The sequence below is a fragment of the Rhinoderma darwinii genome, chromosome 10 (assembly GCF_050947455.1).
Source record: "Rhinoderma darwinii isolate aRhiDar2 chromosome 10, aRhiDar2.hap1, whole genome shotgun sequence".
NCBI classification, from domain to species: domain Eukaryota; kingdom Metazoa; phylum Chordata; class Amphibia; order Anura; family Rhinodermatidae; genus Rhinoderma; species Rhinoderma darwinii.
In genome coordinates, this window is record NC_134696.1 from 92,379,381 (window position 1) to 92,523,559 (window position 144,179).

At 42.8% G+C, this 144,179-nt stretch overlaps 4 protein-coding genes across 4 annotated transcripts in view; 3 read left to right on the forward strand and 1 right to left on the reverse strand.

The window, feature by feature from the left end:
• Positions 1-19,247: 19,247 nt before the first annotated feature.
• On the reverse strand, positions 19,248-49,729 carry LOC142661567 (cell adhesion molecule CEACAM5-like). Its single transcript, XM_075838992.1, has 13 exons — positions 49,612-49,729; positions 47,632-47,937; positions 44,178-44,456; positions 41,619-41,900; positions 40,310-40,603; positions 37,831-38,070; positions 34,424-34,750; positions 33,639-33,746; positions 26,336-26,360; positions 24,076-24,101; positions 23,195-23,242; positions 21,904-21,947; positions 19,248-21,160 (listed from the first exon to the last, which is right to left on the reverse strand). Exons 1-13 carry the CDS (start codon positions 49,661-49,663, stop codon positions 21,038-21,040), a joined length of 2,154 nt encoding a protein of 717 aa, XP_075695107.1. The 5' UTR covers positions 49,664-49,729; the 3' UTR covers positions 19,248-21,037.
• Positions 49,730-62,215: 12,486 nt separating this feature from the next.
• Positions 62,216-89,247, forward strand: LOC142661568 (pregnancy-specific beta-1-glycoprotein 9-like). The gene is made up of 10 exons (XM_075838993.1): positions 62,216-62,274; positions 62,366-62,671; positions 68,165-68,443; positions 71,763-72,044; positions 72,877-73,110; positions 76,117-76,257; positions 77,685-77,761; positions 87,842-87,868; positions 88,365-88,466; positions 88,552-89,247. The coding sequence occupies exons 1-9, from the start codon at positions 62,223-62,225 to the stop codon at positions 88,422-88,424; spliced, it is 1,458 nt and encodes a 485-aa protein (XP_075695108.1). The 5' UTR covers positions 62,216-62,222; the 3' UTR covers positions 88,425-88,466; positions 88,552-89,247.
• Positions 89,248-107,116: 17,869 nt separating this feature from the next.
• LOC142661569 (cell adhesion molecule CEACAM1-like) lies at positions 107,117-132,421 on the forward strand. Its single transcript, XM_075838994.1, has 6 exons — positions 107,117-107,176; positions 107,268-107,573; positions 128,879-129,157; positions 129,533-129,817; positions 130,902-131,205; positions 132,346-132,421. Exons 1-5 carry the CDS (start codon positions 107,125-107,127, stop codon positions 131,195-131,197), a joined length of 1,218 nt encoding a protein of 405 aa, XP_075695109.1. The 5' UTR covers positions 107,117-107,124; the 3' UTR covers positions 131,198-131,205; positions 132,346-132,421.
• The window catches only part of LOC142661570 (uncharacterized), a 19,318-nt gene continuing 7,531 nt past the window's right edge, over positions 132,393-144,179 (forward strand). The window contains exons 1-4 of the mRNA XM_075838995.1: positions 132,393-132,585; positions 134,244-134,579; positions 135,406-135,522; positions 137,220-137,299. Coding sequence (XP_075695110.1) covers positions 132,393-132,585; positions 134,244-134,579; positions 135,406-135,522; positions 137,220-137,299 — 726 coding nt within the window. The remainder of the gene's footprint in view (positions 132,586-134,243; positions 134,580-135,405; positions 135,523-137,219; positions 137,300-144,179) is intronic.

Genomic DNA, 144,179 nt, shown 5'->3' on the forward strand with positions numbered 1-144,179 from the left:
ATGTAGTATTGTTATAGTAATGTAGTGTTATTATCGTAGTGTAGTATTGTTAAAGTAATGTAGTATTATTATAGTAATGTAGTATTGCTATAGTAATGTATTATTATAGTAAATTAGTATTGTTATAATAATGTAGTATTGTTATAATAATTGTAATGTCCGTGGCTGCCGACTGTCAGCTCCGTTCTCCCCCTGACAGCCGCAGCCACGAGTCGGCAAGCGCTGGCCCCAGCCTCCTCAGAAGAAGAAGCCAGCGCTCGCGTCTGCTCACCACAGCCGGATCCCGTAGGGTGCCCACGCACGCTCGTGCCCGCTCTTAAAGGGGCAGCACGCGCACCGGACCTCGTTCATGAACCTTGACCCGTGAATACTCTGGACTATAAGAGGGGTCCAGCCCCCTAGTAGGATGCCTGAGCTTTGTTGTGTATTCCTAGTCTGTCTTGCATATGGCCCCCTAGTGTTTTCTGCTCCCAGTGTTTCTGTTCCTGTATCCTATACTAGTATCCTGATCTAGTGCCGTGCTTGCTGTATACCACGCCTGTCCTGCTTCTGCCAAGTTCCTGCCAAGCCTGCCTTGCTACTGTCCGAGCTGCCACATGTACCCCATACGAACTATAGACCTGCTTCCTGTTGGCCAGCTGCCTTACCGCCAAGACGGTATGGCTCAGTGGGTCCACGAACCCAACGTGACAGTAATGTAGTATTATTATAGTAGTGTAGTATTGTTATAATGATGTAGTATTGTTAGAATAATGTAGTATTGTTAGAATAATTTAGTATTATAGTAATGTAATATTGTTATAGTAAGGTAGTATTATAGTAATGTAGGATTATAGTAATGTATTCTAGTTATAGTAATGTAGTATTATAGTAATGTAGTATTATGGTAATGTAGTACTGTAGTATTATTATAGTAATGTAGTATTGTTATAGTAATGTAGTATTATAGTAGTGTAGTATTGTTATAGTAATGTAGTATTATAGTAATGTAGTATTGTTATAGTAATGTAGTATTTTAGTAATGTAGTATTATTATAGTAGTGTAGTATTATTATAGACCAGTATTATTATAGCAATGTAGTATTATAGTAATGTAATATTATTATAATAATGTAGGATTATAGTAATGTAGTATTATTATAGTAATGTAGTATTATTATTATTATTATTATTATTATTCTAGTAATATAGTGTTATAGTAGTTCAAATAACTAATTGAGTAACAATAATTTTGTATTGTATCAAATTTTAAAGTAATGTGGCCCGTCAACTTCACATTTTTTCTATGTGCGGCCCATTTACCCGGCCGAGTTTGAGAGCCCTATAATGTAGTATTGTTATAGTAACGTAGTATTATTATAGTAGTGTAGTATTGTTATAGTAACGTAGTATTATTATAGTAGTGTAGTATTGTTATAGTAATGTAGTATTATAGTAATGTGGTATTATAGTAATGTAGTATTATTATAGTAATGTAGTATTATAGTAATGTAGTATTGTTATAGTAATGTAGTATTGTTATAGTAATGTAGTATTCTAGTAATGTAGTAGTGTTATAGTAATGTAGTATTATTATAGCAATGTAGTATTATAGTAATGTAGTAGTATTATAGTAATGTAGTATTATTATAGCAATGTAGTATTATAGTATTATTATAGTAATGTAGTATTGTTATAGTAATGTAGTAGTATTATAGTAATGTAGTATTATTATAGCAATGTAGTATTATAGTATTATAGTATTATTATAGTAATGCAGTATTGTTATAGTAATGTAGTAGTATTATAGTAATGTAGTATTATTATAGTAATGTAGTATTATAGTAATGTAGTATTGTTAGAATAATGTAGTATTATAGTAATGTAGTATTATTATAGTAATGTAGTATTGTTAGAATAATGTAGTATTATAGTAGTTCAAATAACAAATTGAGTAACAATAATATTGTATTGTATCAAATTTGAAAGTAATGTGGCCCGTCAACTTCACATTTTTTCTATTTGCGGCCTATTTACCCTGCCGAGTTTGAGACCCCTGCTCTAGATGTCGCGGTTGCCTCCTTGTCATAGTTACAGTCCTGGGTATAAATAGATCATTATACAAATCTCTGCACTGACCTTTGATATATTTGTACATAGTAAAAAGGTAACCCTTATCACGTTGTCTATTTTCCAATTTGGTTTTCCGCCTTTTAAGCTCTGCTATGTCTCTAACTTCACACAATATTCTATATGTAGTCTGATATGTGATTTGTAATAGAACTATGTTCTTTTCATGTGCATCTATGCCCCATTTGATACCTACCATGATTAGTAGTCTTGGCAGCAGCTGCCCGACACTGGTTACTGTTAAGTAATACTCCTTTTCCATGTCAGTTTTACTCAGTGTAAGGCCTTATGCACGCGACAGGGTTTCCCGGCCGTCAAAAAAACGCCTTCACACAGCCGCAGTAGGAACAATAGACCCCAAATGGGGCTATTTACACAATCGATTTTTTTGACGGCCCAGGAAACCGGGCTGTCAAAAAATGGGGCATGCCCTATTTTCGGCCATTCTCCTGGCCGCCCGTCTCCCATAGAAGTCTATGGGACCGGGTAATACACGGCCATCACTTGAATGTGCTCCAAATGATGGCCGTGTCTTCCGTCGCTCACTCTCTCCTCCTTCTCCCCACAGTCCGAAGGGTATTTTTTTGCTCCCTGTAGAAGCGGAATCCCCAATCCCCGGCCACAGCTTCGGCAACGCTGTGGCCGGGGATTCCGCTCCAGGAGAAGTCCCTGACTTCACTGTGTCCATATATGGACACACTGATGTCAGAGACTTCTGAAGCGGAATCCCCGGCGATTCTGATCCAGGAGGCGTCCCTGCCTTCACTGTCCATATATGGACAGTGAAGTGAGGGACTTCTCCTGGAGCCATCCCCTACAGGAAAGTAGGGGGGGTGCCTTCTAAGGTGGAGTGAACAAGGGGGCTGTGTAGCACTCCCTACAGGGGGGCTGTGTAGCATTACCTACAGGGGGGTGTGTGGCATTACCTACAGGGGGGCTGTGTTGCATTGCTTACAGGGGGGCTGTGTGGCATTACCTACAGGGTTCTGTGTGGCATTGCTCACAGTGAGTAGTGTGGCCTTACCTACAGGGGGCTGTGTGGCACTACCTACAGGGGGGCTGTGTGGCACTACCTACAGGGGAGCTGTGTGGAATTACCTACAGGAGGGCTGTGTGGCATTGCTTATAGGGGGGCTGTTTGGCATTACCTAAAGAGGGCTGTGTAGCACTACCTACAGGGGGGCTGTGTGGCACTATCTACAATGGGTTCTTTGTGGCACTACCTACAAGGGGGTCTGTGTGGCACTACCTACAAGGGGGGCTGTGTGGCATGCTTACAGGGAGCTGTGTGGCATTACCTACAGGGGGCTGTGTGGCACTACCTACAAGGGGGTCTGTGTGGCATTACCTACAAGAGGGGCTGTGTGGCACAACCTATAGGTCGGCTGTGGCAGTATCTACAGAGGGCAGTGTGTGGCAAAAAATTTGCAAATGAAATTCATCCGGTTTTAAAATGGACAGGGAAACAAACGGATGCTTAACGAGTCAAAATCGATCGTTAAAAATGGAAACACTGCCCGGAACGGAAACGGAACGGATGCCAAACTAATGCAAAACGTCCGGGAAAAATGGCCCAAAAGGGCCGTTTTTATCGACCGACACTCGGACCCTGTCATGTGAATAGACCCTTAATAATACAATCTTACTTGTAATACAATCCATTCTGACATACATTTAGTATAGTGCCCCTACAACCTTAAAGGAATTGTACAGCATTTGAAAACTATGGCTACTTTCTTCTAAAAACAGAACACACATATCCGCATATTGTGTGTTGTATTGCAGCTCAGCTCTCTTCACTTCAATGGACCTGAGCTGCAATACCAGAGGCAGACTATGGACAAGTGTGGCGCTGTTTCTCGAAGAAAGCTGCCATGTTTTTGTAATCTTGTACCATCCTTTAACTAGGCAGCATATACAATCATATGTGATTTTCATGCCCAGGCCTACATTGGAGGGGAAAAATGTCCTTATCTCCCTATATCAGATTCATTGACACAGAACGTTTCTACTATGAATTCCACTTCACAGATCATTTCTCCTGCACAATGGAATCTGTAGATAAATAAATTACTTCGTCATTCCAAAAAGGTAAACATTTTTTTATCATCATTCATTTTCCAATTACTGAGCACAATAAATCACCCAGGAATAAAATGGACTAATAATCACAGTGGTTACATGAGATAATAACAAAATTTATTCGGTTTGTTTTTTTCCCAGGAACAGCGCCACTCTTGTCCATGGGCTGCATCTGGTATTGCAGTTCAGCCCCATTTAAATTAATAAAATTGAGCTTCAATACCAGATCCAGTGCATGGCAGGAGTGTGGATTTTTGGGTGTTACCAGGGTCATATACAGACCACCAGATAAGGCATAAAGTTTTGAAGAGAAGGAGTGCCCAGTAAGTGCATGAAACTCAAAATGCTGCCAACTAAGAGTAGATAAAGAAACTGAGATAAAGAATACAAGCAAATATCAACTAATCCCGCACCTTAGTGATATTGTGTTGAGAATCATTATTCAGCAAAGGGGGTCAGCATCAATCTGGAGATCATATCCAAGTTATACAGAAGTGCATCCTAGATACATTGTAAATAGTATTTCTCAGAACGATATCACCTGTAAAACTTAAAAGCTATGTACACCTTTAGAAGCAAATTATTTTATTAAAAATATGTTTTTTTACTTTTTACAATACAGCTTCTATGTATCCTGTATACATATAAACTGTATCGTATTCTCTTGGCCAATGCCGTCAGTTCAATTGAACTGATGGCTCGAATGAGAGCAGGTCCTGCGTGTCTCTAAGTTATGAACTCAGATGTGATTGATATGAGCTGGATCCTGTGTGACAGAGGCAAGCAAGACCCGCTCTCTGCTGAGCCCTCGGTACAGCTAAACTGACGGAATTGGCTGACAGAGTATGATACAGCTTCTATGTATACAGGACACATTGAAGCTGTATCATAAAAAAATCATGTCAGTGGCTGACTGAATCAGTGACCGCGGGTTCTGCCTGTCTATGACACACAGGATTCAACTGTTATCGATCACATCGAACTTAGATGTGATAGGTAACTGCTCGATCCTGCGTGGACGCGATGACACTGACGGATTCAGGTCTCAGTGCTAGATACAGCTGCTCTGTATAAAGAATACAAAGCAGCTGTATCTCCAAAGGTAAAAATAATTTATAATAAAAAGTATTAAGAGTGTTGCACAAAACACATTCATACACACACATATATATATATATTTATTTCAAAGGTGTACATAGCCTTAACTGTGAGTTGTACAGTTGTGACCTCATTGTCAACATCCAAAATTGTTCTGACATCACTGGTGCCACTAGTGTGCAAAAGTATCCTCAGCATAGAGAGCCAGATGGAGAGGGCTCCCGGGACACTGGTTGGGGGACACTGCTGTATTGTATTTACTATCACAGTTTCTTGTATTTTCCTTTCATTACTTGTTACTGTAAATTCCTTTCCAGTCCCCCTCCATGTCGGTCATTTTGGCATCATACTATGTTACTCAACCAGGAAGAGAGAATTGGATGTGCGCCGACTGTGCACTTTCGTCCTAGAGTTGGAAAAATCCTGGATAAACAGAAATGATTGTTTTATGGCTGATATCATAAATGAGTCATCCTTCCTTCATCTCATGAGTTGTGTTAGTGGAATATCTATATCCGTCTGACACGCTGCTATGTAGTTATATAAAATGATAGGCAGAGAATTAGACACATCTTCCCATTCTTATCTATGTCTTCCCTTCCATATGTGCTGCCTTCTAAAGCTGGCCAGACCCATTAGATAAAAGTTGGGTGGACCTGCTAATTTTGGTGGGATTGGCAAAGGATCCAATGTGTATGCGGTCCTCCAGAAAGTAGAATAAGGCTAGCACACTGCACACTGCACAGGCAACGATTTTGGAATGTCCGTAAAAATTTTGGTCTGTCCGTGAATTTTAGCTCAGTTGTCGAGAAATTTCTGAAGTGGGGGTTGGCAACCCTTTATGTAATGGTCGGTCCGAGTGGGTGTTGTGGAATCGTGGCACAGTAGACCACACAGGCTGCCGATATACGGGTTTCCGAATCTTCCTCGATAAATGCAACGGACGGAATATTTTTCGCCACTGTAGTAGGTTCAGATAGCAATGCTGAAGTAACATTGCGCCATTCAGCCATATCAGATATATTTTCTGGTGGAGTTTCAGTATTCTCTGACAGTTTTTTCCCTCTCTGGCTAAATTCGGCCCCACCACCAGTCTAACCTACTCCTCAAAACACGGGACCTGCATTCTACAACAATCTTCCGACTCGCACTGCTAGCGACACACAGCACGTCGCTGCTGCCTGGTCTCAACTCCTGCGTCACACCGCGGTGCAAAAAACTCTCCCCAAGAGGAGCGCTATGACGCCCCACTACAGCGTCCACATGCTGCATGACCTCTGAACCCTCGCGCTAACACAGTATCCTGGCTACATAACAACTACAACACACATTTAACATATGCGTCTATTAAAGAAACAGTGCAATATTACACATCTACTAAAGAAACATTTGAGGATATCACATATGTGTCCCGGGTACACCCAACAGGTGTCTATTACCCTTTTACTATTGAAATAAACATGCAAGCTTGGACAAGCTTAGCATGCATGTTTACGGGGGAGTCGAAAGAAATGGCTGTTGGTCGAGAAAGTGTTCAGCCGACACTGTTATAAGTGGCCAGTTTTATGTTTAATGGAAACAAGGTTTGAAGATTAAGTGGTACTAGCTGCTGGTATATAAATAAATAAATATATATATATATATATATATATATATATATATATATATATATATATATACTATGCTCAGCACATGAGTAATAAGCTTCTTTAGGTTCCTGTGACCTGCAAGAATGTGGTCTATTGCTTGATCGTCTTAATTTCCTGTGTATCATTACTTCACCATTTCCGACTCCGTCTTCGGAGTCCGTCTGCCCCGGCCATTACTACAAATACCTACACTACTAGACTACAGCTGTAACTTTTGGGTTAGTACTGAACCTTATTTTGGACGTTTGTCTGCTCAACAGTTGAGTAACTGGAAGAGTCCATAACCCATTGTAAAAAGGAGGGTTTAAGAATGGGATTCATTTGGTCTATAATGTAGCCAGTATCTAGTAGAGGACCCAGGTTCAGGGTCTACATCAGTGGTCTCCAGTTTGAACACTTTTCACACGACTTCTCTGCATTTTTTTACTGCAATTTAAAATTTGATAAATCTCATTAAATTTGCTGCTACTGTAAGGGCATGGCCAGACGTAGCGGATTTGCTCTGGAATTCCGCTGCGGACACTCCGCAGCGGAAATCCGCAGCGGACCCGTTTCTCCATTGCCTTCCACAGCTTTGTGGTTGGGTTCGTTTGCACGTTGCGGACAATTCCGCTGCGGAGCATAGGCTGCAGTGCGGAATTTGGTGTCCGCAGCATACAATGGTTGTTGCGGACGTGTGGCGGACTGGTTGCGGACTCATTGCGGAATTTCTCCATTGACTTCAATGGAGATTCAAAATTCCGCAATGAAGTCTGCAGATGTAATGTAGATGTTATGTGTGCTGCAGATGCGTATTGGTTTTTTAACATGAAATTTTTTCATTCTGGCTGGACCTATGTATTTCTAGGTCTACAGCCAGACTGAGGAAATCAATGGGGCTCCCGTAATTACGGGTGTCTCCGTGTGTGCACCCATAATTACGGGTGACTACGTGTGTGCACCCGTAATTACGGGAGCGTTGCTAGGCGACGTCAGTAAATAGTCACAGTCCAGGGTGCTGAAAGAGTTAAGCGATCGGCAGTAACTGTTTCTGCACCCTGGACAGTGACTACCGATCCCAATATACAGCAACCTGTAAAAAAATAGAAGTTCATACTTACCGAGAACTCCCTGCTTCTGTCTCCAGTCCGGCTTCCCAGGATGACGTTTCAGTCTAAGTGACGGCTGCAGCCAATCACATGCTGCAGCGGTCACATGGACTGCCGCGTCATCCAGGGAGGTCGGGCTGGATGGCGAAAGAGGGACGCGTCACCAAGACAACGGCCGGTAAGTATGAAATTCTTTTACTTTCACTAGGGAAAGTGCTGTCCCTTCTCTCTATCCTACACTGATAGAGAGAAGGGAAATACTTTCACCGCAATACGCAGCGGCCAGTCCTCATCAATTTAATGCCCATTTTGGGCAGATCCGCAACAGAATCTGCAACGCAGATTATGTACGGCATTGATGCGGACAGTTGCGGAAGAAATCCGCCACGTCTGGGCATGCCCTATGGCTACATGCACACGTTGCATAATTTGGTAATGAAAATACGCATCAAGACCGCAGCTAAACGCAGGTCATTTTGCAGGTAAAATCCACACTTAATGGTGCATTTTTTTAATGCGTTTATAGGTGCGGTTTTCACATTTTGATGCGGAAATAGGTGCGGTTTTGTGCTGTTGAATTTGATGCATTTTTTTATGCAGATTTTGAAATACGCATCGCAGGTCAATTTACATTCACAAAAATTCTGCAACGTCTAGAGGAGATTATTTGAAATCTCGTTTACTTTACTGGTACTGTATTTCGCTGCAGATTTGCCGCAGGAAAATCAGTGTGGCAAATTCTGCATCATTTACGCTACGTGGGAACCCAGCATAAGGGTTAACCTAAAATCTAATTTAGCCAGTATCAGAGTGCCTCAGGGTCTTCCTCAGTGGCCTCTATCCTCAAAAACATGAGCAGTGGAAAGCTAGTTTGGTCCCAAAGATATTCCCAACTCCATCAACAAAGAGAATAACATGTCATCCTATCAATCAAAAAACGAATAGTAGATGATCAAAAACATCAACCCTAATCTCAAAGGGGCTTATCATAGACAAGGCTTTTCTGCTGTGGCATATATAGAGGACCCCAAATGGGGGAACCCCTCCTATGACATCCATATGCCCTAATAGAGTATATGGAAAGGGGTTTTCTAAAGGAGACAACCCCTTTAAAGTATAACTAAACTTTCAGAAAACTTCTGTTTTGTCATAGTGACATGTCAGAAGTTTTGAGTCCGAGCACTGAGACCCCCACCGGTCGCTAAAACGAAGCGGCAAAAGCACTCAGGTGAGCACTGAGCCGCTTAGTTTCTGATCTGCTTTTCTCGGAAAGCCGATGTAACGGTGTACGGGCTCATAGACATTCTATTGAGTTTCCGAGAAAAGCCGATCATCAGAAACCAAATGGCTCCGCGCTCATCCGAGCGATTCTGCCGCTTCATTTTAGCGATTGCTGCAGGTCTCAGTGCTCGGACCCCCACCGATCAAAACTTCTGTCTATGACGTTTTCTGAAAGTTTAGTTACCCTTTAAGGAACAGTCACGTACAGGATGCAGATAACGTATTCTTTCCTGGATGACCACTTCTGCGTTCCAAGTTATTTTTTGTCCCCTTATTCTCTAAAAGATTTGTTTCTATTTACACAATCCCATCATTTTACGATAACTCAGTTCCACTAGTAAAGGATACAGTAAAGGATACAGTCCACATTTCCGTTTTTAGATCAGAATGAGGATAAAAACGGATCAGTTAAAAATCCCATTGAAATCAAAATAACGGATGCAAACGGATTAGGGCCTGTTCACACCAGCATTCGGCTTCAGTTTATCGGTTCCGTTCAACCTTTCTATCAGAGGAACCGATAAACGGAAAGCCGAACGGAAGCTTACATTTTCATTACCATTGATTTAAAACGTTCCGATCAGCAGATGATCCAGCGTTTGCTCGTTCATCTGCTGATCGCTGCCCTTTTTACACAGGGCAATTATCGGCAACGAGCGTTCTATGAACTCTCATCTGCCCGATAATCGCCCGGTGTAAAACCCCCTAAAACTAAAACTTTAGGGTTATTCCACAAACTATTTGTCCCTATTGCTGATAAGACGTGTGTGTATGCAGTGATAGTAACTAGTCCTACAGTAGACGCTTGTTTCCAGGGTCGAACTGGCGCACCAGAGAATCAGAAGACGATAACAGAGCCCATGCATGGACAATTGTCTTCTGAAGCTGCCCGAAGAGCAGGTTTCTCGCTCCTGGGGTTAATCACTTACTTTAGGGTTATTTCACAAACTGTATATTTGTCCCTATTTCTGATAAGATCTGTGTGTATGCAGTGAAATTTACAAGTCATGGTGCAATAAAAGAGGACATGCAAATATTGCGTCCCATTGTATGGTGAGCTCATAGAATAATTTCCTCCGGTGGACTAAAGGGACTTCCTCACAGCTTGTTCTTATCATTAAACTGCCCAGGTTCCTTTCATGAGCATGGTCATAGCTGTGTGCACGGCCCGTGAGTACGGGCACAGACGGCCGTGGACTGTCATTCGCATTTGCAGCCCGAGCTCCCATTATAAAGTATAGTAGCACGGTACGCAAATTAAAAATATAGGACATGTCCCATTTTTTGCGGGTCATTTCTACGGCCCGAACACTTACTTGTACATATACGGGAAGGTTGCCGTGGGCCATAGAAATGAATGGATTCGTATTTGCGGATAAAAATTATGGTCGTGTGCATGGGGCCTTAAAGGGTAACTAAAGTTTAAAAAAACTTTTGACATGTCAAAGGTTTTGATCTATATGTAGAGGAATGATCGAGGCACTCACCGAAACTTGTTTCGGTGAGTGCCTCGATCATTCCTCTACATATATATCCAGCTTTTTGTGCTATTCTTTCGAAGAGCAACTCCGTGGCAATTTACCTGCAATCATCCAACAGTAAGCAAGCCATATTTCAACTCCTATTCCGACTGTGCGGTTTTGGTAGTGCCAGCCTCCTTCCTTCTTCCCATTGATTGGTCAAAGGTTTTGATCGGTGGGGGTCCGAGCACTGAGATTTCCACCGATCGATAAAACGATGTGGCAGAAGCGCTGCAGTCTCCGTGGCATATAGAGGGGGGTGCCAAGCTGTTGACCGCCCTTTATGACTTCCAAATTCTGTAATAGACTGTATAGACAGGGGGTTGTCTTCATTAGACAACCCCCTTAAAGCTTTCATATTAAGAATTATACTGATCTTTCCTTAGGCAGCTTATATATTAGATGTACTGCAGCCAAAAATCTTGTGTATAATCTGCATATCTTTGTCTTTTGCCCTTCACGTTGCTTTTTGTAAATGTACATTACCTATCTATGCCAGCAAATGGGCTCTGATGTTATGTTAAAGCTGTGCTGAGCTAATACCATATCTTCCCCAGGCTGTACCTACACCCCTTTCACAGAATATAGTTCTAACACAAAGGCTTAAAGTCAAAGAAACTGCAGCTGCATCCCCCTCCTCCCCCCTCCTCACTGTTTACTGTTTTACACTAGAAGGATTTTTTGGTGACTTAGTAGGTTTGTGAACATTTACAGAGTGCCCACAAGCAGAGGAGGGTGAATTACAGGCTGCTTGAACGTGAAGAAGATGTCATTTAGGCCTTGTTCACATCTTTGTAGGGACTCCGTTCATGGGTTCCGTCAGAACTTTCCGTTAGGGGAACACATGAACGGAATCCAAACTGAAACAAACGGAAACCATAGGTTCTGTTTGATTACAATGGTGACGGATCCGGTGCAAACGGTTTCCGTTTGTCACCGTTGTATAAGGATTCTGTCGTTTTGACGGAATCAATACCATAGTCTATTCATTCCGTCAAAACGACGGAACCCTTACACAACTGTGATAAACGGAAACCATTTGCACCGGATCCGTCACCATTGAAATCAACGTGGATTCCGTTCATGGGTTCCCCTGACGGAAAGTTCAGACGGAACCCATGAATGGAGCCCCGACGCAGATGTGAACGAAGCCTTACCCCATAGATGATATATTACAATGTTTTATATATTCATATGTAGTAATGATTTAGGAGAAACGTTATACCGCCGTCAGGACTTTTTATGATATTGTATACAATGGGAATGGTCCTTTTTTTCTCAGCCTCAATTTGCTGGAAATTGCGCCTCCATGTTAAAAGCAAATACATGTAAACCAGAGGGGCTCTATTATTTTAGCTGAACTAGAAAACAAGAAATTCTAGCTCCAGGGGCGACTATTGCCAGACATGTGAGCTCCAATAACAGAACCAGCAGGAAATCCCTAGTAAGATGGTGTACGACCTATTGCAGAATATGAAACCATCAAAAGGATTAAAGAACATTCAGGTGGAATAAAAACAAATACAAGCAACGGCAACAATTCAGATCATGGTAACCGGGGGAGAAAAGCGATACAAGTAATTATATATATAATTCTATTATCTTTTATATACTCATGATTACAATATAGGATAAGCGTCTTTTGTTCTCTACAGTTATTGTCTTTATATGATGTTCCATACATACAGTGTTTGTCTACCTTGAAGGGTGTATCCAGTTGGATGAGGCAAATTTGCATAAAAGGGGCGTTTCTGGCAGTTTGGGGGCATGTCCTTGTAGAATGAGGGAGGGGCTTATACATTTCCCATGGTTTGGTATTTAAATGGATGTATTTGTAGAGCTTTGTTATGCCTGACTGCTCGTTCAATTGAAATAAATGGAAATACTAAAATGACGTACAGATGTAGCCATCTTTATCTTGACTCTTAGACCGGGTTCTCAAGCAGCGTAAGCGCTGCAGAATTTCTACAACGGAATTCTGTGCGGAAATTCCGCAGCGTTTACAGTAGCAGCAAAGCAGATGAGATTTAGTCAATCTCATGCCCACGCTGCGGAAAAACAACGCAGCGTAAACGTTAATAAATTGACCTGCGGTGCGGAAATTAATTCCGCAGCATTTTAATTTATGCTGCGTTTTCTTTAATTTTCTGCTGCAGGTTTTTCCCATTGGGTTCAATGGGGATGCAAAACCCGCAACAGAAAGCCAAGTGTTGCGACTTTTGTGTCGTATTCGCAAAGGTTTACGCCACAAAATTGCAACGCCGGAATAAAAAAACATTCTTACCCAAAACGCCTTCCTTCTTCCTGCAGTCCGGCCTCATAGGATGACGTTGTATCCCATGTGACCGCTGCAGCCAATCACAGGCTGGAGCGTCACAGGGCCTGAAACGTCATCCAGGGAGGTCAGAGCGGACCTCAGCGAAGGGAGGGGGTAAGTACGTGCGCTTAATTACACAGCAGGTCGGACACGCTACGTGATTTTTACGCAGCGTATCCGTCCTGTGGGAACCCCGGCCTTGACGCATTAAATACACAGCGGCAAGAAACTTTAACTTGACTTGTTCAATGTCTTTTGTTGTCTGATATCACGCTGCAGCACGTTATCAGAGTCAAGATAAAGATGGCTACATCTACACGTTAAACACGTTCGTGTGAATAAGACCTTACAGTATGAAGAACAGCTCTGGAGCACAAACTACTTCCCTAACCAGTACATTTGTGTTTTATTATTTGGGTGGAGTGGTGATTTGAGTCTATTCTACTATGTATTACGTCTCAGTTTCCTGCTACATAAACATTCATGTCCATATTTCCTCATAGAATACTTCATTGTTGTACTTTAACCGCCTTTAGTTTTACTCATACCGGATGTAGCTGAAGAAAAATATTTGTAGTCCGTAGATAAGTCTATACATTTCTTGCCGGCTCAGAGTCTGCATAGAATTTATGCTGGTGATTTGCATTCTGGGAAATGTTGTCTTTACACTGTATTCCCCTGCATTATAGTATCTCAGCTGAGCTGTGGGGTGTGTCTGACAACAAGCTTGTCGACTGTTTCCTATAGCAACCATTAGAATTGTGACTGCAGCACTGGAGTATAAAATAATCTCAGTACAAGATCAGTAATACAATGTATTTAAGTAATCAAACTTTTTTTTTTTTAAGGGAAAACAGCTCCTGATTTTCAGACGTTTTTTAAGCCACTCGCGTTTTTCGCTGCATTTTTTACGGCCGTTTTTGGAGCTGTTTTTCTATAGAGTCAATGAAAAACGGCTCCAAAAACGGCTCAAGAATTGACATTCACTTCTTTTTCGCGGCCGTTTTTTTACATGGCCGGTTCCTCACAATCACAATTTTTTAACCTGATGTGCGATGAAGAGCCTGGAGACTGTGGTTTGTATCGGGAACTACCACTCACGCCAGCCAAAGAAAATACTGATGTGTGTGAACTGATGATCACCTTGTAGCGTTAATGCAGCGGTGGAGGTCTTTAGTGTGAAGATCATTAGGGGACACCATATCCCAGCTTTCTGAAGAAAAGTGGGACATTGGGAGGCTTACTTTCATCCTCTGACACACTGTCACAAGGTATCGGTGACTCCATAGATAATATTTAGATGTAGCAGAGCTGAGTTTGTCATAGAACTCTTTGGTGCTCCATTGCTTGTTTGTCAGGATTACTCTCTAAGATACGATAACTCAGTAGAATTACCAGTGCTCTGTAAAACCACAGATATTAATGAGTTGTACCAAACGAACAAACTCAGCTCTGCTGCGTCTATCCATATAATATTCTCTACAGCAAGTTTTTTCTCCTGTAGCAAATTGAAACAAATCCATATTCAATGACATAATCAGGTAATACTTTACTTTTTACAGGTATTCTCGTGAATTCATCATTTTAATGAACTAAAAACATCATAAAATGCAGAGAAAAAAAGAGGAAACGATAAACGATAAAGGGACAAAATAACATTTATTTGAACAATTTAAAATTATTTACATCTTTTTTTTAATATCAAAAATATGAATCTGATGGAGTATAATACAGCACATATATTACCCTTATGTCATTACATCCGCTTCATCTCACTATTCCGAAGTCTCACATGTCATACATGGTTTACTAATAAATACATCACATGGAAAATCTATGACATTGCTGGAAGGTAGAAGAAACGGGAGAAATAAAGCCTATGTTAGGCCCGATCTCCGATCCTGTGAAGCACGTCTAGTGTATGTATACACAGAGCAATATATTTACCCGCAATACAGATATAGCAGAGCTGAATTTGTCTTTCCAGTGATTGTCCATTTTGTACACCGACCTTTGGATCGGTTGGTACATTGACGACTAGTTGATAGGTTTGCAGCAGCTCAACACTCTAAATCAACCCCCCTCTATTAGATCTGTAGCCCCTGATAGGTAATTTAACCAAATGTTTATATAATGCCCATACGTGTATCTGCAATTCTTTGGAATGATTTCACAATGAATTGTGCCAGATAACAAACTCATCTCTGCTACATCTGTATACCCTTGTTGCATACAACTCTGTAATATTATACTACAATATTAAGCATTTATATAGAGTTTGTGAGAAAGTCAACGCTTAATCGCACCCAACGTCCGGCTAAAGAAATAACTAATCGCCATCCCTGTACTCTATTCAAAGAAGACAATCAAGATTGTTCGTAATTAATTATTATTTCTTACCTTCTTTCTTATCTTTGATTAATAAGATAATTTAGTTTACAAAAAGTCATTTAAGGGAAGTGTGGACTAATATTAATTTTGCATCAAATGGGTGGGGGAGGGGGGATTGCAAAAAAAAAAAAAAAAGGGCTTATATATAGGATTTAATTGGTCATTGAGAAGTTTATTTATTAAGGGGGTGTACTGATTTAAGCGTGGGTGATTAGAGTTTTGAAGTACAAAAAATTACATGCATTAGATACAAAATTTAGTTGGCGAACAAAAACCAACATGGCGCCTAAACATTTTGACCGACTTTATTGTGTATCTTCTAGCTGAATGTTCAATGGAAGATATTTTTTTCTATGCTTCTTTCCAAGCTCAACCATTATAATAAAATCCTACATGTGCGACAGTGCGACTATTGTGTAACATCAATTTTTGTAAATTTTTTTCGGAAATTGGGCAAACAGCAAAGATTTGGGACATTTGGGCAGTAGGCTTGTCCTTTGGCATTTTATAAAGAACTATTTGTAGACATTTAGTGCCTTTTGGCTAAAATCTGTACAGTTGATTTTAAATAGTCTATACGGGACCCAAACCTTCAGTCTAAGGCCTTATTCACACGAGCGTTGATTGAGTCCGTGTGACGGCCGTTGAAACAACGGCCGTCACATGGACTCATGTTTTTCAATGGGGCCGTTCACACGGACGTTGTTTCAATGGATCGTGTGAAGGGTCTGTTGAAAATTAGAACTTGTCTTATTTTTTCAGTTTTCACGGATCCCTCCATAGGCTCAAGTCTATGGGAATCCGTTAAAACGGGACCCTCACGGGGCACCTTGTACGTTTTTCATGTCTGAATTTCCCTACGCTTGTGTGAATCTAGCCTAAGGCTAAGTTCACACTAGCGTTAGTATACATTTACCTCTCTTCCGTCAGAGGAAGAGAATTGAAAGAAACGGAAAGCAACGGTTCCGTTAGAATTACCATTGGTTTCAGTTGCTTTCCGTTTGTCTCCGTTCTCTAGGTTTCCGTTTTTTTTTTTCACGGAAACAAAAGTTCTGCTAACGGCACTTTTGCTTGCGTAAAAAAAAAAAAAAACCTAGCGAACGGAGACAAACGGAAAGCAACTGAGACAAAAGAATTACCATTGAAATCAATGGTAATTCTAACGGAACCGTTGCTTTCCGTTTAATCTTTCGATCCTCTCTTCCTCTAATGGAACAGAGGTAAATGTATACTAACGCCAGTGTGAATGGAGCTTAAGCAATAACCAAAGAGCGCTGCTCTGGGTTTTCACATTTCCAACTCATTTTTCGGTTGTTTTACACAGTGGAATGCATTTTCACATACACTAAATATTAAAGTTCTCTTTAAGACATGTTACATGTGAATGTCCGTGAGCTAAAGGTCCTTCTACCTGGGCCAATGATTGGGCAAACGAGAGTTCATATAAATGCTTGTTCCCGATCATTGCCCTGTGCAACAATCAGCCGATGAACGATCAAACGCTCATTCATTGGCTGATCGCAGCATTTATGCAGCAATAAATATTATCGTTGTCGGCAGCACATCTCCCGGTGTAGACAGAGAGATGTGCTGCCAACAGGATGGAAATGTATTGGGACGAGCGATTGGAGTAACGAACGCTCATCCCCATAAATAACCAATCATTGCTTCTTGTGAAAGGAGCAAACGAGCGCCAATCAATGAGCTTACTCGTTGATCGGCGCTTGTTTTCACGGCCCTTATTGGCCCGGGGTTGTCCGGGCTTGGACAACTGATGACCTATACACAGGCACCTGGACTCCGCAGCGATCAGCTGATCCAGGTACCGGATGTCCATGCCGGAAGTAGGTGGCTCCGGTCCAGAATAGCGGCCGAGATGCAGCACTGCAGCTCTGCCCCTATTCAAGTGAAAAAGAGGCATGTGCTTCCGGCTCTGAACACCGCATTACATCCAGCGCCCGGAAGCAGTTGATCGGTGCAGGTTCCAGGTGTCGGACCCCCCACCGATCATATAATGATGACCTATCCTGTGGATGGGTCATCAGTTGTCCGTACCCGGACAATCCCTTGAAGAACAAATTCCCTAACCCCAGGAGTGTTTCTTAGACGAGGACTCCAGGGACAACTGTTTACTTATAGGTTTTTATGGTAATTTAATAGATTTTTTTCCACTAACAGCGGATCTGACTTTGTCGAAATGTAACTTTTATTGAGCACCAATGTCTCTGTTGTTAGTACAAGTGTCACTTTATGACTCATTTAAATGGTATATACTGTACAATAAAAGTAAACGTCATAGACTTCCTGTTTTATTTATTCTCAGTCCTTGTGCGCATGCCTGGCCGGCTCTCCATTCATTTCTATGGAGCTTCCGGACCCACAAACCGGACACAGAACCTGGAAGTCCCATGCTTCTCATCAAGCACTTTGGGGGACTTTCGGTCCCCTGTTCTCCTTATCTCTGGGGGTCCAAGCGGTCGGACCCCCAGCGATCACACATGTATTCCCTGTCCTGTGGATAGGGGATACATTTGTTTTGTGGGACAACTCCTCTAATGGCTACTATAAATCCTTTGGTGACCATAAGTTACTATGTAGCTGTTATTATTTGTTGGCTACTATGTGACTGTCTGCAACTACGATGGTCAATTTGTGTTATGTATCGGGCTGCGAGATATCTGTCAACCACCGTTCTAGCAGCCCCATACATAATATAAATCGACCATCATAGTTGCAGACAGTCACATTCTGTAGTAGCTAACAAATAAAAACAGCTACGTAGTAACTTATGGTCACTAATAGGATATATAGTAGCCATGAAATGGGTTTTCCCATAATTATTATTTATCACCTATACACAGACAAAATGGCATTTAAGGGTTAACATGACTTTAAGAACTGATTCAGATGAGTGATGGATGGCGCTGCCAGTTATTATAAGTGGATTAAAGGTTAGAGACTAGATGGCACTTGATTAAGAGCAGAGCTGCAGTACGGCAGCTTGGCCGCTATTCGGTGGGCGGAGCCAACTGCTTCCGGCATGTACGTCCGGTGCTCGGAGGCAGCCGGAGAGTCTTAACAGTGCGTGATTCGGGCGTCAGACCCCAACAGGTCATGTAATGATGACCTATCCGGTGGATAGGTCATCAGTTGTCCAGTGGTGGACATCCCCTTTAACCCATTGTACGTTACAGAAAGCAGGAAAACCAGTGTCCTGGATAATTGGGGTGCTAATCTGCTCAGGGGCAGTCAAAAAGGGCAAGTAGGTGAAAGCGAGAGCCTTAGAAGATCAATCCAAGATGAAACGGGGGAGCTGCATGTGGATGTTATAAACCAATTGGAACAGGGAGAAGCAGGACAAGAGGGAAAAGAGGGATTAGCTAAATCCCAGCAGCATGCTCAGTAACCTTCATTGAACTTTATACTTAAAGGGGTTGTCCATGATTAGAAAAACATGGCTGCTCTCATTCAAAAACAGCGCCACACCTGTCCATAGTTTGTGTCTGGTATTGCAGCTCAGTCCCAATGGCTTCAATGAAACTGAGCTGCAATACCAGATATAACTTATGGACAGGTGTGGCGCTCTTTTTGGAAGAACCATAAGATTATTCTAATCCTGGACAACCGCTTTAAAGCTGTACAGCTTTGCAATAAAAATGAAAAATAAAAGGATAAAAGGCGTTATACAGGATTAGAAAAACATGGCTGCTTTCTTCAAGGAATATTGAGACAAGTGTCCATGGGTTGTGTCTGGTATTGCAGCTCAGTTCCCTTGAAGTGAATGGGGCTGAGCTGCAATACCAAACACAACATATGGACAGGTGTGTCGCTGTTTTTGAATGAGAGCAGCCATGTTTTTCTAATCACGGACAATCCCTTTAAGTATATAATTCAATGAAAATTCCTGAGCATGACGCTGGGATTTAGCTAATCCCTTGCAGCTTGGTGTTACTGAGGTAAATGAAGCTGAGCTGCAATACCACACACAACCTGTAATCAGGTGTGGTGCTGTTTTTGGAAGAAAGCAGCCATGTTTTTCCAACCCTGGACAACCCCTTTAAGACAGAGGTTGATATTCTCTGCAGATATTTAAAGAACGACTCAGGGAAGTGGAGGATCGAGTAACTACAGTACAAGAGGAGCTTCAAAAGATTTAATAGGTATGAACGAGTTATCTGAAAATGACAAATCCGTAACCCTGAAATTGACCGATCCTAAAAGTAGGTCACCCCAAATCATTATTGAGATTTGCGAATGGTTGTGAAAAAAATGACACTAGATCATTTGTCAAGGACTCGCTCCTGGAGAAACTTGGCTTGGAATTATTTTCCAAGATGTTTCGCCTGAAGAAGGAACAACCGATCCACTTTTTATGAAGCTAAACGTTGCGGCATGGTATGATGATAGATCACCTCTAATAACTTCCAACGTGCGTTGCACAATTTGTGCCCAATGGATAGGGGGATAGGGGGAACGCTCTTTAGCCTGAGTTTTGACGGGAGGGGAAGATTTAGGATTTTGGCAACATATCTGTACATTTTTTTTATTTATTCTTTTACAACCCCCTTTCATGTGCTTATTTGAGCATTTCCAGTAAATGGAGACCCCCTGCTCTACAAGCTAAAGACGAGCACCCGTCCAGCAGAGCTCTCGACACTAAAGGACCAGAACTTAAAGGGGTTGTCCACTACTAAACAACTGATGACCTATCAACCGGATAAGTCATCAGTATATCATCGTTGCGGGTCCGACACCCGGACCCCGAACCGTTAAGCCGCTCCGGCTGCCTCCGGGCACCAGATGTTATTGTCCATTTTGCTATGTACGGAGCCGGAAGCAGTTGGCTCCGTACATAGCATAGTGACCGTCCCGCTATTCAGTGGCCAGAGCCAACTGCTTCCCGGCATGTGCGTCCAGTGCTCGGAGGCAGTCGGAGCGTCTTAACAGTGCATGATCCAGGTGTCGGACCCCCACAGATCATGTACTGATGACCTATCCGTTGGATAGGTCATCAGTTGTCCAGTAGTAGACAACCCCTTAAACCAATTGTACGTTATGGACAAGCAAAATCATTGTGAGTCTTCCTCTAAAACCTCAAATTGAAAGCGCTGCCAGCAGCGGGAACCCTTAATTTCAGAGCAGAGGACGACCCTGCATTCGATAAAACTATGGGTCGGTAAATTGTTACAGGAAAAAACATTTCTTGAGCCATTATATTATATCGACGTACTTTTCAACCTGAATTCGACTCCAAGTATGCTGGGAGTTGTAGTTTCACAATAGGTAAAGAACCACTATGATAGAGTTACTAGTAAGAAATGAACATGCCGAATTCATCTGGGTACTGAAATAGTTGAACAGTGAAATACATACTGGATTAATCCCAGTGGGAATTGGTGGTATTCCTCCGGTGTGCCTCCACATCAGACCAGCTTACAGACTTGCATTACTTTTTTGCCATACAGTGATTGTCTTTATCAATTCTCTGGTCTCCATTGTTAGTTATGTTTTGGTTGAGTTCTTCACATCGCTATATACTGTTTCCTCCGGGGGTGGTGGTGTAAGTGTTGTATTCTTTGTAGATGGTTTGTTGGGGAATTTGATTTGTGCATAATTCACGTCATCCTAAAACAATGTAAAACAAAAAAAATATGTAAGGAACGAAGCAGATAAAACTATTAGGACATTCTGATTTAATAGAGGGGGGGGGGGTTCTGGATTCTTAAATACTACCCAGAGTGGAGAAATACTAAAACGAGTGTCTCTTGCTCCGGAGGACCCGACACATCCCTGCATTATAAAGATAACCCATTCAGTGAGGACAGTGTAATGCTTCATCTTCCCTGTGGTGGCGCTGTAGTAAAATTGAACACTTGCTGCAGTGTTCTCTCACAGATTACACCTGATCTCTTAGGTTCCAAGCAGTGGGACACCATGTGATTAGTTTTCATTTAAGACCCTTCTAAGAAAAAGTTCTAAGAGGACTACCCCTTTAGGGACATGATATTAATGAGCTTCATACTATATAGTCCTGGTTAGGAGCATACGCAGAGGAAATGGGACCCTATAATTTATGCTGTTGTATGCTATCCCCCCTCCCGCCTTACATTGCTATGACAGCCCAGTATATTTTTACTACCCAAGGCCTTAAAGAAAAGGAAGTAGACATGATCCTAACGCCCCTTCATTTAAAGGCAGGTGGAAAGGTGGAAAAAGGGCAGTATGTTTCTTTAAATTGGGAGATTTATCAAGACTGGGGCAATGAGAGATTGGTTGTTAAGTGAAAACCCCTTCACTTTTCCTTTGCATCAATTTTGATAAATCACCATGACTGTCTTTAAGGAATTTGCACCGTTTAGTGAATTTACCTTATGATCTTGAAGGTTGTTTGATATTCCGGTTAATGCCATACCTAGAAAAACCAAATTGTAATTGCTTATTGCTGGGTTAGCAAGAAAGACAATATCAATATAAGTATAAAAGACATCAATAATAAAAATAATATCAATAATTATATCAATAATAATATTAATATCAATAATAATGATAATAATAATGTTACAAAATATAATACTAATAATAATAATATCAATAGTAATAATAATAATAATAATAACAACAACAACATCAATAATAATACTATACATAATAATAATGATAATAATAATAGTATAAATAATAATAATAATAATAAAAATAATAATAATATCATCAATAGTAATACTAATATCAATAATAATAATATAAATAATAATAAAAGAAATAATAATAATAGTAATAATAAAACGAATAATACTAATATCAATAATAATAATAATAGTAAGAATAATAATAATAATAATAAAAATAATATAAAGTAATAATATTATAAAAAATTAAATAATAAAACATATATAATAATAATAATAATAATAATAATAATAATAATATATTTTGTTCCGTTGGCCTGATAGTAGCTTAACCTTTTCCACAGTAAAGTAAATCATGCTCTTATCCAGACAAAGATCAGCAATACTGCATGAAATAAGCTTGTACAGCAGAAGAAGAGCGAAGTCCAGGAGTAGACAGGGAAGCACCTTTATATTATTGCCAATTATTTATGTCTATGCATCAGGAAGAAGTTATTCATACATGTTTATCTATGTCATACTAAGTGTTCCTCATCATACAGACAGAATTATTCTGAACTTAGTTGGCTAAATATCTTTAAAGTGTACTTCAACCGCCCGAGAGACAAGTCTTCATTGATGGGGCTCTAGCTGAAGCCTCTTCATTTTGCTGATAGGGGTGGGTCCCGGGGATTGGACCCCCACCGTTCGTTTCTGGTGGCCCATTAGCTGAGTTTAGCTAAGGGGAGGGGCTTACTTAACCTGGTCTCCTACTGTAGACTGAGCAGTGGGGAGGGCTCCTACTGCAGCCAGTTGCCTTACAGCCAGAGACAGGTTTAAAAAGAATAATAGGACATGGCTGATCTCCTGGGGAACATAAAATAATTCTTTAGGATCAAAGAAGAGGAGGATTCAAATGAAGGAATGGCTGAGGCTTTGATTGATTTATTTGTTTATATTCTAAATTTAGTGTTTCTTTAAGTTTTATTGATAGATGGATGGATGGATGGATGGATGGATAGATAGATGCCAGTCCTATCATTGCCCTTACCTCCATTGGTGTTGTTGTCCTTTTTGATTTCTGCATATTCTATAGTCCCTGTAGAATAAAAGTCTTTGATGAGACCAAACAATCTAGAAACACACAGAACCAGATTACCAAATGAATGCATGCTGGCCAAGCCCCAGATTCTTCAATCAGAAATTGTGGTGCTGCTGTTTACTACGTATTCTAGTGAAGTCTATAGAGATACAGTCATAGTGATATACAACAATGAGACTTTTTTAGTTCAGTGACATGAATAGGTACCGCAGATACCTCAGACAGCACGTGACACCAATAGATCTCCAGAGGACTGTAGAGACCCAGCAGTGGCACTTGATACTGACACGCACCATCAGCAGTATTGCAGTTTAGATATCAGGAGACTAAAAAAGGCTATATGGCAAAAATATCAACTTGTTCAACCTGGAAACCACCAACAAGTAGGCTAGATGGTATTAACATATGTTATTATGGCTGTTTATGTTGGTATTACCTCCTCAGTAAATATGCAAAACACGTCAGCGGCATCAGATAAAAGGAAGAGATTTTTAGACAAATCTGTCAATAACTCAATTGGACCCCTAACCCTAACACCACAGGGCACCATTAGGTAATCTGAGTACTGTCTATACTACAAAGTAATATTTAGATTCCTAATTTGAAAAAAGGATCCATCAACATCAGCTTGTTGATGGTTTCCATTTAGAAGAATACATTTTATTCTCACAGAAAATGGCAACCTTTAAGTGTGATGTTTTTTCTCATAGTTACATAGTGGACTATTTTACATCTCACTATGGCAAAGATACGAAAAGGAACTGAATGGCCGTGTTATACAAAGGACTAGCACCCCAAGAGAACATGTATGAAGCAACGATGTACATTACCTATCTGGTCATCCGCCTCATTTAGTCTAGAGAGAAAATAAATGTCAGTTAGTGGAGGAGCACGGCGAGATATAATATAGATTTACATGTGTATCTGTTAGATTTGACATGCATGGATTATAATGAGAATTCCTGTCGAGTATATATGTATACACAGTCGGCCTTATAATGGTAGCAGTGGTGTGTTTATATTAGTTTTCATGCGTGGATTACATGCAGAACATAGAGCCTACTCTGCCATATCAGATACACCCAAATACACTATACAGAACAGTATACATAGGGGTACAGATGTAGCCATCTTCATCTTGACTTGATAACTTGCTGCAGCGTGATATCACACAACAAACGCCATTGAAAAAGTCAAGTTACAGTTTCTTGCCGCTGTGAATTCAATGTGTTAAAAGTCAAGATAAAGATGGCTACATCTGTATATCCTGAAGATGAGGGCAAACGATAATCATTCCCGTTAACTTGTATATTATACATAGGTGTAAATTAGTGGATGTCTATTTGCAGAGCAAGTGCAGTACTACATGCCTACTGATGCAGCAGAGCTGGATTTGTTATTTAACTCTTTCTGGTTGCATCTTTTAAGTATTGTCATAAGGGCTCCGCCATTACCATTAAGCCTGTATGGCAGCACACGGATCTGACTCCATGGTGTCCCTGTATGGCACTGTACAAGGCCTTATTCATATTGTGTTATTCTTCTTCCGTCGGCGGTATACATTGGGAGGAGTCCTGAGGTATACCTCCGACAGAACGTATTGATGTATCTTACTGTATAGTCATACAGTGGTATTCATCGTCCGAACTCACCAGGCAGAGTCTAACTTGAACTGCTGTGCCCGAGGAAGCCCCTGACACCACAGAGTCTCCAGCTAGAGCATCGACAATATTCTGGCTGGGGACTCCTCCTCTGGAGGAGCCCCTAACGTCACTGTCTATATGGACAGTGATGTCAGGGGCTTCTCTAGTCCCAGAGTTTCCGGCCACAGCGCTACCGATGCTCTGGCCGGGGACTCCCTAGTTGAAAGCCCCTGACATCACTGTCCATATATAGACAGTGATGTCAAAGGCTTCCCCAGGGCTGGATTCCGACTCTGGGAACACTCCCCGAAGTATACGTTTAACGTATACCTCTGACCGATGCAATACAGTGGCATCCGCCACCCATAGGCACGAATGTTTTAAAATGTATACCGCATGGTACCGTTTTGTTTTGGCGGGATCCCTCAGGTTGGAATAGCATAGTATATTATGGTATTCTACCCTCCAAAAAAAAAAAAGTATACTGAGGTACATATATCAGCCAGACGGGGACTAAAAGGACACTCTTTTGGCCTCAGTCGGACTAATAGAGCCCTATGAACACGTTTAGCGTGTACGTCGGTACACGCTAAACGAAGGGCTAAAACGTAATGTATCCTCTTCTGGAAGCATTGTATCTCTGTAACACGGCATATGATGGAGCATGGCACTATTTATTTACCGTCAGATTCAGTAAAAATCTAAAAGAGAAAATCTCTGCCTTCCGTTGGATAAAATCAAAGGTAAGATATGACCCCTGACTACTATGGGTGTTGTATTACAGCTCTGTACAACTCGGAGCTTGTATGGAAATGTAATAAGGCAGTGTGAAGAAGCCCTAATGCTCAAAGTGAGATAATGTAGTGACTCGCTTGCCTGCAGCTCTAAGGATATCATGATGGGTTGTGTCAAATTACAAACCGGCTCTGCTACATCTGTGAGATATTGTTAGAATATTGGGTACAAGTGTACAAAACTGAACAATAAGAGGATCAGGTTGGGTCATATAGTTAACAGCTGCGCTCAGACACATGATTTATTCATGCCCTATACAATAGTATGGGTGCTGAAATCAGAGAAGCCCAACACTAGATATGCAGTCCTGCACTGTGCCTGTTAATAATAAAGGAGCTCTGCTATGTTTCTATTGCTACCATTTTACTTCCGCATACATTTGCCCAAGTACAAATGTCGCACAGCTCTGGTGACAAACTCAGCTCTGCTACATGTGTACTGTTAATTTCCAATAAACGGTCAAATCAAATAAGCGATCTGTCATGAATTTCATTCTTATGTGTTGGAAAAAAGGAAAGCGTTTTTTTTTTTTAAATTAGTAATGATAGAAACAATGCAAGGATTATTGAGATTATTATCATCTATGTCACAAACAGACTCCACAGTTTCTTCTCGGTATAGAAACTTGTCCATTTGTACATATAGCTCTTACCTTCCATTCTTACTGGCCCGTTTTTCTGCAGGATACAGAAAGCAAAAGATATAGAAATAAGGAATTTGCAGAATAATAGACAAGAAACAACCCATATGGAATACAATGATTACCATCGTGCTTGTTTCATATGCCGGCCCCGGCACTGGATAAAGCAGAACCACCAGAGATAAAGCAGGCATGAAAATGCTAATTGTCCTTTCTAAAGGGGGTTTTACACCGGGCGATTATTGGGCAGATGAGAGTTCATAGAACGCTCTTTGCCGATAATTGCTCGGTGAAAAAAGTAAAAAATTATCGTTGTCGGCAGCACATCTACCGGTGTAAACATGGAGACGCGCTGCCGACATGATAATAATATATGGGGACCAGCGATCGGAGTAACGAGCGCTCGTCACCATCCATAGCTCCGTGTGACAGGAGCAAACGACACATCATTGATCATCGCCCGCTGCCTCGTCCAAATCTCGGCCGGTGTAAATGCCCTTAAAGAGGCTCTGTCACCACATTATAAGTGCCCTGTCTCCTATATAAGGAGATCGGCGCTATAATGTAGGTGACAGTAGTGCTTTTTATTTAAAAAAAAACAATCTATTTTCACCACTTTATTAGCGATTTTAGCTTTATGCTAATGAGTTGCTCAATGGACAGCTGGGTGTGTTTTACTATTGACCAAGTGGGCGTTGTACAGAGGAGTGTATGACGCTGACCAATCAGTGACCAATCAGCCTCATACACTTCTCTCCATTCATTTAGTCAGCGCATAGGGATCCTTTTAGATCACTATGTGCTGTCTTAGGCCTCATTTACACGAACGTAATATACGCGCGTGCGACGCGCGTGCTTTGCACGCATGTCGTACGCACCTATATTAGTCAATGGGGCAGTTTAGACGATGCGTGAATTGCGCTCAGCGCGTGTGCGCAGAAAAAAACTCACGACATCTTCTATAATCGTGCGTTTTTCGCGCACTCACGCACCCATTGAAGTCAATGGGTGCGTGAAAACCACGCATGCCGCACGGAAGCACTTCCGTGCGAACTGCGTGATTCGCGCAAGACCTGTCAAACTCCTGAATGTAAACAGAAAAGCACCACGTGCTTTTCTGTTTACAAACATCCAAACGGAGTGTCAAATTCGAGATGAGCGCACCGAACTTCACCGGGTTCGGCCAAACTCGTTTTGACCGAAACCGGTAAAAAATGTTCGGGTACGCGACGTCAGGAGACAGTCACTGTCCACGGTGCTGAAAGCGTTAAACTGGTTCAGCACCATGGACAGTGACTTCCGCTCCGAAAATCCATGAACCTGTAAAAAAAAAAAGACGTTCTGACTTACCGATAACTCCGGTCCGACCTCCCGGGATGACAGTTTAGTCCAAGTGACAGCTGCAGCCAATCACAGGCCAAGCACAGGCTTCAGCCAATCACAGGCTGCAGCGGTCTCATGGACTGCGGCGTCATCCTGGGAGGTGGGGCCGGATGACAAGAGTGGGACGCGTCACCAAGGCAACGGCCGGGAGCCCGGACTGGGGGAAGCAGGAAGTTCTTGGTAAGTATGAAAGTCTTTTTTTATTCACAGGTTGCTGTAGATTGTGTTCGGCATTCACTGTCGAGGGTGCTGAAAGAGTTACTGCCGATCAGTTAGCTCTTTCAGCACCTTGGACAGTGACGGGCGTCGACTAGCCTCATCTCTATGATGGCGGCTGCGCGAAAATCACGCAGCCGCGCATCATACACGGATGACACACGGAGCTGCCAAGTGCCTTTTGCGCGCGCAAAACGCAGCGTTTTTTGCGCGCGCAAAACGCACACGCTCGTGTAAATGAGGCCTTATACTGACACATTAACGATACTGAAGTGTTTAGACAGTGAATAGACCTCCCACGGGATGTCTATTTAAAATCCCGACACTTCGTTAATGTTTCTGCGGTAGATACAGCAAAGCAAGCATAATCTCACGAGATTACGTTGTAAATGACAGGGTACAGCGAGATTACGCTTGCTCTGCTGTATCTGCCACAGAAACATTAACGAAGTGCTGGGATTGTGAATAGACTCCCGTGGAATGTCTATTCGCTGTCTAAACACTTCAGTATCGTTAATGTGTTAGTATAAGACAGCACATAAGGATCTAACAGGATCCCTATGCGCAGACTAAATGAATGGAGAGAAGTGTATGACGCTGATTGGTCACTGATTGGTCAGCGTCATACACTCCTCTGTACAACGCCCTCTTGGTCAATAGTAAAACACGCCCAGCTGTCCATTGAGCAACTAATTAGCATAAAGCTAAAATCGCTAATAAAGTGGTGAAAATAGATCATTTTTTTTAAATAAAAAGCATTACTGTCACCTACATTATAGCGCCGAACACATTATGTAGGAGACAGGGCACTTATAATGTGGTGACAGAGCCTCTTTAAGGCTGGTCGTACACGGCCTGACAAGGGCTGTGTAAACAAGTGGCAATCAATGAGACAGCTCGTTAATCGGCGCTCGTTTGCTCCTTTCACAAGGAGCCAGTGTGGGGACGTGCGCTCGTTATTCCGATCGCTCATCCCCATACATTCCTATCAAGTCGGCAGAACGTCTCCTTGTTTACAACGCTGCCAACAACGATAATAGTTTCAGTATTAAAAACGGTATGATCAGCCGTTGTACGAGCGTTTGCTCATTCATCGGATGATCGTTGCCCTGTCTGCACAGAGCAATTATCGGGAACGAATGTTCTGTTAACGCTCGTATGCCCGATAATTAGCCGGTGTAAAAGGACTATCAGGGAATGTTCACACTTTTGCTGCAGATTTTTTGCCAGGGATTTTCAGATGGATATTCTGCAGCATATTACAGTAGCAGCAAATTCAATGAAATTTCAAGAAATCTCATCCACACACTGTGTACAAAATCCACTGACGAAACTTTAACATTTTAAATCCGCAATGAATTTATGTTGCTGGTGCGCTGCGAATATTAGAAAAAGATCTGCAACAAATAGCAATTGTTGCAGAATTTGCTGCGAATTAGCAGAAAATTCGACAAAATTCGACAAAAAAAAAAGAATGCTCACGGCGCTGCCATGACAATGGGTGGCAGATGTTCTTGTACCTTCTGTGATGACGTTTCATCACATGTGACCGCTGCAGACAGTCATAGACTGCGGTGATCACATGTGAAGAAACGTCATCGTAGGAGGAAGCCTAGGCACACACCGGCCAGAAGAGGAAGGAGCGCCATCAGAGGTGAGTATCGTCTTTTTTTTCTGCCGGCTGTTTTATGCAGTGGTCTATCTGGCCGACATCCGCACACCATTTGGTGCGAATATTTATCCGGATTTCCCTGTGTGTTCTGGGTCGGATATGCTGCAGACTTTTCCACAGCGTATCTGACACTTGTGAACATATCATTGTAAATAGCCGTCTATTATCTATTAACTATAATATACCATATCACTTTGCGAGTCATGAGGACAAAAATAAGGATGAGGGGAACCAATAGGATATTCCAACCTTACTGACCCTATAGCAATAGCTTACATGCAAATTTAGTATTTAGCTAGTTATACAACGGGCAGCATAACTGTAAAGTACAGATGAGGCTAAGAATTACAGGGTGTGTACACTTTTGCAACCATATGTTATTGCTTCAATGCATCTAAAATAGAAAATTAGGCTAATTGGCAAATAGTCTTGATTAAAAAATCTCAAAGGCCCCATGCACAGGAACGAGTTTCTGCGGCCGCAATTCACCTGCAAATCTGCGGGTGAATTGCGTTCCCATTCATTTCCATGGTCCGTGCATTGCAGGAGCCTGGACCGCAAAAAGATAGGACATGTCTTATTACGGCCGTGTTTTGCGGTCCAGGCTCATAGAAATTAATGCACGCGGCCATGTGCACGCCCCGCGAATTCCGGGCAGCCCGCAGGTGACACCCTGCGGCCATCCGAGCCGAAAATCACGGCCGTGCACACCATTACGGTCGTGTGCATGAGGCCTTACCATTTTTTGTCTATAGCTCCTATGCAGACCTCTGTGTGTCTCCATGGTTACAGATACAGATTTAAAAGGACTGGATGAATAAGGGACAGATTGAAGAGACTATGACACAGGAGTTTTTTGTAGTCTCTAGCATACCTCCCAACCGTCCGGGATTCAGCTGGACAGTCCCAGATTTCAGGCGATGTCCTGCTGTCCCGGGCAGCCGGTGGTATGTCCCGAAATCTTGGTGTCAACTGTATCTGCATCCTCAAGATGCAGATACAGTTGAACCCAATGCTGAAGCAGGGAACCGTCAGCTCCCTGCTTCAGCATTAGTAAGGAGGACTTACCGTCCACAGCACTACTTTAAGCACTGACTGAGCACAGGGAAACCCTTGACGTCACTGTCCATACATGTATATACAGTGAAGGAAATAAGTATTTGATCCCTTGCTGATTTTGTAAGTTTGCCCACTGTCAAAGACATGAACAGTCTAGAATTTTTAGGCTAGGTTACTTTTACCAGTGAGAGATAGATTATATAAAAAAAAAAAAAGAAAATCACATAGTCAAAATTATATATATTTATTTGCATTGTGCACAGAGAAATAAGTATTTGATCCCCTACCAACCATTAAGAGTTCAGCCTCCTCCAGACCAGTTACACGCTCCAAATCAACTTGGTGCCTGCATTAAAGACAGCTCTTACATGGTCACCTGTATAAAAGACTCTTGTCCACAGACTCAATTATTCAGTCTGACTCTAACCTCTACAACATGGGCAAGACCAAAGAGCTTTCTAAGGATGTCAGGGACAAGATCATAGACCTGCACAAGGCTGGAATGGGCTACAAAACCATAAGTAAGACGCTGGGTGAGAAGGAGACAACTGTTGGTGCAATAGTAAGAAAATGGAAGACATACAATATGACTGTCAATCGACATCGATCTGGGGCTCCATGCAAAATCTCAGCTCGTGGGGTATCCTTGATCCTGAGGAAGGTGAGAGCTCAGCCGAAAACTACACGGTGGAAACTTGTTAATGATCTCAAGGCAGCTGGGACCACAGTCACCAAGAAAACCATTGGTAATACATTACGCCGTAATGGATTCAAATCCTGCAGTGCCCGCAAGGTCCCCCTGCTCAAGAAGGCACATGTACAGGCCCGTCTGAAGTTTGCAAATGAACATCTGGATGATTCTGAGAGTGATTGGGAGAAGGTGCTGTGGTCAGATGAGACTAAAATTGAGCTCTTTGGCATTAACAAAACTCGCCGTGTTTGGAGGAAGAGAAATGCTGCCTATGACCCAAAGAACACCGTCCCCACTGTCAAGCATGGAGGTGGAAACATTATGTTTTGGGGGTGTTTTTCTGCTAAGGGCACAGGACTACTTCACCGCATCAATGGGAGAATGGATGGAGCCATGTACCATCAAATCCTGAGTGACAACCTCCTTCCCTCCACCAGGACATTAAAAATGGCTCGTGGCTGGGTCTTCCAGCACGACAATGACCCGAAACATACAGCCAAGGCAACAAAGGAGTGGCTCAAAAAGAAGCACATTAAGGTCATGGAGTGGCCTAGCCAGTCTCCAGACCTTAATCCCATCTAAAACTTATGGAGGGAGCTGAAGATCCGAGTTGCCAAGCGACAGCCTCGAAATCTTAATGATTTACAGATGATCTGCAAAGAGGAGTGGGCCAAAATTCCATCTAACATGTGTGCAAACCTCATCATCAACTACAAAAAACATCTGACTGCTGTGCTTGCCAACAAGGGTTTTGCCACCAAGTATTAAGTCTTGTTTGCCAAAGGGATCAAATACTTATTTCTCTGTGCACAATGCAAATAAATATATATAATTTTGACTATGTGATTTTCTGTTTTTTTTTATATAATCTATCTCTCACTAGTAAAATTAACCTAGCCTAAAAATTCTAGACTGTTCATGTCTTTGACAGTGGGCAAACTTACAAAATCAGCAAGGGATCAAATACTTATTTCCTTCACTGTATATATATTTCCAACAAAGCGCTCAAGCGTAATATGGACAGAGTCTAATCAAGACTATTTGCAATGTTTTTTCTTTCATTTTAGATGAAAGTAAATAGAATTGTTTGCAAAGGAGAATACATTGGCTTAGGGTTCAGTTGATTATTGGAGTCAACCCAATGAATCAGAACAAACAAAGCTAGCGTAGAAACAGATAAAAAAACATTCGGAACATTTGCAGTAAACTACAGAACCAGTACATGATTTGTTATATCACTGCCTAAATATAAAAGGTGTATGGATTATTTCCAGTGAAGGAGAATAAGGAGAGGATAAAATGTGAAGATGTAATACCCGAACTGTAAAAAATTGTAAAACAATCCCAAGCACAGTTTATAGCCAATGAAAATACAAAAACACAATAAACTTTAAAGAACAGAGCAACAGTAACTTAAAGGGATTTTTCTACAAGAGACATTCATGAAATATCTATAGGATATTCTATACGTGTTTGCAGCATCAGACCGGGCTTCCTTGGGCCCACCAGAGGAGACGATTCTGAGGTCCCACACTCCATCTATATAGAACATAGAGTGCACTTGACCATACTGTACCTTAGTTTGCCTCCAATTTTATATGGAGGCACGCTGAGAATTATTTTTTTTCGTTGGTTGCTGTATTATGGAGTTAGTCTCCTCTTAAAGCTTTACTTCTAGGGCAGAATTTGGTGCCTTATAGAGCGACTATGCAGGGGCACATGGAGTGGCTACGTAATGGGGAGCCATAGGGACTCTCAGCTTTGCCATGTGCCATGAGCATTTATGGCATATCCATGAATGTCTTTTGTTGGGGAACCCCCGTCTGAATTCAACATTGGCAGAATATAATAACATAACAAATCCTATAAAATACAAAAATAATATACTAAAATGTCCCGTATGTTATGTCAGCAAACTGAGATCTAACTGGGTCTAAGGGGGTGGTGCATGACAAAGGGTTTAAAAATAAAAATAGAGAATCCCTGTGTCATGCCCCACCCCTTCAAGCCTTGTACTAGGCATAACACAGTCTTCTTAAATTTTTTAAAAAAAAGTAGCAACCAAGTCTGGGTTTAATTCAATTAGATTATTGTCATTTCAGATAAAAGAAGGGTCACTTAACAATCCTTTAATATCAGTAGAAAATGACAATGATCCCGAAGCTTCAGGACACCCAGAAAATTCAAGGTTTGAAGGTTTCTATATAATAAATCTCACACCGAGAGAACTGTATGAAGTAATTACATGTAAACACAAAGAATCAAGAGCTATACACAAAGTAACAGGTACATACGTTTCTTCAACACGAAGAACACGATTATTCCTATTATGGTCACACCAGCGAGTACTCCTATCACGATACCAGCTATCTCTCCACCATCCAGTCCATTACTGGGAACAACTAAAAATATCAAAAAAGTAAAACAGTTGTTTAGATAAATAGTAAAAAAAAAAAAATAGGTGGAATAAATCCCATTGTGCATTCGGCATATTGGGTCACCAGAGACTGGGCACAATACTCAGCATAGGTTGCTGTCTCTTCAGGGTCTGTAAATTGTATATATACTACCAGATCACAAGATACATATTACTAGACAATAAATCACCAAAAACTGGGAACAATACAGTTGGTGAGGGTTTATATAATGAGGCACAAGACCCCGGACATTTTAATACCCTGGCCATTATAGGGGTTGTCTGGTTTAGAAAACCTATATTAAATGCCCTATTCAGGACCCTAATTTAAAAGCCATAGTGTAGAGTGGCTATAAAGCGTGTCTCTCACTGTAGAGGATCCGGCGTGACTCTGCATTAAACAGACAGCCCATTGATTTTTAATGGAGACTGTGTAATACTTTATTTCTCCAGTGGTGGTGCTGCAGGAAAATTAAACACTTGATGCTGAAATCTCCCACAGATTAAAACTGATTGCTGGGGATTTCTGTTTGCTGTGATGATTTTATCATCATGGGGCCTTGATAGGCTATTTATGGGGTCTCTGTGTGCTTCCATGGATACCAGTTGTGACAGTATTAGTTAGTTTAGATGTAATATGATGGATTTATTAACATAACTCACCTATATTTGACACATCCATATTAAAGACGAAGGTTGTTTTTCCAATTAAATTAGTGGCTGTACATTCATATGTTCCAGATTCAGACGTGGATACTTTATGGATCGTCAGAGTGGATGCATAGTTACTGGAGTTCACTTTAAATTTATCATTATTCGGAATAGGGCCTGCACCATGGGACCAGGAGAACTCAGCAGGAAGGACCTGAAATGAGGGGGAACTGGCCCGTGACTGGTTTCCAGCTAACAGATCCACAGTGAGGATGACTGTACCGCCTTCTTTAACTTCAGTTGTTTCATTATTTTTAAAGCCAGGATACTTTGGAGGCTCTGATGGAGGAAGGAAATTAAAATACAGAAAATTGAGCCACTAGATATAACTTCTCCTTAGTAATCGTGAACAGAATCTGACAGAGGTCAATATTGGGCCCTGTTTTTAAAAAATATATATTCATCAGTGACCTTGTAAACACAATTTTTGCAAATGATACTAAACAGAAGAGGACAGTATTATGTTACACATCGATTCGGGTAAATTGGAGACCTGGGCAGATATGTTGCAAATTAGGTTTAACACAGATAAATTTGGGCAGTGTAAATATATGCCACCATTCATACTTAATGGGAAAACACTGAGATAGAAAATTACTTTAAACTTAACTGTAGCAACCAGTGTCAGGCAGCTGCTGCCAAGGCAAACAAGATCATGGGATGCATCAATGGAGGCTTGGATGTAGATGACGAAACCATAGTTCTACTGCTTTACTACTGGGGGGCCTGGATGCCTTTTTGAAAAGTAATAATATTACAAGAGATAAGGGGATAGGTGTTTAACTGCTGGCGGCCCCACTGGTTGCAAGAACGTGGTACCCGTGTCCTGTTTATAGGGGATACAATTTGTTCATGGGAAACCCCTTTAAATGAATTCCTCTGAATTCTAGATATAGTCCAAAAGAGAAGGATGCACTAGAGCTCAAATTCCCTTTTTTGGACTGTACCTGGAAATCAGAGCAACTCATAGACGTAAATACATGCATACAAGATCCTGATGCTAAGCAATATCAATCTCTTCTGTGCAGTGGTGCCCAGAAATAAAGAGAAGCATTAAAGAGGCTCTGTCACCAGATTTTGCAACCCCTATCTGCTATTGCAGCAGATAGGCGCTGCAATGTAGATTACAGTAACGTTTTTATTTTTAAAAAACGAGCATTTTTGGCCAAGTTATGACCATTTTTGTAGTTATGCAAATGAGGCTTGCAAAAGTCCAAGTGGGTGTGTTTAAAAGTAAAAGTCCAAGTGGGTGTGTATTATGTGCGTACATCGGGGCGTTTTTAATACTTTCACTAGCTGGGCATTCTGATGAGAAGTATCATCCTCTTCTCTTCAGAACGCCCAGCTTCTGACAGTGCAGATCTGTGACGTCACTCACAGGTCCTGCATCGTGACGGCCACATCGGCACCAGAGGCTTCAGTTGATTCTGCAGCAGCATCAGCGTTTGCAGGTAAGTCGATCTCTTTAAGTAAATAATGGGGTCTGACTGTTTTTTTTTCTATCTATCTATCTATCTATCTATCTATCTATCTATCTATCTATCTCATATCTATCTATCTATCTATCTATCTATCTATCTATCTATCTATCTATCTATCTATCTATCTATCTATCTACCTATCTATCCAGTATATCTTTACTAATGCAACCTATATAGTAAAGCATAGGCTATTATTAATATAAAATAATGTAGAGGCTTCTGTGTATGCCTTGTGTATAACTGTTTTAGTTGATGTGCCATTAATTCGTTGTCTGTCGTCTTGGTTCTATCTTCCCCTCTGATATGATTCCCCTAATGCAATTCTGCATTTCCTATCATGCTGCTAGCTTTGCAGAGGGAGTGGAGTCTCATCACACTGCAATTGTTCTGCTCTGAGTCCTATCTAAGTAAACCAAGTGATAGATCAGTGACATAGAACTTCTGTCCTCACATTGCAGTTTCATTGTATTCCTATGTGATGCAGCTTCAGCCCGTCTCATTTGCATTCTTCTAGTAATTGATTTCTCCAGTCCTTAGATGCAGGAGACAGTGAGAAGCATAGAAATATACTTGACTCTCTGTACACAGCACTCCCAGATAATATAGACGGACTGTATGAGTCAGGAGAGTTTTAAAAGTCTGCAGCTAATCACTGTATGGGCTCACCTAATATATCACTGCCCTCCTTCTCCGTTAGATAGGTGAGAAATTATCTTTTCAGCAGCATTATATGAATGGGGGACATACAGAGAAAGGAGGACAGAGCTGGGTGGGGAGGGGAGGTGTTTCAGAGCTGCCGGGAGGGATTTGATTGGTGATGATGTAATCCTGTAGTTCACAGGAAATCAGCCACACAGAGACGTGACCTCCTGTCTACACATGAGAGCATAGTCTATTCTGGTGGTCAGACTGAGATCACATGACACAGCTGCCCATAATAAAATAGCTCAAAATACAAGGATGAAACAGAGCTTGGAAGAAACAGATGACCCTTCTAGGATATTGCTGGAGAGTTAGCATGAGATGTAAAAAAAAATTGTTGAAGTACCTCTTTAAGGCTCATGTGCATTAGAATATATGTGGCAATTACTTGATAAAACCAAGCTGTAGCCACAAATTATGCCCTAACAGAGCTGAGCTAAAAAGCAAACAAACAGCAAAGCGTGACTAATAAAATAGCAGGTAAGCATCACCTATACATACTGACTTAAGACCCTTTAAGGGTGTACTCACACAGTGAGCTTTGCTGCGAGGTGGAAACCCACACTGCAATAACACATGCCTTTTTACCGCGATTAACTGCAGTTTAGCAGATAGCGTGGAAACCGCCACTAATTGTGTTAAAACCCATGCGGCAAAACCGCCCTGTGTGAATACACCCTTACACAGGCAGATGATCGACTAAGTGAGTGCTCATATAATTGCTCATTCCGGATCATTGTCCTGTGTAAGCATGGCAGCGATCAGTCGATAAACGAGCATAAGATTGTTAGTCGGCTGATCGCGTCTTTTATGTGGGCAAAAAAAAATCATAATTTGTCGGCAGCACACCCCCTCCCTCTATGAACAGGGCACACGCGGCCACACTATGCAAACCTTATAGGGATGAACAATCGCATTAACGATCATTCGTTCCTACACTCACGATGTTTGCAACATTTAAATTTACTAAAAAAGTTCCGCTCGGCTAGGTATTTCCATCGATCGGCGCTCGTTACCGACCAGGAAATTTCACTACTAGTGGACAGTCGTTTTAAGCAGGAGTGTGTGACTATTAGAACTTTTTTTTATACGGTTGTCATTTAAAAGTCTCACTTACTACACAAAAACGCTGCAGAATATCTACGTACAGCTAAAATGACAGCATTGACTTCTTACCAAATCTTACTACACAGTTTGAGGTTTTTCCCAGCTGTCTACCATTACAGGTGAGATTGCTCCCGTGGATATTATTGGAAATCGTCACATTTCTGAACACTTCATTAGTGGCTGTATCTTGTACATTATTAAAGGTCATGGTCACATTTGCTGCAGGTCTTCCGCCTGGCCATAAACAGCCGAGCTCTACCTCCTTGTCAATGGCTTGCACGGTACAGTTAATGTCTCCATCGGGAAACCCTATGAGATAAGAAAGTGACATAAATAATTAACTCATATAAGTAACAATATACAAGCTACATTAAAATGGGGCTATGTGAGGACCAAAAATGATTAGCAGTGTAGTCCTGGCAGTATGTGAGTACACCCGGTAATATACAGTCCCCCATCGCGCTGATTCTGAGACTTTCAACTAGACTTCCGTTCCCCTGGCAGCGCTATAAAAATCAATGAAAATCTTAGAATCAGCACCACCTGGAACCGGAATGTATATAAGCGAGTGTCTATCTATCTCATATCTATCTATCTATCTATCTATCTATCTATCTATCTATCTATCTATCTATCTATCTATCTATCTATCTATCTATCTATCTATCTATCTATCTATCTATCTATCTATCTATCTATCAATCTATCTATCTATCAATCTATCTATCTATCCTGGGACGTAGCTAAGAGGGGGGGGGGGAAGGCGGGACATGTGCCCCGGGCGCAACTACAGTGTAGGGAAGGGGGAGCAACGCAGAGCAACTGTATTAAAACAGCTAATCGCTGCTGCAGCCGCCCAACATACAGAGCTCCTATCAACAGCGATTAGCTGTTTTGATATGGCTTCTCTGCTCCCATCCTCTCAAGGCCCGCGCCGCCCCAGCAGATTACATTTGTGGGTCGGGCGGCATGGACTCCCTTGTGATCAGTGGCATCGCTATCACCGGGGGGGGGGCCGGACCGGGGCTAGCGCCTGCCACATTCAATTGTATCTGCATTTTTAGAACGCAGATACACTTGAATAGTATGGTGGAGCAGCTCCCTCCACCATCACTAGGTTACAAGTCATATTAAGATTGCAGCCTATATGATTGCAGGCCGGCATGATGACGTCTCTGGATCACACTGGCCTGCGCAATTGTCTTGGAGCAGGGAACGGGGCTATGTAATTATTTTTCATTTATTTATTTATTTCTACAAGGTGGGGGCTGTGTGGCATCATCTATGGGGGGGCTGTGTGGCATTATCTACAGGGAGGGCTGTGTGTCACTATCTACAGGGGGGCTGTGTGTGGCACTATCTACAAGGGGGGGACTGTGTAAGGCACTATCTACAAGGGGGGACTGTGTGTGGCACAATCTACAATGGGGGACTGTGTGTGGCACAATCTACAAGGGGGGACTGTGTGTGGCGCTATCTACAGGGGGCTGTGTGTGGCACTATCTACAGGGGGCTGTGTGTGGCACTATCTACAAGGGGGGACTGTGTGTGACACTATCTACAGGGGGCTGTGTGTGGCACTATCTACAAGGGGGGCTGTGTGTGGCACTATCTACAAGGGGTGGACTATGTGCCGCTATCTACAGGGGGCTGTTTGTGGCACTATCTACAGGGGGCTGTGTGTGGCACTATCTACAGGGGGCTGTTTGTGGCACTATCTACAGGGGACTGTGTGTGGCACTATCTACAGCGGGCTGTTTGTGGCACTATCTACAAGGGGGGACTATGTGTGGTACTATCTACAGGGGGACTGTGTGTGGCGCTATATACAGGGTGGCTGTGTGTGGCACTATCTAAAGGGGGCTGTGTGTGGTACTATCTACAGGGGGGGCTGTGTGTGGCACTATCTACAAGGGGGGACTATGTGTGGTACTATCTACAGGGGGACTGTGTGTGGCTCTATCTACAAGCGGGGAGCTCTGTGTGACCTCTTTAAGTTATTTTCTTTTAATGTATTGTTATTTTAACTCACTTATATAACTATATTGCTTTTAAAATGGATACATGGTTGTATGCGCGAGTTACATTAAAAAAAAATAACAAAAAAATGACATCTCATTGATTGGTGGAGAAAGCAAACCTGGCGAGGGGGAAGAAGATGTCAGGAAAGAAGTTGGGGGGGGGGGGGCGCCAATATGAATCTTGCCCCGGGTGCTGGAGAACCTTGCTACGCCTCTGATCGATCAATCTATCCTATCTATCTATCTATCTATCTATCTATCTAGATTGCATGGTTGTGGGCTTGATTGTATGTGCCTGTTTGCAATGAGTGTGGCTTAAACATCTGAACTCAATAATTCGAAGGGGTGTCCATCTAATTAAGGCCATACAGTGTGTTTATAAGTCATTTCTTCAACAAATGATAGATAGATAGATAGATAGATAGATAGATAGATAGATAGATAGATAGATAGATAGATAGATAGATAGATAGATAGATAGATAGATAGATAGATAGATAGATAGATAAATAAATAAATGTACTCACAGTTGATATTGAAGCTAGTTGCATTGCTGGTCTCACTATTTGCCAAGTTGGTCGCTGTACAGGTGAATGGTCCAGTGTCGTTCTTGGAGACGGGGCGGATGGTGAGATTGGAGTTTGGAGGAGAATCACTCTGAGTAATGTAATATGGAGGGTTCGGGGGCACTGGTTTTCCATTGAGACTCCAGGAGAAGGTGACGGCTGAGCCCTGAGCTGAGCAATAGAGAGACACCGAGTCCTCTCCTGCCCAGACCACTCCTGAAGTGTTACTGGTCAGTGCCACTGAAGAGACTGGAGCTGTAAACAAAATCAAAGATAATTGTGGAGAGATGAAAAACGTTGAAAATTCACAGGCAAATTTCTTATTTGAGTTTCGCTCATCTGTAATTATGAGTGCTCAAAATGAGTTAGGATATGTTTCCAAAATAAAATAACGTTTGACGTGTCTGTCCAATGTATAATGAACAATAAAAAATTATTTTTGGGCATCAAACAGCTTGTTTCATGAAGACAGCCCCTTTACAGATTGAAGCCGGCCTGGCTATTGGCTGCATGACTTCGGCATGGCTTCAGAAAAACCCTAAATGTTTAGTCCGGAGGAAACTGTGTCTAGCTATAAACCACAGCTAAGCCTGCCAAAGCGGCTCTCAGCTCTTACTTATAACTGGTGGTCTCGAGTGGTGGACCCCCCTCTATGATGACATCCATATGCCCCCAATAGGGCACATGGAAAGTGGTTATGAAGATAACACAACCCCTTTAGGTAATTTGAATGGTCATTTAAAGCATTTAATGGCCATGGGTTGGATGACCGTACAAATTCAGCAAATATTAATTAAGTTAGTCACAGAGTCACTTAGGTTTAATGAAAATGCAGAGTCCCTGCTTCAGTTCTAGCCCTTCCTCTCGTCTTGCTTTGTGCCATCTTAATTGCTTTTACACTGAAATTAATGTAGCTGTAATCTGTGGGTAGTCTCACAACAAGTGTTCAATTTCCCTACAGCGCCCCCACAGGGGAAATTAAGCATTACACAGTTCTCATTGAAATTAATGTTCTGTTCATGTAATATATGGCTGTGTTAGGTCCTCCAGAGCAAGAGACACTCTTTGCAGTCATTCTCTCTGCTCTAGTTAATAGATGAGGGTCCTGAACAGGGGACTTCTCTAATAATTCCAAATTCCCCCATAATATGGTATTTATTTTTGTAATTAGACATCTCCTTTAAATCTTCTTCATCTTAAATTTCAAATAAGAATTTCCAAGAATGTCTAGTAACTCTAGTTACAGAAATGATGTGTATGTTTTACTTACAGGCCAGGTCGAGCTTTAGTTCTGTGCTGTTTATGCTGTTTATTGAGTTTTTAGCTGTACATATGAAAGATCCGTTGTCATTAGTGGAGACAGGGCTGATAATGAGCGTGGCATTATTATCGGTGAGATGGAAACGACCTCCTCCAGAAATTGTCACCCCTTGTAGACGCCATGAGTAACTGACATCTGTACCCAGAGCTGAACATCGTAGAGACACGGAATCCCTGTTAGGCCAGACAAGTGCCGATGTATTAATTGTCACTTTGATATTAGAAACAGGAACTGCCATAGAAAATACAAAAAAACGTAAGGGTTAGATTGTAAATACGTAGTGCGAATAGTTAAGAAATAATTTATTTGCAAATCCTCAGAAATTTGTCTCCTGACTGTATGTGCAGAGTTATCCCTCTGTACATATTGAAGTGCATTTTTTTCCCCAAACTTTTAAGCAGTTTCTGCCGTGTAGTCAGGGGCAGATTGGGAGCTTAAAGTGGCCCTGGAAAAAAATCTAAAAGTGGCCCCATGTTGTAGGTGGGGCCAGCACAAGTAGGCGGAGTCAGCAAACAGTTAGCTGTATCCACATTGGTGATGGATCCAATAATACAGCCTTATTATTGTCAGCATTGGGCTGTGTTCACACCTGCATTGGACGCTTTCACACCACAGTATTTTTATCAATACAATGTATGTGGCTGATAAAGCTCGCAGGAGATGCATTAAAAAGTTTAAAAAACTCTTCTGTCCGTCCTCCATATGTTAAAAAAAACCCATATCAATGGAATAGCGCAGCTTTCAAAGATATTCCACGCAGCAAAAAAAAACTTTTTTAGCCTCCGTTAGGGGTCTATGGATCCATTTATCGTATGTCAGGAGCTTTTTCCCCACATACAGTAAGAGTGGCAGGGGGGGATCTCATGGGGTACAGGGGACACTGAAGAGGATTTTGAATCTTTATTTGTGGTGGGGGATCTGTGGGAGGAGGGGCATAGAAGGAGGCAGAGATTAAGTGCGGGACCAAGGGGGAGTGTGTAGGTGAAACCTAGGCCGTATTTAGAGTTGATGCTGATGCTTTTAGTGCTGATGCCCCCTATAACTCCTCAAGTTATAGAAACAACGCATGACCCAGGAAAGGTAAGTATAATAATTACTTTGCTTTTTTATGTGTTACTATTTATTTTTTTTTGGTGTTTTTTTACAGGTTCGGTTGTTGGGCTACTTCGGGTTCGAGGACTACTTCGATGACGACATTTTTTTAATTCTCAATAAAATGGTTAACGAGGATTGTTTTTATTTCAATAAAATATATTTATGTCTCTGTGTTTTTTGAAACTATATTACTACCGCCTTAGTAATATAGCGTCCATTACTAAGGCGGGGCCTAATGTTAGCCGGTGAAAAAGCAAGGCACTAACCCCCATTATTACCCCGGTACCCACCGCCGCCTGTGGTACAGGGAAGAGCAGGGTACGATCCAGTACCTGACCTTCTGTAGCCATGGTCGGGGACTGGGGCGGCCTCAGGCTGGTATTATTAGACTGGGAAAGCCCAAAAATAGTGGGCCCTTCCCACTCTGGTAATTCTAGGCTGCTGCTACTATGTTGTATCTGGCTGGTCATGAAAAATGGAAGGGGACCCGTTTACGGAAATAACATTGACATGCGTTTTTTCCGCTCAGTATTTATTGTTTTATCTCATCCAATTTGCTGCTACTGTATTTTCTGTGAATTTTCCGCAACGAGTTCCATTGTGGAAAATTCGCAGTGTGAATTGACCCCTAGGGTCTCTTCTGATGCCACACATTAAAGAGTAACTTAATGTTCAAAAACTTCTGACATGTCATAGTGACATGTCAGAAGTTTTGATTGTGGGGGTCCGAGCACTGAGACCCCCACCAATCGCTAAAGCGAAATGGCAGAAATGCTCGTGTGAGCACTCAGCCGCTTTGTTTCTGCACGGCTCCTAGACTTTTTCAAGTGAATAGGAGGAGAGTCAGAGTTCTGCAGCACGGCCACTATGCAGTAGTCGAAGCCAACTGCTTCCAGCTCCGAAAACGGCATACTCTGCATAACACTGGCGCCTGGAGACAGCCGGAGCAGCTGATCAGTGCGGGGTCCGGGTGTCGGACCCCAACAATCATATGCTGATGACCTATCCTGTGAATAGGTCATCAGTTGTCCTTGCTTAGACAACCCCTTTAAGGTTCCCATCCAATATCTACAAACAGAAGAAACCGATTTACACAGCGTGCAGCAAGGAGAGCAGGAGGATCTCAAAAACATTACCCAAAAACAGAGAACAGAAGGAGAATGAAGTATATGGCAAAAAAAATGAAAAACGTCTTGCTTGTAAATTTTATCAGGTACTCGAGAAGTTCAGTAAATCTCGCTACCTCCAAAATATGTTAATTTAATAATATATTCATTAGATCTTGTTCATTTTGTATTCTAACTTTTCAGTAGTCTCAGCTTGTTTTGTTGTTTTTCATATTTATGTCAATGCTATTTTATGCCTCCAGGAATAATATAAAACACAATTTGCTTTATTTCACAATGTTCTTACCCATGACAGTCACATTCAGGGAGTTGCTGGTGTTGGTGCTGACCGGGTTCTGGATGCTGCAGGTGTAGATCCCACTGTCTTTCTCTGTTATTGGCCTGAAGTCCAGGAATGATCCCCGGCAGATGACATGAGGCTCAGTGCAGATAGTCTTCTGATCACGATAGAAAGTGTAAGTCGTCACAGTCTGATTCCCGGCATCACAATGGAGGGTCACATAGGTGCCACTGATAAGGGGAAACTTGGTATCATTGGAGCTAAGAACAGAGGCGCTGAGTTTACCTTAAAAAGAGCAAAAAAATAGTGGTAAATTTTGTAGTGTATGTATTTTGGAATAAAAACATAATATAATTAAAAGCAAAAATATATATTTGTTTGGTCTGTCTGAGGGCATTTCCCCTTCGTTGAGATCACAGTCTCAAGATCCTCTGCTTCAATGTTCCCTTAGAAGATTGTTAGCAAAAAAAACCTTAATTTCTTGGTAAAAATGTTGTTCCCGTAGGTGCTGATGTTTTTAAAGGAGTTTTCTTCTTTTAGATAGGCCTTATTTACACGAGCGTTGCGCATCTCCGACGTGAAAAACGGCATGCCACTCGCAAAGCACACTGATGCTTAACGCAACATACACGGACCCGATTTACGCGTGTTTTTTTACGCACGTGAATCGGATATGCTCGTGTGAACGAGGCCTTAGACGTCATGCACACGACCATAGTTTTGCAATTTGCGGATAGTATAGAACACACGCTTTCTTATGGGCCAATGCACACAAAATAGAAGAAGTCATTATACGATCCGCATTTGCCGTCTGGGCTCATTGAAATTAATGCACATGTGTGAGCACGGTCCATGATGGCGGACGGCCCGCGGATGTCACTCCGCGGCCCGACTGTGCCGTAATCATGGACTGTGCACACAGCTGCGGCCGTGTGCAGGAGGCCTGAGGGTGCAGCAGGGAGGGGTCACTGATTGGGACACGCTATCTATAAATTAGAGCAGAGTGATTCCTCAAAAAGCAGCACTAAGTGTGACAGAAAAATTACAAACAGACAAAGTCTTAATGACAATATGGCCAATGGGTTGGCAAACCTAGAAATGTTTTACCTGACATTAAAATCGTTTAATATATAACGTTTTTGATTTGTAGTAGATTTACACAATTTTATATCGTTTTGCCTATGTTAACCCCTTAAAGAGGTTGTCCTGTCAAAACAACCCCTGTCCATATGCCTTATATGGGCATATGGACATCATAGAGGGGGGTCCTCCGCTTGTGACCCAGCTCTACGTGCCAGAGTGGAGATCCACTGGCAGACCCTGCATGTCTTAGCATTACATGGGCGGGCATTTATTGTAATGTAATGTAATCTAAAAATAATTTGGCAATTGTAAGGGAAGTGTGTGGTTGGCCCCAGCTTCCCCCAGCAATAATAGCTAATCCCCTGGGGTGAAAGAAGCCCGATGTGCCATAAACTGATGTTCACTGCTTTTTTTTTTTTTTAAGAGGTTGTCCTTATGAGACAACCGCTATAAAGTGAACAGCTTTATATTTAGTAAAATTGAGCTACAGGGTCATGTAAGATACTAGGGACAGGAACTCTATCACTCTAGTCCCTCAAATGTAAGTTTATAATGTGCTCTATACACTCTAGATCTTTAACACCAAGCAAAGTTTTAAAACGGCTGCATGTTATTGGGCTGTACAGGAGAAGTTGCCAAAAAGATGCCCCTTCTCTGACATCACTCAGTGCACTGCAGCTACAGGATGAAGCTGCATCACTTAGACTTCCCCGCCCGTACATGCACCTTGTACATAATACTTGTAATACTTAGAGCTTTCTGCTCCATTTTTGCTTGCTTATGAACTAGAAAGTTGTGATCACTATCTGGAAGGAAGCAGAGCACTCTCAGTATTATGAGCATGCAGCGGGCAGGCTGAGCAGGAAGTCTGTGATGTGAAGCTTCAACCAATAGCTGCAGAGCAGGACAGGATCTCAGTGAGGGGAGCGTCATTTTACAAAATCAATTTGTGCTTAAACATTATCAAACTAACTACAACAATCTAAATGGTCACTTCTGTTTTGTTTCTAAATATACCCAATTAAACCAAAGATCACAACATGTGCAATAGTCGGCATCTACTGTAAATGAAGTTTAATGTGGATAAATGTGGGCGAGAAAACACATTTTTCAATTATGTATTAAATAGTAACACACTGGGTAAAACCGCCAATAAATGGGGATTTTGGTGGACAGTAAACTTTATCAACCAGTGTCAGGCAGCTGCTGTCAGGGCAAATAAAATTATGGAATGGATCAAAAGGGGCACGATGAGAAAACAATCTTGCCATTATACAAATCACTAGATAGACCTCACATAGAATATTGTGTACAATTTTGGGCACCTGTATATAAGAAGGACAGGGCTGAACTAGAGCGGGTGAAGAGGAGGGAGACCAATGTAGTTAAGGGAATCGGTGGAGTACAGTACCAGGAAAGGTTATTCAAGATGGAAAAAAATTGCTTGGGGCGATGTAATCTCTATGTGAATAGACAGTACAAATATCTCTCTAATGATCTATTTATATATAGGCCTTTAACAATGACAAGAGGGCATCCACTATGTCTAGAAAAAAGAAGATGTCACTATTATCATAGACAGGGATTCTTTACTGTAAGAGTAGTCAGACTATGGAATTCTCTGCCACAGGATGTTGTGATGGGGTTTTCCGAGACTTTAATATTGATGGCCTGTCCTTAGGACAAGCCATCAATATCAGATCGATAGGGATCTGACACCCAGCACCCGACCATTGCAAACATTCACCTTCATTGTTTACCATGCACAGCACTTTACTGTACACAGCACTGTACATACTGCCTGGTATTGATGCTCAGTCCTATTCACTTGAATGGGACTGAGCAGCAGTGAACTGCAGTACCAGACACAGCCACTACCATAGGTATGGCACTGTTCCTGCTAAATAATGAAGGGGGCTTGGTACGTTCTGGTGTGCTGTGGTCCCTTCACTTAGCTGATCAGTGGGGGTGCCATGATTCGGACCCTTACTTATATTAAATTGATGGCCCATCCTGAAGATGAATGTTTTTCTTGACTGTAATGATATTACAAGTTATGGTTACCAGAATACTGGAGATAAGACTGATTCAGGATTTTTTTTCAGATTTTTTTGTAGTTAGGATGAATTTTCTCCCTAATATGAGGCAATTGGCAGCTCCCTTATAGGGGGTTGCTTTACCTTCCTCTGGATCAAAATTTTAGGAAAATTGGTTACATTTATTGGACCTGTATATTTTTCCTTTTTCAAACTTACTAGCTGATGTTACTTGGAAAGTGGTTGATAACAGTAAAAATAAGATGCACTGCATGGAACTGGTCATGTTACCAAATATGAAGAATTCTCATCAAAAAAGTTACGAATATATTATGACTTACCATATACGTTGAGCTTGTACTCTGTTCTGTTGGTGGTAGAAGAACCTGAAATTAGTGCACTCAGAATATAATTCCCTCCATCAGTATAGGTGACGTTGTCGATTCTCAGAGATCCATTTTGATATAATTCACATTTTCCTACGAGTTGATTTAAACATTGAGGAGATGAAGAAGGAAATTGTTGTGCCACTATTGCATTGTTGGTAATCCATTGTATGAAAGTATTTGCTGGTAGTACAACATTCACATTTAATAACACAGATCCCCCGAGAATCCCATCCACGTTGATCACAGCCGTCACATCACCTGCATAGAAATATATACAGAATAACATGAATGATCTCCATTAGCTTTACCATGTTCATCCATTTATCCATCCATATACCCATCCATATACCCATCCATATATCCATCCATATACCCATCCATATACCCATCCATATATCCATCCATCCTTCCATATACCCATCCGTCCAGTAAATCGGTTAAGAATTAACTGTTAAGGCTAAGTTCACACCAGGTTTTTGTCATACTGTAAACATATCCCCCAAATGTATGCCACAAACATGGTGTGAGCCTAGCCTAATTATAAAGATCCATGTTCAGGAGGTTGTACAGTGGCACATGGATCCCCCAAAGGGACTCCGGGTGCCGTTGTATGATGCCCCATTGGGTGTGATATGTTAAAGACATTCTCCTGTAAAAGCTATCCTTCTAGGAGTGTAATACGGCAACGGATGAAGCATGCCACAATTGTTTTCTTAATTTCCCCATATGAAATTGTAGTCATACAAGGCACCGTAGTTTCCAATATAATACAACTGTGTTCTGTGCATGAAATACAAAAACGCAACAACTGTGTTTGCCATGTACTTTTTAGGGTTATGCTCGCTTTTGTTTTTTTTTCTAAATTCTGTCCATTGTTTAAACTTCAGCATGTCCTCTACATTGCGTTTGTGTGGAGTTTCCCCCTTATTTACTTCAGGGGGCAAATGTTTATCCTTACACTGATAAAATAATTCCCTGCATAGTTCAGAACCTTTTACATACAACTTAACACCAATATATGCCTCCAAACTCCTTCTAAGCTATCATGTTAATTTTGTAAAAAAAATGTAACCATCACACTGGATGTTTTTGTTTTTTTCTTTTTCACTACAAAAAAGAAACCGGAAAAACGATTCAATCTGAACAGGCCCTAAGGACTCATGAACACAAACGTATTACTTCTCCATAAACCTCCATATTACACTTATAGACTTCCATATATCTCTGGTTTCATACAAAGGCATTCTGTATAACTCAAAAATCACAATTTTACCATTTTAAAAGTGACAGCTGCAGTCCACAGGAGTCCACTGAGTTACATGAAAGTATTCCTCTGGACTGCAGCTAAAGGTCGAGCATTAAGGGAGTTGTCCAGATTCATAAAGATAATTATTTTTTGGATAATAAAAAATTATACAATTTTCCAATATAATTTCCGTATTAAATCCTCATTACATTTTCAAGATCTCTGCTTGTTGTTATTGAGTAGGAACCTTCATTGTTTACTTGCAGTGGATAAAATTCTGTCCATGGTCATGTAATGGACACACAGGTTGTCGGATCGTTATATGGTCAAGTGATGGACACACAGGTGATGGAATCATTACAGGACACAGCTCTCATACACATACGGTAACTGTAACGAGCTGTGCACCTGTGTGTCCATTACATGACCATGGACAGAATTGTATCCACTGAATGAATGTTCCTACTAAATAACAACAAGCAGTGATCTTGAAAACTGTGACAAATTAATACAGAAAGTATATCGGAAAATTGTATAAATTTTAATTTTACAAAAAAGTCATATTCATTTGCTGAAATCTCCATGAAGCCCCGGACTTAATACTTAGCAGTTCTTTTGATTGTGTCAAAAGATAGAAATTCTGGCCATCTCAGCTTCAGAATATATAATTGTACAGTCTGCTTTACCTGAAAGTCCTAGCAGCAGAATCAAGGGTAAAAAATTCTTGTAATATTCCATTTCTGCCGTTTCTGCGAGGGTTGCTCCCTGGTTTCTTGCTTTTGCTGTAATTTAGTCTTATAGGAAAAACCTTTGTCCTTTGTTCTTCAGGTCTCCTGGTTTCTGGATGGTTGGTGACATCTGACTGTCACTGATTCAGAGAAATGGGAACTGTGTAAAACATTAACCACATCCCCGGAAGACTGCAGAGTGTTATTTCTGCACAGGTGTGGTCTGCCAACAACAATCATAGAACAATTTTTTTTTGCCTAAAGATGGTTTTCTTTTTTTGCTACCAGAGCGGTTATAACGATAAAAAATACTGTTGTTCTGTGGTCAACAAATTTAAGTATATTAATACTAATGCATTTTTTGCCCTATTCGGTGCGTACAACTTGACTCCTACATCTTAATCACCCGCAGGTCTTCCCATCAGCAGGAGAAAGGGTTACTGAGTAATGCTGACACCTACTGGCAACACTAGTTACGTCTCCTATAAGACACAACTTTAGTTTTCTTAGTCCAGATCAGCGGCGTAACTACTGTAGTAGAAGTTATAGCAACTGTTTTAGGGCCCGCGGTCTCAGTAAGTTGACTGTGGCAACGCGTGCATGGTCCCGATGCCGGCCAGCTTACGGAGGATCCGTGTTAAGCCAGACGTCCCGACACTGGCTGTCTGGGTCTGAAATAATTTAGGGGTCTGGTCTGGGGTGTAAAAGAATTTGTCTTGTGGCCGAAGGTCTGAATAATTTATAATTTTAGGATTTTTGTTTGGGGTCTGATTAATTTTGGGGTCTGGGATCTGAATACATTTTGGCCTCATGCACATGACCGTAGTATTTTTCTGGTCCGCAAATTCCAGGACCATGGGCCGTATTTTGCAAATTAATTGTCATCCGTAGTGCATCCGTGTGTTATCCGCAAAATGCGGATCATATAAAAAAGCGCAAGGAAGGAAAACTTCCTATCGTCGCTTAGCAATACTTCCGCAAATCCGCACAATTATGGATGTCACACGGAGGTGTATCTGCAGTTTCCACGGGCCCATTGACTTCTATAAGCAAGTTCGTAGCAAATTTGCGGGCCGTAATAAGACATGTCCTGAGGTTCTGCGGCTCATATTTGCGGTCCTGGAAGGATCCGTGAGAACCACGGTCGTGTGCATGGTGCCATAGCAATGAATGGGTCCACAATTCACCCGCAGATTTGCGGGTGAATTTCGGACGAAAAACACGTTCGTGTGCATGAGGCCTTTACGAATGTTTTAGTTACGTCTCTAGTATAGGTCATGGGACCTTTACTGACTACCAGGAAAGTAGGACCAGGCATATAATCTGGGACAGTCCTGTCAAATTTGGGCACCTGTCAACTACATTCAGGATTTTTCCTATCACATACGTGTCCCTGGCGTGTTCACAGAGTACCGGGGCTCCGCTGACAGATTTTTCTGCTCCCTCGGAATGACATACTTGACCTCAGCCTGTCACCTGTCATGCTGACTTATACAGAGTTCCTGTCATTCTAAGAGCGGGGGTGGAAAAGATGCAACTTTTCAATAGGAGAGTACGTTTTTGGGAACACTCTACTGGCAGACTTGGCTTTTAGTTAAGAGGACAGAGTAACTAAATTGCAAGGCTGTGGAAATTAAGTTTACACCAACAATATTGATGTACATGTGGCAGCCTTTTTTCTGAAAATTACCGGAAACATAACATGGCCGTCTGTATTTAGGTGATGTATAACATGGCCGTCTGTTTGTAGGAAATGTACAACTTGGTTGCCTGTCACTAGGTGATGTATAACATGGCTACCTGTCTCTAGGTGAAGTACAGTGTAACATAGCTGCCATTCTCTAGGTGATGTATTGAATTGAAAATGTAAAAAATGGAAGAGCGCTCCTCTAAAGTCATAACATCGGGGTACAGTTAAAATGAACTTTTCGTGCAGGATAGTTAACTATGAGAACTCACCTTTTTGAGTTGTGCAGGTTCATTGGCACAACTCAATTGTGAAGCGTGATGAGTCTTTGACTCTATGGTCCACAGTGTGCTAGCCCTTGGAGTTGATAACAGGTTTGGCTTGGAGAAGCTCCTCTGTCATCAAGACAGATCCAGTGAACATAGAAAAAGGACTCCTTGGCGCTCCTGTGTTTCTTTATTTTCTATTCAGGAATACCTTTCTGTGTTCACTGGATCTAGTTGATGTATAACATGGCTGCCTCTGTCTAGGTGACATACTGTATTACATGTCTCTCTGTCTCTAAGTAATGTATGACATTGCTGCCTGTCTCTAGGTAATGCACTGAATAACATAGTTGCCTGTCCCTAGGTGATGTATAACATACCAAAAACATACTAATAGGGAATTTAGATTGTGAGCCCCAATGGGGACAGTAAAAGAGGACCTCTGTACAGTGCTGCGTAATATTTTGGCGCTATATAAGTAACTGAAATAAATAATAATAACTGCCTTTCTCTAGGTGATGTATAACATAGTTGCCTGTCTCTAGGTGATGTATAACATACTGCCTGTCTCTAGGTGATGTACTCTATGATATGACTGCCTGTCTGTAGGTAATGTACTGTATATGACTGCCTGTCTCCAGGTGATGTACTGTATAACTTGGTAGCCTGTCACTAGTTGATGTATAACATGGCTGCCAGTCTGTAGGTGGTAGACTGTATAATAGGATTGTCTGTCTCCAGGTGATGTACTGTATAACATGGCTGCCTGTCTGTAGGTAATGTACTGTATAACATGACTGCCTGTCTCCAGGTGATGTACTCAGAGGCATAGCTAGGTCCTCCAGCACCCGGGGCAAAGATTCAGTTTGGCCCCCCCCCCCAAACCTCTTTCCCGACATCTCCTTCCCACTCTCCCCCTCGCCATGTTTGTTTTCTCTACCAATCAATGACGTGTCATTTCTTTTCCACATTTCTTTTTATGTAACTCGAGCATAAAATCATTTGTACATTTTACAAGCAATATAGTTCTATACACAACACCAGAACCAAGCTCAGTACATATATACAGCACCAGAACAAAGCTCAGTACATAAATACAACACCAGCACAAATACAGCTCAATTTAGTGCAACCCCTGTCATATAGGTTTGTACGGCGTAAAACTACAGCTCCCATCATGGCCCGAACAATGAGAAGGATATGCTGGGAGTTGCTGTTTCACAAAAAAGAAATCATATCATAATCATACCACCCATCATCTCGCTGCAGATCACACAGTGACCACATTACTGATTAGAGACAGAATAAACATCTACATTAAGTGACTCACCGGTGATGTCTCAGATTCTAGTTTTTTTTTCTCCATCCGGTCCAGACCTCTATGATGACTTCTCTCGGTCACAGACCATTTCTGCAGTTTGCCGCTCAGATGTCTTCAGCTTCTCACTTTTCCAACATTTCTACACCTATAAAAAAGATAAAGTTCTCATTATACCACACACTACGCCCCTAAATATAATATCGCCATACACTGCACCTCTAATTATAATAGCACCGTACATGTCCCACACACACACACACACACACACAGTGCCCCCTGTAGATAATGCCTGCCATAGAGCCCCCTGTAGATAGTGCCCCCATATAGCCCACCCCTGTATATAGTGTCCCACAAATAGCTTCCCCTATAGTGCTCCACAGATAGCCCACCCCTGTATATAGCCCCCTGTAGATATAGCCGACCCCTGTATATAGTGCTCCACATATAGTCCACCCCTGTATATAGTGCTCCATATATAGTCCACCCCTGTATATAGTGCTCCACATATAGCCCACCCCTGTATATAGCCCCCCTGTAGATATAGCCCACCCCTGTATATAGTGCTCCATAGATAGCCCATCCCTGTATATAGTGCTCCATAGATAGCCCACCCCTGTATATAGCCCCCCTGTAGATATAACCCACCCCTATATATAGTGCTCCATAGATAGCCCACCCCTGTATATAGCCCCCTGTAGATATAGCCCACCCCTGTATATGGTGCTCCATAGGTAGCCCACCCCAGTATATCAGGGAAAAGCATCATGCCAAGCCCCCAGTTACCATGGGGACAAGAAGCTTTAGTGTGAAAAAAGCCGGTAATAAGCACAAATGTGAAGTGCCGGCACGGGAAATATCATTAACGGAGCGGGTGACTCCGCTATAGTGTCGAAACATGAATATAAGATAAAATAAGGGGAGGGGTGAATAATAATAATAAAATTGGCTATTGCACAATTAATTGTTTAAGTTGATAAATAAATATGTACAATTAATTAGTAATCAGTGTCGAAACGCGTCACCTGATTCAAAGCTAAAATTACGAACAACGAGCCTGATGACCTTTTGTATGCTGATGAAGTAGCGCTATTTGGCTTCCTAATTTTTTCTGTATCTGATCATAAACGACGCGGTGGAGCCTTGTTGTCCCACCGGCTGGAAAGCAGCTGCAACTACATCATTCCTTGCGTGTAACCAGAGTCGTGCCTGGACATTGCGCAACCATCCCAGGAGAGGGTCATTCCTACACCTGTACCGTTTTCTTTCATTTGTTATTGGGATTTCTGCACCATGAGGCGCTTTCTTCTTTAATTCTTTGTTTCTAGGTAATGTACTGTATAACAACTGCCTATCTCTAGGTGATAGACTGTATAACATGATTGCCTGTCTCTAGGTAATACACTGTATAACTTGGTTGCTTGTCACTTCGTGATGTATAAAATGTCTCCCTTTCTCTAGGTGATGTATTGTATAACATGACTGCCTGTCTCTAGGTGATGAACTGTCTAACATGACTGCCGTCTCTAGGTGATGAACTCTATAACGTGACTGCCGTCTCTAGGTGTTGTACTGTATGACATGACTGCCGTCTCTAGGTGATGAACTGTATAACGTGACTGCCGTCTCTAGGTGTTGTACTGTATGACATGACTGCCGTCTCTAGATGATGAACTCTATAACATTGCTGCCTGTCTCTAGGTGATGTACTGTATAGCTTGGTTGCCTGTCACTAGGAGATGTATAATATGTCTGCCTGTCTCTAAGTGATGTACTATAAAATATGACTGTCTGTCCCAAGGTGATGTACTGTATAACATGGCTGCTTATCTCTATGTAATGTACTGTATAACAAGACTGCCTATTTCTAGGTAATGTATAGCATGGCTGCTTGTCTCTAGGTTATGGTCTGTATAAAATTGCTGCCTGTCTCTAGGTGATGTATAACATGGCTGCCTGTTTCTAGTTTAAGTACTGTTTGAAAAGGCTGCATGTCTCTAGGTGATGTATAACATAGCTGCTGTTACTAGGTAATGTATAACATTGCTGCCTATCTCTAGGTGTTGTACAGTACAGCTTGGTGGCCTATCACTAAGTGATGTATAACATGGCTGCCTGTCTCTAGGTGATGAACTGTATAACATTGCTGCCTGTCTCTTGGTGATGTACTGTATAACTTGGTTGACTGTCAGTAGATGATGCATAACATGGCAGCCTCTCTCTAGATTATGTACGTACTGTATAATATGGCTGCCTGTCTCTAGGTGATGTACTGTTGAACATATCTGCCTGTATAACACGGCTGCCTGTCTCTAGGTAATGTATAACATGGATGACTTTCTTTAGGTGATGTACTGTATAACATGACTGCCTGTTTCTAAGTTAAGTACTGTATATCAAGACTGCATGTCCATAGGTGATGTATAACATCGCTGACTGTCTCTAGGTGATGTATAACATGACAGCTTGTTTGTCAGAGATAGACTGTATTACATAGCTGCCTGTCTGTAGGTGATGTGCTGTATTAAACGGCTGCCTATCTCTAGGTGATGTTCTGTATAAAATGGCTGCCTGTCTGTAGGTGATGTGCTATATTAAACGGCTGCCTGTCTCTAGTTACTGTCTAACATTTCTCCCTGTATCTAGGTGATATACTGTATAACATGGCTGTTTGTCTCTAGGTGATGTAGGACATTGCTGCCTGTCTATAGGTGATATATAACATGGCTGCCTGTCTCTAATCGATATACTGTATAACATGGCTTTCAGTCTCTAGCTGATATATAAAATTGCTGCCTGTCTCTAGGTGATGTACTTAATAACATGGTTCATAGAATAAAGAGGCACAACAATCTGTATATAGAAAACGTAAATTTTTTTCTTTTATCAATCCAGTACAAAAAACTTGACAGTACAAAAAAAAATGCAATATTCACCATGAATATGAAAATCCCGCAGTGGCAAGGGTTGCCTAATTTCAAATAGAGTCCATAATCAATGGTGAGACGTTGCTGGAGGCCTTAATTCACACTGAACGCTTTTCACGATGAAGTTGTTTCTTTGCGGTGTTCACCAAGAACAGGATAAATAATAAGTTAATTTTATCGCACAGGTTGTTACGAATGCGGCAATACGTATATATGTATATTTTTTCTATTTTGCCATTAGCAAAGAAAAGTTGTTTTTTTACTTGGATTTTTGTGTTTTTTTTATATCTTTTTTTTTTTTGTATCAGTAATGGATTTGTACATTCGATCGTTTGTTCGCTTCTATAATACATTGCAATACTTCTTCTGTATTTCGGTGTATTATGCCTCTCAATGTTACTGACAGGAATCCTATCAGCTCCTGCCTTAGGCAGAGCCTAATAGACATATATATGGCAGAACAGGAGGCCATTGTTCCCCCCCAGCTGCCATAGCAACCTGTCTGCTACCTGTGATTGCTTTGCGGGGGCGTTGATGGAGTGACAGAGGGAGCCCCCTCCCTCTAACTAAAGGTACCGCGGTCAGCATTGAACATTGCGTTAAAGCAGGCCTCATCGCTGATGAGGATAGACTTCCATTCCAGCTTCCACTGCCGTATTGCGGTGCATCATGATAGACTTTGAGAGCGGTGGCATGTGGTCAATGAAACACCTGTAATGGTACGTCTGGCTCGTAGCCCTATGTCGTGCAAACGCCTTCTGATGGCTTGTGTTGACACTGGTTGCTGTCCTAGGCTTGGGACGTGACATCCCATTTCAATTGGAGTACAGAATGAATCACTAGGCGCCATTCTTCCAATCACATGATCCGTCCACGCAGAGGTTCGCCTCCACGCACCGCTTGCTGTCATTCCCCTACATTGTTGTTCTCTTAGCTACCCGGACACGCAATGTTGAACAGTGCTGACATCTCAGCCTGAGCGCGTAGCGATCTGCCGGAGTGCTAAACCAAAGTCTTTCAGTTCAAGGATTCTGTCCCTCTTTGAAGGCACTCAGGCTTATTGGCCGTTGTGCCCATGACTGGGTGGCAATAAGAGGGTTAAATTAACCACGGTCACGCTAGGGGGATTTTTCCAAGCAATGTTGTGAATAAGGGGGCCTATAGGGATGGGGTATCCGCCTACAGGGCGTTTTTTGGGGGATAGAGGGCTGTCTTACACACACCCCTATCCTAGTATTTATAAGGGCAAGGAAAGCAGCCATCTTCCTCTTTTGGCCGTTATCACTCAGGGATTTGTATTGCCAAAAATTTGTGTGTACATTTACCTGATCGTCATGGACCGGCAAGAGCTTGAAGCAATCATCCGCACCAGGATGCAGGATGAAGGTTCAGTATGGCTACAGTATCTTATTCAAGAGAATGTGGCACCGACGTCATCCCTACCTGGCACACTCCCTGCGTGTCGCTCCTCTCGGCGCTCCAGGCCGCCAGCGCGTCTCTCCCCCTCCGGCGACAGTAGAGTTCACTCGCTGTTGTCTAGACAGGCCGCGCATGCGCGCACCACACTTTCGCCGCAGATCTCGCGGGACGCGGCCAGGGAGATCGACAAAGACGTTATCCCGCCCTCGCCGGGTCTCACATATTCCAACGGGATGGGCCGTGTTCGGTCTCGCCCGAGGGCCACCAGGAGTGTTGCCCCCCCAACCCACCAACGAGATCTGCAATTAGCCAACAGGGGGCACCCATGCCGACCGCCATCAGGATTACACCAGGTACCGCAGCTGGGGGGATAACCACTCAGCACTCCCTCCCAGGTACTGTAGCAGGGGGGTGGCATGAGACTCCCCCCCCATTAAACGAAGGGGATATTGGCTCTGTAGGGGACAGTGAAGAGGACTTCTTCCCCTGCGAGCAGGAGCTACCCAGGGTGCCGCAACCGCCACCACCAGCACCTCCCTCCATACAGCCGGCGCCGGTCATACCCGCAGGTTTGGGTCCAGCTTACGTTCTGGCAGAACATACTGGGAGGGCCTCTTCGGTTAGCTCAAGGGCTACTACTAGAACCCGCCGTTCCCGCTCTCGCCGATCATCTCGCCGGTCACCCAGACGTCGTACACGGCATAGGAGGTCGTCATCACGGTCAAGTTCTAGTTCATGGACTGAGAGCTCACGCACTGGGTCGTTGCAACATGGCAGTCCGCGAGACAGTCGTGACGGGCATCGCCATAGCAACCGCCCTTCCGCCCGCCATCGGGTAACAAGATCTATGGTTACGGAGGTACCAGCAGCACCCGCAGCACCTGTACCTCCACCAACATCTTCGACGGCATTGGTCCCGGTATCTACGGCAGGACACGGTGAGTATGAGTGCCTTCGGGCTTGGGGTTCACGGGAAAAATCTGATGTTGACATTATTAATGTGTTGCGATCCCTTTTGGCGGGAAATCCAGCGCCTCCTGTAGTCCCAGCCTCGCAGGCGGAGGTGGGAAAAACGTTAGTCGATGGCATCCCCGACGCTGCCCGCCTTCAGGGATACTTATTTTTGCGGTATACCGCCCCTAGGGGCACATTTGTCTGACGACACCAGGGAAAAAATAGCATGGAACGAATACATTGATATTTGGTCCCTGGTATCGGTGGATTCGGCTACAATCAATAGGGAACGTCGTTTTGAAAGCCAAAAGTAGCTAAAACATTTAATAACTGGTTACAAGCTTTTGCGGTGCTGGGTTGCGAAGTTTCACAGAGGTCCCCCGACAAGGCTTTCCAACTTTTCGTTTATTTAGACAGTATTTTCAGCGCATATAAGTCCCACGGAGGTTCAGCTTGGTGGCGCTATGACGAGGAGTTTCATAGGCGCATGGCGCAAAAACATGAAGTAGGTTGGGATACAAAAGCCACGGATGTTTGGCTGAGACTTATGATGTCTCAGCGTCCCTTTCAGCCGACAGCCCCCTCCCCTCTCGCGTTTGGCGGTCCCTCCGCCGGGGTCGGGGCTCACAACAACAGGCGCACCGGGACTTGCTGGCTTTTCAATGAGGGGCACTGCAAGTTCTACGGGTCCTGCGAGTTCAAGCTTGAGTGTTCCGCTTGTGCGGGCCCCCACCCAGCAGTTCGGTGCAACCGGCGTAACACCAAGGTCCCGCGTCCCAACAGTACGGGTAGGGTCGAGGACCCCAATACGCGTCCTAGAGATGCTATCATGGCTAGACCGGTGACCCCAAGATGGGGGAGGCCGCCCTAATTAGAACAGAGTTTTTGTTTGGGTTCTTTATCCCATTTATCGACAATCCCTCACCAACATTTTCAGGTAATTTAAAATCCGCCAGGGACTTTCCTTTGGTTGTTGCAGAGAAAGTAAGAAAAGAGACAGAGCTTGGCCGGATGGCTGGCCCTTTTTCCGAGCTACCATTCTACAACCTCCGGGTATCCCCTCTAGGGGTGGTGCCCAAAAAATAGCCAGGTAAATTCCGCTTGATACACCACCTGTACTACCCAAAAGGCGGTTCGGTTAATGATGGCATAGATAAGGATCTGTCCGCCGTGTCGTACGTCTCGTTTGGCAGAGCGGTGGACTTAGTCTGCCAAGCAGACCCGGGAGCCCTGAGGCTGGGTTCACACGACCTATTTTCAGACGTAAACGAGGCTTATTATGCCTCGATTTACGCCTGAAAATAGGGCTACAATACGTCGGCAAACATCTGCCCATTCATTTGAATGGGTTTGCCGACGTACTGTGCAGACAACCTGTAATTTACGCGTCGTCGTTTGACAGCTGTCAAACGACGACGCGTAAATTGACTGCCTCGGCAAAGAAGTGCAGGGCACTTCTATACATTATATGCAGGACACTTCTTTGCAGCGTAATTTGAGCTGTTCTTCATTGAACTCAATGAAGAACAGCTCAAGATTTACGCGCGTCACAGACGCCTCACATAATACGAGGAGGAGCATTTACGTGTGAAACGAGGCAGCTGTTTTCTCTTGAAAACAGTCTGTCTTTTCACACGCAAATGCCTGCTATCGTGTGCACATACCCTTATGGCTAAGTCAGACATTGAATCAGTATTCCGTTTCTTACCCGTCCATCCGGACTGTTTTCACTTGCTAGGCTGTGAATTGGACGGCCAGTTTTATTATGACATGTGCCTTCCAATGGGTTGTTCCATCTCATGTTTTTATTTTGAAGTTTTCAGTTCATTTTTAGAGTAGGTTGTGAAGGAACTTACGGGGTGCACATCTATTACGCACTACTTGGACGATTTCCTTTTTGTAGGCCCTGCGGATTCGCCACGATGCCAGACCCTGTTAAATTCCTTTCGCAGTTTGTCGGGCCGGTTCGGCGTCCCCTATCGGAAAAGAAAACGGAGGGCCCCACCACAGTGTTGTCTTTCCTGGGTATAGAGATTGACTCTTCTGAGATGGTGTTTCGATTACCGGCTGATAAAGTTATCATGTTGCGCTCACACTTGTCAGCGGCCATATCAGCAAAAAAATTACAGCTCCGGCATGTCCAATCCCTGTTGGGTTTGTTAGTATTTGCTAGCAGAGTCATGCCCATGGGCCGCATTTTCTCGTGCCGCTTGTCCCTGTCCACGGCCGGCGTCCGGCTGCCCACCCATTATGTACGCATAACTGCCGCACTTAGGGAGGATTTCCAAGTATGGCAAAATTGTATCGCCGATTACAACGGGCGCACATGTTGGAGGTCGCCCACAGTGTCCAACCAGGAGATCCAGTTGTTTATGGATGCGGCGGGCAGCTATGGTTTTGGGGCTATACTTGGCTCTTCATGGTGCGCGGCCCCGTGGCCTGAATCGTGGCGCCTGCGGGGTTGGTGCAAAAATGTAACGCTGCTAGAAATGTTCCCCATCATAGTTGCGATAGAATTATGGGGAGGCAAGTTAGCTAATTCATCCATGGTGTTTTGGTCCGATAATGGAAGCGTGGTCCATGCCGTTAACCATTTGACTTCCTCTTCCATGCCGGTGGTGGTTCTAATTAGACGCTTGGTTTTAAGATGTTTGCAGTACAACATTCAATTTAGGGCGCGTCATATTCCAGGTATTCAAAATAATGTCGCTGACGCCCTTTCACATTTTAATTGGCAGGTTTTCCGTTCGCTCTGCCCATGGGCAGACTTGGAAGGGGCCAGCTGTCCGAATGCACTGTGGAGGATGCTGGATCTCAGCTGGTCCCCCTCGTGAGGTCATCCCTCGCACCAGCTACCTGGGCTACATACCGTAAGGCGTGGAATGAGTGGCTAGATGTGGTTTTTTGTTCATCCTCTGGTTCCTGACGAACCCACCCTGCGGGCCTATGTATTGGGACACCTGGCCAGGTTATATAACAGTTGCGCAGCGGTGCCTGTCTGGACTGGCTTTTTTCTTTAAATTGTGCACTTGGCCGGACGCCACCAAGTCCTTTTTCATTTCACAAGCCTTAAAAGGTTGGAAAAAAGCCGCAGTCAGAAAGGAAGGCCAGACGCCCAGTGTCCTTCCCTATCTTCATAAAATTATTACAGGCCCTTGATTGTGTTGTTCTTCCCCTTTTTAAATATCTCTGTTCACAGCAGCGTTTTCGTTGGCCTTTTTTGGAGCTTTGCGAATCTCAGAATTGATAGCCATGTCCGCGAACCGCCCTGGTGGTTTGTTGGCTGACGATGTGGCGTTATCTGACTCTGCGGTTCGCTTCCGTATACGCAAATCCAAGACAGATACTTTTGGCAGGGGATGTTGGGTATCTTTGCGGACGGTTCCCGGGCCCGCCTGCCCTGTCTGGGCCGTTAAACTTTATTTAGGTGTCCGTGCGTCAGGTACGCAATTTTTCTCACACGCCGATGGTAAACCCCTCACAAGGTTTCAATTTATAGCAATATTTCGTTCAGCCTTAACCCATGTTGGCTTCCCTCACAAGGAATTCGGTACACATTCGTTCCGCATTGGAGCCGCCACCACGGGTCTATCTGATGAGAAGTTTCGGCGTATTGGGCGGTGGCGGTCGGATTGTTTCGCCGGATATATCCGCCCGGACTTGATTTTACATTGATTTTCTTTGTTTCATTTCATAAAAAACATTTCTTTCAATCTGTCTTTTATGCCCCTCCACATGCCACAGATTGGAGCTCGGAGCTTGAAAATGTGATCATTTGCAGATCTTAGCGAAACCTGCTACTTCCTCGATTTGCAGAACCTTACGGCTGGTACTTTTTGGTGTTCCAATTTCAATGTTGAGGAGTGTATGACACGTTCCAGCAGGGGGCGTGCCGCACCAACGTCACATGAGAAGGAAGTTCATCATTATAATAAATCAATATTACTTTAAAAAGAACCCAGAGGTCAGATATTTTCCAGAACATTGTAGAGACTGATATGGAACATTTCCTTATATCGCGGATGTGTGTTGCGTTATTACTGAGTATAGGTGAGATGATTGTGCTAGAAATCAGACGTATAATGATGTGTGTTACACCAACTTCTGTTACAATGTAATGGTCCTTGTGTATTATATGCAGGTGATGTGACGGCTGTGATCAACGTGGACGGGATTCTCGGGGGATCTGTTTTATTAAAGGTGAATGCTGCAGTCCCAGCAAATACTTTCATACAATGGGTTACCAAAGCTGTAGCAGTGGCACAACTATTTCCTACTTCACCTCCTCAATGTTTAAATCAACTCTCAGGAAGATGTGAATTATATCAAAATGGATCTCTGAGAATCGACAATGTCGCCTATACTGATGGAGGGAATTATATTCTGAGTGCACAAGTTCTAGGTTCTTCTACCACTAACAGAATAGACTACAAGCTCAACGTATATGGTAAGTGGCCTTCTCACATTACATGTTATTGTTGATTGGTGTTAAATGTCTGGTTATATTTTAATTAGGGAAATGAAAAGAAATAGTTTTTATGGATTTTTTAGATCATAGAAAAATGAAAAATGTTTTCCATTTCGATGCTGTTAAAAAAAAGATTCAGTGAATAGTTAAAGCTACCCTCCGGTCCCGTGACAACATTTTAAATATGAAAGGATAGATGGCGTAATATCACCTGGTGCCCATCAGTAGCGCCCCTCTGCCGTGGATCTGCCGCTCTGGGGTCCCCTCTGCGTTGTCCCAACATGGCTGCAGCGCTTCTTGGACTATGAGTCTGAAACACTCCCACTGTTCTCCGATTGGCCAGAGCTGCTTATGTGAGCTGTTCTGGCCAATCCGAGAACAAAGGTAGTGCGAAGCGCTGTGGCCATTTTGGGACAACAGAAGGGACCCCAAAGAGCTGGATCCACGGCAGAGGAGCGCAACTGGAGGGCACCAGATAATATTACTCCATATACCTCGTCATATTTAAAATGTTGTCCTGGGACCAGGGGGTCGCTTTAAGACATAGACCTACATCGTATGGCGCCACCTGGTTTGCAAAGTATAGAGCAATGTGCACGTCCACAACTTTACTGAGTGTTTTGAACAAGCAGGCTCAATCACTCTCCCCACAGCCAGTTCCTTGCTTAGTCATCCTCTTTTTACTGCAGAGCAGCCAATAAAAATAGCTTTCTGCCCTGCTTGTCAGGGAAGGAGCAGATCCTCTGCAGTAGCATGGCAGTATACTGTACTCTACTTTTGCGCATTTACTAAAACATTTTTTTACCTGAGTGCGGAGATAAAACTAAACTGAGGTGTTTGTTCTCGTGCTATGGCGATGTCATACGTTACACAGGAGAATTAGAGGAATCTTTTTTGGGGTAAATATCTTAATTGAATTAACCTAAGTAACATGCCTGAGCACCTGACGCCCAAGCAAAATGTGTTCCTGTCATATCAGCGTCAGAGAAATGTGCGTTTTCTGGGCGTAAGTGAGCTTTTTTATTTTTTTATTGTTCATTGTTTTTATTTATTTACAAGTTACTCTATTTTTTAACCCCTTCCTGACATCTGAGATATACTTCAAAGCTGGGTAGGGGAAGTATGGAGCGGGCTCACGGGCTGAGCTAGCTCCATACAACACGGGTATGGGCTGTACGATACAGCCGTCACTTCAGTGTTATAAGCGGGATCCCACTCGTTTAACCCCTTAGATGCCATGGTCAATAGCGATCACAACTTCTAAGCTGTTAGAAATAAGGGTGCGACCCCCTCTGACAGTCCATCAACCCCCCCCCCCCACGACGTGATCGTGTATTGCTGATGGTTGGCCTGGCAACCTGGTTGGCATGGCAAAATGAAGGCCCCCAGGTCTGCCATCTTTGTATTCCTATTAAGCCTTGCCAGCGCTTATTAGGAGTATGTCAGAATCACATTATACTGCAATACATTAGTGTTACAGTATATCATGCAAGCGATTCAATGATCCTTGCATGTATTAAGCCTTGCCAGCGCTTATTAGGAGTATGTCAGAATCACATTATACTGCAATACATTAGTGTTACAGTATATCATGCAAGCGATTCAATCAGTGGCGGACACAGACTGCAAAAGGCCCCTGTGCAGATAATGTGCCAGGGCCCCCCCCCCCCCACCCCGCAAACTTCTCATGGCCGACGGTCCGCTTTCAGCTGCATCGCTGGGTCTCCTAAGTGACCCAACAATGCAGCACTAGCAGCCGGGGCGTCACTAAGGCTGGGTTCACACACACACTATTTACGGACGTAATTTGGGCGTTTTAGCATTGAATTACATCCGAAAATGCGGCTCAAAAGCGTCGGAAAACATCTGCCCATTCATTTGAATGGGTCTTACGATGTTCTGTGCCGATGGTCATTTTTTTTTACGCGCCGCTGTCGAAAGGCGGCGCGTAAAAAACTGCCTGTCACTTCTTCAGATGTAAATGGAGCCGTTTTCCATGGACTCCATGGAAAACCAGCTTCAATTACTTCCGTAGTGGACGCAGCAAAAGACGCCTGCACATGCCATTACGGCTGAAATTACGGTGCTGTTTTCTCCTGAAAACAGCACAGTAATTTCAGCCGTAACAGACGCTGCCGTGTGAACATACCCTCAGGGCTTAAAATGTCCGGGAAATAGCCCCAATACATATGTGTCCGCCCCAAAAAAAAGTGTGTGTATAGGAGACAGCATAGCATATCTATAGCACTACGACCCTATAAACTATGGATAGGATTAGATACAGTGGCTGAGCAGACAGTATCACACATGATAGGATTAGATACAGTGGCTCAGAAGGCAGTATCACACATGATAGGATTAGATACACAGCTCAGCAGACAGTATCACACATGATAGGATTAGATACAGTGGCCCAGCAGACAGTATCACACATGATAGGATTAGATACAGTGGCTCAGCAGACAGTACCACACATGATAGGATTAGATACAGTGGCTCAGCAGACAGTACCACACATGATAGGATTAGATACAGTGGCTCAGCAGACAGTATCACACATGATAGGATTAGATACAGTGGCTCAGCAGACAGTACCACACATTATAGGATTAGATACAGTGGCTCAGCAGACAGTATCACACATGATAGGATTAGATATAGGGCCCAGCACAGTATCATACATGATTGGATTAGATACACAGCTCAGCAGACTGTATCACACATGATAGGATTAGATACAGGGCCCAGCTCGCTGACATTGCGGCTCCAGCGCTGGACCCAGGAAAGGTAAGAATAATAATTTTGCTTCTTTATGTGTTACTGATTATTTTTGTGTGTTTGTGTTTTTTTTACAGGTTCGGTTGTTGGACTTCGGATACGAGGACTTCAATGACGGCGTTTTTTTTATTCTCAATAAAATGGTTAATGAGGGTTGTGTTTTTATTTCAATAAAAAAAATTTCTATGTGCTTGTATCTTTTTAAACTTTATTATCACCGCCTTAGTAATGGCCGCTGGCTGATTGACAACCTCCATTACTAAGGCGAGGCTTAATGTTAGCCGGTGCAGAGTCTACACTAACCCCCATTATTACCCCGGTACCCACCGCCACCAGGGGTACTGGGAAGAGCCGGGTACAAACCAGTACCCGACCAGCTGTAGTGACGGGCAGGCACCGGGGTGGCCGCAGGCTGGTAGTATTAGGCTGGGGAAGGCCAAAAACAGTGGCCCTTCCCACCCTTGTAATGCTGCCTGCTGCTGCTGTGTTGTATCTGGCTGGTTATGAAAATTGGGGGGGACCCGACATCGTTCTTTCCAATTATTTTTTAAATGACGTGGCGTCCCCCCCATTTTCATAACCAGCCAGATACAATAAAGCAGCAGCAGCCTAGCATCACCAGGGTAGGAAGGGCCACTGTATCTGGCCTTTCCCCTCCTGATAATACCAGCCTGCGGCCACCCCAGTGGCCGACCATCACTACAGATGGTCAGGTACTGGATCGTACCCGGCTCTTCCCAGCACCCCTGGTGGCGGTGGGTACCGGGGTAATAAAGGGGGTTAGTGTTAGCCTCTGCACCGGCTAACACTAAGCCCTGCCTTAGCAATGGATGCTGTCAATCAGCCGGCGGCCATTACTAAGGCGGTAGTAATATAGTTTAAAAAAAACCACAAAGACATAGAAAAAATATTTTATTGAAATAAAAAAAAAAAACACAACCCTCATTAACCATTTTATTAATAAAAAAAAAAGCTGTCATCGAAGTAGTCCTGGAATCCGCCGTAGTCCAACGACCGAACCTGTAAGAAAACACACAAAAAATGATTAGTAACACATGTGTTAGGGTATGTGCACACACACTAATTACGTCCGGAATTGACGGACGTATTTCGGCCGCAAGTACCGGACCGAACACACTGCAGGGAGCCGGGCTCCTAGCATCATAGTTATGTACGACGCTAGGAGTCCCTGCCTCGCTGCCGGACAACTGTCCGGTACTGAAAACATGATTACAGTACAGGACAGTTGTCCCACAGCGAGGCAGGGACTCCTAGCGTCGTACATAAGTACGACGCTAGGAGCCCGGCTCCCTGCAGTGTGTTCGGTCCGGTACTTGCGGCCGAAATACATCCGTCACTTACGGACGTAATTAGTGTCTGTGCACATACCCTAAGGCTTAGATACAGGGCCCATGTGTGATACTGTCTGTGGGACCCTGTATCTAAGCCTACCACAAGGTAGGCTTAGATACAGGGTCCAGCAGACAGTAATCTTATACAGTATAAGATTACTGTGTGCTGGGGCCCTGTATCTAAACCTACAGTGTGGTAGGCTTAGATACAGGGCCCAGCAGACAGGATCACGCATGGGCCATGTATCTAAGCCTACCATGTGATTGGCTTAGATACAGGGCCCAGCAGACAGCATCACACAATCTGTGATCCTGTCTCATGGGCCCCCTAAGCCTGCTACATCGTAGGCTTAGGGGTTGTGCAGTCCCTAAACATTGATGGCCTATCCTCAGGATAGGCCATCAATAGCTGATGTGTCGCCCGGGACCCGCAAATCAGCTGTTTTGAAGGGGCCGCAGCACTCGTACGAGAGCTGCTTCCCCTTCATTTCACTACTCGCCCACACTGTGAATCGCCGAAACCGATTCACAGTGTGACCGGAATGAAGTGACAGGAATGAAGGGGAGCAGCTCTCGTACGAGTGCTGCGGCCCCTTCAAAACAGCTGATTGGCGGGTCCCAGGAGTCGGACCCCGCCAGTCAGGGCTATCTTACCTTCCTCTTCGGCCGCGGCGGGAGTTCTGTAGTCTCGATGCTGTGCGCGGCGGCATAGCGCTGTGACGTCATGCGCTGCGCACAGCGCCTGACGTCAGGACCTCCGCTGCGATCCGGAACCAGGAAGGTAAGTAAAGTATGTTACTATAGTAACAGGGGCCCGCGGCCCGAGTTACTATAGTAACTTTTTATTGATGTGGTGCGGGGGGCCGTGGGCCCCCCTGGCTTCGGGGCCCGGTCGCAATTGCGACCGCTGCGACCCCTATAGCTACGCCAGTGGTCCACGGGCCTCTGTCTCAGTCCTCAGCATCGCGCAGCTGAGAACTGAGTCGGCCAGCAGAGGAACGGGCCCCCTTCCCACGCGGGGCCCTTGTGCAGCTGCACCGGCTGCACATGCGGTATGTCCGCCCCTGGATTCAATGATCCTTGCATGTACCAATTCTGAACCAAAATTTGATTGGCAGACATATGTGAAGGGCCTAAGATGACGGATGTAATATTCTACTCTGATGTAGATAGAGGATTGAGTGACCTCAATTGTTGATACTCATATCAGTTACATATCGTTCTGTATCTATGTTTTAGTTTTAATTACTTTGTTCTTTTTAAGCTACACTCAATGCCCCTCTTTGACGCTCCAACAATACCAACTAAAAATTCACCACAATATTTTTTGGTTCTTTTTAAGGTAAACTCAGTGCCCCTCTTCTCAGTTCCAATGATACCAAGTTCCCCCTTACTAGTGGCACCAATGTGACCCTCCAGTGTGATGCCGGGAATCAGAATGTGACGACTTACACTTTCTATCGTGATCAGAAGACTATCTGCACTGAGCCTCATGTCATCTGCCGGGGATCATTCCTGGACTTCAGGCCAATAACAGTAAATGACAGTGGGATCTACACCTGCAGCATCCAGAACCCGGTCAGCACCAACACCAGCAATTCCCTGAATGTGACTGTAATTGGTAATAAAACGATTAAATATTATAAGTAGTATTTTATAATTGTTGTTTTTATTATTATTACAATATGATTAATTACACATTTTGGGGAGATCAAACAAATATTAATGGGGTCGTCCGGGATTATAATTAAGGGATCTGCTTTGTTTCCAGAAACAGCTCCACTCTGGTCTATGGGCTGTATCTGGTATTGCTCCTGAGCCATGCCCTATTAAATGGAGCTGACGTGCAATACCAGACACAACCCATGGACGGGCATGGAGAAACAGACTTTATTTTCTAATCCTGGGAAACCCCTTTGAATTCTTAGGGATTCACATCACTTGTCATTATGAGCATTTTCCGTTTACCCAGAACATGTTATATGAGAATCTACTTTCCATTGTTGTTCTCATCCATGCTATGGGACAGGTCTGGGTTGATTTTTTTCAACCAACAGATTGTATATCAACAATGCAAGATTTTCCCGTAGACACAGTGAGGTCCTGCTAAATGTAGATATGAATTTTCTGGACAGTATGGATTCAGATTTAAAGAGGCTCTGTCACCAGATTATCAAATCCCTATCTCCTATTGAATGTGATCGGCGCAGTAAAGTTTTTTTTTTTTTTTTTTTTTTTAAACGATAATTTTTGCCCAAGTTATGAGCAATTTTATATTTATGCAAATGAGCTTTTCAAAGGACAACTGGGCGAGTTTCCTCGTTTTACCAACTGGGCGTGTATTGTATTTTTACCAACTGGGCGTGTATTGTGTTTTTACCAACTGGGAGTTGTGAATAGAAGTGTATGACACTGACAAATCAGCATCATATACTTCATCGTTCCCACCCAGCTTTTTACACTGCAGACACACAGCGTGACGTCACCCACAGGTCCTTCAACCTTGTCGTCGGACAAAGAAGATACATCGGCTCCAGGCGTCCAAAAGGTTAATATGCTCGTCTCTAGGGAGTTTGCTATGCTTACCTGCACATGGTGATGATGCTACAGATTCAACTGTACCCTCTGTTGCCTGGAGCTGATGTGTCTTCTCTCTTACGACGCCAAGGTTGAAGGACCTGTGGGTGACGTCACGCTGTGTGTCTGCAGTGAAAGAAGCTGGGTGGGAACGATGAGGTCACCTACAGGTCCTTCAACCTTGGCGTCGGAAGAGAGAAGACACATCAGCTCCAGGCGACAGAGGGTACAGTTGAATTTGCAGCAGCATCACCATGTGCAGGTAAGCATAGCAAACTCCCTAGAGACGAGCATATTAACCTTTTAGATGCCTGGAGCCGATTGTATCTTCTTTGTCCGACGACAAGGTTGAAGGACCTGTGGGTGACGTCACGCTGTGTGTCTGCAGTGAAAGAAGCTGGGTGGGAACGATGAGAAGTGTGTGATGCTGATTTGTCAGTGTCATACACTTCTATTCACAACGCCCAGCTGGTAAAAAGAGGAAACACGCCCAGTTGGCAAAAACACAATACACGCCCAGTTGGTAAAAACACAATACACGCCCAGTTGGTAAAAACACAATACACGCCCAGTTGGTAAAAACACAATAGACGCCCAGTTGGTAAAAACACAATACACGCCCAGTTGGTAAAACGAGATAACACGCTCAGTTGTCCATTGAAAAGTTCATTTGCATATATATAAAATTGCTCATAACTTGGGCAAAAATGATTGTTTTTAAAAATAAAAAAAACTTTGCTGTTATCTACATTGCAGCGCAGATCACATGCAATAGGAGATAGGGGTTTGATAATCTGGTGACAGAGCCTCTTTAAATTATATGTTAGTAAATACAGATGTAGCCAGCTTTATTTTGACGTTTAATGTGTTAAATACACAGTGGCGAGATCCTTTATCTTTACTTTTTCAATGACTTTTCAATATCTTTTGTTGTGTGATATCACGCTGCAGCGAGTCATCAGAGTCAAGATAAGGGCTACCTCTGTACTGTGCTAGGGAGAGCGGAGAACACCCAAGTACGGACAAGTGGAAGGCTGCAGAGTGCCATGTTCTGCTTCATTTTGTTAAGGAAAAATACACAGTTTGAAGTGGATTTCCACCCTTTAATATAATTTTTTTTCTTATCTAAATAGGTTCAAAATTCTGCGCTTATTTATTTTTGTTCGGATTAATTTCTTCAGTTGCCACCAAAGGCATCGAAGCTCACTGGTAAATGCATGAAGTAATAGGACACCAAAATATAAACCGTTTCCAAAGTCAATAGAACAAGGAAAATTAAAAAAAAATTCCTCTCTAATTTGGTGGTAAAACTTCTAGCCCTTTAAGAAAGTTTCATTTTAAAGGTGTTGTCCAGGTACAGGACCGTTTTTCGCACTGATGACCTATCCACAGAATAGGTCATTAGTGTATGATCGTTGTTGGTCCAACACCCGGACTCTGCATCGGTCAGCTGCTCCGGCTGCCTCATTTTATAAATAATATTCCGGTGACAGCAGGGACATTTAATTTGATCGAAAACAGCAAATCACTACTGCAAAACAAACTTGAGATGTCTAAGGCTTCTTAGGGTATGTTCACACAGGGTGGATAGGCTGCGTAAAATCACACAGCAGATTCGCCCTGTTGGTCTGCAGGGAATTCCCACCCCAAAAAAACGAACCAAATTGTGGTGCAGTTTTTTGGCCGTAATTTCCACTGCAGAAAACTGCACGTAAAAAAAAAAGTTGCATACTTACCCGTAGCCATGGCGACGTGTCCCTCTGCCTCCCTGCAGCCCGGCCTCCTGGGATGACGTGTCATCCCATGTGATCGCTGCAGCCTGTGATTGGCTGCAGTGGTCAGATGGGACGAAACGCCATCCCAGGAGGCCGGCCTGGATGAACGAGCACAGAATTCTGGGTAAGTATAAGATTTTTATTTTTTGTGAGTTGCGATTTTTTTTCAGCGGAATTACACCGCAAAAATCGCAACATCTATGTGTTGCAGGTTTTACCTCCACATTGAATTCAATGGGGAAAACCCGCAACAAAAAAGCAGTGATTACACAAATACAATTGACTTGCTGCAAATTAAAAAAACGCACCGCAGATTCATTTCTGAGCGTTTTTTCCGCTCATTATTTACGCAGCGTGTGGATGACATTTGTCATATCTCGTCCACTCTGCTGCTACTGTATTTTGTGGCGATTTTCCGCAACAAGCTCCGTGTCGGAAAATCCGCAGTATTTACACTACATGTGAACCCGGGCTTAAAGTTCTACTAATAAACATATTATATACTCGTATATATATTATATACCTTGCATCGTTTTTACTTTGGTAAGGCATGCTGTGACTTTTCGTCTTCTGTGTTCTGCATTGTAGCCCCTGTGTCTGCTGTAACATTGACTAGTAACATTTCCGGATGGCTCTGGGTCAATCAAGATTCGGTGTCTCTGCTCTGCTCAGCGCCGGGTACAAGTGTTCGTTTTGCCTGGAGCCTGCAAGGAGCGCCACTGCCGGATATATCTAGATACCATCTCGTCAAAAACAATTCTATTCTTATTATCAGTCCCGTTACAAGGAATGACAGCGGGCCGTTTACCTGTTCAGCCTCAAACATGTTTAACTGTGGAAATAGTAACGGATTATATCTTAACTTGGCCTGTAAGTATTTCAGTAAAAAAGATTATAGGGTCTATAATGTATATCTTGACCATCCCAGGGCTGCATATAGCACTCAATGTCCTGTGTATCCCATTAACAATGGAGAGGTTGCCGTGCAAGTGGAGATCAAGGGATCTCTGTCCTCGGGGGGTTCCCAGCAATTCGACTCCCACTGATCAAACGTTTTTGATAGGTCCTATGTATATGCCATAAATGTATATAGTTGGACGACAACTTTTATATGGGTGATGATGCTCACCAAAAACATAGGACAAAGATTGGTTAGTAAAAATTTACATTTTGGGTTGCTGAGCTGCAATACCATATACAGCCCATGAACAAGAGTGGAGCTGTTTTTAGAAAAGAAAAAAAAGTTTTTTTTCTTTCTAATCTTGGATAGCCCCCTTTAAAGAGGTTTACTTGTTTATAAAATCTTTTTTCAAATACCCTATTGGTAAATTTAAGGGTTAATAGAGGAAGTTCCCTGTTCAGGACCCTCATCTGTTAGTCAGTGCGAAGAGCACTGCAAAAAGTGTCCTCCTCTGGAGGAGCTGGCACGTATGTGCATTACACAGATTGATTCCAATGGAGAGTGAGCAATACTTATTTTCTCCTGTGGTGGCGCTGCAGGGAAATTCAACACTTGGTGTCAGGTTCCCACACGGATCACAGCTGATTGATGAGGATCCCTGCAGTGGAATACCCTGTGATCAGCTTATCGTTCATTATAACTTAAAACGCATATGAGATCATAGAAAGGGAAGTAGCCAAATATTCATACGTTGCGCAGAATTTCCTATTTCTTACTATGTTTTTAATTGCTGTCTAACAGGGCCTCCAGATGACCAGATTAAATGTTCTGCACTTCTCTCTACTAACAATACGTCACTGTTGTGTTCCTGGCGAGGTGGTCAACCGGCTGCACAAGTAACTATGCTTTCCCAGGATATTAAAGAAACCGGAAATGACGAAGTGATCACAAAAGTATCTGCAGAAATACATCTCAAAGACTTGACGTGTCATGGGACCCAAGTGGAAAAATCTGTAACGTGTCGTGTACTCTTTGGTGAGACATACAGAAACATGTTTACCAGTAAAATACTTGGATAACCAGCCATAACTTTACCTATGAGCATGCAGTGAAATAAATCCTGCACTTCCGCTGTCTTTTGTACTCGGCCGATTCCGTCATTCCCATAGACCTTGAATGGAGCGGTAGAGTGAATGCTTTACCGTCGCTCCATTCAATGTCCCCCTTACTGTAGTCGAGCAGTGAGGAGGTAAAGTGGGTCCCAGCGGTGGGGTCCCTAGCGATTGGACTATAATCACTTATCCTGTAGATGGATATGGAAAATCCATAGTTTGACAAGTTTAAGGGGGGATTCACACGAGCGTGTATTCGGTCCGTGCGGGCCGCGTGGTTTTCACGCGGCACGCATGGACCAATACAAGTCTATGGGGCAGTACAGACAGTCCGTGCTTTTTGCGCAGCGTTTGTCTGCTGCGCAAAAAGCGCGACAGGTTCAATAACTCTGCGTATTTCGCGCATCACGCACCCATTGAAGTCAATGGGTGCGTGAAAATCACGCGCACCACACGGAAGCACTTCCGTGGGACGAGCGTGATTCGCGCAACAGCAGTGAAAAGGATGAATGAAAACCGAAAAGCACCACGTGCTTTTCTGTTTCCGAACATCCAAACGGAGTGTCTTTGCGATGAGCGAAGCCGGACAAGCGTACCGAACTTCACCGGGTTCGGCCAAACTCGTTTTGGCCGATCCCGGCAAAAAAATTATCGGTACGCGACGTCAGGAGATAGTCACTGTCCATGGTGCTGAAAGAGTTAAACTGTTTCAGCACCATGGACAGTGACTTGCGATCCCAAAATACATTAACCTGTAAAAAAAATACGAAGTTCTAACTTACCGATTACTCCTGTCTCCTTCCTGCAGTCCGACCTCCCGGGATGACACTTCAGTTCAAGTGACAGCTCCAGCCAATCACAGGCCAAGCACAGGCTGCAGCCAATCACAGGCTGCAGCGGTCACTTGGACTGCTGCGTCATCCAGGGAGGTGGGGCCCGATGTCAAGAGAGGCGCGTCACCAAGGACGCGTCACCAAGGACGCGTCACCAAGGCAACGGCCGGGAAGTTCTCGGTAAGTAGGAACTTTATCTTTTTTTTTTACAGGTTTTTCGCTGTTGTGTTCGGCATTCACTGTCGAGGGTGCTGAAAGATTTAGCTCTTTCAGCACCTTGGACAGTGACGGGCGTTGACAAGCCTCATCTCTATGATGCCGGCTGCGCGAAAATCACGCAGCCGCGCATCAGACACGCATGACACACGCAGCTGTCAAATGGTTTTTGCGCTCGCAAAACGCTGCGTTGTTTGCGCGCGCAAAAACGCAACGTTCGTGTGAATCTCCCCTAACTGTAAAGAACCCTTTCCTATATAGATGTCTGAATTGTCTTTGTACAGAATGCCACTTGGTCTTTTGTACAGTTCTTGGAATAAATAATGTCCCGTTCTTTGTACTGACCACTCATATACTTATACATGTTAATAAGATCACCTTTAATGGGGTTTTCCCACTAATCACATTTCTCACCTATCCACAGGACAGGTGAAAAATGTATAATCGTTGTAGGTCCCACCACTGGGTCCCCCACCGATAACGACAATGGGGGTCCCCAAACCTCATTTCTCCCCATAGCATGGTCGCAGTGAGGAGGATTTCCAATGGAGCGACACTCACGCATGTGCGCTGCCGCCCCATTCAATGTCTATGGGGTTGATGGAGACAGCCAAGTACAGCACAATATATAATATTGCAGCCCCTAGGGCTGTTCAGTAGTAATGTAGGGCAGACCTTAGAGGCAACCGAACAGATGCATGTGCATGTTACATGCAATAATGTATGTACACGTCATAAACTCTTCTGAATCTACATTGTCGTTAAATGTTTAAAAGTAAAAGTTTCCTAATGGGAATAAAAAAAAATATTAAATATTAAATAAATATAATTAAAGAGGACCTCTCAGATCATCTAACATGTCTGTTGTAAAGGATCTGCCAGACACAGCTTCTGTGTCGACGCCCGTGGTTAATCAGTCTGTATCTGCTCCTAAGTCTGATAGAGTGACTCGATCTGCTACCACTCAGGCTGGTAGGCTGAGGAGTGGGAGAACCTATCACAGCCTGGCCAGACGGTTCTAGCTCCCGCCCTCGGTCTATGTATACCTTCATTTGCTTCTTGTCTTTGCCTGTGATTCTCTCTTGTTTCCTGGCTCTGCTGTTCCAGCTATTACTATTGACCTCTGCTTCACATTGACCCTGGCTTTACTGACTACGCTCCTGCTCTGCGATTTGGGACCTCGTACACTCCTGGTTTGACTCGACTCGTTCACTACTCTTGTTGATCACGGTGTTGCCATGGGCAACTGCCCCATTTCCCTTAGCTTCTGTGTACCCTTGTTTGTTTGTCTGTCGTGCACATATTGAGCGTAGGGACCGTCGCCCAGTTGTACGCCGTCGCCTAGGACGGGTCGTGCAAGTAGGCAGGGACTGAGTGGCGGGTAGATTAGGGCTCACCTGTCTGTCTCCCTATCCCGTCATTACATCTGTTTTAGTAAATGCCTGTATTCCCATAAAATAATAATTTCTTAGAACTCTGTGATGTGCAGTTCCTCTGTTATTCCTCCTGGAAATTTATAAATAAGTTGACAATTAGGTGTTACCATTCCTCTTGTCAATAGGATGTTTCCGTACACAGTCTGGCACTCTCCAATCATTGCTGATATTATCAGACTATATCATTAGCTATATGTTAAATATCTTCTTACATGTCAGGAGATGGTATCAAAGATCTATGAGCTTGGATCCCACAAGGGTAAAGGACCCAAGGTCATTCTGGCTCCATCAAGCTAATCAACCTCCCTTAAACGATCATCTGATATTGAAATTAGTCTTTCCAGAAGACGTTTTTAGGTGGTGTTCATTTTTATGGCTAAAATGGAATGGGGAAAAAAACCCTTCCTGTTCCCCATATTTACAGATTACTTCTTCTTCCCACAGAACGACCTCCCACTAGTATGACATGTTCTCGTCAGCCCCAATTCCTGAGAGGTGGAGATATTGCGGGTATTGTCATTGGAGCTGTAGCTGTGATCATCATCTTAGAAGTCATCGTATTCATAATTTTAAGACGATTGAAAAGTATGTATAATATCATGGGTTCCTTTATGGATATTTTCATTCGATATAGGGTAGATTTTATTATCTTTCCTTTTATTGTAATATGAATGACAGAATAGAAAGGTTATTACTCTCAGATTATGAGAGTTATATAATTACACATACAAGGAATCCCCCCAACAAGACCTTTTACTAAAACAAAAATTAGCAGTTAAAGAGGTTACGTGGGGACCAAAAATTATTAGCAGCGTACTCACTGCAGTATGTGAGTACACTCGCTAATATACATTCCGGTCCCCCGTCATGCCGATTTTTAGATATTCATAGATGTTTATAGCACTGCTGGGGGACCGGAAGTCTAGTTGTGTCACGATCACAGGGTTTATGGACCCACTAGGCCGCTCCGCCGTAGCGGAGAGGCAGCTGGCCTAGTCACAGTCTATGCAAGAGTCTACAGTAGTTCGTAACACAAGGGTACCTGAAGTAGTCCAGACAGTGGCCGAGGCTTCAGCACGGATGGAGGTGGGTGCAGCAGGTTGCGCCAGATAACTCTGGACGTGGCAGACAACACTGGACGTGGCAGATGACACTTGACATGGCAGACGATACTGGACGTGGCAGATGATACTGGTTGTGGCAGACGACACTGGACGTGGCAGACGATACTTGACATGGCAGACGATACTGGACGTGGCAGATGATACTGGATGTGGCAGGCGACACTGGACGTGGCAGACGATACTGCAGGTGCAGTAGGACATACGACTCCAACACTAATAGGCTCAAGAACAAGAACACAGCACGGGATACAGGATACAGGTAGCAGGGCACGGGTAACAACAGGAATGGGATAACACTAAGGGACCATTTGGGACACACTAACAACACTCAGGCAAGGAGCAAAGGGGCAGGGCCCTTCTTATAGTCCAGGAAATCACGGGCAGTTGATGATGATGATTTCCTCCTGTGCGCACACTGGCCCTTTAAGACATAAGCCGTTTGGGTTCCTTGAGGACTGGATTGGGACACACTGGTCTACATCATACTTTATTGCACAACATCTACTCTATGCATAAGTAAGGAATGGTGAATCTTGGATAAAAGGTCATATATTTTAATATTGCTTTAATTTTATAATTTAGAAGCTCCTGAGCCCCAACGCAAACAATTTGTAAAAGGGCCCCCCACCTATCATGTGACATGTATAATATTAGTGTTCTCTTATGTGACAGAGAGGCCTATATGGCTCCAAGGACCGGTTGTGGGCTGGTGCCAGATTACCAGACTTTCTGGATTATCGGATGCTAGATTAAAGGAATTTTATTGGACTTGGCATCTGTGACCAATGTTGTAAAAACACTTATAGTATAAAAAAAAAAAAAGACAGATCTGTTTTATTCTGCAAATAAAGGCCTCTACTCAGTTCAAATATTTTTTGTTTTGTTCAGAAACTCCTTCGAGCAATACAAGCACAGGTGATCCAAAACCGCTACCTGTATATGAAATAACCCTGCCCGGAGGAGAGGTAAGAGCACACTCATCTATCTGCTATTCTTCAATTGCATTAGGCCCAGTTCACACAGTGTATCTTGGCGCTGATTTTGATGCGGAAACAGCATGGGAATAAGGGCCGAAAAACACACAAAATCTGCCTCCATCAATATCAATCGGAGTTTGAGGCATTTTTTTTTCCCGGGCGGTTTCTGACAGCTCGTGTGAAATAGAAGCGTCATGCCCTATCATGGAGCAGTTTTGACCTCTTAAAATGCGCCTTTAGTTTGGAGCGTTTTTCTGATATGCTTTTTCACCAAAAAACACCCATAGTTTGTGTATTTGCTTAGTAAACAAATAAACACCGTAAAAACCAGCGTCAAAAACCACCTCAAGAAACGTGTCAAAAAATGCGTCAAAAAACACTATTATCAAAATCTGCCTCAAAAGTTCTGAAGAATTAATTTTGAGACAGTTTTTTTCTTCTTGGCAAAAAACTCTGTCCAAATATTTAGTAAATAACTCAGTATGGGCCTCATTCAGCAAAACATAAGAAAAGGCCATAATGCCCATAGCAACCAATCACAGCACAGCTTTAAATTTTTCAGATCAGTTTAAGAAATTAAATCTGAGTTCTGATTGGCTGTGGTTGGTTGCTATGGGCTACATTGGCAGTTATGAAAATGAGGCCCATATTCTGTTTATTCTTCTATTTTTCATATTGAAAAATGACAAACATTTAGGTACATGACGGGGGTAATTCATGCACGATGCCGTACACGCACTTTATCATAATCGCATGGACACCAGCAATAGTGTGGCTGTGATTGAAATTCACAGTCTTTATATAACAGCAAGGATCAGAGAAAACTGGGTTGGTTCACATTCTGTAACGCTGGTGCTTTTTAGAGAATGTAGTGATTTGCGCCAAATTGTAAAAACTTTGACACATTTTTACCTGTATGACAGTGATAAAATTAAATTGAATCCGGCTATAAGAAGGTGTAAATTTGCGCTAAAATTTGCGCCAGTTCCTCCTATTTTCCACAATAAATCTAGCCTAAATTACACCACCTTTGGAGACCCCACCCAGTTTGTATTCTACTTTCCAAATTTGGCAGGCAAAAAGAAAAGTCACAAAATGTTACCACTAAAATGTTTCACGTAATCACAAGAGGACCATGTCCGTGAATGGAAAGCTTCATTGTTTACCTGGTCAGACATGTGCATGGCTTGTTACAATACAGTCATTGACCTCTCACTGTAACGCCTCATGCACACGACCGTTGTGCCACTCGAGCCGCTTTTGACGGCATCCGAGTGGCACCCGATAGTCTTCACGGACCAATTCACTGTGAATCGGGTCCGTGAAAAATGATCTGAGTCTCCGATCCGAGGAAAGATAGAACATGTTCTATCTTTCCTCGGATCACTGATGGGACTCGGCCGGCGCACACGGTCGTGTGCATGAGGCGTCAGGGCTCTTTCACACTTTGCATGAGAAATGTAGCATTACATGGCAGCCAAATAAATCTACTTCTTGATGATTTATAGGTGCACGTCCTCATGGTACCCTCTATACCATTCTCCCTAATATCGTAGTTGAGAAGTAGAGACAGCACTCAAAGTATTTTCGATGCAATTAATAGTATTTTTATTAGACATAATACACCGCCAATGTGTAAAACAGAGTTTAACCCCTTCCCGACATACGCCGTATATATACGGCGCTGTCGGGAGGTGGTTCCCGCAAAGCGCCGTATATATACGGCGCAGTGATGGTGCGGGCTCAGAAGCAGAGCCGGCACTATCACTGCGGGGGGACAGCTGTATTATACAGCTGGCACCCTCCTGTAACTGCCAGGACCGGAGCTATTCTCCGATCCGGCAGATTAACCCCTCAGATGCTGCGCTCAATAGAGCGCAGCATCTGATAGGTTTTCACCCGATCGGCAACCCAGTGATGCAATCGCTGGGTTGCTGTGGCAATCGGACGCCAGAAAATGGCGTCCGAGTCTGCCTTGTACGGGAGCCGATGAGGACCCGCCTGCGGCGAGTCCTCATAGGCTTGCTGTCAGTGAATAACTGACAGCGCTAATACACTGCACTACGTATGTAGTGCAGTGTATTAGAGTAGCGATCGGGGCATCAGGCCACTGGCGTAGCTATAGGGGTCGCAGCGGTCGCAATTGCGACCGGGCCCCGAAGCCAGGGGGGCCCACGGCCCCCCGCACCACATCAATAAAAAGTTACTATAGTAACTCGGGCCGCGGGCCCCTGTTACTATAGTAACATACTTTACTTACCTTCCTGGTTCCGGATCGCAGCGGAGGTCCTGACGTCAAGCGCTGGGCGCAGCGCATGACGTCACAGCGCTATGCCGCCGCGCACAGCATCGAGACTACAGAACTCCCGCCGCGGCCGAAGAGGAAGGTAAGGTTAGCCCTGACTGGCGGGGTCTGACTCCCGGGACCCGCCAATCAGCTGTTTTGAAGGGGCCGCAGCACTCGTACGAGAGCTGCTCCCCTTCATTCCTGTCACTTCATTCCGGTCACACTGTGAATCGGTGTCGGCGATTCACAGTGTGGGCGAGTAGTGAAATGAAGGGGAAGCAGCTCTCGTACGAGTGCTGCGGCCCCTTCAAAACAGCTGATTGGCGGGTCCCGGGAGACACATCAGCTATTGATGGCCTATCCTGTGGATAGGCCATCAATGTTTAGGGACTGCACAACCCCTAAGCCTACGATGTAGCAGGCTTAGGGGGCCCATGAGACAGGATCACAGATTGTGTGATCCTGTCTGCTGGGCCCTGTATCTAAGCCAATCACATGGTAGGCTTAGATACATGGCCCATGCGTGATCCTGTCTGCTGGGCCCTGTATCTAAGCCTACCACACTGTAGGTTTAGATACAGGGCCCCAGCACACACTAATCTTATACTGTATAAGATTACTGTCTGCTGGACCCTGTATCTAAGCCTACCTTGTGGTAGGCTTAGATACAGGGTCCCACAGACAGTATCACACATGGGCCCTGTATCTAAGCCTTAGGGTATGTGCACAGACACTAATTACGTCCGTAATTGACAGACGTATTTCGGCCGCAAGTACCAGACCGAACACAGTGCAGGGAGCCGGGCTCCTAGCATCATAGTTATATACGATGCTAGGAGTCCCTGGCTTGCTGCATGACAACTGTCCCATACTGTAATCATGTTTTCAGTACGGGACAGTTGTCCTGCAGCGAGGCAGGGACTCCTAGCATCGTACATAAGTACGACGCTAGGAGCCCGGCTCCCTGCACTGTGTTCGGTCCGGTACTTGCGGCCGAAATACGTCCGTCAATTACGGACGTAATTAGTGTGTGTGCACATACCCTAACACATGTGTTACTAATCATTTTTTGTGTGTTTTCTTACAGGTTCGGTCGTTGGACTATGGCGGATTCCAGGACTACTTCGATGACAGCTTTTTTTTTATTAATAAAATGGTTAATGAGGGCTGTGTGGGTTTTTTTTTTATTTCAATAAAATATTTTTTCTATGTTTTTGTGTTTTTTTTTTAAACTATATTACTACCGCCTTAGTAATGGCCGCCGGCTGATTGACAGCATCCATTGCTAAGGCGGGGCTTAGTGTTAGCTGGTGCAGAGGCTAACACTAACCCCCTTTATTACCCCGGTACCCACCGCCACCAGGGGTGCTGGGAAGAGCCGGGTACGATCCAGTACCTGACCATCTGTAGTAATGGTCGGCCACTGGGGTGGCCGCAGGCTGGTATTATCAGGAGGGGAAAGGCCAAAAACAGTGGCCCTTCCCATCCTGGTAATGCTGCCTGCTGCTGCTTTATTGTATCTGGCTGGTTATGAAAATGGGGGGGACCCCACGTCATTTAAAAAAAATAAAAATAATTGGAAAGAACGATGTCGGGTCCCCCCCAATTTTCATAACCAGCCAGATACAACACAGCAGCAGCAGGCAGCATTACAAGGGTGGGAAGGGCCACTGTTTTTGGCCTTCCCCAGCCTAATACTACCAGCCTGCGGCCACCCCAGTGCCTGCCCGTCACTACAGATGGTCGGGTACTGGTTCGTACCCGGCTCTTCCCAGTACTCCTGGTGGCGGTGGGTACCGGGGTAATAATGGGGGTTAGTGTAGCCTCTGCACCGGCATAACATTAAGCCTCGCCTTAGTAATGGAGATTGTTAATCAGCCAGCGGCCATTTCTAAGGCGGTGATAATAAAGTTTAAAAAGATACAAGCACATAGAAAAAATATTTTATTGAAATAAAAAACACAGCCCTCATTAACCATTTTATTGAGAATAAAAAAAACGCCGTCATTGAAGTCCTCGTATCGGAAGTCCAACAACCGAACCTGTAAAAAAACACAAACACACAAAAATAATCAGTAACACATAAAGAAGCAAAATTATTATTCTTACCTATCCTGGGTCCAGCGCTGGAGCCGCAATGTCAGCGAGCTCAGCCCTGTATCTAATCCAATCATGTGTGATACTGTCTGCTGAGCCCTGTATCTAATCCTATCATGTGTGATACTGTCTGCTGAGCCACTGTATCTAATCCAATCATGTGTGATACTGTCTGCTGGGCCCTGTATCTAATCCTATCATGTGTGATACAGTCTGCTGAGCTGTGTATCTAATCCAATCATGTATGATACTGTCTGCTGGGCCCTATATCTAATCCGATCATGTGTGATACTGTCTGCTGAGCCACTGTATCTAATCCTATCATGTGTGATACTGTCTGCTGAGCCACTGTATCTACTCCTATCATGTGTGGTACTGTCTGCTGAGCCACTGTATCTAATCCTATCATGTGTGATACTGTCTGCTGAGCCACTGTATCTAATCCTATCATGTGTGGTACTGTCTGCTGAGCCACTGTATCTAATCCTATCATGTGTGATACTGTCTGCTGGGCCACTGTATCTAATCCTATCATGTGTGATACTGTCTGCTGAGCTGTGTATCTAATCCTATCATGTGTGATACTGCCTTCTGAGCCACTGTATCTAATCCTATCATGTGTGATACTGTCTGCTGAGCCACTGTATCTAATCCTATCCATAGTTTATAGGGTCGTAGTGCTATAGATATGCTATGCTGTCTCATATACACACTTTTTTTTGGGCGGACACATATGTATTGGGGCTATTTCCCGGACATTTTAAGCCCTGAGGGTATGTTCACAAGGCAGCGTCCGTTACGGCTGAAATTACTGTGCTGTTTTCAGGAGAAAACAGCACCGTAATTTCAGCCGTAATGGCATGTGCAGGCGTCTTTTGCTGCGTCCATTACGGAAGTAATTGAAGCTGGTTTTCCATGGAGTCCATGGAAAACGGCTCCATTTACGTCTGAAGAAGTGACAGGCACTTCTTTGACGCGGGCGTCTTTTTTACGCGCCGCATTTTGACAGCGGCGCGTAAAAAAAAATGACCGTCGGCACAGAACATCGTAAGACCCATTCAAATGAATGGGCAGATGTTTGCCGACGCTTTTGAGCCGCATTTTCGGACGTAATTCAATGCTAAAACGCCCGAATTACGTCCATAAATAGTGTGTGTGAACCCAGCCTTAGTGACGCCCCGGCTGCTAGTGCTGCATTGTTGGGTCACTTAGGAGACCCAGCGATGCAGCTGAAAGCGGACCGTCGGCCATGAGAAGTTTGCGGGGGGGGGGGGGCCCAGTAAGAATTTTTGCATCGGGGCCCATGAGCCTCTAGCTACGCCCCTGCATCAGGCCCTCATGTCCCCTAGTGGGACAAGTAAAAAAAGTAAAAAAAAGTAAATAAAAATGTGGTAAAACAATAAAAACACACACATTTCAAATAAAAATAAAGCTAAACTGACTTTTTTCCCATAGTAAGTATTTTATTATGGGAAAAACCGTAAAAATAAAAAAAACTATACATAATTGGTATCGCCGCGTCCGTAACGACCCAAACTACAAAACTATTATGTAATTTATCCCGCACGGTGAACGCGGTAAAAAAAAAACATGAAAAACAGCGCCAGAATCTTTGTTTTTAGGTCACATCTCCTTCCAAAAAATGCTATAAAAAGTGATCAAAAAGTCACATTTACTCCAAAATAGTACTAATAAAAAATGCCAATCCGTGCCGCAAAAAATAATCCCTGACACCGCTTTGTGCACGCAAAAATAATAAAGTTATGGGTCTTACAATATGTCGACAGAGAAAACAAATGATTTTATAAAAAAAGTGATTTTATTGTGCAAAAGCCGCAATACATAAAAAAAACTATATAAATTTGGTATCGCCGTAATCGTATCGACCCGCAGAATAAAGCTAACATGTAATTTAGGGCGCACTGTGGATGCAGAGAAAAAAAAACAATAAAAAACTATTCCAGAATTGCTTGTTTTTGGTAATTTCCTTTACCAAAAAATGAAATAAAAAGTGATCAAAAAGTCGTATGTGTTCTAAAATGGTACCAATAAAATCTACAGTCCGTCTCGCAAAAAACAAGCCCGCACACCGCTCAATCAACTGAAAAATAAAAAAGTTACGGCACTAGTAATGCGGTGATGAAAAACATCTCAATGCGCAGGCCGGAGGGGAACATTCCTTCAGTTTCAGGGCCCTAGTATTTAGGAACTAGGAAAGGGAAGGGACATAGCACATCCGCTGGAAGCGAGGGCGCCCGTATTATACCAGCGCAAAACTTTCCCAGCAATATTTCCCAAACTACGAAGGAGAAAAAGTCCCCAAAAGGTGCAGAGCGTTACAAAGGAGGGATAAGAAAGAAAACCGTTTATCAGTGCGACACCGGCCTGCGCATAACGGATCGCTTCACAGAGTAACACACATCTATGGATAATTGTATTATTTACCCCATGATTATACCCTCCTATTATGCCCTGATATACTCCGCACAGATTACATATACCCCTGATATACTCCGCACAGATTACATATGCCACCACATTATAAACTGAAATACCAGCAAAACCCCAAACAGAACTATTACCAAGCAAAATCCATGCTCAAAATGGCGGTCTTTCCCTTCTTAGCCCTACAGTGTGCCCAAACAGCAATTTATGGCCACAAGTAAGGCATTACCATGCCCGGGAGAACCCGCTTAACAATTTATGGGGTAAGATTCTCTAGGGGCACAACATCTTGTGCGGTGAATGGGCAGATCAGTGGAGAAATTGCAATTTTCACTTTGCACCATCCACTGCGTATTCATTTCTGAAAAACACCTGTGGAGTCTAAATTCTCACTACACCCCTTGATAAATGCCTTTAGGGGTGTAGTTTCTAAAACGGAGTCACTTTTGTTTGGTACATCAGGGGTTTTGCAAATGCAACATGGCGTCCGCAAACCATTCCAGCAAAATCTACGCTCCAAAAGATAAATACCGCTCCTTTTCTTCTGTATGCTCCCATATATGTAAACAGCTGATTATAACCACATATGGGGTGTTACCGTACTCGGGAGAAATTACTTTACAAATGTTGGGGTGCTTTTTCTTCTCTATTCCTTGTAAAAATGAAAAATGTGTATCTAAAACTACATCTTGTTGGAAAAAAAAAATATTTTTCATTTTCATGGCTTAATTCTAATTAATTCAGCAAAAAACCTTTGGGATCAAAATTTTCACTATACCCCTAGATGATTCCTCAGGGGGTGCAGTTTCCCAAATGGTGTCACTTTTGGGGTGTTTCCACTGTACTAGTACTACAGGGGCTCAGCAAATATGACATGACACCCAGAAACCATTCCAAAATCCAAATGGTGCTCCTTCCATTCTGAGCCCTACCGTGTGTCCAAACAGATGTTTGTGACCACATGTGGGGTATTATTTTACTCTGGAGAAGTTGCTTTACAAATGTTGTGGTGCTTTTTCTCCTTCAGTCCTTGTGGAAATGAAAAAAAAATACCTAAACCTACATTTTCTTTGAAAAAATGTAGATTTTCATTTTTACGGCCTAGTTACAATAAGTTCTGTAAAAAACCTGTGGGGTAAAACTGCTCACTCTACCCCTAGATAATTCCCTCATGGGGTGTAGTTTCCAAAATGGGGTCACTTGTTGCAGGTTTCCACTGTTTTGTCCCCTCAGGAGCTTTGCAAATGCGACATGGCCTCCGCAAACCATTCCTGCTAAATTTGAGTTCCAAAAGCCAAATGGCGCACTTTCCCTTCTCAGCCTCGCCGTGTGTCCAAACAGCCGTTTATTACCACATGTGGGGTATTGTTTTACTCGGGAGAAATTTCTTTACAAATTTTATGGTGCTTTTTCTCCTTTAGTCCTTGTGGAAATGAAAAAAAATTAGCTAAACCTACATTTTATTTGAAAAAATGTAGATTTTCATTTTCACAGCCTACTTGCAAAAATTTCTGCAAAAAACCTGTGGGGTCAAAATGCTCACTATACCCTAGATAATTTCCTCAAAGGGTATAGTTTCCAAAATGGGGTCACTTGTTGGGGGTTTCCACTGTTTTGTCACCTCTGGGGCTTTGCAAATGCGACATGGCCTCCGCAAACCATTCCTGCTAAATTTGAGCTCCAAGAGCCAAATGGCGCTCTTTCCCGTCTAAGCCCTGCCGTGTGTCCAAACAACTGTTTATTACCACATGTGGGGTACTGTTTTACTCGGGAGAAATTTCTCTACAAATGCTGTGGTGCTTTTTCTACTTTAGTTCTTTTGGAAATGAAAAAAAATTAGCTAAACCTACATTTTATTTGAAAAAATGTAGATTTTCATTTTCATGGCCTAGTTCCAAAAATTTTTGCAAAAAAACTGGCCGGTCAAAATGCTTGCTACACCCCTAGATAAATTCTTCGAGGGGTGTAGTTTCCCAAATGGGGTCACTTTTGGGGGGTTTCCACTGTTTTAGTTCCACTAGACCTGTTCAAAGCTGACATGGTGCCTAAAATATATTCTAATAAAAAGGAGGCCCAAAATCCACTAGGTGCTCCTTTGCTTCTGAGGCCGGTGCTTCAGTCCAGTAGCACGCTACGGCCACATGTGGGATATTTCCTAAAACTGCAGAACCTGGGCAATAAATATTGAGTTGCATTTCTTGGGTAAAACCTTCTGTGGTACAAAAAAAATGGATCCAAAATGAATTTCTGGAAAAAAATAATGAACTTTGTAAATTTCACCTCTACTTTGCCTTAATTCCTGCGCAATGTCTAAAGGGTTAAGAAACTTTCTAAATGCTGTTTTGAATACTTTGAGGGGTGCAGTTTTTAAAATGGGGTGACTTATTGGGGGTTTCTAATATCTAAGGACCTCAAAGCCACTTCACAACTGAACTGGCCCCTGTAAAAATAGCATTTTGAAATTTTCTTGAAAATGTGAGAAATTGCTGCTAAAGTTCTAAGCCTTGTAACGTCCTAGAAAAATAAAATGATGATCAAAAAACGATGCCAATCTAAAGTAGACATATGGGGGATGTTAGTTAGCAACATTTTTGTGTGGTATAACTGCCTGTCTTACAAGCAGATGCATTTAAATTGAGAAAAATGTTAATTTTTGCAATTTTTCGCTAAATTTTGGTGTTTTTCACAATAAATACTGAATGTATCGGGCAAATTTTGCCAGTAACATAAAGTCCAATGTGTCACGAGAAAACAATCTCAGAATCGCTTGGATAGGTAAAAGCATTCCGGAGTTATTACCACATAAATTGAAACATGTCAGATTTGAAAAATGAGGCTCTGTCAGGAAGGTCAAAAGTGGCCAAAGAGGGAAGGGGTTAAGTAATGAATACCCTTCTTCAGGTAGACAGAATAGTAGCAAGATTTAGTAATGGCGGGTGAATGGACGTCTGTGTAATGCATTGATGCGCCGGGTCTGCCAATGTGGAGCCGCTATTGCAAAGCAGCTCTCCGGTCTGGCATATAGAGGTCCTAAGTGGAGAACTCCTAACTTTGACATCCATATGCCAAAATCGGGCATATAGATAGGCGGTGTCATCTCCCAACTATCTGACTTTTATGACACATCCTAACGATACGCCATACAGGTCAATGGTTGGAATACTATTTTATTGAGTTATGCAATGTAGACAAACTAACACAGTGTTTCTTTTCTATTTTCCTCTTTCTAAATGAAAAAGTCAAATACTCAGGAATCAAATTATGAGGTAAATACGACAAACTTCCTCTTCTGCTTTTGATGTGTTATCTTGATCTGTTTATAGGAGTTTCCAATTAAAATACGGAAGTAAGATATGTCAAAAAATATACCAAAGTTTTTACATTTGGGAAATAAGGGAGGGTAAAGGGTGTCAGTAGTGAAGGAAGGCAACTGACCAAATTGCCTCAATGGCCCATGTTTAACTTATAAAACCAGGAAGATTGTTGGGGTATTTCAGTTGAATTCTACACCGTATGATTGAGAAAGTGTAACTACGATTGCCTGCTTGTAAGGTAAAGCATGAGTTATTTATATAGAATCCCAACGATTTCCAGTCACCGTTCCATATTGGTACAGATCTACCCACCAGCACCATGATGCCAGTCTATATCCTGGAAGTAGATATTTTAGTTATCTCTTACCTCTATCCTCCGCTTTATTTAATAACATTCGTAGTCATCTTAAAAGTCTTGTCATGTTATATTTTTATATTTCTTAAACAGCAGATAATAGGCAAGGACCATGCACCATACGACAACCTGGTTTTCACTTACAATAAATAATAATGGACAGAACTTTTCGAGGCTCAAACATCATCGAAACTTGTGAGTGCTATATGGTTCCTGATAATATTTTTACTTTTCTGGTTTTTATATTATTTTATATATGTATTATTTTATCTCTCCCCAGGTTTTCCTAGGACATGGTCTAAATATACTGATTGATATGTCCAACTCCCTGTTCTTTGCTTACCTGCCGGCACCACTCCTATTCTAGTGGGCCTCCCACGCTGCCTGACGCCGTGCTCCGAGTCCTCTGACCCTCGCTTTATTAAAAGGCTAACGCACCCCAAATTATTCCACTCAGCTTTTCCTGGCTATAAGGAGTCCTCTCTTTCCTGTGCCTTTGCCAGAGAAATTTAGTTCATCCTAGTGTTCCTTGTGCACTTCTGCTATATCGTTTATGGGATTACCTGTGTTTGACCTCTGCTTGTACCTTTGACCATCCTTTCCTGACGCCTGCCCTGACCTCCGGCTAGTCACCCGTGATGAACCTTGCCGCCTGCCCTGAACTTGTATTGAGTTTGCACTTCATCTGTTACATTGACTGTCACCAAGGGAGACTTCTTTGGGGGTAGCAACCTGGGGTCCCTCTACAGTGCATTCCCGATCCTTGTATAGGGGTTAAATAGTGAATACCAAGGGTTTCCTTAGACTCCGCTCCCCGGTTGAGCCCTACATCGAATCCCTAAGTGGGTTGACACCACCCTGTGCTGGCTCATTTACAGATTATCCCACGGGCCCTGTGACATCTTTGCAGACACATCCTCCTAGTTTTTTTTCCTAGATGGTTATATTTATATATTAAAGTTTACAATGACTAACATTTTCTCTTACTGACATTTTCTAAGATTTGTGCAATTTTTATTATACTGTACAATGTCCCCTCAGGACGTAACAGCCTGGGGTTACCCTCCTATGTTCAGACAATAGCCTTTCCTGGGCCATCGTAACTTGACATACCATTCAACTTAGTGTCGTCTTGAAAAAAACAGGAGGGGGGGAAGGAAAGGAGGGGGAGAGTAAAAAAGATAAAGGAAAAAAGAGAACAGGTGCTGCTCTAAGGTAGTATTGTATATCCAGTTTGTATGATTTGATTATAAAAATAGCAACTCATCAGTATGTGTGAGTATAGCTGGTAAAAATGTTTACTCAATCTATACAGTTGAGGAAAGTTCATCGGCACAACTCAACTTTCAAACTTTGTAGCATACAGTATGCTGGCCCTTGGAGTAAACACCGGCGTCAGGTAAACACCAAATCCTGTGGTGAAAGATAATATCCAATGGATTGTATAGAAAAAGATCACTCCTTCACGAGGTGCTCCTGTATATGCAAGGTATAATTCGAGGTACCCCTTCCGTTCAGGTAAGAACCGATCCACTAATTTCCTAATTTCCTGTTTGGGTAAAAATTCCAGGTTTATTTCATTTGTATGATAAAATGGTAAAAGCAAATAAAATAAAACAATAAAAACAATACTAGTGTGCTACGCGTTTCGACCCAGAACTTGGGTCTTCATGAGGCTTATGAATAAGAACAAAGAAATACAATCCTTTTATGCTCACACAGAGGAATTATTTCCAGGTCAAAGTTTTGGGTGAGGGATCTGTCACGGCGCGGGGTATGGACCCACTGAGCCGTCACGCGTAGTGGGATAGCAGCTGGCCAACTAGGTAAAAAACAATATAGTCTATAGTCCAGAAAGGGTACCTGAGGCAATGTAGACCTTAGCGGAGACACAACTTGACTTTCACAGTAGATGGCACAGTTGATGCAGCGGAAAACACGACTTGACTCTCACTGTAGATGGCACAGTAGATGCAGCGGAAGACACGACTTAACTTTCACTCTAGATGGCACAGTAGATACGATAGCGCGGGATACAGGGTACAGGCAGCAGGAGCGGGTAACACTGGGAACTGAAAAACACTGGGAGACCATTTGCAAGACAAACTTTAGGTATGCAACAACGCTCAGGCAAGGAATAAGTGGGCAGAGCCCTTTTTATAGTCCAGCAGCATTCTGGGCTAATTATTGATTAATGAAAGCTGGACGCGTACTTGTCCTTTAAGGCCGGCACACGTGTGCACGCGCCCTGCGGGAAACAGTCCCAGAACCCGAAAGTTGGTGCTGGCGTCTCCCTGGAAGGAGATGTCGCCAAGAACACGGATGTCCATGGCTGGGGCCGTCAGAGGGTAAGTCTGAACAACGGCCCTCGGCCATAGACGTTACAGGATCAAAGTGGGAGTGGCAGGCTCCCGTTCCTTTGCCAGTAATTAATACACGTTATTGAGTAAACAAAGTTACAAATATTCATAGAAATATTGGTAACTGTATGAGAAACATATATAGTCAACTAAAAATGACGATAGGGGGCGCTGTTTCATTAATTGTGGGAGTATTTATTATTTCTAACATCTATAACTGCTAGAAATGTTCAACTATAGATGTTTAGAGAATATTTATATGATTTCTATGTTTTCATTAAGGCCGTTTTGTTTAAGGGTTTGGAGCTTAAATATCCAAAAAGCTTCTCTTTCATTAAGCTTGGAGATGCGGTTATAAACAGTTTTTTCTACATCTTCAATGGGGAAATTCTTAGGCCAGAAAAGGATGAATTATGGTATCTATGTACATGTCTAGATAAACTATGTTTTTGATATTCAATTTTTACATTAAAACGATGGTTGTTCAATCTACACCTGAGAGGCTGTGTAGTTCTTCCCACGTATTGTACACCACATTGACATTCAATAACATATATTACAATATCCGTTCCACATTCATGAAAATCTTAATTTTGTATTCTTCCTTTGTAGTATTTGATATTACATTTTTATTCTTCCATGGTTAATACTCCTGCAAGAATGGCATTTCTTTTTACCACATCTGAAAACCCCTATTATGGAGGGGAATAGACTGATTCTTTCAATTGGCTGTGTATTCCTTAGTCTACTTGGGGCTATTACATTTTTTTATAGTCTGGCCCCTTCTGAAGGTTATTCCTGGTTTGTTTGGAATGATTTTATTTAAAACTGGGTCATTTAAAAAGATTTCCCAGTGTCTTTTAGGATTTTTCTTAAAAGAATATTTCCGCTATTGAACGATGTGACAACGTTACTGCTATATTTGTTACATATTTCCTTTTTTTGAGGTTTTTGTTTTTTCTTGTAAACATTGATCTTGAGATACAGCAAGATTTTCTTTTAGTGCATTTTTTATGATTTTTTGGGGGATACCCTTTCTCTACAAACCTCTTTTGCAAGATTTTGGCTTTCTCTTTATACATTTTGGTTGAAGTACAGTTCTTCCTGACCCATCTAAACTTCCTATATGGTATATTTATTGTCCATTTATTGTTTTTGAAGTGGGGAAAATTAAGAAAGCTGTTCATATCCACCTTTTTAAAGTGTGTCCTGGTAGTGAATGAATCATCCATATGGCTAATTTCTAAATCTATGGCACTCGTCTGGCCTAACCAGATCCAGATAAAATTTCTCTAAAGGTAACAAGGAAAAAATGTTGACGTATTCGTCCTTCAAAATTTTTTTCCACACTTCCGCTTTCAAATGTGCCCCAAATGGCCCTTCAAAACACACATATACCTCACCCCGCGACGCATCCGCCAAGCACAACACATCGGCCGTTTTTGCTATAGCAGCCGACCCCAACCCCGCAGTAGACGGTGTCTGGCCATCCCCACACCCCGACACTGAGAGCTCCGCTGTAGCCACTGCAGAGGACCCACCAATCTCATGGGACGCCCCCCAGACCCCGACCGGGGATCCCGCTCCCCCTAAAACTTGTCAAGCAAACAATTCCTGCATCCCCTTAAACAACCACTGTAAATTACCCACTGAAAGACTACCCTCCCCAACTGACAAACCCGTAGCAAAGGTGGTAGACTCACCTAGCCGTCCCTGGGGCCTGCCTCCAGCAGCCTGTCCCCAGCAGCTGTAGACATGGACTATCCCAAGGATTCAGGAACCACCAAGCTTGTTCCTCCGGTCTCTGCGAAGAAATAAGGCCTCTGCCCGAAAGAAGAGTGTCACAGGTTCCATGCCCAGACATCGCTGCTGCCACCGATGCCTGGCCCCTCTGTCTGCCAGCACTCTGCGCCTCTCTCCTGCAGGATGCTGAGGGTGGGGCGCAGGCAGCCCTGCCATCCTCCATGTCCTCCTCTTCACTGACATCGCTAGGGGTGGAGCCATCGCCTCCACCCCGTACACTTCCGGCCGCTGGTGAAATTGCAAATGGCCGCCGGCCTCCCACTTCTGGTGAGACCGCAGCCGCACGCTCCCTCACTGACCGGGCACTTCCGGCACGCGCCGACCACCCTTCCGCTCCGACGGAAGGGGTCCTCCGGGACCTCACACATACCGCTCCCGGGTCACGCCGAGCCCCTCTCCCACGTGGTTCTTCCATGGGAGAGGAGGCCGTAAAATCCTGCTGCCCTTCGTCGACGTGGCGGGGGTGCAGTCTCCGCCCGGAGACTCCCACCAAACACTGAACCAGGCCACAATGTGGGATTCCTCCCAGCCTGACCGCTAGCATAGCGGAGCTGTCGCCTAGCAGCAGGGGCTGGAGGGTCCCGGCTGGGGCTCTGCTGCCACCGCCCGTCCCGCGGTGAAGATCCTGGGCTTAGTCGCTCTGGCGGCCGAGTCCTCCTGGAGGCTCGCCTACTTGCCCCATCTCTCCTTTCGCCACCAACGAGGCATTCGCTTGCCTCACCTGCTACTCAAGCCAGCCAGGCCCATAAAGCAAGGCAACCGCCCTCATCTGCTCCAACAAAGTCATCCCTGTATCAGCCATCGCCAGGTAAGTCCAAAACGTCTTCCTCAGGGTCTTCTTATGCCGGAAAGAGACCCTCCCTAACTATTCCTTGTCTTTCATACTTTCTCTACTCCTCCTCCCCTTCTTTACTAAACATCTTACTGCACACATTAACCCTTTCTTAACTTTCCTTAACGCTTCACTCACTACTCCCTTTGTCATGTGTCCCCTACCCTACGCTTTCAGCTTCATTCCGGGGTCTTGCTGTGTAAACTGTTGTAAATTATGTGGCCTTTGTTAATATTGTGCTTATCTTAATCTTTCTATTCCATGGTAAAAGCAAACTATTGTAAAAAAAAAAATAACATCAAGTTTTAATTGAAAACAAATGTAAATATTCTCCAAATATCTGTTCACAAAACTCAATAAAATATGTTTCATATAACTTTAGTTAGGAACTGATGGCGAGCATTAAAGGTTATGTACACCTTTGAAATCGTTGTTTTTTTAATAAAAATGTTTATCAGTGTGTTTGGTGCAACTTTCTAAATACTTTTTATTAAAAATTATTTTTACTTTTTCAGCTACAGCTGCTTTGTATCCTGTATACAGAGCAGATGTATCTAGTGTTGAGACCTGAATCCATCAGGTCAGTGGGACTGACGGGATCAGTGTCAACAGGTCCTGCGTGTCTCTGACACGCAGCATCGAGCTGGTATCACACCTAAGTTATGAACTTAGATGTGATCGGTAACAGCTCGATTCTGTGTCATATATGGACAGTGACATCAGGGACTTCCCCAGGCATAGCACTTCAAGTAGCGCTGTGCCCGGAGAGTTCGAGCGACCTATCCCACTGTATGCCTGTACAGTGGGATACATCACTACCTTCTGTCGAAGGAATACTTCAGGAGGAAACTGTAGGGTTAAAATGCAGTGTGAATCAGGCCTTATAGGACAAATTAATGACAGGATGCATTACACAGGACTGGAGTATAGAAAATGTGGTACCAATATTTTTAACCCCTTCCCAACCAATGACGAAAATGAGCGTGATGTTTGGAGCGGGCTCACGCTGTTAAAAAATAAAAATAAAAAATTGGTATCACCGCGTCCGTAAAAGTCCGAACTATTACAATATAGCGTTATTGAACTCGCACAGTGAACGGTGTAAAAATAAAAATTAAAACTCGCTGTTTTTTGGTCACCTTAGCGCTAAAACTACAGCTCGTCCCGCAAAAAATAAGCCCTCACATTGACGAAAAAATAAAAAAGTTATGGCTCTCAGAATGTGGTGAAACAGAACATAGTTTTTTCTTTGTAAAAGTAGTAAAATATAAAAAAAAACATATAAATTTGGTATGACTGTAATCGTATTAAGACACAGAATAAAGTTAGTTGTTGTTTTTACCGCACAGTGAAAGCCGTAAAAACAAAACCCAAAAAACAATGGAGGAATTTCGTTTTTTTCTAATTCCACCCCGCAAAGAATGTTTTTTCCGTTTCCCAGTACATCATATGGTACTTTGAATGGTGCCAGTAGAAACTACAACTCCTCCCGCATAAAATAAGCCCTTACAGCACTCTATTGATGGAAAAATAAAAACGTTACCGAAGTGTCGGGATTGTGAATAGACATCCCGTCCTGGTTGAATGTGATGTCTATTTACTGTCAAGATACTTCCGTAATGTTAATGTGTGAGTATGTGGCTGCACATAGTGAACAACGCAGGATCACTCTGTGCAGTGTAAATGAAAGGAGAGAAGTGTATGATGCTGATTGGTCACTGATTGGTCACTGATTGGTCAGCGTCATACACTTCTCTTTACAATGCCTGCTTGGTCAAAAGTAAAAAACGCCCAGTTGTCTACTAAGAAAGTCATTAGCATAAAGCTAAAATCGCTCATAACTTGGTGAAAATAGATCGTTTTTCTAAATAAAAAAACACTGCTGTAATCTACATTACAGCACCGATCACATTATGTACAAGATAATGATAATAATGATAAGATAATGATGGCACTTATATTGTGGTGACAGAGACTCTGTAAGTAGAACTTTCATCAATGGCTCTGCCCAATCATGGAGAACTGTGCAGCTGTTTAATCCTAGAAGCCCAGTTCTGTGTATTACTGCCTGCACTGATCAATGTGATCAGTGTGATCAATGTGATCAGTGTGATCAGTGCAGGGATTAAATATGCAGTTAAGCATGAGCACATCACATTCAGCTTCCTGTTGGAGACAGGACACAGCCACCATTGAAGAGATGAGTAAAGCTCTGCTGGACACTATGTATCTCCACTACCCTAGACCACCAGGGAAGAAGCCATTCAACCCTATACTACTCTAGACCACCAGAGAAATGAATATTAACCCCTCCACTACCATAGACCACTATGAAAATGGACATTTACCCCCTCTACTATACTAGACCACTGGGGAAATAGGCATGTATGGCAGGATAAGGACAAACCGTACCTCTTTTTTTAACCAAAAGTAATTATGGATTTTTCCACCCGGGAGAAGATAAGTATTTCCAAACCCTATTGTTAGGGAGTGTTTCCCTTATCTTTTGTGCTGGGGTCTGTTACTACTGTACATGGCATAAAACCAGTCTTGTTCAGTCACTGTATGGAATTATTACTTATTGTATTGTTTATCTAGTTGGAAAAAATTGTTAATGTGCTTGGGGGGGGGGGCGCTTTTTGGATGTCCAACCTCTAAAAATTTGGCCCTGACTAAGGCTTTATGCACACTTCCTTCACCGTATGTACGTCCGTTTTTAACGGAGCCGTGTGTTCGTTATGCTATCCGCGTGGTTTCCATTTGTACTCCGTGTCCGTTCCGTTGTTCCGTTTTAAACGGACGTTGTGCTTCTGTTTGACTTCCGTTTTTAACGGTCTGTTAAAAAAACGGAAGGTATTAAACTTCATTTGAACTTGTCACATGTCACAGAAAATACTCATAGGAAGGTCACATGATCGTTTTGGTACGGTTTTCTGCAGCTTTCAGAGCATAGAGAACAGTTTGAGATTCTTTTGCTTGGCTTGCTTTGGTTCCTTGCGACTTTTTGACTGAAAAGATAAGCTCCAAACCAATTGACCGTGTCCTTTTAGCCTGGCTTCTTTCTTGGTACTTTGGACAGCAATCTGTTACGCTGGAAGAACCGAGGTGGAGAAGGAGGTATTGGGTTCATCCCATTGTCTCCCAATGGGCTTCTAAAGAGCATTTCTATACCCTCTACAGTGACCTGCGGCAGCACCCAGAAAAATGTGTAAATTGCTGACGTATGTCAATCAGCACATTTGATTGTCTCCTGGAGGCCGTGCGTCTTGGAATCACTCTCCGGGACACATATATGAGGCGCTGCAGGGCTTGCAGAATTGGTGAACGGCTCCAATCCAATCAGCTGTCCCTCCCGGAACCTAGACCACTACCGGGATCATCTGGACCGCCAGCCCCATTTGTAATTGTGGCTGACGAAGGATTTACATTTTCTCCCCACGTCATGCGTCCATTCCCTCGTCGAGGTTTGGACAACAGTAGGTGAATTTTTAATTACCGCCTAACACGTGCACGTCGGTTTGTGGAGTGCGCCCTTGTGATTTTAACCCATAAATGGAGAGTGCTGATGTCCGCCATACAGATGGATGCAGACAATGTGACCCTGGTGACACAAGCGTGTGTCCTTTTAGACAACTTCACCAGGATTCACGATACATGTTTGGACACGGATATTGACTAATATGGCACTTCTGCAGAGGTTTTCTTGATCAGACCACACATCGAAGACCTGGATCGTCTGGCCTGGCTATCCGTGACATTTATGCCGCATATTTCCTGACCCTGAGGGAGCAGTTCCCTGGCAGCAGGACTCTATCGTTGCTGCTCGTTAAATATTTCATTTTCAAGAATGGTTATAGTTGTTATTTACTCAGTGTAAAAAGTTATACTTGCTTGGTTAGTTAGTGTAGGGACTTGCAAGACCATGAGGACCCTTGACGTGGGCTTGTGAGCTTATATATTTTTGCTAAATTAATTGTTTTATTTTGTACATAAATTGTAAAAATAAAAAAAATATAGTATTTGGTCAAGGCGAAAAGCATTGACTATGCAAAAAATTAAATGTGCAAAAATATAAACAAATACCTCATTATATGTTGAATGACCCGTCTGCATCGTATATTACAAAAGTATGCTACACGATTGGTTAATACACTTTTCTAGAAATTAATAAAATTTGTAGGTAAACTCAAACAAGTTTATTAATGATAAATACACACTGGTCTGATATGGTGGAAATATTTATGCGTCATTGGCTGGTCCTTCTATCTGACTCAATACTTAAAAAAATAATCTACCACAAATCCCACAACTAATTGCGAGAATGGCACAAAATCTCAAATACCAGCTGGTACATTATGTTCTTCAATTGACCAACTTTTATGGTACGAAAGGTCCCAAATGGGGATGCTTTACGTGTGGCTCATGTAAGGCCTGTGCCAATATTGAGAGAGTTTTCTATTTCGAAGACTCAGCCCTGCAAAATACATACAAAATTACACAAAATATTTCATGTAGTTCCGCCTTCATGATCTAATATGCAATTTGCCCATGTAAGAAAATGTACATTGGTCTCACCACAAGGGAGTTTAGAATAAGAGTGCGAGAACATATAAGAGATATAGAAAATGCCAAAGGAGAAAAGGACCTTCTTAAACTTAAAACCCTGCCCACACACTTTAAAATGTTCCATGGGTGCAACTCAAAACAACTTAAATTCAGAGGAATAGATATGCTGCACTTGGTATCCATAGGGGGCAATGGAAGTAAGAGACAAGCCCAAATGGAAAGTAGAGGGATCCATAAACTGGAGACTCTGACCCCACGGGGACATAATGAAAGTTTTGGGTTTAATGCCTTTCTATAGTATCTGTCACATAGGGTTCGTGGACCCACTGGGCCGTACTGCCGTGGCGGTATGGCTGCTGGCCAACAGGGAGCAGGTCACAGTCTATAATTCGTATAGGGTACCTGTGGCAGTTCGGACAGTAGCAAGGCAGGCTCGGCTGGGATTAGGCAGCAGGTAGACCTCAGGCGTGGAGTAACAGGACCGGCTTGGAATACAGCACACTATGACAACAGCACGGCACTTGACTAGGATAGCATGGGATACAGGATACAGGAACAGGGAACACTGGGAACTGGAAAACACTAGGAGACCATTTGCTTAGACAAACTAGGATACGACAAACAACGCTCAGGCAAGGATCAGAAGGGCAGAGGCCTCCTTATAGTCCAGGAAATCATGTGAGTTGAAGATGATGATTGTTTTCATGTGCGCGTGCTGGCCTTTTAACAGCAGGCACGAGCGGGCGCGCGCACCCTACGGGACACAGCGGACCGGAACGGAAGTGAGTGTTGGCGTCTCCTAGGAAGGAGATGGGGACCAGCCCTCACAGATCCATGGCTGCGGGCGTCGGGAGGTAAGTAAACCGGACGGCCCGCCACCATGGACACTACAGTATCTTCTTTTATGGCTGAAGGCTGTTATTTGTATTTTTATTTTAATTATGTTATTCTTTTAGTTTTATTTAGAGATGTACCATTCTTGTTCCATCGATGGGATGTGGATATCCATTGGAATGTCGAGATTCAGAAGAATATACAAAATATGACTTATGTACTCAGGGGCGACTGTTGTATTTTTTTAGTATTATTTTTTGTATATCTGTATCATTCTCATCTTTACTGTCTGACTTGTATAGTGATTGTCACTCCATCAGGATATTTATGCATAATGTAGAGTTTATGGCACTTAAGCACTATAAATCAGGCTGGCATATTTGTGATATATGTGTACTATACTAACATTTACGTTTTAGGAAGTAGTGGCCGATTTGTTGTACAATTTTTGCACAACTTATTCTCTAAGGAGTTTAAATTCCTCTAAAATCTCTTCTTTTTGTGTTTTCACTTTCCTTATGCATACGGAGATGATTTGGCATCAACATAACTGGTTCTGTATATCACTTTTTGTGGTTTTGAATTCTCTAAATAATTTTTTGATGTTACCACAGTCATGCATAAGTCTAACCTTGTGTGTTATGATCATTTTCATCACTAGTTTTTATGTATTAACTCACTCAGTTGAATCACTTATATTTTTACTTATACAGTGAAGGAAATAAGTATTTGATCCCTTGCTGATTTTGTAAGTTTGCCCACTGTCAAAGTCATGAACAGTCTAGAATTTTTAGGCTAGGTTAATTTTACCAGTGAGAGATAGATTATATAAAAAACAAACAGAAAATCACATTGTCAAAATGATATATATTTATTTGCATTGTGCACAGAGAAATAAGTATTTGATCCCCTACCAACCATTAAGAGTTCAGCCTCCTCCAGACCAGTTACACGCTCCAAATCAACTTGGTGCCTGCATTAAAGACAGCTGTCTTACATGGTCACCTGTATAAAAGACCCCTGTCCACAGACTCAATTAATCAGTCTGACTCTAACCTCTACAACATGGGCAAGACCAAAGAGCTTTCTAAGGATGTCAGGGACAAGATCATAGACCTGCACAAGGCTGGAATGGGCTACAAAACCATAAGTAAGACGCTGGGTGAGAAGGAGACAACTGTTAGTGCAATAGTAAGAAAATGGAAGACATACAAAATGACTGTCAATCGACATCGATCTGGGGCTCCATGCAAAATCTCACCTCGTGGGGTATCCTTTATCCTGAGGAAGGTGAGAGCTCAGCCAAGGGAACTTGTTAATGATCTCAAGGCAGCTGGGACCACAGTCACTAAGAAAACCATTGGTAACACATTACGCCGTAATGGATTAAAATCCTGCAGTGCCCGCAAGGTCCCCCTGCTCAAGAAGGCACATGTACAGGTCCGTCTGAAGTTTGCAAATGAACATCTGGATGATTCTGAGAGTGATTGGGAGAAGGTGCTGTGGTCAGATGAGACTAAAATTGAGCTCTTTGGCATTAACTCAACTCGCCGTGTTTGGAGGAAGAGAAATGCTGCCTATGACCCAAAGAACACCATCCCCACTGTCAAGCATGAAGGTGGAAACATTATGTTTTGGGGGTGTTTCTCTGCTAAGGGCACAGGACTACTTCACCGCATCAATGGGAGAATGGATGGAGCCATGTACCGTCAAATCCTGAGTGACAACCTCCTTCCCTCCACCAGGACATTAAAAATTGCTCGTGGCTGGGTCTTCCAGCACGACAATGACCCGAAACATACAGCCAAGGCAACAAAGGAGTGGCTCAAAAAGAAGCACATTAAGGTCATGGAGTGGCCTAGCCAGTCTCCAGACCTTAATCCCATCAAAAAAACTTATGGAGGGAGCTGAAGATCCGAGTTGCCAAGCGACAGCCTCGAAATGTTAATGATTTACAGATGATCTGCAAAGAAGAGTGGGCCAAAATTCCATCTAACATGTGTGCAAACCTCATCATCAACTACAAAAAACGTCTGACTGCTGTGCTTGCCAACAAGGGTTTTGCCACCAAGTATTACGTCTTGTTTGCCAAAGGGATCAAATACTTTTTTCTCAGTGCACAATGCAAATAAATATATATAATTTTGACTATGTGATTTTCAGTTTTTTTTTTTTATATAATCTATCTCTCACTGGTAAAATTAACCTAGCCTAAGAATTCTAGACTGTTCATATCTTTGACAGTGGGCAAACTTACAAAATCAGCAAGGGATCAAATACTTATTTCCTTCACTGTATATACACAGCTTTAGAGACACTGTTCAATCGACTACTTTTACCTGCCCTCTGCAGGTGCGCTTTTTTCTTTAGTCTGATCCCTGGTCCCGAACTGCTGCCGCAATTTTGTGGGTGTGTATGTGTAGCGCCCCCTTTGTCGCAGACTGGTCCAGATAGGTCTGTGCTCGGGGCTCTTCCGTGCGCACGCGCAGTGCAGCAGTGGTTGGAGGACATATCGGGTGATCCAGCTATCGAGACAAGCGCCCGTGGATACAAGAGGTTGATGTGATCGTGGCTTTGTTTACTTATTCTATTATGGTAATTTCACTTATGCTTTTCAAAAATGATGCAGTTTTCCTTTCACACTAATATAAATTATGATATCTTTTTATGTCCATACTTTATGGATTTATATATATTCACTAAAAACATGCCGGCCGCCGTTGTGCGCAAGCCGATTCCCCTCTCGATCACATGATCCCGATGGCTGATTTGGGCTGAGCTTCACATAAGGTCATGTGATCTTTCATAATATCCGCTTGTTCATACAATCAGTATAAACATCCGTCACCTGGTAAGGCCGGATTCAGACGAACGTGATTTGCGTCCGTGCAGCCCGCGTGGTTTTCACGCGGCTCGCGCGGACCAATACAAGTCTATGGGGCAGTGCAGACAGTCGGCGGTTTTTGCGCAGCGTTAGTCCACTGCGTAAAACGCACGACATGTTCTATATTTAGGCGATTTTTGCGCATCACGCACCCATTGAAGTCAATGGGTGCGTGAAAATCACGCATGCCCCACGGAAGCACTTCCGTGGGACAAGCGTTATTCGCACAAAAGAATGAATGTAAACAGAAAAGCACCACGTGCTTTTCTGTTTACAAACATCCAAACGGAGTGTCATAAAGATGGCGGCTGCGCGAAAAGCACACAGTCGCGCATCCATATGAACAGGGCACACGGAGCTGTCAAGTGCATTTTGAGCATGCAAAACGACGCGGTTTTTGCGTGCGCAAAACGCACACGCTCGTCTGAATCCAGCCTAACATTTATAGTAATTTATAATTGGCCAGGAAGTCCCTATATCCACTCCCCCTGTATCTTTCTAGCCACACCTCCTGAGGAATACCTAGTGAAACGTGCGTCGAGACGCAGTACACTTTCAGAAACGACTGAGTTACATTGATTAAGTAAATTGCACATTAACTGACTCTTGTTTGCAGCTAAAAGTTACTGTCTGTTTTACTTCCACCTATATATAATGCTCAATTAGATGTCTGATACATTATATTGGTGTTATTATACCTAATACTTACTGTCTGTGTTCGGAACGTTTCTGTTTTCTACGTTCCTATTGCATACATAGTCTCATTCACATTTTGACACAGACTATTGGTTTAGCCTATTATCGTTACAGTATCAGATACATACCTTTCCTTCCCCTTCCTTTGGATATTGACATTTTTGCATCAACTAGGACCAACGTGCTGTATAAAAGTTAGTTTTATTTTACTCTTACTTATTAAAGGGAATGTGTCGCTAGAATTTTTTTTTTATTTTTTTTAAGTTAAACAGTTAGTATATCAATGATTAAACATTGTTCTAATTTTTTAATTTTTTCACAAGTCAGGAAATATTATAAATTAGATTCTAATTTATAACATTTCCATGTGCTGGTCACTAGAGGGAGCAATTCCCAAAATTGCAGCATTGGCATGTGGTAAAGCAACCTCATTGCTTTATGCTGCAAAATTGGAGAAGACACACTCGCTCTAGTGTCCTCAAACAATCCCCCCTCGTTTATCCTGGCTAGAGCCAGGAGAAAGGAGGGGGTTGTATGTTCAAACCTCCTACACTGTGTGCCGCCATTTTTTGAGCGAATGCACAGTGTAGGAGGATTAGATACAGTGGTAATCACACAGTATAACACGAACATACATACACAAACATAACTTACCTGCACCTGCTGCCGCCGTCGCTGTCGCCGCCGCTGCCGCTGCTGCCTCCGCTCCTAGTCCTTGCTTCTGAACATATGGACGGAAGCTGTGACCGGAAGTAGTCGTCTTACTGTCCGGCTGCGGCTTCCGGTCCACATGAAAATTGCGCCCGATGTCGCATTGCCGAAGACCTTCCTTTTGGACTGTGTGGGAGCTCCGGCATTCTCTATGGGGATGTATGTGCCGTATTCCATCTCTGTATGGGTCGTTAATCGACACATACAGAGATGAAGAAAAAAAATGGCATCCCTATAGAGAAGTAAAAGAAAGAAAAAAGAAAAATGTACAACACAAAAACACAAATAAATAAAATTTATTTTAATAACATACTAAAAGCTAATTTATACATATAAAAAAAATTGTTCGTGACACCTTCCCTTTAGCTGCAGCTGTGTACTTTGCTCTATGTTGATATCATTTTTGATACATTCCTTGTGTATTTATATTTATACATATTTGAAATTCATGTTGTTATTTGAAGAAATTGAAATAAAATATATTTTTTATGCATGCTCATTTTTCTGGTTTTTATGCTCCCATTTGCGTCTTTTTCTGTTTAATATATATTGCGGAGTTTAAACATTGTTATGGATCCTATATGAGTATAAGTTTATTATTGAACAAAGAAAAAAAACAACATGATTCATATTCACCAACATGGTGCCAAAAAAAATAATTTTGTAATTCAGTAATTACAATTGAAAAAGGTCATGGCCTAATGGACCTGCAGGAGAGGGAGCAGGTCGACCGGGGGGCATGTCTGTCATGCATTTCGTGGCCTTGATGATGCCCTTGGTAGGGGTATGCCACATTACCCTGGAAGCTTTGTCCGCTAGATGAGGGGCCATAATAACCAGGCCGTATATTCATGCCTCTATCCCGGCTAAACAATGTAGGTGAGGACTCATATGAAGGCCTATGTTGGTGATGGTGCGTTGGTTGTGATTCCGGAGTAACCGTGTTTGAGATTTGCACTCCACTGCCAATGGGCTCGTCGTTATGCAGACGCCACAAATCCACTGCACGGAAGATGGGCCTTGGATCATTCGGTGGCTTTGCTGCCTGGAGCATAACGATGATCGTTCCCTGTACTCGAAGACGACGATCTTCTGGAAGGCACGTAAGATGAGGGTTGAGGCTGCGAAGAAATGTCTCCTCGGGTATTTCAGCACTACTTCTGTTGAGATACTCCAGGACTCTGGACTCAACTATAGCCCAGCAGCAGGCCCGCGTTTGCGCCGCAAAGTTCTCAGGGTTTCTTCGGTCATCAGAGTAGTGGTGGATGTCTGCAACGAGTTCTCGGTTACTACATAAGGAGATTCCGTTGGTGGAGTCGACTCAACTCCTCGTGTTGCGTAGCATCACTGTCAACTTCCTGGGCATCTTGCAGATGTTATTTGAAATTTAAAAAAATAAATAAAATTTTATTACATAAACTTGTGTTAAAATTACTACTTTTTGCATAATTAATAAGGGATACACTTTCCCCATAGTACGCTATCTACTGTACATCCTATTGGTGGGTGTTGCGACTACATGCACCCACGACTATCAGCTGTCGTGAACATGGCATAGTGCTCAGACCTACGGTTCTTTCGACGACATCGTTTAGAACCTGTTTGGACGGTCAATTTCTGACACACTTGTAGTGGTACTTCACAGCATTCTGTACTGTGAATTGCCGCTGTGTGTGAAAGTTTGACATTGCAAGCAGGTTAATACAAAATTATGGGGAATCAGGCCTCGTACAAGCGCAGCGTCCTCCAAAACAGCAAATATGTATACGATTGTAAAACAAAATTAATAATAGGCCTGTAATATGTAATGACGAATAATATAGTATAAAATTTAAATATTAATTTAAAATGGACTTGAAACAAATATACTTACGGACGAAGTTCCATTACTTGTTTGAGGAACATGAGCTGCTTCGTAAACATGTAGGATGTTTTCTTGGATGGCGCCTGACCGCTTTTTGCTGTTTGGGACTGTTCGCGTCTGAATTGGTCCCGGCATGAATTCCACTTAGTTTTCACCTCGTGGACTTTGAAATAAAAACAGGGGCGTTAGTGTAGGGATGGGGGTGTGTTTAGTTTAATGGGGTAGGGTATATTAGGTCACTTACCTCGGTGGTCGGCCTCTTTTGGCTGAATTTCCCTCCCTCCCTTGTGTCATCCTGGTGGTGGGGTTTCACGGTAGTAATTTTTGTTTACTTGTGTATCATTTTGTTTGCTGGTTTCTTTGCTGTTTATAAAAAAAAAGAAAATGTATATATTTCTATGAAAGAGTTTAAAAAAAAAAAAAAAAAAAACTTTACAAAAAAAACACAAAAAAAAAACAAAGACAAACAATGTCAAAGGAAAATATTAAAAAAATAAATAAAATAAAATACTATATTGCTTATCCTATCACATAGTGGTGTCTTGCTTGTGTATTTTGTATTATTGTTGTTTTCTGTCACAGCGGGCGGTAGTAGAAGGAGATTTACCTACATGTCGTTGGTATAGGCAGGCATACGGGTTGTTCATTGACCTTTGTTAAGGTCATTTAGAGTTTATATTTTGTCAAATGTTATTTTAAATATCTATTGAGTTTAATAAAGCTGTGGCCGACCCCCGGGTCAACCCCACATTAAGAGTTTAAGTGTCGGTGGTTAATTTATTTGAGGGTATTTAAATAGATTACATGGGGTTATATTTTTGGTATATGCATACAGTCAAAGCAATTTGTCCACAGATATGACATTTCAGTGAGCAATGTGTTGTGCCCAGCTCGTGCTACTGGAGAATCATACTCCATAAATTATTAAGCGGGTTCTCCTGGGTATGGCAATGCATATATGTAGATGTAAACTGATGTTTGGGCAAACTGTAGGGCACAGAAGGGAGGGAGCGCCATCTGGCTTTTGGAGAGCAGATTTTGCTTGGTAGTAGTTCTGTTTGGGGTTTTGCTGGTATTTCAGTGTATAATGTAGGGGCATATGTAAGTTGTGCGGAGTACATCAGGGCATAATAAGAGGGTATAATAATGGGGTAAATAATACAATTAATAATCCATAGATGTGTGTTACGCTGTGAAGCAATCCTTTATGCAATGCAATCGCGGAGTGGCGATGGTTGCTATGGCTGCCTGGGGGCCTAATGAAGGCCCCCAGGTCCGCTATCTTTGTGCTCCTACTAAGCCCTGCCTCTGGCAAATAAAACATTTTAAGTAAAAAAAAAACCTCCTTTTTCTATTTTCCCCCTAGAGCATAGTAAAAAATAAATAAAATAAACATAATGGGTATCGCCGCATCCGTAAAAGTCAGAACTATTACAATGTATCATTATTTAACCAGCACGGTGATCGCCGTAAATAAAATAAAATTGTAAACGCCAGAATCGCTATTTTTTGGCCACATCTCCCACATAAAATGGAATAAAAAGTGATCAAAATGTTGTATGTACCCCAAAATTATAGCATTAAAAACTACAGCTTATACTGCGAAAAATAAGCCCTCATACCACTTAATCGACGAAAAAAGAAAAAAGTTATGGCTCTCGGAATTTGGAGACTCAAAATAAATTTTATTTTTTACACTTAGTTTTTACTTGTAAAAGTAGTAAAATATAGAAAAAAAATAAACATATTTGGTATCGCCGTAATCGTATTGACACACAGAATAAAGTGAACATGTTGTTTTAATGGCACAGTGAATTCCGTAAAAATGACGCGCAAAAAACAATGGCGGAATCGCTGTTTTTTTTCATTTTCTACCCCACAAATATTTTTGGGGCGAATTTTATTCAGAAAATTAAAATCTGAAAGTTGTTTACGACGGGAAGGCGTTAATTATACAAAAAATAACATTCATTTGCTGAAACCGGACAACCCCTTTTAAGAGTGGCCTAAATATATAAGACTGGGATGAGGTTGATCATTTTCTGAGAAGCTGGATCTTAAAGCAAAATCTGTAACTGGACCCCCACCTACCACGTTCCTATTACAATACCGGTTTCTTCTTATGTGAGGCCTTTGGGTTTATGTTTTCGGTGGGAATTCTTTTGAACATATTTTGCTGATGCTACCAGCAGGGGGCGTGCCGCACCAACGTCACATGAGAAGGAAGTTCATTATAATAAATCAATATTACTTTAAAAAGAACCCAGAGGTCAGATATTTTCCAGAACATTGTAGAGACTGAGATGGAACATTTCCTTATATCGCGGTTGTGTGTTGTGTTATTACTGAGTATAGGTGAGATGATTGTGCTAGAAATCAGACGTATAATGATGTGCGTTACACCAACTTCTGTTACAATGTAATCGTCCTTGTGTATTATTTGCAGGTGATGTGACGGCTGTGATCAACGTGGACGGGATTCTCGGGGGATCTGTGTTATTAAAGGTGAATTCTGCACTCCCAGCAAATACTTTCATACAATGGATTACCAACAATATAGCAGTGGCACAACTTATTCCTCCTTCAGCTCCTCAATGTTTAAATCAACTCTCAGGAAGATGTGAATTATATCAAAATGGATCCCTGAGAATCGACAACGTCGCCTATACTGATGGAGGGAATTATATTCTGAGTGCACAAGTTCTAGGTTCTTCTACCACTAACAGAACAGAGTACAAGCTCAACGTATATGGTAAGTAGCCTTCTCATATTACATGTTATTCTTAGGGTATGTGCACACGTAGTGTTTTCAGCCATTTTTCGGGCCATAAACGTCCCGAAAAACGTCTGAAAAATCGGAAGCAGAACGCCTACAAACATCTGCCCATTGATTTAAATGGGAAATACGGCGTTCTGTTCCAACAGGGCGTTTTTCTACGCCTCATTTTTCAAAAACGACACGTAAAAAGGCGCACGCAAAAAAAAAGTGCATGTTACTTCCTGGGAAGTTTTTGGAGCTGTTTTTCATTGACTCTATAGAACAACAGCTCCAAAAAACGCCACTAAGAACGCGAGTTGCTAAAAAAAACGACTGAAAATTAGGAGCTGTTTTCACTTGAAAAGAGCACCATATTTTCAGCCGTTTTTTGCTAAGCGTGTGAACATACCCTTAGAGCAGGGGTCTCAAACTTGGCTGGGTAAGTGGGTCGCATATAGAAAAAATGGGAAGTTGACGGGCCGCATTACTTTCAAATTTGATACAATACAAAATTATTGTTAATCAATTAGTTATTTGAACTACTATAACACTATATTACTAGAATAATAACACTACATTACTATAATAATAGCGCTAGGTTTAAAATTTGAGATATTTCTCCACGTGCTTATTTCAACAATCCAGCTTTCCAGTTTAAGTTTCGCCAAATGCAGTCCGGCGGCTCAGTTAGCACACATGTCAAGATTGGGCAGCTCCTTTTTAGATAGTGCCGCAGTGCCCTCTGTGGATGGTGCCGCAGTGCCCTCTGTGGATGCTGCCGCTGTGCCCTCTGTGGATAATGCAACACACCCCTAGATAAGGCCACAGTGCCCTCTGTAGATAAGGCCACAGTGCCCTCTGTAGATAAGGCCACAGTGCCCTCTGTAGATAAGGCCACAGTGCCCTCTGTAGATAATGCAACACACCCCTAGATAATGCCAGTGTCCTCTTCAGATACTGTCACACACCCACTTGTAGATAACGCCACAGTGCCCTCTGTAGAGGCTGCCACAGTGCCCTCTGTAGTGGCTGCCACAGTGCCCTCTGTAGTGGCTGCCACAGTGCCCTCTGTAGAGGCTGCCAACGTGCCCTCTGTAGAGGCTGCCAAAGTGCCCTCTGTAGAGGCTGCCACAGTGCCCTCTGTAGAGGCTGCCACAGTGCCCTCTGTATAGGCTGCCAAAGTGCCCTCTGTAGAGGCTGCCCCAGTGCCCTCTGTAGAGGCTGCCCCAGTGCCCTCTGTAGAGGCTACTCCAGTGCCCTCTGTAGAGGCTGCCCCAGTGCCCTCTGTAGAGGCTGCCCCAGTGATGTCAGGGGCTTGCCCAGAGCTGGAGTCCCAGGCAGAGCGCTAGTAGGCACTTCCTGGGACTCCAGCTGTGCTCCTGACATCACTGGGACTCCTGCTCTGGGGAAGCCCCTGACATCATTGTCGATGTATGGACAGCGATGTCAGAGGCTTCTCCAGAGTCCCGGAGCAGAGCCGATAATAGCGCTCTGCCCGGGACTCCGGCTCTGGGGAAGACCCTGACACACTGTCCATATATGGGCAGATATGTCAGGGAATTCCATAGCATGTCGGAGCAGAGCCTATACTAGCGCTCTGCCCGGGACTCCGCTATGGGGAAGACCCTGACACACTGTCCACATATGGGCAGCGATGTCAGGGAATTCCACAGAGTCCCGGAGCAGAGCCTGTACTAGCGCTCTGCTCGGGACTCCGGCTCTGGGGAAGACCCAGACATCGCTGTTCATATGTGGACAGCGATGTCAGGGAATTCCACAGAGTCCCGGAGCAGAGCCGACACCAGCGCTCTGCTCGGGACTCCGGCTCTGGGGAAGACCCAGACATCGCTGTTCATATGTGGACAGCGATGTCAGGGAATTCCACAGAGTCCAGGAGCAGAGCCGACACCAGCGCTCTGCTCCGCTCTGGGCAAGACCCTGACACACTGTCCATATATGGGCAGCGATGTCAGAGAATTCCACAGAGTCCCGGAGCAGAGCCGACACCAGCGCTCTGCTCGGGACTCCGGCTCTGGGGAAGCCCCAGACATCGCTGTTCATATGTGGACAGCGATGTCAGGGAATTCCACAGAGTCCCGGAGCAGAGCCGACACCAGCGCTCTGCTCAGGACTACGGCTCTGGGGAAGCCCCAGACATTGCTGTTCATATGTGGACAGCGATGTCAGGGAATTCCACAAAGTCCAGGAGCAGAGCCGACACCAGTGCTCTGCTCCGCTCTGGGCAAGACCCTGACACACTGTCCATATATGGACAGCGATGTCAGGGAATTCCAGAGTCTCGGAGCAGAGCCGATACTAGCGGCTCTGTGTCCCGCGGGCCGCAGATGACAGCCCCAGGGGCCGCATGCGGTCCGCGGGCCGCGTGCTTGAGACCACTGCCTTAGAGTATAAAACTTAATATATGATGATATGTGTTAAAATCTTAAAATATTTCAAAGATTATATGATAAACATTCACTTGGCCGACATATCTGAGAATCCCGCTGCTCTATTCTATTTGCGGAGAAATTTGAATTAGCGAAATGCTAATTTATGAATGTATTGTTGTATTGGCCATCCAGAAGGAAGTTAAATTGTATAATCAAGAAAGGACAAATTACTTAAGGGAGCAGTCACACGCGGCAGATTTTGTTGCAGAAATTTCTGCGACTAAAAATCAGTTCCATACATCTGAATGTGGTTGTTTCTTCAGCAGGTGCATGGATCTCTGCAAATTAAATTTGGATAAATGGAACTGAATTTCTGCAACAAAATCTGCCGCCTGTGACTGCACCCTTAGGCTATGTTCACACGTGGCGGAATTGCTGTTGAATTCCGCTGCGGACAGTCCGCAGTGGAATTCTGCAGCAGCCGTTTTTTTAATTTCTTTCTATACATTGTTAGGAAAGTTAGTTCAGACGTTGCAGAAAATAACTGCGTAAATCAGGCTGCGGTGCACATTTTTCCCTCTGCAGCAGCTCATTCCATTGCGGAGAAGAAGCGGAATTTCACTGCAGATTTCAGAAATCTGCAAAAACTGAAATCTGTGGCAAGTCCGCTGTTATATCTGCAACGTCTGAATTACCTGTCAACAGGGCCGCCATCAGGGGGTATTAGGGGTACTACTGTAGGGGGCCCAGCCAAACTTAATTGAAAGGGGGGCCCGGCAACTGCCGCGACTTGCCTTTGGTAAAAAAAAACAGGCCCCTGCAATAGGGCCTGTTTTTTTCACCAAAACAATGTCGTGAGCTGCGGGCCCCCCTCTCGTGAAACACCGCCGTGAGCTGCGGGCCCCCCTCTCATCACCGCCGTGAAACACCGCCCGCTTGCGCGCGAACGACCGCAAGCGCGCGCGCCCACGCGCAAACGACCAGGCGCATCTCCGAGAGGGAGGCGGTGCACCCGCAACACAAGATCTAGGGGGAAGGACAGCCACACTGGACAGCGGCGCAGTCTACTTACCTGCTGGCCCGCCTCCGACTCGTCCTCCTCGTCCTCCTCGTCCTCCTCGTCCGCCTCCGACACCGCCTCCTCGTCCTCCTCGTCCGACTCCGCCTCCTCGTCCGACTCCGCCTCCTCCTCCTTCTTCTCCAGAGCGTGGCTGCGTAAGGAGAGGGGGAGGAGTCTAGTTGTTGCGCGGCGGCAGTTCTACGATCCCCGCCATTTTCTGGAGGTGAAGGACGACATCTGGACCGAAGACATCGCCTGAAGAGGACTGGAGTGGCAGCAGCTCTTCTGACACGGTGAGTAAAGTGTCTCAAAGTGCTTATCATGTATGGCCCTGTTCACACAGAGTATTTTGCAGGCCGAAAAAATCTGCCTCAAAATTCCTTAAAGAATTTTGAGGCAGATTTTGACCTGCCCACACTATCTTGCCGCGTTTTTTGCTGCGTTTTTTGCCCGCTGCGATTGAGGACAGCAGACAAAAAACGCAGCGAAAAATGCATTTTCTGCCTCCCATTGATTTCGATGGCAGGTCAGAGGCGGAACCGCGGCAACAAAGGACGTGCTGCTTTTTCTTTTTTTCCGCGACTGGCTCCTATTGATTTCAGATTAAATCAATGGGCGGCGGTTTTGGAAGTTGTTTGGTGCTGATTCTGACGCAGTGTCCGAGTCAATATCAAGGCCCCATAAACTCTGTGAACTGGGCCTTATTGTTAGGGCTTATTCAGACGAACGTGTAATACATCCGTGCAACGCGTGTGATTTTAATGCTCTCGCACGGACTTATGTTACTCTATGGGGCCGTGCAGACTGTCAGTGATTTTCATGCAGCGTGTGTCCGTGTGTCCGCTGCGTAAAACTCACGACATGTCCTATATTTGTGCATTGTTGGCGCATCACGCACCCATTGAAGTCAATGGGTGCGTGAAAATCACGCCCAGCACTTCCGCAGCCGTATAAACTATGAATGAAAACAGAAAAGCACCACGTGCTACAAACATACAAACAGAGTGTCATAATGATGGCGGCTGCGCGAAAATCACGCAGCCGCGCATCATACACTGCTGACACACGGAGCTGTTATGGACCTTTTGCATGCGCAAAACGCCACGTTTTTGCGCACACAAAAAGCACACGCTTGTGTGAATCCGGCCTTAGGATAGGAACACACTAGGCATGAACACTGCGGATTTTATGCAACACATTTTATTGTAGAGAATCCGCAGCGTATTACAGACGCAGCAGAGTGGGTGAGATTAGAACAAATCTCATCCAGACGCTGCAAAAAAAATTGACCTGCAGTGTTGCTTTTTAAGCCGCAGCGTGTCAATTTATGCTGCAGAATCGCTGCTCCTCTGTTGCGGAAATGCTGCGGTTCTGCCGCAAAAATCACACATGAGAAAAAAAAAAGGTACTTTTTTACATTTATAAAAAAGTTTAGACTTGCCCAGGCCGTAGTCCTGGTGACGCGATCCTCTATTCTTAGCGCAGCCCGGCCTCCTGTCATGACGTTTCATACCATGTGACTGCTGCAGCGGTCACATGGTCTACAGCGTCATCCCAGGAGGCGTCATCCCAGGAGGCGTCATCTAAACGTCATCCCAGAAGAGAGAGATGCGTCATCTAAACTACGGCCGGGGCAAGTCTAAACTTTTTTTTCCCTGCAGGATTCCCGCAGCGGACATCACTTTCCGTTGCGGGGTTCACCCGACAGAAACCTCAGACGGAACCCCGGAACGGAAGCGAACGGTGATGTGAACAGGCCCTAACACAAAAGTTTTGTATTTTTTTAAGCTGGTTCACAAAAAAAAATAATTCCAAATTCTACTGGACCAACTGCCTATTTAGAGGCCGGCAGCAGCTCCAGGAGCGACATCATAAGGGACACACTAGGCGGATATGCTGAGTAAAACTACACAGCTTATCCGCCCCGGTAGCCGCAGGGAATTCCGCCAGCAAAACCGCACCAAATAGTGGCGCAGGTTTGGTGAGGCGTGTCCGCTGCGGGAATCCTGCAGGGAAAAAAAAGTTTAGACTTGCCCCGGCCGTAGTTTAGGTGACGCATCTCTCTCTTCTGAACGTAGCCCCGCCTCCTGGGATAACGCTGTAGACCATGTGACCGCTGCAGCAGTCACATGGGATGCAACGTCATGACAGGAGGCCGAGCTGCGCTAAGAATAGAGGATCGCGTCACCAGGACTACGGCCGGGGCAAGTATAAACTTTTTTATAAATTTAAAAAAGTGCCTTTTTTTTTTTTTCTCATGTGTGCTTTTTGCGGCAGAACCGCAGCATTTCCGCAACAGAGGAGCGGCGATTCCACAGAATAAATTGACATGCTGCGGCTTAAAAAGCCAAAAGCCACACTGCAGGTCCATTTTTTTTGCAGCGTGTGGATGAGATTTGTTCTAATCTCACCCACTCTGCTGCGTCTGTAATACGCTGCAGATTCTCTACAATAAAATGTGTTGCATAAAATCCGCAGTGTTCATGCCTAGTGTGTTCCTATCCTAAGGCCGGATTCACACAAGCGTGTGCTTTTTGTGTGCGCAAAAACGTGGCGTTTTGCGCATGCAAAAGGTCCATAACAGCTCCGTGTGTCAGCAGTGTATGATGCGCGGCTGCGTGATTTTCGCGCAGCCGCCATCATTATGACACTCTGTTTGTATGTTTGTAGCACGTGGTGCTTTTCTGTTTTCATTCATAGTTTATACTGCTGCGGAAGTGCTGGGCGTGATTTTCACGCACCCATTGACTTCAATGGGTGCGTGATGCGCCAACAATGCACAAATATAGGACATGTCGTGAGTTTTATGCAGCGGACACACGGACACGCGCTGCATGAAAATCACTGACAGTCTGCACGGCCCCATAGAGTAACACAGGTCCGTGCGAGGCGCGTGAAAATCACGCGCGTTGCACGGATGTATTACACGTTCGTCTGAATAAGCCCTAACAATAAGGCCCAGTTCACAGAGTTTTTGGGCCTTGATATTGACTCGATGAAGAGAAATCTGCCTAGGCACAAAGTCCCAATTTACCAGCCACCAGTCAATTAGTCGATAAATGTCAGTAAAGGCAGTTAAAATATAACTTTTATTAATGTATCAAACAGACAAACGACACTGAAGAGTTAAAATTGTATCAAAAGACTTCCAAAGATTCACAAGGATACAAGACCAGTTCCTGGGAGACCCATTGTCTCTGGAAACGACAATCTGACACAGGGCATCAGTACATATGTCGATGAAATGTTGGCACCCTTTGTTAAAGCCCTACCTTCTTTTCTGAAGGACACCAAGGACACCCTCACCAGACTCCAGGGGATCAATGTCACTGACACTACCTTAATCGCCACTGTTGACGTAGAATCACTTTACACGAACATTAAACATGATTTGGGTTTACAGGCGGTACAGTATTTTCTGAACACTAAGGGAACACAATTTCAGGCACACAACACTTTGATACTTTCACTTCTTAAATTTCTATTAACTCACAATTATTTTTTATTTGATGGTAAATTTTACCACCAGGTAAAAGGCACAGCAATGGGCACAGTTTGTGCACCCACTTATGCAAATTTATTTCTAGGGTGGTGGGAGGATACTTTAATTTTTAATGAAGACTTACTTTTTTTCACGTGTCATATACTATTCTGGGGGAGGTATATTGATGATATACTGATCTTCTGGGATGGTGACACTACACTTTTTCATGATTTCATGGATATACTTAATTGACTGGTGGCTGGGAAATTGGGACTTTGTGCCTAGGCACATTTCTCTTCATTGTTTAATTATCCCTGCCAGCCACTAGGGGGTCTCCTTTTTGCTTTTTCATATTGAATTGGGTTAATCACCCGTATTTTGGACCCCGCGACGTTGTACTCCGGTACTTCAGTCTTTGATATACATCATTAGTTCATTCTGACTATCTTCTAGTTATTTTCAGCATAATCAAAGGTTTTTCTTTCTTTATTATTTCTTGCTTGCTATGGCCGGTTTCCTGTCTAGAGACCTAAATCCTGATGTTCTATCATCAGATGCGGCATTTGTTTTTTCTACTGAAAATATTCCTCTGAATAAGTGTGACGTGCAGTCGGCTTTTAGAGATTTGCAGAAAACTTATAAACAATATGTCCGCTCCTGCTGGGAGATAACCAGGCTAGAAACATACATCCAGCAGAAAATCATTTATAGGGGACTGCGCATAAATATTATTCCAAACTCATACCATAATGATGACACCTTTAGGAAGGGATGGGAGCAGATTTTGAGTGACTGTTCATCCCGTATGTTACATTACTTGCTGGAGTTTGAAAAAAGAGACTTTAGCAAGATAGGTACACAATTGGAGAAAGAAATTGTAGAAATACGTACATTCAGTTCTACTCCTGAATTCGCAGAGTGTGAGTTTAAATTACAAAAAAATATAGAATATCTACAAAAAGAGATAAAGGAAAGAAAACACCGAAAATATATACGTGATCGCAGGGATTTTGACACGGGGCAGGTGTATACCTATCGCTCTCGCACTCCAGCTGCTTCATTCCCTAACCGCACATATAGACCAGGGGATATTTCAGAATCTGACGTATCTGGAACAGACGATTCAAGACCATCTTCTGACGACAACAGGTTGGGAGCAAAACGTAAAACTAGAGGCAATAAATATAATCCGTCGAAGAGAGCACCTGCCGCGTCTCAGAGATTCATTGCACCATGTTCTCGTAGCGGACAACATCCAATTTCTTCTTCCTCTTTTACACCATCAGTCTCCACTCTGGCTCGTCCCTCCTTCACGACAATGACCACAAATATTCCATCAACCCCAAATATCATGGGGACAATTTCAAGTGTAGACGTTCTGGGGAGAAACCCTATATCTACATCGTCCACCAGCTCTTTGATGAGTGGCCCCCTGAATGCTTTTCCTTTTTTAGGGACACACCACACTCCATGGAACCAACCGAAATAACATCTGTTAGTGACACCTTAGATGATTTACAGATTTACAATCTTTCCTCTGTACAGTTAAGTCTCCATCAAGAGTCGCTTTTACGGAGGGGTCTCTCTTATACTCCTACATTTGCCTTTGACGAGTTCTCCTGGGTTAAGGATATTCATCTTTTTGCCAGGAAGCTGGCATTGCACAAATATTTTAAGACCAAGACCTGTGATGAACATCAAATGGACTTTAGTGAACGCAGGACCTTACAGGCCCTTGAGGATTTGTCTGATGAAAATGAACACTGTATCAGTTCAGCCACCGGCCCTTTTTCGTCTCTAAGACCTAGATCAAAGATGACCCCTCCCTTTGCACAATACGCACATATCGACGTCTTTGTCAAACTGGTGAGCTCCGAATTGGGGAAACTTAAAGCCAACAAACATGGCACCAATCATAATTTGAATAAAATGGAACAGGATGCACTAGACACACTGTGCAATAATGATGAAATTATTATAAAATCCTCAGACAAGGGTGGCAACATCGTCGTCATGGATCGTGCTTACTATACATCCATGGTCCACAAACTACTTGATGACAGATCCACATATGTCATCCTGGAAAGGAACCCTACGAATCTCTTTACATCAGAGCTTTGCTCTCTATTGGATGATGCTAAATCTAGACAACTTATTACTCCAGACGAATTTAAATTCCTGTACAATTCCACTCCGACTATTTCAACTTTCTATGCACTTCCAAAGATTCACAAGGATACAAGACCAGTTCCTTGGAGACCCATTGTCTCTGGAAACGACAATCTGACACAGGGCATCAGTACATATGTCGATGAAATGTTGGCACCCTTTGTTAAAGCCCTACCTTCTTTTCTGAAGGACACCAAGGACACCCTCACCAGAATCCAGGGGATCAATGTCACTGACACTACCTTAATCGCCACTGTTGACGTAGAATCACTTTACACGAACATTAAACATGATTTGGGTTTACAGGCGGTACAGTATTTTCTGAACACTAAGGGAACACAATTTCAGGCACACAACACTTTGATACTTTCACTTCTTAAATTTCTATTAACTCACAATTATTTTTTATTTGATGGTAAATTTTACCACCAGGTAAAAGGCACAGCAATGGGCACAGTTTGTGCACCCACTTATGCAAATTTATTTCTAGGGTGGTGGGAGGATACTTTAATTTTTAATGAAGACTTACTTTTTTTCACGTGTGACATGTGAGATCTTTTCATGGGAGCGACTCCAAGGTCCTTCAATTTTGGGGCATTACGCAATTAAAACTTGGACCTAGGGCAGGCAACTTGGACAGGAGACTACTGCAGGAGGAGGCACGATGGATACATAGGCTCAGCTCTCTGAGTCCTAATGGCCTAAATGAGGGGTTCACCTTCATGGCTTTTTTGTAGTTGGCACTGTACCCTCTTCTCTTGTTATCATAAACCTTTATTGCTGAATTAATCTTCTCTGCTGAACATACTTTCCCTTGTGATACCTCTGTCGTTCTGACAGTTATGTGACACACTGATCACCACATATGCAGTCTTGATGTATACTTAGTTATACCTTATTAATGCTTGGTGAGCATGTATATTACCATTGATGTTGTTATCGATCCAACAGACGACTCGCTCTGATCCCTGCTCTCTCTTACTATTTGTTTTTGTCCACCGAACTTGACTATGTAAAATAAATGTATTATGTAAAATAATTATATTATCATGCACTCGTGTATGCTGACTCTGCATGTTGCGCTGTGTGACTGTATTTTGCTCTCCCTGCGGCTAGCATGATGCGTATATTGTACTGAATGCATGCATTTGCTGTCATCCTGTATTGGGGCTCTCTACGGTATCCACTTGTTTGGATTTGTTTATCCCAATTGGGTGCCGTTTTGTACTCCTTATTGGCTGCCCATGCTGTCAATCTCCCCGCATACAGAACTTTCTGAATGACTATCACCCGTTTTGACTGATGTGCGCTTGCGCTCAGCCTCCGTGGTGATTGAATGCCTGATCCCGGTGTTCTATTGGCCTGTTGTCATGCCATTCTCCTTGGCGTGGGGGCTTGTCATTTGCGGCCATCTGATTGGCTTTGAGTAGAATCGTTGCCGTCACACGTCATGCAGACGCAGGCACACGAGTCTATATAGGGAGCTGGTTTTCAAACGCGCGCCCATTAGCCCCATGTTATCCCCTGAGGACGCTGCTTCTGCAGCGAAACATGTCGGGGGGGCTATCGCCATTTTAATACATCACTGACGGTCCAGTTATTGCCTCCATTCGGGGGAACTGTTCCTATGTACGGCAGTCTGCAGCTGCCGAATCAGTCTCTCTCACTGTGTCCAGTGCTGTACTGGATGCATGCACACTGACTCCTGTGTTACATACTGGCCGTCTTTTGATACAATTTTAACTCTTCAGTGTCGTTTGTCTGTTTGATACATTAATAAAAGTTATATTTTAACTGCCTTTACTGACATTTATCGACTAATTGACTGGTGGCTGGGAAATTGGGACTTTGTGCCTAGGCACATTTCTCTTCATTGTTTAATTATCCCTGCCAGCCACTAGGGGGTCTCCTTTTTGCTTTTTCATATTGATATTGACTCGGACACTGCATCAGAATCAGCACCAAACAACTTCCAAAACCGCCTCCCATTGATTTAATCTTAAATCTATGGGAGCCAGTCGCGGAAAAAAGAAAAAGCAGCACATCCTTTCTTGCCGCGGTTCTGCCTCTGACCTCCCATCGAAATCAATGGGAGGCAGAAAATGCATTTTTCCCTGCGTTTTTTGTCTGCTGTCCTCAATCGCCGCGGGCAAAAAACGCGGCAAGATAGTGTGGGCAGGTCAAAATCTGCCTCAAAATTCGGTGCGCGGTTTCAGGCGGTCGCGGGTGCGCATGCGCGAGAGTTTGCGGGTGCGCGCGATCGGTCGCATGGGCGGCAGTGTTTGACGGCCCCCATGACGATCCCCATGCTACCTAGGGCCGCCATCAGGGGGGGTATTATGGGTACTGATGTGAGAGACCCGGCCAAACCTAATTGAAAGGGGGGCCCGCAGCTCACGACATTCTTTTGGTGAAAAAAACGGGCCCCATTGCAGGGGCCTGTTTTTTTTCTACCAAAGGCAAGTCGCGGCAGTTGCCGGGCCCCCCTTTCAATTAGGTTTGGCTGGGCCTCTCACATCAGTACCCATAATACCCCCCCTGATGGCGGCCCTGGGTACCATGATATAGTGCTGGACGGAGTACCGTTAACAGGCAGTGCCACGGTAGGGGGGCCCAGAAAATTTAGCTGTAGGGGGCCCTGAAATTCCTGATGGCGGCCCTGCCTGTGAAATATGCAAATGTTGGTGCAGATTCGTTGCGTAATTGCCCCAAATCTGCACCAACAGATAAACAAGTAACGTTTAGTAAACCTTTATATCAATGCAACACTAGACAGGTGTAATGATTCACACTACTAGTCCATTTGCCATAGCGATACAAAACCACCAAGCCTCATTGAGATGTCCTTTATGCACTGATAGCAAAGGTGCAACACTTTAGAAATTCACAGAGGATCCTAGCAATTATAACAATGGTCTGTAAACCACAGATAAGCAAGCGTCCCAACGCGTTTTGCGCCCCAGTAAATACAGGGGAGCGTCCTCAGGGGTTTAAATTGCTTTGATTATTAAACGATTGCCGGTCAGCACATATTATGCTGTTTATTTTATCAAGGACGTAAAACCAATCAGCGTATAGAACATCATAGTGACGCCCACCAACTAGGCGGCCCCCTGGTAACATACAGTCCAATAGAAGAGATGCATCACGCATCAACGGTCGCTAGGGGAGTTTCAGGCGGTCAGAACATACATCGCTGACAGAGCAATGTAAGAGTGGAATGCTCGCTATGGAAGCTCATAATTAACAAATCGAATAGAGGCAAAAGGGAATAGATTTATGATATGAGAGGTCCCACATCAATATCGCCCCAATAGAGCCAAATAATGATGCAGGAATTTGACAGCATATCCACCTGGGTCCCCGCAGCGAATTCCGGCCACAAACTGCTCCAAACAGTTTTTCAGTTGGAATGTCCGCTGCGGAATGCAGCAGGTAAAAATAAGCCTATACGGGGCGTGGTTTGGCCGAGGATGCTGATGGCCGCGTGAGACAAGAGCTCCGCCAAAGATTCTCATCACTAGCTACTAAAAGCACCTGTCAGCGACAAAAATCACTCCCATGATAGGGATTTCAAAACTCTATATGGGCAGGAAGAGATTCCCTAAGCAGTCGGCTACAAAGTCGGATCAGAACTCATCCATAATGGAAGAAGGTGATTCCAGAGCTCCGGAAGATGGCGACGAGGAGAGGTCACGAAGTCCAGCTCCGTTATCCACAAATAAACCCCCAATGATACTTACCGCAGGTGAGGAAACCGTGCAGGAAAAGGGTACAAGAGCGCGAGAGATATCGGAAGGCATGCAGACACCTCGTACAGGGCTACGAACAGCACAAACGAGGAATACTGTGAAGTACTCCATTACCAAAATGGCGCCAACGTCCCCACGAGGCATACCCGGAAGAGACGATACTATGATGCTGAAACAGCATGCAGCAGTGATCCGGATACCGAGCCCGGAGAGGTCAGGGAATGAACCTAGCTCTCTGTCCTCTAGCCCTGCTAAGCAGAAACCGAAAATGGACGATCACCTCAAGGATTCTGAGGTAAGCCATGATCCTAAATCTCTGAATAATGCTAATGACGCAGCAGACGCTTTTGAAAGTTTCCACACCTCAAACAAAGTGGTCTCAGAAAACATGCTTAAAGAGATGCTGTCAGCTCTCCGAAGCACATTGCACAATGACATATCAAATATTGTACAGCCTTTCCAAAAATCACTGTCTGAAGTAGGAGAAAGAGTCTCGCACATAGAAAACAAGATGGCGACATTTGCCGCTGCACATAATGATCTCGTTGACTCACATAAAGACATAGAAGAGAAAGTTAGTAAAATCCAAGCGAAACTGATAGACTCAGAAGATAGAGACAGACGAAACAACATAAAATTCAGGGGCATCCCGGAATCGGTAGCCGGACTAAATCTGAGAGATTACATTCAAAAATTCATCAAGAGTATCCTACCAGACACTATTGAATATGAACTTAGCATTGATCGTGCACACAGAGTTCCAAAACCTAAAAATCGACCTGATAACATACCGCGTGATGTGCTAGCAAGATTTACTTTTTTCCAAATGAAAGAAAAGTTAATGTACGCGTCACGTATACATCAGCCTTTACCTTCACCATACTCTCATCTTAAAATGTTTCAAGATTTATCAGCTGCCACCTTACAAGCAAGAAGAGAAATGGCACCGCTAACGGAAATATTGAGGAAAAATAATATTCCATACAGATGGGGTTATCCAACGAAAATACTGGTAAATCGCAACGGCACAGTTCATATGGCCAGAACAGTCACTGAAGGACATTCCCTGCTGAAGCTGTGGAATATCTCTACAGAACCACCTATACTGGACTCTCCCAGAAGATCACCGGCAAGAATAGATGGTGAATGGCAAAGAATTGGTCCGACTTAACTTTACACTGGTAATCTAATGCTTTTTTGAAAAATGATGATGATACTGTATTATGTGGTATTACATGTTTCCACTTAAAATTTTCCCCCACATATCGGTTCGTGTAAAGATACCGAATGACTTGAGAGTCATCCTATTCTATGTTATTGTTGTATTGATGTTATGTTTTTGTACCGGAAGTTACCTATATAATGACTGTAATGTATTGCAAACCTGTAAAAGTGTGCGTTCAAAGAAATATCAGACCCCTGTCTTTGCCCTTAAGATCATGCCTGGCCTTATTTCGATAATACCAAAATACCACCCACTCAAAAATGGGAATAAATTTACTATCATTAAACGTTAGGGGTATTAACTCCCCTTTCAAAAGATCCCTCCTTTGGAGAGAAGCTAAAAAGCATGGAAGTGACATAATTTGTCTACAAGAAACACATATCAGTGAGAATAACATTCCTCACCTACAACATAGGGACTACCCTACCTTGATATATTCAAAATACCCTCAAAAAAAGAGAGGGGTACTTATTGCCTTTAAATCATCATTGGCGGTTACAATTCACCACCAATATATAGACCCACAAAGCAGATATATTATTTTGGTATGTACCATTAATAATCAGGATTACACAATAGTAAACTTGTATGCCCCTAACAGAAGACAGATTCATTTTATAAACAGAATAGTCAAAAAAGCCCAAAAGATTAGGAAAGGGAACTTAATAATAGGTGGAGACTTCAACTCAATAGTAGATCACTCATTAGATTCGACAGCTAACTCCAGAAACCAAAACCTTGATCTCCAAAGCTCCCTAAGACTAAATTTCCTCTTTGATATATGGAGAATCCAACATGCATCAGAAAGAGATTACTCCTATTACTCTTCACGGCATAAGACCTACTCAAGAATTGATCTATTCTTGATTGATAAATTATTAATTGAGAGAGTGACCAAAACACAAATAGGACATATACAATGGACAGACCATGCACCGATATCAATGTCGATATCCGAACAATTCCCGAAGACAAATGACTATATCTGGAGAGCAAACTCCTATGTAATCTCGCATGATATCCACTCTAAAAATATTGCCTCAGACATAGAAGAATACTTCTCTTTTAATGACCTCTCAGAAGTTAATCCATTTACACTATGGAATGCCCACAAAGCATATATTAGGGGGTCCTTCATTAAAATAGGAAGCAGATTAAAAAAGGAGAGAGAGCTACAAATGAACAACTCCATGGCAAAGATACAAAATTTGGAAACACTAAACAAACAGAACCATTCATTTTCCACTTCGGCAGAACTGGGGAAGGAAAGGACTCATCTACGTAATCTATTACTCCATAAATACGAACATACACTCAGGAAATCCAAAATGCATTATTACACACAAGATAATAAAGCAGGATCTTTATTAGCTAAAAGAATCAAACAACAAGCACAAAAAATCTAGAATTCAGAAAATTATACATCCCAAGACCGGGGAAATGATAATGTCCCCGAAAGGCATTTCCAACGCCTTCAAAGATTACTACCAAAAGTTATACAATCTTAAAGAAGATAAAGAGACAACTCAACCTACACAAGTACATATAGACAAATTCCTTAAGCAAATAAACCTACCAAAAATCTCAGAGAAATCCTTACAATCTCTTAACTCTCCGATATTGCTTAATGAAATCACAAAGGCCATAAAATCGCTTCCACTGCACAAAGCCCCGGGACCTGATGGTCTTTCGAACGATTATTACAAAAAATTTATACATATATTAGCACCCAGACTACTTACAGTATTACAAGAAGCCTCCACTACTGCAACATTCCCAAAAGAAATGCTGTCGGCATTGATAGTAACCATCCCTAAACCAGGGAAGTCAACTGAACGAACTTCAAATTATAGGCCTATTTCTCTCCTGAACGGAGATGTCAAAATATATGCAAAAATACTAGCTTCTAGGCTGAAATTAGTTATCCCATCACTAATAATTAATGACCAAGCTGGTTTTATCCCGGGCAGACAAGCTCCAGATAATACTCGACGGGTCATATCTCTTATGCAATATTGTGAATATAACAATATTCCATCAACCTTTCTTACAATTGACGCTGAGAAAGCGTTTGACAGGATAAATTGGAACTACGCTTTTTCTGTATTAGAAAAATTCGGCATTCAAGGCCATATTTACTCGGCAATTAAGGCCTTATACTCACAACCGTCAGCTAGAGTCTACTCCAACAATGCTCTATCACAAGAATATGATATAACTAATGTTACCAGGCAGGGGTGTCCCCTATCCCCAATTTTTTTTCATCTTATCTATTGAACCGTTGGCTGAACTTATTAGACTTGACAAGGAGATACAAGGCATTATTATTAATAAAAAGGAACATAAAATAACCTTGTTTGCAGATGACATTATTTTATGTAATACCCTCCCGGAGAGATCCTTGAAGAGAATTTTTGAAGTGCTCAATACCTTTAGTGATATCTCCTTCTACAAGATCAACAGATCCAAATCCCAAATCCTCCCAATAAATATTGTATTACAAACTCTTTCTGATTTGAAGGCCAGGCATGATCTTGATTGGCAATCTCTAGAACTCAACTACTTGGGCATCAAACTTACATGTCCAACTAAAAAACTATATCAACAGAACTTCCCACATCTGTTAATGAAATTAGAAAAAGAAATGCAGGACTACTCTAAATCTATAATTTCATGGTTCGGAAGAATAGCTACCTTTAAAATGATGTTATTACCACAATTGATGTATCTTTTTAGGACAATACCAACTCCAATTCCTAGCTCATTCTTTACTATCCTTAATAGCCACTTACAAAAATGTATATGGCATGGGAAAAAATCTCGTACAGCATACAAGATAATGACATTACATAGGAGAGCAGGAGGTCTAGGACTCCCTAACCTGAGAGATTATTATTCTGCATGTATCCTAGACCAACTTAGCCATTGGTGGAATGACAACTCTGATAAAAGCTGGGTGGAATTAGAAAGATGCATAAGTGGTTATAGCTCTTTAAAGGCCAGAATGATATCCGTGATATGGAAGTTACCGTTAAAGAAAACATATTTGATATCTATACAAACCTCAGATAAAGTGTGGCAAAATTACATTAAAGTATCAAAAAACAATATGGTGTGCCCATATAACCAGATTCCGTTAGGTTTTCTGGAAGATAATATTCCAGGCATAGAATTAGATGAATGGAAATTAAGTAATATCACATCGGTAGCTGATATCATAGCTCAAGATTTCTCACAAATAAGCGAAAAATATCAAATACCTCCAAACCACCACATCAAGTTCTCACGTATTGATAAGTTCTTACAGCTGAAAAGACCAATGAACACTAATCAGAGCTCCGATTTAGTTTCAATGTTTAATATAATCACTAAAGCAAAAAGAGGAATATCCTTTTTCTACAATGATATTGGGAACAAATCTCTTTTGATTAAAAACCACTATATGGTTAAATGGGAGGAGGAGCTGAAGGTAAATATATCTGAAATCGAATGGAAATCAGCACTTAACAATATATATAAAATCTTCAGATGTGTAACTCACCAAGAAGCGGTTTTCAAAACATACCTGAGATGGTACTACACACCCACAAGATTAAATAAAATATTTCCTTCCTGCTCAAACAACTGCTGGAGATTATGCGGATATAAAGGATCCCTATATCATATTTTGTGGGAATGTAACAAAATACAACCCCTCTGGAGTGCAACCAGCCGGATAATCTCTATCCTCCTGAAAAAAGAGTTTCACCTCAAACCAAGAATGGCTTTATTATTTCTAGATCTGAATTCCTTCGACTCCTCCTCCAGATATATTATAGAACATCTTCTTATGTCAACAAAGCTTATCATTACCAGACATTGGAAACAAACCACACAACCACATATACAAGAAGTTATAGCCCAAGTAAATACCACATACATATATGAAAAAATGGTTGCCAATCAAAATCATAAATATGTACAATTCACCAAAAGATGGGGAATGTGGTAAGATAGCTCATATTATAGTTGCTGAACGCACACTTACCTAATGTTAATATTCCTGTTAATACAGTCAAAACCGGTTTAGATTAGTTACTTATTTCAGTTGCTCCGCACAGTGATACTAACAGCATAAACAGTATAAACTATAATGAACCTTATTCGGTTTGAGCGATTCTTTGAATAAAAACCCAATAAATAACGAAAAGGATCTGAGTATAGAAATTGTATTGTACGCTCCGAGATAAGTTTTACCATCTAGCATTTAATGAGTTGTATTAAAGATTAACATATAATGGTATACAAAGAGGATGTACTGTTTCACTTTTACATAATCAACACAGTGAACATATGAGAATGTAACATATAGTCAATCAAATGTATGTAAATCACTTTCTATACTGTAAACTATTTCATTACTGTGTTATGTACTTTTGCATGTTTTGCGGATTTAATAAAAAACTTTTTGATTTAAAAAAAATAAGCCTATACTTACCAGTAGTCATGGCGACACGTCCCTCTGACGTCCTGCAGCCCGATCTCCTTGGATGACGTTTCATCCCATGTGACTGCTGCAGCCTGTGATTGGCTTCTGCAGTCCCATGGGATGAAACCTCACCCATGGAGGTTGGGCTGGACACAGAAGCAGAGAAATCAGGGTAAGTATCATCTATTTTTTATTTATTTTTTTTGCGATTTTTGCAGTGAAATCGCAGCTTTTCCACCACAAAAATCGCAACCTCTGCTATTTTTTGCAGGTTTTACCTCCCCATTGAATTCAATTGGGAAAACCGCAGAAAACCAGCGATTCCTCAGCATGAATTGACATGCTGCGGATAAAAAAACCGCACCGCAGGTCAATTTATAAACTTTTTTTAGCTGATTTCCTAAACAGCGTGTGGATGAGATTTCTTGAAATCTCATCCACTCTGCTGCTAATGTATTACGCTGCGAATTCTCCGCAATAAAATAAATTGCGGAAAATCCGCAGTATTTACGCTACGTGTTGACATACACTTATTGTTTTACTATAAATATTTTAATCGTGTTTTTTTATGCAACTATTCATATAAAAAAGCTTTAAATATTCCTGTTTTTACATTGGCCACTAAAGCACACATGGTAGGCTGACGTTTTCTGTTTTCTGTAGCTCACTTGTCAGCTTTGCTGTGTAGACTGGGTCAAGCTGGAGGCCAGATCAGGTGGGTTAGTCACACTATACACGCAGAAACTATTCTGTATGCAGCTTTTCTCTCACTCCCTGGTCCCTGGGGATGGGGCTGTACTACTTGATTTTCTAAAGACTGTAATAATCTATGACATTTCTCTATCATTGGATCCTGTTCATTTCAGCTGCCATAAAGCACACCCATCCAGCTGGGCTGACTACTTAGAAGTCTCCAATATGGCCGCCCCTAGGGAAGTTTTATAAAATATAAAATAAAAAGCTACAACATTAGAAAAGAATAAACACATGATGGAAGTGTTTTGGGCACTGATGCCCAGAGCAAAATGTCATGTTTTTGGATTACAGCATTCTAACGTATTTTGTTGTACTTTTTAGCAGACCACAAACCTTTTTTTTTTTTTTTTTTTTTTTTGAGGGATAGGGCTTTTTTTATTATTTAAAATTCATTAACAAAACTCTCCCATTGTGATCTTCTAAGGCATCGTTCGCATCTGCGTCAGGGCTCCGTTCCATCTGAGCTTTCCGTCAGAAAGGACCCTTGACTGACACAAACGGGAAACAGAGGTTTCTGTTTCCATCACCATTGATTTCAATGGTGACGGATCCGGTGCCAATGGTTTCCGTTTGTCTCCGTTGTGCAGGAGTTCCGTCGTTTTGACGGAATCAATACCATAGTCGACTACGCTATGGGGTTTATTCTGTATAATACCATGCATTTGCGGTGCGAAATACACCCTGCAAATCTGTGGTAAATATGCCATGTCTGGATATGTCCAAACAAGCACAACTTTCTAGCCTCTCATTGTAAGAGAGACCTTCCATAATATTATTAATCTAGGCGTCTGCCTTTGAACCCCCTCTAACATTTTTATATCATTTTTACAATACAGTGCCCAAAACTGAACCCACTGAGGCCCTAAGGGGTTTTTAGAGAGTAAATGTTACATTTGGATCTCAGATTTTGTCTCTCTTTTTATACACCATAAAAAAATGTTTGCATTTGCAGCTCCTGCCTGACACTGAGTGCTTAGCTTACTCGTAACTGGCATGCCCATGTCTTTCTCTTTATGTTTTACCCTCATCAAGAGTGGTTGAAGCAACAAGAATGACCAGGCTGCTGGGAGGAACCTTTGAAGGGAGGGGGACGTAAAGAATGTTCTTTACAGAGCTTGGGACTCAAGAAGGTGGAGTAAGACTGGGATATAAAGAGCTGTTTGAATAAGCTTGTCATGGACATGACACACACAGAGCTCTATAGGCCATTATTACTACTGTAGAATGACCTTCCAGTGGAAAAACTACGAGGGTCCAACTATCAGAAGTAAGGAAAGAAGGTTAGGTAGGGTTTGTGGCTACTGCTTAGTTGAGTGCAGTGCTGTTCACAACTAAGGAAAAGGAATACACGTATCTCTTTATAACGGTTTACAGCAAACATGTTGATATCATGAGCGGCTGCCATTGTAATTTGCTGTTTTTTTCTTTTCTTTTTGTCACCATGGCTCATTGTATTGTCATTTTTAGTTACCATTTGACTGTTAGATGTTAGGCTGATTTCACATATATCATTTGTGTACGGCTAGTCTTTTAATACCCGACCCCGACACAACTGATGGCATTTTTGTGTACTTGTCCAGCCCCCATAACCGGACATATAAATGCTGCATGCTATCCAGAGTCACAAATGAAGCAATGGACGCCAAAAGTGCTCCTGTAGGAAAGCTTAGCATTAGTTATGGCAGTGATTTGCCCCCGGCATTTCTATACCATGCCGGTTTTGCTGGACATATGTGAAGGGGGCCTTAGATGGCAAATATAATATTCTTCTCTGATGTAGATGCAGTAGTAGATCGAGTGACGTCAGTTATTGTTACTTATATAAATGATATACTGTTTTGTTTCCATTTTTGGTTTTGATGAATGCTCCACTTCTCAGAACTTACTCCACCTCCCCTCCTAAGTGGTATCATAATGTGACCCTCCGGTGTAATGCTAGGACTCAAAATATACACTACAAAAAAATTAACCACCCTTTTATTTGCTCTTTTTAAGGTAAACTCAGCGCCTCTGTTCTTAGCTCCAATGATACCAAGTTCCCCCTTACTAGTGGCACCTATGTGACCCTCCATTGTGATGCCGGGAATCAGAATGTGACGACTTACACTTTCTATCGTGATCAGAAGACAATCTGCACTGAGGCCAACGTGACCTGCCGGGGATCATTCCTGGACTTCAGGCCAATAACCAGAAATGACAATGGGATCTACACCTGCAGCATCCAGAACCCGGTCAGCACCAGCATCAGCAACTCCCTGAATGTGACTGTAATCGGTAATAAAAAAAGATTATATGTTACACCTGAAATTTCTGAAGATTATTATTAAATTGTAATATTTAATTTTAAGGATTTTAAATTACAGAGATGCATTATTATAAAAATGCTAAAATATTTTTGGATGAATTTTCACCATTACACCCTACGAGATTTTTTTAATATCATACTTCCGCCATCCTTGTACTTACTCCTACATTCTCCTAATCTGCAATCATTTACTATTTGTCTGTTGCTGGATTCATACTTAATATTTTTGAAAACCTTAATTCTAATTTTGGGTTCTGTAAGTATTTTTTACTTACCCAGTACTTATATTATGGAATGTCCATAAGAAATTAAGCCAAATATTATTTGTTGTATACTCTGCTTAGTGCCGGTTTCAATGGTGACCCTGACTAGTAATGGATCAAACATACTTCTGTGGCCGGGAAGAGATTCAGTGTCTTTGCAGTGTTCATCTCATGGTACAGATGTCTATTACTCCTGGAATCTGCAAGGGGCACCATTGCCCCAGGACCCCAAATATCAGCTAAGTCAAAATAATGCCACTCTCATCATCAGGCCAGTGTTCTCTACAGACAATGGAGCCTTTACTTGTACAGCTTCAAACTTGATAAATACAAAAAATAGCACAGAACTGTTCTTCAATCTAGCTGGTGAGTAGATAAAAATATAATGTTAAGACTGCATAGTTATCCCATGCTGTGATATATGTGTATATATGTGTAACAGGGAAAGCTCGAAAGCTGAAACATCCAAGATATTTCTCCTGATTCTATATAAAGCGGCTGAAGCCAATGTGCCAATATTACATATATTCATACTAAACTACCCCAGAAATAGGTATTTGAGTTAAATGAAGACTAGCCTTTAATGGGAGACATGCAGACAGCAAACAGGACCAGCACTGGCCAGGGGTGGACTGACCATTTGGGCATTATGGCAGTACCCAAGGGCCAAGGGCCTAAAAAAAAAATCTCATATCCCCATTTTGAAATACAGCACTTATTGAGGTATAAATGTAGGGCCTGAAAAAAAAAAAAGAAAACAAATGTAATAAATAAAAACTTCTCCAACTCAATGCGTTAACCCAAGTGCATCATGACTAAAGTGGATGGTAGGGAACCCCTGACTTGTATTACCTTGCCCCAGGAACCAGATCACTCTGAGACCACCCATGGCATTGACACAGTGAAAAATACACATGTGTCTACTCCTGTTCTGTATCCATTCTTACGTGGTCAGCCTGATATATACCTGAAATGTAAGATCTAGTAACAGCCACAAGGAAGCATACCAGGAGATCCTAATAGCTCCACAGCTGCAGCAAATTGTGGACGTACGGTGTGGAACAAGTAAAAAAAACTCTCTGCCACTATTTGAATGGGCACCATACAGCATATTATTAAGTATTGTAATAATGAGGTCATGACTTGGATTAAGGCTTCAGATTACTGCTTCTCGATAACTCTTTGACACAGTTTAACATGGCTGTTGAGCAACTTTAATGTTTTTCTATGGGGGGAAAAAGATGTGGAACAATCACAGAAAAATTAACATGGTCAGAAGTTTTTGTGATTTTCACAAGTTTCCCATTGAGGTTGTGCAATGGTCGGGTAACACAAAATTTTGTCTTAATAGGTTGTAGACTATAGGCGAACAAATACTGTGTATTTTGTAATATATCAGTCTGAAAAAACTTGCTGATCAATAATGTGCTATATATTTATTTTGCTTTAGCCCCTGTCTCTTCAGTGGCACTGACCAGTAACGCATCAGGAGTGCTCCGGGCAGGAGAGGACTCAGTGTCTCTCTATTGCTCAGCTCAGGGTTCAGCCGTCACCTTCTCCTGGAGTCTGAATGGAAAACCAGTGCCCCCGAACCCTCCATATTACATTACTCAGAGTGATTCTCCTCCAAACTCCAATCTCACCATCCGCCCCGTCTCCAAGAACGACACTGGACCATTCACCTGTACAGCGTCCAACATGGAAAATAGTGAGACCAGCAATGGAGTAACCTTAAACATGGCTTAGGAGTAAAGGTTTGGAAACATGTCTACATTACTAAGATTACCAGCGCCTGTTTTAATGGGACACTAAAACCAGAACGGCTAGGAAAAAAATGAAGAAATAAACCTTACCTACATTATTTGTCAGTGCGGAAGATTTCCTCTGAGTTTCTAAAAACATTAATTTAAAAAATTTGGCTAAGACAGCAGAGGTCTCCTGGTCTCTTCATCATTACCTGGGAATCAGCTAAGGTGGTGAGGTTTAGCTGAATGGTCAGAGTATAGCTAACATGGTCTCCATTGCAGACAAAAGTGAGTAACATTTTCTAGTGCAGCAAGCCCCAGTGATCATCTGGGATCTGAAAAAGTGTTGAATTCCTCTGCAGCGCCACCACAGGGGAAATTAAGCATTACATAATGTCTATTGAAATCAATAGGCTGTCTATGTAAAGAATGGACAGGCCAGGACCTCTAGAGCAAGGGACATTCTTTATAGCCACTCTTCCTTCTGGCTATTATATTCTAAACAAAGGGCCCCCTCAATTAACTCGGAATACCCCAGTAGTGTACTTGATCCAGAAAAAAAACCAGCAACAAAATATGCTCATGGTCCCATTTATTCAGCAAGAAATAATGTAAGTATTTTATTGGCTGTACAATGGGTTTCTACCGTTTTCTTCCCTTGAATAACCTGATACTTGAATATGTTGTTTTTTTTATACATTTTTTTTAACCACAAAAACTCTTTAACTTTCAGCCGTATTTCTTTCCTCCAGTACTTAGTATAATGTTCTTCCAAGTTCATCCATATCTGCATCTTTAAATATTGCTTAAAAAACATAAAGTAGAAATCACTGCGTAGAGTATAGCATTATTTTCAATTATTGTGATTTTGAGTTGCACATGTATTTTTCTGCATTTATGACTCAAACTACATTCAGAATTCGTATAATTACTTGCTATTAGACAGCAGTGCATCGTGGGAACTTAGTTGACAATTACACAGTATAAACAAAGCTGTTAGATCACAAATCTGACAGCAGAGTGTAAGTAAAATGATGTCTGTTTCCATGGACGACCAGAATAGTTATAAAGATTTTGTATATTTACATTAATGAGGGCATGAGCTGAAAATATTGATTAGTCTGTTTCATTTTGGTTCATCTTGCACAGGGCTTGCAGAAGGAAACATTATTTGCTCAGCACAGCTGTTTTTCCCTATGCTACAGCTTGGCTGTTTTTGGCCAGGGGGACAACCAGCAGCTGATGTGACTATGAATTTCAACAATGTAATGGAAACCAAGCCTGACCTGGTGACAAGAAATGTTCAATTACCCGATGATGTCGTAGGATCAAATCTCACCTGCAGCGGTGATCAACTCGGAAGAAGATCAGAATGTAGACTGATGTTTGGTGGGTTATTAGCATGGCCATATCATATATCCTCTATTACAATGGATAATAAATAGATCACAATACTTTAAAGAATCAATTAAAACAATAGCGTTGTCAGTTATGTATTTAGATTGCTCTGTACAAGTAGGCTTATAATTACTATAGGAGCAGGATAAGCCACGGATATGGAGCCCCGAAGAAAAAACGCTATTTCAGATTCTGTCACGTGTTGTGGTGCAAAGTTGCAAGAGGGTGCCAAGAGCCTTTGTAAACCAATTAGATGCAACGGTCACTATTGACCGCAGTATCTAAGGGGTTAAATGGCTGCGATCGGAGCTCATTTTGGCCAAAGCCGTTAGAGCAGGAGCCTTGCTGTCATCAGACAGGAAAGCACCTGCTTGCCGGGCTTATTCGTAGGCTAATGCATCGGAATAAGGCCCGCTAGTGAGCGCTGTGAAAAGGCAAATTGGCGGTCACTAAGGGGATAAAAACCTTTACTGTCACACATGATATTTTTTGTGGGGCAGTTTTTTTATGCAGTTTTTAAATCCAGTGCCGGCGTGTATTGTAAAGGGAGAGAACGTATATAGAAACGTTTCTACTTCTCTTTTTTAAAATTCACTCCTAGTGGTGGCTTAAAAACTGCAACTAAATGACACGTGTGAAAGCACCAAAAGTTGGCATTAAGGACAGCACGGTATTTAAAGAGGATTTATCACCTCCATGAAAACCTCATAAAGTAATAGAAGATCAAAATATAAAGCCTCAGTCAAATATAAATAATTAGGAAAATGTAAAAAATTTCCTCTCTAATTCAGTGGGAAAAACTCTGGCCCTTTATGAGACGGCAACTGCACTGGGGAATTAATTGAGATTTTGAAATCCACTTTTGGTGAATTTCTGAGAAAAATAGGCATTGTATTCTATGGAGCAACAACTCAACAAAGAGGTGAAACAGGCAAATTAATTTGCTCACCCCTAATCCTGGCCAGATCTGAGCACAGGGCTCCAATTTGCCATTGAGATGCTGTATAGAATAAGCTCCTCCCCCTCATAGTACCTCCTAGAGAAGAAGAAAATCTCATGAGATTTGGACGTCACTTTCTCTTCTGAAATAAAAGTAGAAACTGTGTCCTCTTTTTAATGGAGTAGACTCGAATTTGTCATTTGACACAATTTACCATGAATGTGTAATCTGTGGTTCTACATAGGACCGCAGGTAAACCTACTGCCTTATCTTAAAGGGATTGTCCCAAAATCAACAATGATCACCTATCCAGAGGATAGGTGATCATTGTCTAATAGGACAGCTTCAGTTGCAAAAACGGGGTTGCCGAAATTCTCATTCTTCCTTACTGCACCCGCTGTAGTGAGGAAGACTTTGAATGGAGAGGCGGGCACATGCTTGATTACTGTTCCATTCAAGCTTCTCTTCACTGCGGGGGGTGCAGTAAAAAGAAACGAGAAGTACGAGAAACCTCTTCTCATGATCAGTGGGGGTCCCAGTGGTGAGGCCATTAGGGTTTAGACAATTATCACTATGGATAGGTGATAATTGTCGATTCTGTTGCAACCACAATGATTGAAAGTTATCACAATACACAATAATGCGACCTTAGCAGGATTTTTGTTTTTACATAACTTGGGTTAAGCTTGTACCTTCTGTGTTCCATCAGAGCCTCCTCGATCCCCAGGCCATGACAACAGTGCAGTGACTCCGGTAACGGAAAGAGAGACATTAGTCCTGAGAGTGAATCTTATGTCTGGAGTAAAGTCACAAGGAAACCTTTTTTCACTTCAGGTCCTTCCTGCAGAGTTCACCTGGTATTCTCTCACTTCAGGCCAAGCACCTATACAGAATGGAGATAAATTCACAGTGACCTCCACTTATTACACATCCAGTCTCCAGATTACTAAGATGTCAGAGGCAGAATCTGGAAAATATGAATGTAGAGCCAAGAATTTTGTTGGGAGTCAAGGCTTCATTTTTACCCTTAGTGTTACAAAAGAAGGTGAGTCATTTTGGCTAAATATAAAATTCTATAAAAAAAAGAATAAAACAAAATAAAAAAATTAAAGGAATGTAAGAAAGTTGTAAAGTTGAGACAACTTTTTTTCATATATTATGAGGGCATATGGACGTCATAAATGGGGTTTACCTCACTTTAGACCCTCCTCTATTAGTCAGAGCTGATATCAAAGAGTGGGTCCGGCCTTCTTTGTATTACATGAAGACCCATTCATTTGACAGCTGATTGCCGGGCCCCCTTCAATCTGAAAGGTGTTGTCTTCATGTGACAACCTCTTTAACAAGGATATATATTTTTTCACATTTTTATTTTACCCTTACAATTAAAAAAGTGGAGCTTTGGGTTCAATTTCCCCTATGGCCATGAGTATGCAAGTAGTTGTTCTCCATTGGTGTGAATTAATTTTCTCTAAAAAGTCTAGTTTTCTTTGACTTTACAAAATCAAAGTGATAAGTAAATTGGCTTCCCATAGAAATGACCCTAGAATGTATATGTATCTTCTTATGATAAGAAAATGAGATAGGGTACCGATACCGATAGGAGGGAATCTATTCTGTGACTTTCTATTGAGCCCGTACACCAACTGCTCGGCTTTCTGGGAAAAGCCGATCAGAAACCAAACGGCTCAGCTCTCATCCGAACCCTTCTCCCGCTTTGTTTTAGTGATTGGTGTGGGTCTCAGTGCTCAGATCCCCACCGATCAAAACTTCTGACATGTCACTATTAAATGTCAGAAGTTTTTCAAAAGTTTATTTACCCTTTAATACTAATGTAAAGACAAACTAAACGTACAATTTATGTTCTTCAGCTTCCGGTTCACATCAAGGACTTAATGGCGGAGAAATAGCTGGGATCGTGATTGGAGGCATAGCCGGCGTAGTCATCATCGTCTCTATTGTGCTATTTATGAGCAAGAGAAAGACAGGTTGGCAAAATATCAAACTCACATCCTAATGTGTAAAATAATTGCACCCAAAGAAAAAGTTAGACATTGGCATAAGCAAACTCGGGTATCTTATAGCTGAGTGTCATGTCTCTATTTCCTACCCATATGTTCTTTAAAGTTGTAGCTACATGTCAGAAGTTTGGATTGGTGGGGGTCTGAGCACTGAGACCCCCACCAATCGCTAGAACGAAGCAGCTGAAGCGCTCGTGTGAGTGCTCAGCTGATTCGTGTCTGTGCGGCTTTTTCCCGTAAATAAATGTATCGGAGTACAGGCTCATAGAGTTTCTATTGAGTCCGTACACGATACATTTATTTCCGGAAAAAGCCGAACAGACACAAAGCGGCTGAGCGCTCACACAAGCTCACTGAGACCCCCAACAATCGTTCTAGCGATTGGTGGGGGTCTCCGTGCTCGGACACCCACCAATCCAAACTTCTGACATGTCACCGTGACATGTCAGAAGTTTGTCAAACGTTTAGCTACAATTTAAAGACATATGATTTAATTCAAGGTGGAGCCCCTCTAGATCACAGGGCTCCCAGCAACAGGATCCCCCACAAACTACTTAACATTAGGGGACCCTTGTTGTCCAAACTCCACATTCTCTTTAATGGAGGTAATAGGATTTGGTCCATTTTATGAGTTTATTAATTATTTATTTAGTTCTCCACTCAATAAATACTCGTATACAATAAATACAGTAAGGCCTAATGCACATGACCAGAGTGGTTTTGTGGGTCCCAAAACCACGGATCCTTTGCAGTCCATTTGTTGTGATCCATTTGTCTGCAACAAAATCTTCCGTAGTGCATCAGTGTCTCAACAAAAAAAAATGATGTCACCAGTTTGTCGAGCTGCAAATCCAGACTGTAAAATGACTTGTCCTGAGTTTTTGCTGCCCGGATTCGCGGCCCCCAGACGGCACACTATGGTCATGTGCATGGCTCCATAGAAATGGATGGGTCAGGTCCTCAGGATACACAAGATACAAAGTATCACAGCATTGGATATAGACCATATGGGTGCAGGCCTCAATAGGACTGATCCAGAGTCCTCTCATGTAGGCAAGAAGAAAGAAGCAAGGGAGCACATCCAAAAAATCAGGAGCTTTGTTCACCAAGTGCAACGTTTCAGTCCAACAGGATCTTTCTCAAGCATGTCCTCAGGATAGACCACCATTATGTGATAAGTTGGTGTCCCAATCCCGGCATCCCCGCCGTTCAGCAGTTTTGAAGGGGCTGCACTTGTAGTGGCGGTTCACAGTATTACAGCCTTCTGCCTTTGAAGTGAATGAAAAAAGGCTGTAATACTGTGAACCGCGGCTACAAGTGTATCAGCGATTCACAATGTGAGCAGTAGAAATGAAGGGGAAGCAGCGATCGTACGAGCCCCTTCAAAACAGCTGATCGGCAGGGGTGCCTGGAGTCGAATCCTGACTGATCAGATATTGATGGCCTATCCTGAGGATCGTCCATCAATTTTTTGGGACTGGAAAACTCCTTTAATGTGACATCACAACAGATTTCCTCCAGTCTATAAGCATTGAATCAAAAATAACATTACTAGTAGATCCATATGAACCTGTAAATAGCTGGTAATATACAATTAATAATTAATTAATAATTTGCTGTAAATTAGGGTAAATTATATTTAATTTATGTAATTATTTAAATAGGTAACACCCCAGGAGCACTATATGAAGATGCAGATGTTTCACCAGCAAACACGTATGAAACGAAACTGCCGGGAGCAGTGGTAAGAATTTACAGCTTACTTTACAAGCCCTATCTCACATCTAAAGATAGCATGACCCTAACCGTTCATGTATTACATGGTTCGTCATTCTGGGGCAATGTACGGCCATCCACAACCTCCCCTATCAGTTGTTCTCTGTAGTTTCAGAAGTCGGATACATGGTGATCAGTCAAGTTGAATTAAAGAGCCTCTGTCACCACATTATAAGTGGCCTATCTTGTACATCATGTGATCGGCGCTGTAATGTAGATTACAGCAGTGTTATTTTATTTAGAAAAACGATCATTTTTTACGGAGTTATGACCTATATTAGTTTTATGCTAATGAGTTTCTCAATGGACAACTGGGCGTGTTTTACTATATGTCCAAGTGGGAGTTGTACAGAGGAGTGTATGACGCTGACCAATCAGTGACCAATCAGCGTCTTCCACTTCTCTCCATTCATTTACACAGCACATAATGATATAGCTATATCGCTACTTGCTGTCACATAAACACACTATAACGCTACTCATGTGTCATGACAATGAATATACATTACCTCCAGCAGGATGGGATGTGTATTCAGAATCCTGACCACTTCTGTAGCGTTTCCGTGAGTTACAGCATAGCAGGCGTAGTCTCGCGAGATTACGCTGTAAACTGTCATTCACAGCGAGATCTCGCTGTGCTGTGCTGTAGTCTCACACAGACGCTACAGAAGTGGTCAAGAAAATGAATACACATCACGTCCTGGCTGGAGGTAATGTATATTCATTGTCATAACACATGAGTAGCGTTATAGTGTGTTTATGTGACTGCAACCCCAGTCAGTGTCGTTACTGTCCATATGTGGACAGTGACGTCAGGGATTCCCTCTAGAAAATGAATCCCCGACAATAGCATTGGCAACGCTCTGGCCAGGGAATCCGCTACAGGAGGAGCCACTAACATCACTGTCCATATATGGACAGTGATGTCAATGGCTTCCCTGGGCTCAGCGCTTAAAGTAGCGCTCTCGCCAGAGAGTCCTCTGTACTAATGCTGAAGCAGGGAGCTGACGGTTGCAGCTTCAGCATTGGGTTCAACTGTATCTGTGTCCTGGGAATGCAAATACAGTTGAAACCGGCCACCCGGGACAGTTGAAACCTCCCACCCCATATCTCCAATAACCTATCCCCAGTGCCATATTACTCACCTGGACTAACTCCATATGCTTTTCTCCCACCCTGTACTACTCAACTAAATTAACCTCTTACTATAGCTGCAGTCCCTGACCCCCTCCTTATACAGTTCAGTGCCTGCTAGACAATTGATTTAACCCCTTGCTGTTGTAGCCAGTTCTGACCTTCCTGGCAGCGCCTCATTTTCCAAATCTCACATGTGTCACTTTATGTGGAAATAACTTTGGAATACTTTTACTTATCTAAATGATTCTGAGACTGTTTTGTTGTGGCACATTGTACTTTATATGCTGGTTAAAGAGGAGAAACAAGGACCGCACATCCAGAATATTAAACAATGAACATGAACAGGAGGCTCTTAGTCTTGGTTAACATTTTGATCAAATTGTATAACCCATTTGCCACTACACGGCGACCTCCGATAACTAGGTCTTTACTCTATCGGTTGCACCACCACATGGCGGCGCCCACCACCACAATACCGCACCCGCAGAGGGAGCAACCCAGAGGCCCAGAAGTTACTAATTAACATTTCCCATATCTCTACTTTCTGTTGGCATCATTTTTTGAATGTCCTTTTATTTTTCTAGGACATTAGAAGGCTTATACGTTTTTACATTTTCATGAACATTTCCAAAACCTATTAATTTAAGGACCAATTCAGTTCCGAAGTGGCTTTAAAGTTGTTTACCCATCAGGGACATTTATGGCATATCCACAGGATGTAGCAAATAGAAGTGGTCATGTCAGCTCACCTCCCCAGGTGCACAAAACAAACAGCGATCTCTACACCACAGGCGCAGTTTTCAAGAGGAAAAGGATCAGCGCTCCTTGTGGAATGTAAAAGTATTCTTCTTTATTGAAATAGCCAGCGGGTAAAAACAAACAAAATGGACAAACTACATAAAGCATTCGTCCCCTCTGACGCGTTTCTAGCTCTCAAGAGCCATTACTCATAGATAGGGGAGGAAATGGAAGTGTGCAGCTGAAATAGGGGCCAGAAAAATTACCGCCCGAAACAATCATAGAAAGGTAAAAAACATGTGAAACAGCACATTTGTTACATCTCAAAATTGTTACAAAATGTATACAAAAACATTCAATAGTTCATAATAAGATCATTTTTTACGTTAAGACCATTGGGGACTATAGTATTTAACATGAGAATCCAGTATCCCTCAAGATTTAATACAGCTCTCCTATGGTCACCATTTCGTACTGGTTTATTAACCCTCTCAATCCCTGAAAACTGGAAGCTGCTAGTATCCACCTGATGCATGTGAAAAAGTGTCTAGATGCATTAGAAGGATATTTTACCTCGGGATTAGTAGCTCCATTAAGATGTTCCATTGAGGATATCCTCAGTCCTTTAAACGACAACATATTTTGTTGGTTTCGTCCCTATACACCTGTTCAGACGAGCACTTTCTTTTTACCCTGAGTATCTCTCCCACTGGAACTACCCTGATAGTGTGTTCAGGGTAGCATGATCTGCCATGCAAAATTGCATTTCCAGCTGTGGGCTTATAAGTGTCAGTCTGAACAGTCTCTAAACTGGAGGTGCATTTCAAAGTTAGATCCAAAAATATAATTTGCCGGCAATGATAGGCATAAGTCAAAATCAAACCAAAAGGATTATTATTAATGTAATCGATGAAGTCTGATATGGCCGCCACATTCGCGAACCAAACGATGATCATATGATCAATGTAGCGACCATACCAGACCACATCGAGAGCAAAAGGATTTCTGTCAGGGAATAGAAAACATTCCTCCCACCATGCTACATATAAGTTTGCGAGCAATGGGGAAAATCTAGCCCCCATCGCTGCGCCTGTTTTCTGTATGTAGTAGCATTCATGTAACATGAAATAGTTGGATGAAAGTATGTATTCTGTAGCCATAAGGATAATATTTCTTAAATCTATGGTATATTTAAAATATTTATCCAGATGATATGAGACTGCCTTTAATATTAGTTTATGAGGGGATACATGTGCATGGTGACTCAATATCACAGGTTGTCCATACACGGTCACTTTGCCAATTGATATTTTGTACAGAGGATAACACATGCTTGGTATCCTGGAGAAACCCAAAGTAACGTGTAACCAATGGTTGCAGTAATGAGTCGACCCACTCACCGTTTCTCATTCAAGGAGCCGATACCCGCCACAATGGGGTCTCATAGGTGGCGGGAAACGGCTCCTTGGGCAAGGAATAAAAAATGGGGATAACTGGCTTCTCAATAAAAATTTTATCACTTTCCTTTTGGTTCATGACTCCCAAATTGAGAGGCTCCTGTAGCAATACACATAGACGTTCCGAAAAAATCCTAGTCAGGTTAATACTAGATCTCTCATAAGTTTTGTGGTCCGACAATAATTCCTCATTCAGCCTGATGTAAAGAGCTGTATCCAGGACCACAACAGAACCCCCCCCCCCCCACGCCCTTTTTCAGCTGATTTTAATGGTTAATTCTTGATTGTTTTTCCAAGAGAAAATAGTTTTGTGTTCCCCTTTGGATAGATTATTATCAGATTTGTTATCCACCACAATATGTAGATCAACCCAATCTTTTTGGATCAATTCCTGAAACCTATCCAAAACGGGAGTTTTAAGATGAATGGGATAAAAGGAAGGATTATGAACTGAGAATTCAGTGGCCCTGGATATAGATTCACGCTCAGGCAGAGAGGACTCTTCCTGTAAATCCTGTAAAACATTAGTATGTATACAATCTTCAAATGAAAAAAATGGCAAATCATAATCACAGAGCAGACTCTGACTCCAATGAATATGATCCTTGGAGTCATCCATGTCGTCAATATGTAAATCATGATCTAAAGAAACGTGTTTAGACATTTATGCTAAATGTCAGATAGATTTATGCCATAAATGTCAGATAGGTGCGGGTCCCACCTCTGAGACCCGCAGATGTCTCTAGAACGAGGCCCACTAAACTCCGTTCTACCTTTCTCGGTTCCCGCTGCCACTTGTAATTTCCGACCATGTAATTAGAAAACTTCTGAAACTGCCATTCACTTCTACGTTGTTTTCTGATTACATGGTTGGAAATTACAAGTGGCAGCGGGAACCGAGAAAGGTAGAACAGCGTATAGGGGACCCTGTTCTAGAGATAGGTGCAGGTCCCAGAGGTGGGACTCACATATATCTGACATTTATGGAATATTCTGTGAGGCCATAAATTTCCCTGATGGGCAAACCCTTTTAACGTGCCTGTTCTGGTGCAGTTTGTGGAGTCAAATAAGTTTGTGGGATCAGTTTGTGGGATAAAATAAAAAGAGAAGTAGAATCTTTTCTACATAATACTCCTCCCAGTTTTGGCTTTAAAAACTGATTACAAAAAACTTTGTGAGAGCCACCCTTAAAGAGACTCTGTCACCACATTATAAGTGCCCTATCTCCTACATAATGTGATCGGCGCTGTAATGTAGATTACAACAGTGGTTTTTATTTTGAAAAACGATAATTTTTGAGGAAGTTATGAGCAATTTTAGATTTATGCTAATGACTTTCTTAATGCCCAACTGGGCGTTTTTTAACTTTTGACCAAGTGGGCGTTGTGGAGAGGAGTGTATGACGCTGACCAATCAGTGACCAATCAGCATCATACACTTCTCTCCATTCATGTACTCAGCACATAGTGATCCAGCAAGTGGGCGTTGTAAAGAGAAGTTTATGACGCTGACCAATCTGATCAATCAGCATCATACACTTTTCTCCATTCATACTCAGCACAGTGTGATATAGCGAGATCATGCTGTGCCGTCACATACACCCACATTAACTTTACTGAAGTGTCTTGACAATGAATAGACATAACCTCCAGCTAGGACGCGATGTCTATTCACAATCCCGACACTTCGGTAAGGTTTCTGTGGGACTTAATCGCTGCTCAGCTTGATTTCGTGAGATCACGCTATGAATGACCGCAGTAGCATTATCTCGCGAGATCACGCTGTGCAGAGATTAAGTCCCACAGAAACCTTACCGAAGTGTCGGGATTGTGAATAGACATCGCGTCCTGGCTGGAGGTTATGTCTATTCATTGTCAAGACACTTCAGTAAAGTTAATGTTGGTGTATGTGACGGCATAGCATGATCTCGCTATATCACACTGTGCTGAGTATGAATGGAGAAAAGTGTATGATGCTGATTGATCAGATTGGTCAGCGTCATAAACTTCTCTTTACAACGCCCACTTGCTGGATCACTATGTGCTGAGTCAAAAGTTAAAAAATGCCCAGTTGGGCATTAAGAACGTAATTAGCATAAATCTAAAATTGCTCATAACTTACTCAAAAATTATCGCTTTTTAAAATAAAAAAAAACCACTGTTATCTACATTACAGCGCCAATCAGATTATGTAGGAGATAGGGCACTTATAAACTGGTGACAGAGCCTCTTTAAGTCAAGATCACACACACAATTTCGATGCAGTTTTTGGTGCAGCTTTTTTTAGCCAAACAGTAGTAAAAACAAAAGATACGGTTTCCAATGCGGGTTTCGATGTTGTTTTAACCGCACCTCAACTGCAACATGGAAATTCGACCTTTAAGGTGCTGCCATACGTGCAGATTTGGTGCGTATTTTTAATTGATGCTGCTTTTTAAACTTTACATTTTTTTTATTCTGTAACATGATGATATTCTATGTCTTAATAAGACCTGATTCACATATCGCGGTCCAAATTTTTTTCCCAGCTGTTCGCAGCATAACCGCGCCTTTTTCTATGCGATTTCTGCCTGTTCAATTTTTACTGGTGAAACTTGTAAAATAAATGTGGTACACCTGTAAAAACCGCACAGGCGAAAACCACACCACAAACTGTGACAATTCTTGATAAAACACTGTGTAATTTTTTTTCCGCAATTTTGATGCCTTTTTTACTGTGCTGCCAAAAAACTTCTCATCTAAATGCAACCTAAAGGTATGGTCCCATGCAGCAGCATCTGCATGCGGCCAAAGCCCTGAACACTTGCCGTGGCCAATGGTTATATGATTTTGCAGGTTATTACCAGCAGAATCGTGAGGCCATTGGTCACCTCAAGTGAGCGGGGTTTTGGCCGCATGCAGACGCTGCTTCGCGGGGCTGTACCCTTAGGGTATGTTCACACGGCAGCGTCCGTTATGGCTGAAATTACGGGGCTGTTTTCAGGAGAAAACAGCTCCGTAATTTCAGCCGTCATGGCATGTTGAGGCGCTTTTTCGCTGCGTCAATTACGGATGTAAATGGAGCTGTTTTTCCATGGAGTCAATGGAAAACGGCTCCATTTAACGTCTGAAGAAGTGACAGGCACTTCTTTGACGCGGGCGTCTATTTACGCCCCGCCTTTTGACAGCGGGGCGTAAAAAAAATGACCGTCGGAACAGAACATCGTAAGACCCATTCAAATGAATGGGCAGATGTTTGCCGACGCTATCGAGCCGCATTTTTGGACGTAAATCGAGGCGGAAAACGCCCAAATTACGTCCGTAAATAAGCCGTGGGAACATACCCTTAGGCTGCAAAGTCATGCAGTGATTGGCCGCTTCAGAAAAGCAGGGTTTTGGCTGCATGGGGCCGTGCTCTTAGGCTACATGCAGTCAAGGCGACACATTAATCTTTAGTTGTGCGCGCTGTATCACCCTCAAAGTCGCCGAGTAGTCCTAGCCTTAGTTATGCAGAAAATATCCTGAACCTTGTCCCCAC

Excerpts from the sequence above, each read along its gene's own strand:
- LOC142661568 (XM_075838993.1), top strand. The coding sequence starts at position 62,223 with ATGGAACATTTCCTTATATCGCGGATGTGTGTTGCGTTATTACTGAGT. Across the intron at positions 73,111-76,116 it reads AACGTGTCGTGTACTCTTTG|AACGACCTCCCACTAGTATG; the intron begins GTGAGACATACA and ends TTCTTCCCACAG. Across the intron at positions 77,762-87,841 it reads TAACCCTGCCCGGAGGAGAG|TCAAATACTCAGGAATCAAA; the intron begins GTAAGAGCACAC and ends TAAATGAAAAAG.
- LOC142661569 (XM_075838994.1), top strand. The coding sequence starts at position 107,125 with ATGGAACATTTCCTTATATCGCGGTTGTGTGTTGTGTTATTACTGAGT. Across the intron at positions 107,177-107,267 it reads TGTGTTATTACTGAGTATAG|GTGATGTGACGGCTGTGATC; the intron begins GTGAGATGATTG and ends TATTATTTGCAG. Across the intron at positions 107,574-128,878 it reads GTACAAGCTCAACGTATATG|GTAAACTCAGCGCCTCTGTT; the intron begins GTAAGTAGCCTT and ends GCTCTTTTTAAG.
- LOC142661567 (XM_075838992.1), bottom strand. The coding sequence starts at position 49,663 with ATGGAATATTACAAGAATTTTTTACCCTTGATTCTGCTGCTAGGACTT. Across the intron at positions 47,938-49,611 it reads TCTGCTGCTAGGACTTTCAG|GTGATGTGACGGCTGTGATC; the intron begins GTAAAGCAGACT and ends ATTTCTATGCAG. Across the intron at positions 33,747-34,423 it reads TATGGATGTGTCAAATATAG|TTGTTCCCAGTAATGGACTG; the intron begins GTGAGTTATGTT and ends TGATATTTTTAG.